The following is a 144,179-nucleotide window of genomic DNA, read 5'->3' on the forward strand; positions in this document are numbered from 1 at the left end:
AGAATACCTTAATGATTTCTTTTTTGGTCCATTGAGCCTGAGTGTTGTCATTTAAGAACTGTAATTTGCCTTGATAAGTCTTGCAGAATGATATTGAACCATCTGCATTCGCATATTGGCGTCCTGTTGAGGTCATGGTTTATGTTGGTATAGCACCCCTGGTATGATTCTGCCAAGCAATTGATTGGATCCATTTTGTTGTCAAAGCGAAGCAAAAGCATGACTGTGCTAGGAATCTGATGAATAGTGTGTGGTAGTTGGCTTTCGTTTACCTTTTCATAAGTTAACAAATCAGTCTTTGACCATTAAGACATAGGCTGATATGTTGTATTCTTGCAAGTGGCAGGTGCAAAATGAGCTATCAGAGTCTTTTCTATTTCCAGGCAGAGTATTAGATCGGTACCATCCATATATTTCAATAAGAACCAAAGTAATGTTATCAGTGGACTAGTTTTTCACATTAAAGGCCTAATTTACACATGGTAAATTGTGTACAGAGATCTCCAAATACATCAATTTACAACTCTACTTGTCTAGATGCAATTGAGCAACTCTAGGTATACTTTACCATAGTGGTAAGAATATGTGTCCCCACATCCATGCATGAGGTGGTGTGGAGACAAAAAACTCAATGTATTACTGTTAGGTTTATTCTACTATATTTCTGAGCCTATTTTAGGCAAAAATGTGGCAAAAGTCATTCTACATAGCCTCAGAAAAGATCTCTCCCTATGGTATGTAGAACTGCAATTTGAAAACAATGGGCAAACACGCATCATGTTAGGATGGAATGTCCCCTGCATGGATCTGATCACAAGGATCTCTGCCCTGAGTTACCCTAATGCGAGTCTCTACTGTCCTTTTTAATTTTCAGTGCAAAAACAATCATGCCTCTGAGACCATAGGGTGAAGTGGTATATGAGCCACAGAGTGGGATTCTATGATCAGGAGGGCCACAGCATTTATACCTTCCTTATGAAGGGGGACTAGCTTCCTGTTGTTGGGTAACATGAGCTTGGCAGTGGTAGCATCATATGTTTTTAAACGCAGTCAAAGATCTTGTCTTTTTTTCTGATCTTTGTACTGGGCAAGTGGTCTGTAGGCCTCAAAAGTCTCAGGTTCTGCCTAAATCATATGTGGCTGGGTCCTTCACAAAGTTCTGTGCCCCTTGATAGTACATGTGTTGCAATAGAACCTTTCTGTAAGGCCATCACCAAACTTTTTTCTGGACCTGTTTCTGTTGGCCTGGGTCTCAGTACCAAAGTGCTTGCGCTCTCTCCTTTAACAATGGTGAGATTGGCCTATATCCAAATTACATATTTAATTTACGTGTAAGTCCCTTGGGAAGCGGTACTATGTGTACCCGGGCTAGTAATTTACAGGCTATTAGTGGACTTGCAGCACTGATTGTGCAACCCACTTAAGTAGCCCTTTCAAACGTGTTCCAGGCTTGCCATTGCAACCTACATGTGCATCTTTAAACAGCCATGTCGACCTGAAAAAATAAACCTTTTGCCATTCATTTTTGTTACATATACATCATCCCTTGGGTAGGCCCTACCCAGCTCAGAGGGTGGGGTGTTCATGGTCTGTTATGTTATGTTAAAATGTTATATAGCATAAACAGTTACCCTCTTGGGTTTTCCTGGTGCTTTTACTGAAAGATAGCGTTTCTTCCAGCACTGGTGATTCAAAACACCCTCATCTTTAGTTGTCTGCAAAAAGTGGGCAGCAGTGTGCAAGATCTCAGGTGTTGTAGCAGAGCATTCAAAAGCTTAGGGCTGAGGAACGTTAAAGAGTGACCTCTCATACAAGTAAGTTTGATCTTAGGGACAATGCACAGAGAGAGGTTGCTGGAATGCAGATAGCAAATTGGCTGATGCAGTTTTCTCAGACCATTTATGTAGTGGGGAGGGATCCCTGCCCTTACATAGCGCGGACTCTTGCGACTGAGAGATGTAACAAAGGCATTGTTAGGCAGTGGATAGATCAGCCTTGAGGTCGCATTCTGTACCACCTATAGAGGATGTTACCATAGTCCAGGTGATATAGAATAGGAACCTGGATGACATTTCTATTGGCAGATATGGGGAGAATCCAGATGAATTTCAGTTGCCATTTCAAAGTGGAAAAGCAGGTCCCAGATACCATTGCCACCTGCGACTTCATAGAGAGCACATTGTTTATCATGAGGCCTAAGTGCCTAAGTTCATGACTTAGGAAGCAGGATAGAAATATCAACAAGCACACCTGGCCAATGCTATGGTCTCCAGAGGCTTGGGTTCTGTCCAAGGGTCAACACCTCCGTTTTTTCACTAATAAGTTTCAGCAAGTTGCTATTCCTTCATCCATGAGGCTACTTGCAACAGACACTTCAAAGACCCAGAGCTTTGGTCCTGAGCGGAGGATAATGAAATGATGATTTGTATATTATCAGGTTAGGAAAAAAAGGTGAGACCACAGAGCTCTACCAGCTCAGCCAGGAGAAACACATAGATTTTAAAAAGTGCTGGACTTAGAGCTGATCCCTAACGGACACCAGACATCAAAGCATGACGCATGGATGAAGTGCTGCCTGAGAAAACAGGGAAGTTTAAACCCTTCAGAAAGGAGGATAGCCAAGCCAAAGCCTTTCCCTGAATCCTCAATTGTGTCAGTCTCCCTATGAGCATGTCATTGGACACAGTATCGAAGGCAGCATTGAGATTGAGTTGAATGAGCGCTGTAGTGTCACCCTCATCTAGCAGCCTCCTGAGGTGTTCCGTGGCTAGGAGGGTGAACTTAGTGCTGTGTTCTGCTATGAACCCGGATTGGGAGTCATGTAAAAAAAAAGTTTGACTCCACAAAAGCAGAAAGTTGTCTACAGACATGCTTTTCTAGAATTTCAGACTGAATAGGGAGCAAGGAAATAGGTCTATAATTAGACCAATTGGCAGGATCCAAGTTGGGTTTCTTCATAAGAGAAAGAACCATGGCATGTTTCCATGCGTGAGGAATGATGCCCTCCTGCCATGAACAATTGAGGAGCTTTGTCAGAGGAAGCATGTCGTCCGGATCTAGATGACCAAGCTTGGTAGGAGGAAGGGGATCTCTGGGAGAACCAGGTCCTATAGATTGTACCAAAGACACAAATAAAGACAGCTCCAAGATATCCCATTAGTCCAATGTCTGGTGGATAGGAGGAGAGTTAGCCAAGATTAAAGCATCAAAACCAAGGAACAAAGGAGTGGTATCAGTCTGAGGAAAATCTCCTCTTCCTCTCAGCAGAGACTGCTGAAAATCCTGCATTTTAATTACCTTATTATATTTACTACAATGTAACTTCCAACCGGGAGCGGGTCGAAGAGTCAAGTTTGGAGTCTAAAGAATTGTAATTGGAATCCTTATTTAATGGTAAATTTGGATTTTTAATAAAAATTCAGAAACTGACAGGTTCACAATTTTGACATTTCTTGTCCTATCCATTTTGTGCCTGCGGACTGATCCTGGGTCAAATGACGATGTGTAGCTGGCAGTTAGTCTTTGTGTATTGCTCCCAGACAGTGAGACAAAGGGAAGATAGTTGTTGGCAGGATAGGACACTGAGTTAGTGAGGAGGATTAGCTGTCACCTACTACACATGCACATCACAAATCACTCTAACAAAGGGCTTGACACTCGTCTATTGCAAAAGCAGACAAGCTATGGTCAGGGTGTGGAAAAGGGGATGACTGATACCTCAGTGGGGGAGAAACCTCTAGAAGCTTCCTCCAGTTTAATGTAGCACCTGGTATTTAGATTGGACCTCAAACAACAAGTCATCTGTACACTTCTGGATGAATGTCTCTGCCAGAAAGCAGGACTGCTGTGCCGCTGAAACGACTGCCACTCTGCTGAACTGCTGCTCGGAAGGACTTGCTCTGCTGAACTGTTGCCCTGCTACCCCTTTTCCTAGGTTTGAAGAACTAGACTGGCTATTCTAAACTTAGGATCCCAGAGTGAATCCAAGTTCTAGACCTGATCAGACGCCTAAGGGGCATAGCACAGTTCTAACAACACTCAACCCAGCACCTGGAATCTGCAATCTGTGAGTCATGCCCTCCCAAGTTGTATTTCCCAGTCCTAGACCCTCAGAATTTGATCTGAAGTTACCATGCCAACTCCAGCTGTAATCCCCATCAGAACTGACAGGAAGCAATGTGAAGCCCCGCAAACCCTTGCCGCATGGCTGCCAGCCACATCAGAATCGACAATGAGCAAAGCAACCACCTGAATACCTTGCTGCACTGCTGGCAGCTCCATTGGAACCAATGTAAAGTGAAGTAAAGCCCTACCAAGCTATTCCGCATAACTTACTGGAACTGACAAAAAGTGACACACAGCCCAACAAAGGAATGCCACACAGCTTCATCAGAACTGATGCTGAATGATGTGAAGACTTGCAAATCAACAATGAGAAGACCTCACACAAGTATTTGAGTACTGTGTTAATCAGACCTAAGTGAGTCCCTGTAGCCAATCTGCGCTCTATTGAGGTAGGCCTGAACTTGTGACTTTGTCTCGGTGCCGTGCAGACAGATATCCACAGTTGGCGCTCTGTGATTTTTGGGCACTATTTTCACTGAAATCTTTACTATTGCATATCTCCAATCCTACTGATTGGATTGTTGTCATTTTAGTCTTGTTTTACTCTATTATACATTGGTGTGGGATTTCTCTTGTGATTTGTTTACACTTTAATACTTTGTATAGTGCTGCATAAATACTATACACATTACCTCCAAGTTAAGACTCTACCAGAGGGTTGAGCACAGGTTAATTTGGGGTTTACTTGTGCCTCACCCGGACAAGGATTGTGGTTGCTGCTTGAGAAGAGTTTCACCCCCCTCAAAAAGTAACCCAAGTTGCCACAATGTGTATTTGGTATCTGTAAATCATAGAATGCGCATGCTGAGGGTGTGCACTGATCACCTGTTAGTCAAGGTAACTCATCTTAGATTGCAATTACAAGCATGCTGTAAAAAAAGCAGGTTAAAGGTAGCTTTGGTATTGTATGCTTTCCTAAGTCTTTGGCATAGCAACATATTCTAAGTGAGGAGATGTACAAAGAGGGCTCCCTTCAGATGTGCAAAAGTGAGCTATTGCTATGTCTTGTCATTTGTTTTGTTGTGGGACACATCATTAGGTTATAAGGAGGTTGCTTGAAATCAGGAAGCAGCCTCCTTCTTTGAAGTGATGGGTTAACCTTTTAAAGGGACTGTCACATTTGTACCCCAAGAGGTGCTGCACCCAAAAGGCTGATTTTTCAGGTGTGAAGAGTTTTCTCCTCTTTGTGCTTGTTTTGTGATTGTCTCTAGGTGGAAACTAGCACCATGCTGCCTGTAATCACCTGGGGAGGGTAGTCAGTATTCCAGGACTTCTCACTGTCTGGAGGTGTAAGTGACCCCAGACTCATTAATGGCAATTGAAAGGAATCAAGGTCTGCTAGCGGTGTGCAAAATTTGTGTAGGTTCCTTTTGCGTAATTATGCAAAAATTTGTCAAAATTATGCAATGCTGCAAAATGATGCAAAATGGTGCAATTATACATCACTATGCCAAATGTCAATCTGTAATTCTATGATATATTTTAGAGCAAACATTTGTTCTTACATCAATTTTTGGTGTGAGTATGCATTTCAACAAAGCTCTGCAAATAACGACTGCTTGTGTTCTGCTGTTCCCGGGCATTCAAGGAAATTGTACAGTGGATGGGGCCATTCGTGGTAATCTTTACTGTGAATGGTGCAACACTGCATAATGTGAGGTAATGGCATGATTTTGATACTTTTGAAGACCTGACAACCTCAGGGTGTTCTTTCCCCCAACCTTTTGGCTGCCCCCCCCACTTTTCTGACCTTGTTGTTGATGGCTTTAGGACTGCTAACCAGTGCTTAAGTGCTTACGCTCACTCTCCTAAACATGTTAATATTGGCGCATTCTCAATTGACATATTTGATTTACTTATAATCCCTAGTAAAGCACACTGCATGTGCTCAGGGCCTGTATATTAAAGGCAGAGTGCAATGCATTTAAAAGGTGGGCCATATACTTTCATGTCCTTGCAGTAACAAAACTCTAAAAGTTCCCTACTGCAAGGCCCATCTCTACAGTTGGATAACATTTTAATTACCATATTACATATTTTAAGTTTAATTCCCAACAGGGAAGTGGTTGACTTTTCAAGTTTGGTGTCTCTGGAATCACAATTTAAGCTGTAACTTATGGTGAAGTTGGATTTTAAATTCCAGTCCTGAAAATACCACTTTTAGATAGTTGCATTTTCATACTTGAGCCATTTTGGGGCTGCTGCCTGTCTCTGATACAAACCTGGGGAAGGCCACAACTTCTGACTTTGTTTATTTTCCCTAGACAGCCACAGAGAATAATCCTGGCAAGATGGGAAGGAGCTGTACACAGCCTCACTTACACCTGACTAGGCTGTGTTCTGTCCATCACACAAACGGCTGCATGCCCTCCTGTAGTATATCTGGAGCCATGGCCAGAAGGGAGGACATCTGTGCACTTCAAAGACCTGTCTTTGAAGTCTCCCCATCTTCAGAGGCTCAACTGGTTATAAATACTGGACCTCTGACAACATCACTTCAGTACACATCTGGACCTGTGAATACTTCACCAGGAAAAGGACTGCTGTGCTGCTGAAGCCCTGCTACTCTGCTGGACTGCACCTTGGTGGATTTCTGCCTTGCTATGCTGCCCTGCCTCCTGCTGGTCCCCTGCCTGGGTGAGAAGGACTGGACTGGCGGTGGGACCTCTCCTAACACCGGAGACTTGCTAATCAGCTCATTTATGGACATCCTCAAGAACTTATTGAATCTCTTGTCTGCAAAACTGGACTCCATAGAAGCTAGACTCATGGCTTTAGAAATTACTCACAAAAGAAATAGTCCTAGTCCGGGGTTGGGTCCAAATGCACAGACGGTCCCTCGGGAATTAGTGGGGAATAGACCTCCTACTGCTGTAATAAGCACCCTGGCCCCAAATGTGGCATCAGTCCAGTCAGGGGTACAACACAGCAATACCGGTAGTCCTGCCCCCCAAATGCCCTCTTCGTCATCCCAAACCTCTAGGCCCCCTGTTCCTGCTCCAAGAAGATCCAAGCAACCCACACCCCCCCAACAAATGGGTGAGGGGAGTTCTGCTAACGGACACATTGGCCGCCCCATTAGCCCTAACACTAGGCGCAGGGCGGTCAATCTGCCCCCCGAGGCAGTGGCATATACGGCGATTATGGTGGGAGTCCCTGAGCTCACTGGTGATGCTAGAGAGCCGCAGGACTCGCTTCGTAACAAGGTAATCAGTTGGCTTAACATCAACAGGCCCCTCCCTCCAAACCTAAAAGGAGATGTTTTGATGGTCAGAAGGATTCCATGGATTGGAGTTACCCCTAAGAATAGGGCGGGGGACTGTATCATAGTCAGCTTCAAAAGCCCACTGGTTGCCCCATATATCTGCAACTGGCTGGTAAGGCCTGACAAGTCTAACATCGAATTAGTGTCCCTCTCACACTTCTATCCAAATGTTTGTAATCCAGTTGTGGGGAGGGAACAGAGTTGGACTAGAGTGGGCTTTGCAGTAGATGGGTCACGATACAGGCCCAAGCATATTGTACTTCCCGCTCAGGGTAATTTCATCCACCAGAATAGATTCTCTTGCCTTGACCAAGTAGATTGACCACAAACGGGAGATATACAACAGCCTCCAGAAAAATCTGCCTATGGGGTCCCAGCCAGGGGGGGAATTATATCTGTTCCCGTAACCGACAAAAGGGTCCAGGTCCTTGCCAATGAGGGAATGACCACCTTTGAAAGTATCCCGGGTCAAGTAGAGGTATCATCAAACACACTGATTGCCCCCAACACGCAATCAGTGGAGGTGGCTGTATCGCCCACCACTCCGCCCATTACAACTGGCCAGCGTGATTCTGACCTTCCTACAGTTACTATACCGTCCCTCTCCTGTGGGCCAGGCTTGCAACCACAAGGTCCTGGGTTGAGAATCCTCTCCTGGAATGTGGCAGGCATTACAAGCAAGGCAGGTACACCGGATTGGGATCTCCTGGTAAATGGTAGCGACATCCTCCTTTTTCAGGAGACATGGGCAAGGGAACCACAGACTAGAAGGGGGTTTGATATTTTTGAAATCCCAGCAAAGTGGAACGGGAGGGGGAGACCCTCGGGAGGTCTAGCAATCTGGGTTGCGAGTCACATTGGGTGTCAGGCGGAAAAGATGGTCACACTTTCACAGGACATCCAGTGTGTGCTGCTTAGATGGCCTGGTAGAACAACATGGGCCATTGTTAATGTTTATTCACGACCAGTTGCTGCGGCCAATGAATCCCCCACCCTAGATGAATTGTCTTCCTTCCTAGGTCAATTGCCAGGTGACCTCAAAATAGTGATGGGATGGGACTTTAACTGCCACTTCGAACCCTTAGAAGGTCTAAGGGAGGGTGCTCTCACCGCTGAGGATGACTACTGGGGAGTCCCACCTTCCCCCTCACCTCACCCCAAAGCTTGGTCCCCGCTGGCAGTACAACTTACGTCCCTCACCCTGAACTTTGCTCTGAGGGCGTGCAATGGCGCACCCCATCCGACACTCCCTCACTGTGCACATTTAATAGAAAGGACCACAAGTCAAGGCTGGACTATATATTAATAGACATTACTATGTGGCCTAAAGTTCACGACTTCAGGGTGCTTCCGAGGACAGATAGTGACCACAATTCTCTTCCATTGGAGATCCAGCATCCAGTCCCCGCAGCAGGGTCACCAACTACTGCCTGCGGTGATGATCAGGGGGACATGCTCCTCACCACAAATAGGCGCCGGGTGAAATGGGGGAAGCTGATTGACAAAGAAGATGCTATAAACAAGTTATATGGCTTAGCACTCCCCAGGTTCAAGGAGGTGGACGCTCTCATAAATCAACCGAGACCCCTTGATTATAATGAGAGATTATCTAGCATTCATCAGGAACTAGTGAGGGACCTTGCTGAGGTCTTCCATCCGGTGGTACAATCACGAAGGAAAAAGACTCGTACCCCCACTTGGTACACCTCTTCCTGTAGGAAAATAAAATCTGAGCTAATCTCCGCCATTAAAGAGGGCGGTGACAAGGCGAAGGTAGTAGTCCTCAGGAGGGAGTACAAACTAGCAATGGCCAATGCAAGGGTAGAGTGGGATTGGAACCACTGGCATGATCTGTCTGAAGCCCTAAAAACTAAAGACTCTAGAAAATGTTGGGCCCTGGTAAACAACGGGACGGGGGAACTCAAATCCGCAGTAGAACCTAACATCGCCCCCTCTGTTTGGGAGGCTCATTTCGGAGCACTTTATCAAGAAACCACTTTATGGCCCGAAGAGACGGCAGTGGAGTCCCCCTGCACCCAGGATATGGCCCTGGAATTCTCCCTAGGTGAGGTGGTGATTGCACTGAAGCGCTTAGCGCTGGGAAAGGCACCGGGGTTGGACAAGCTACCCGGGGATCTTTTTAGACACCATCCTGACATCTGGGGTCCGTACCTTCTTATCCTTTTCAACGCTATATTAGGAGGTATGGCGGTCCCCTGTTCTTGGCTAGGGGCTGAAATTGTGCCGATATATAAGAAAGGGTCTCCTCTGATCCCGGCCAATCACAGGCCGATTAGCCTTATAGATGTCCCCCAAAAGCTCTTTGCGCGCCTCATTCTGAACCACCTACTAGACTGGGTAGAGGATAATGATATCATGAGTCCCCTGCAGGCTGGCTTTAGAAAAAACACGTCGACCATGGATCAGATCTTCCGCCTCGTCCTCCTCTACTGGAAGACGGTGAGGCTTGAGGGGGGAAGACTGTACATGGTCTTCGTGGATCTGAGGTCAGCCTTTGACCTAGTCCCGCGCAGGAAACTTTGGGAGGTGTTGGAAAAGCTAGGAGTACCCCCCCAGTTACTTAACATCATAACCAGGCTACACGAGAACAACTATGCGCAGGTCAGGTGTGGGAGGGATGGCAATCTTTCGCCCAGGTTCCCTGTTCGTCGAGGGGTGAGGCAGGGTTGTGTCCTGGCACCGACCCTGTTTTGTCTCTTCATCAATAATGTCATTTCATATCTGGAAAACGTCAAGGACAACAACGCCCCATATTTGGCAGGCAGGAAGGTTCCGGCAATCATGTTTGCCGATGATACCCTCCTGCTTTCCAAATCCCCCATGGGGATCCAGAGGATCCTGAATGGATTTGGTCTCTTCTGTCGTCAACACGGTCTGGAGGTGAACACAGAGAAGACCAAGTTCATGATCTTTAATCCACCAAACAAATCAGGCCCAATACCACCCTGGGTACTGTCAGCCTTGAGAGGGTGTCTACTTTCATATATCTGGGGGTCAAACTGTCCCAGCTGTCGGGCGCAATCCTGAAGGTGGCCAATACTTTCACCTTCAAGCCCATAAGCCCGGCCCTTGAAACTTATAGGACTCAGGCCAAGGCAGCGGCCATGTATGGCAGTGAGCTATGGGGGTACAAAGCAGGAAAAGACCTACCAATAGTGGAAAACAGTTTTCTAAGGCGCCTACTAGTTCTCCCACTAGCCACGCCACTCCTGCCATTGAGAATGGACATGGGTCTTCCCCCTATTGCAGAGGAGCTTGTGTCAAAGCCAGTGAAGTTCTGGCACGGGCTTTGGTCCACAAATGAACTTCATCACTATAGGGAGGATCTTACCCATGTCATGAGCCTGAATTGCAATAGCAAAATCCCCTGGCTTGCCTTTGTAAAAAATGAACTGCTTACCATGAACCTGCTTGAGCTATGGGAGGATCCTGCGCGAGGTTGCCAAAGGATCTCGCGCAAAGCCTTGACCCAAATCTATAAAGACAGGTCCCTTGCACATATGATGGATGCTCAAAACAGCGGCACCCTCACTGCGCGATTCCTGGAATCCAAAAATTCTTATGTTTTTGAACCTTTTATGGATTTTATTTTCCCTATCCTGGCGAGGAAATTGTTTGTTCAATGGAGGCTAGGCACACTTCCCACTAAATCATTTACCCACAAGTGGACCAATGGGGGTGACAAAATATGTCCTTGTTGTAACATCCATGAGGAAGATGACCTCCACATTTTGTTTGTGTGCCCCGCCTATCAAAGGCCCAGAAAATATTGGATAGAGCCGCTCTGTAGAAACCTGGGGTTTAGAAAGTATACACAGGCATTTAGAATCATGAAAACCAGCACCTTGGGTCACATTGTGTTCGCCGTATCCAAATTTCTAATGGCAGTATGGCTGATCAGAAAGAAAAAAGCCCCCTGAACCATTCTACTGTCATTATAATTCCTTCCTCGCTGGATGAGAGAGGATTTTATACAATGTATTTTTAAAATGTATTTTAATGTATGTAATGTCTTGTACTGCATCTTTTATGGTCTATATGGCCGAAATAAAGAATTTTTGGATTGGATTATTATGATGTATCACATTCCGCACCTTGCAAAACTCTGCGTAGAGTGGCATTGATTTTTGGTCACTTCGCATAGTTTAGTGTAGCGGAACTGTGTAAACTCCACCCAGGTCTAGCTGTTTGTCATTACCAGCACAGGCGAGACTAAGAAGTACATGTCCTATCTTTTCCTTACACAGCACCAACCTGCCTATAGGCTACCTTGGGCCTAATGTATGGGTGATGTATGTGTAATAAAAGGGGAGTTTCAGGATTCGCAAACGGAGTTAAATGCCAAGTCGAAGTGGCAGTGAAAATGCACACACAGGCTCTGCAGTGGCAGGCCTGAAACAGGTTTTAAAGGCTACTTGTGTGAGATACAGAATCAGGCTGTAGGCCCACTAGTAGGTTTTAATTTACAGGCCCTATGTATATGGTATACCTCATTACAAGGGACTCACCAGTAAATTAAATATGCCAATTGTATATACACCAATGTTACCATGTTTAGTGGAGAAGCACATGCACTTTAGCACTGGGCAGCAGTAGCAAACTGCTCAGAGTCCTAAAGCCAACAAAAAGATTCTGCAAAAAGAGGAGGTAAGCAGGCAAAATGTTCGGGAGAAGACAACCCTAGGGCTGACAGGTCTTACACTGCTAAAGATTCAGGGACAGCCTGAAGCTCCCCAACCAATCTTGAATAGATTTTGTGGACTGCTCCAGTAAGACATTGTATAGGTGGTTGTGGGGCAGCAAAGTTAATGATTACACTAGGTTGTACAATTTAATCATGAGAGTGCACATGCTTAGTATCTATTTTATAGAGCTACGCCAGCACCTAGTTGACAGTAAATTGACTGACCTCAGGAAGCTTTCTGCGGACCCAGACCACTGGGCTAGCAACACAGTGTCCAAAAAGGTTTCTGGGGGGACTCATACAAAGGTGGTCATGGTTCCCAAAAGAAGAAAGAGGGGGGAGAAACACTTAAAAGTAAGGAATTCTCAAAAGTCCCCCAATATAATTCTTAAGGGAATAGTAGTAATCAGTCCCAGTCTGAGAATAGGAAGAATGGGGTCTTATATTAAAAGACAGGACGGTTTGCACCTCAATGCACTGAGTGCTTCAAGTATGGGCACTAAAAGGGTGACTCAAAATGTCTCAAGAGGGCTCTGGTGGGCAGACACGTGGCGTGGCAAGTGTAGTGCTTGGGGAGGAGGTAGTCCAAGTGAGCTTTAGGGGACACACAGAGGTTAACCTAGTTTCTGTCAAGGATAAAGAGTTAGTGCCTAAAGTCCACCCAGGAGCTAGCATAACTATTTTCATGTGTCAGCTGATGTCTGCAGAGCAGGTCCTACTGAAAAGATTTCACTAAATCATTGTCGCCGACAATTGAGAGAGCCATTTACTGGTGGCTCCTGTTCCTTTTATGTGTTTGGGTCTCAGGTTCTCCGAAACTTGCTGTGGGTCATTAAAAGCCTATTTTCTAGGCAACAACCTGGGGCACACTTCTTAGAGGCAAGTAGAGGTTATCTCACATTTGCAGATGATGAGATTGCTTGAGTGGGACTGTATGATCACATGGTCCATGGTTGCCAGCGAAGCTTGTCATGAGCACACAGAGTCTGGAACAATGGCCAAGACAACTTGCAAGCAGAGGGACAAGGGACATAGGAAATCAACCCCTGACATTACCATGGTGGAGGTTGATGGGGTCCCTGAGGAGGAGGCCCCCAAGCCAACCATGAAAGACATTGCCACCATAAGTGGCCTACCTGAGCTTGTTGACTGTCAAGTTGTAGGTGGGCCCACCAAGTAGGACTTATGCAGAAAGCAGAAATGTGTCCCACTCTTTAGGCTTGAGGTGACATGATCAACTAATATACTGGGAGAATTATCTCCTTTATAATGAGCCTGAGGCTTCTGGTGCTGGGGATACCCATGTGCTGGTGGTCCCCCAGTATTACAAGACTTTCCTATAGGATTTTGATCACAATATACTCTGGTAGGACATTTAGGGCAAGACAACACCTCTATTGCAAAGAATGAAGACAGCCATGGATGTCAAGGAACGGTGGGAGCAAACACCCAGGAAACCCCCCCAGAATGCAGGCAGTTTCATGCTGGCCTACGGAAACAGATGTATTGATTCTGGAAGAAGGCAAAAAGAAATTTAGCGGCCAACCAGGAGGCCATGAAGCTCTGGTATGATCAGAAGGCCACTCTTGTAGAGTTTCAGCCTGGCCAGAAAGTGTGGGCCATGGAGCCAGTAGAGCATAGTGTCAGGAATGCTCCACTTTTCCTCCCATATATGCAAAGGGTGGAGCCAAACCCGTATTTTAAGGGCCAGAGAAGTCACAAACATGCTTCATGTTCAGTGTTTGAAGAGCCTCCGCATTGCCTGCACTTACTTGATTCTTGCTCCGATGTTAGAGTTGCCGGAATAATCCCATGTCGGGTGTCCAAGAGGCTTGCTTCTGGTTCTTCATCACAATTCCCTTTCTTTGTCTGGGTCATTGTCGGCTCCTTGGGTGGCGCAGCAGTACCTCAAATTGCTCCTAGGCAGTTCCTGCTCATTTCTTTATGAAAACCTCTCATTTAGCGTCCTGCGACTAACAAAATGAGAAATACAGATAACCTTTAAAGCACAGTTTTTATGCACACAATCCTCAAACTGATAGGCAAACGGAGACAGTGACTCAGTGTTTTGAACAATATCTAAGAACTCAGCTGCTTCATTTTATGATGATTGGGATTTCGTTGGACAGCTGAATTTGCTTACAATAATGGAGAACTCTCTTCAAAAGGCATTCTCCTTTCTTCTGTAACTTTGGTTTTCACCTTTGTCTTTTGCTTACATCTTCCTCTAGTACAGCCTCTGCTCTTACTGCATTAGAATTTGAGAATCACCTTCACAAAACACATAAAATGATCAACAAAACTTAGACAAAGCAAAGTGCAGGTACAAAAGTAGTGTAGATGACCATCGCCAACCATCTCCTGAGTATTCACTCGAAGATAAGGTTTGGTTATCCACACAACATATAACAGTAAAAGGATAACAAAAATTAAGCCTCGTTTTATTGACCTTATGCTATCCCTAAGGTAGTCAACATTGTCGCTATGAAATTGAATCTGCCAGATACTTTAAAAATCCACCCAGTCTTTCATGACTCCGTACTGTAACCAACTGTGGCATGAACGGAGGTACCTGTTCGACCCCCTCAATCATATTGGTTGAGGAACCTGAATATGAGGTGGAAGCTAATGTGGACTCTCACAGAGTCAGATGCAGTTTCCAATATTTGGTTCATTGGGAGGTGTATGGGCCTGAAATAAGCCTGAGCGCAGTTCAGCAAAAAAAAACTCTGCCGCAATACGCAGAGCTCCACAAGCAGCAGAGTGCATTAGATAAATGCCGTTTGTGTTGATTTTCAGTGTCAGATTCTTGGTCGCACTGTGCAATCATCGCGAACGGCACCATGCACAGTGCAAGTGGGAGCTGCTTCCTTTCTCCCACTTGAGTAGATTTTTACTCAAGCTGCAGCTTCCTCACCGCGAAGGGACAGTTTCTCAATGTGAGCGGTTGCAAGGATAATCAAACACTTGCAATGAGAAATCTGAGTGCCCGCATTGAGAAATCTCGCCGGGAGGTTGATTTTTCACGCTTGCGCTCGCCCACTTGACGATGAACGCAAGCAAGGAAAAAAACTCCGCTCTGCATACATTTTTCTGAACTCTGCAAGCTCCACATAACATGGAGCGCGGAAAACTCAGCAAACTCTGCGAGTGGAGCCGAATTCACCACCCAAACTTAGCCTGAAGACTGTATTTGGGTACCCTCAAGTCATATCCATGCCCCTTAGTTGTTCATGTTGTTCTACTGATGTTAACCTGATCGGCCCAAACCTGTAGTGTCCTTCTTGGGGGGGTGTTCTGTCTGACATGCTCTGTTCTTCCTCTCATATGTGCGAAGGGTGGAGCCAAGCCAGCATATTAAGTGCCAGAGAAGTCACAAACGTGCTTCACGTTCAGTGTTTGTCGAACCTTTGCTTTGCCTGCATTTACCTGATTCCTGCCCCAATGTTGGACACGCCTGCGTAATCGCACTTTGTGTGCTTCCAGTTCTTTGCCACAATTCCCTTTCCCTTTCTGGGTAGTTGCCGGCTCCCTGGGCGGCAAGACAGGTCTTCGAATTGCTCATTTGCATTTTCAGCTCATTTCTTCATGAAGACCTCTCCTTTAGCGTCCTCTGACTAACAAGGGTAAAAATACAGATGACCTTTAAAGTACCTATATTACTTTAGAGATGGTAACAACGTTTATGCAATATTTAATGATACAGGTACAGGTATGAAATACTCATCTGAAGTGCACCTTCCATAGTGAGTGGACTTTCTGTTCTAGTTACAGGAAGTTTTTCCTGGCTGTAAAAATAGAACAAAGAATATAGTATTAGTATCCTGACATTTTAGTATACGCGTTAACAGTGTCTTGATATTATATAAGGTGCTAATTAATTTCACTTAGCCCAGTACCTTTTTGCCTGTATTTTTTATCCACTATGGTAAAATATGTTTTTTGTTTTTTCCCTGGTTTATATTGGATGCAAGCTTTTTGGGCTTTAATGTTGAGGTTAGTTACACTACTTATTATTACATAATCTTAAGATAGGTTTACTTAGAACAATTGGATAAACAAATCTATGCTTCTTCTTTTGTTTACCTTTCCCAGTTAAGACAAGACTGTCTTTTCTGTTTTCTGACATTCTATACCTTACTACGTGAGAAAGAGGGACTACAAACAGGTAGACATACTTACTGGGGCATACATATGTATTGATCCACTTCCCTAGTGTAGTATAGAATAACTCTTGTCTTTAATTTTCTGTTTGGGAAGTACTGATCACCTATTCCATCCAAACACTGTGAGAGACACCCAGCTGTGAAACATCTCCTTTTCACTTTCCTTGTTTTGTTTCCCCCTTTTCCTCCATCACACCATTGCCAGCTTTGACAATATTGAGCTGACTTTGGTGGTTGTGGAAAGTTCGATCCACGCATCGGATCTTGAATCTCGCTTCTGCGGAAACACCAGGTGAGACCCACACCCAGGGCTCTCTACAATTGAAATACCAGCCAATAGGAAATCAAGGAGTGTGAGGATGAGGTCATCTACTTGGTGGATTTCCAGATACCTAGGAACCGCCTAAGGATTCTCCAAGTGAACAGACTCAGGCCTCACTTTGAGAAGTACGAAGTGAGCATGCTCCTTGTGATGATGAGGGGGCGGAAAAGCAGAGTAAACATCTCCCTTACCTCTTTTCTGCACAGGAACACAATGGGTCAGTAGAGGGTATCAACCCCTCTTCCACCCTGACCCCAGAGCAGCAGAGTGACTGTTACCAGTTTCTGGGAAAGTTTGTCTCATTGTTCTCATTCGCCCTTGGACTTACACATCTATGCATCCATGCTGTTAACACGGGAGACAGTTCAACAATGAAGAAAAACAAGTACAGTTTGACAGACATGTTGAGGGCCAGCATTCATGAGGAACTTTCCAAGCTGTTGGCATTAGGGGTGATTGTGCCTTCTAATAGTCCCTGGTCCAGCCCTGTGGTGCTCATACCAACAGCTTCCCCACAGGGTGGCATGCCAGAACTCCGGTTCTGCGTGGAGTACTGAGGACTCAGTTCCATCACAAGGACTGACGCACATTCCATCTTCAGAGCTGATGAGCTCATTGACAGGCTCGGTTCTGCTAAATTCCTCAGTACATTTAATTTGACATCAGGGTACTGACAGATCGCTCTGACTGAGGGTGCCTTAGAGAAGTCAGCATTTTCAACCCCAGAGGGCCACTTCCAGTTTCAGGTGATGCCCTTTGGCTTGAAACATACCCCTGCAACCTTCTAAAGGTTGGTTAACAGAGTCCTGGTATGTTAAGGAGGACATTGCTGTCTACTGTTCCAGTTAGGAGGAACATCAGCCTCACCTTCACAAGGTGTTTCAGGTCCTGCAACAGGCAGGCCTCACCATCAAGGCCAGATTGGGCAGGATTCTGTGGTGTACCTAGGACGTCTGGTAGGTGGGAAAAAAGTGCAGCCCCTCCAGGCCAAGATTGAAACTATCATGCCCTGGCAACCACCTAAAACTCAGACAGAAGCGAGAATCTTTCTGAGCCTCAAATGCTATTACAGAAGATTTTTAAGGGTTAAAGCACCATTGCTGCCCTTTAACTGAAATGACTTTCAAGAAGCAGCCCATATTAGTGAGTTAGATAGAGACTTGTCAGAAAGCCTTTGATTTCCTCAAATCAGGCATGTGTACAGCACCTGTACTCGAGAGACCCGATTTCTCCAAGCAATTCATCGTACAAATAGACACTTCAGAGCATGGCATAGGGACAGTCTTAGAATAGCTCCATGAAGAGTGCCTAGACCAACTGGTAGCCTTTATTAGTAGAGGCATGGAAACAAAGGTGGAGTTCCATTGAAAGAGAAGCTTTTTCTGTGGACTGAGCACTAAAGAAGTTGTGACCATACCTGTTTGAGATTCACTTCCTGGCTCAGACAGATCTTTGGCCCCTCAGACGGCTCAGGCAGGTGAGGGGTGAGAATCCGAAAACATTGAGGTGGTCCATCTTCCTACAGGGAATGGAATTTATGGTGAAACACTGTCTGGGGTCAGACCACCCCAATGCTGATAGTCTGTCCGGGTTTTTCCACCTTAGTGAAGAGAAGTCCCAAGGTATTGCATAGCTCTTCCACTTTCAGCTGAGAGTCACATGTTAGACTTGACAGCCTTAGAGTGGTCTCACCCTACTTTTTGCCTACCTCCTTTACTTTTCTGACCTTGCTTTTACTGGCTTCAGAACTTTGTAGGATCTGGATAATCTAGAGTACAGAGTGCTAAATACTTAAAAGTAAGAGCATGTACGTTTACTTTTTGCATGTCCTGGTACTGAAAAACTCTAAAATTCATTTTTCACTACTGCAAGACCTATCTCTCCCATAAGCTAACATTGGGATTACCTTACTACAGGTTTTACATGTAATTCCCAATGATGAAGAGCTGGATACAAGTTTAGTGTCTCTCGTATCACAATTTGAAATCACAACTTATGGTGAAGTCAGATTTTAAATTGCAGTCCTGAAAATTCTGTTTTTAGTTGCGGCAACAAATGATGGACGGAATGCTGAATGAATCAAACATTCAACCCCAGTCAAGAGCTCTGAGTTAAATCCATTGTGTGTTTGCTCACTGCACCAACCCAGTTTGGACCCAGCCATATGCAAATCAGTCTTGACCCTGCTCCTCATGGAAGCATTCCAGCCTGAACTGCCAATTCGGGTCCTCCCTGGACCTTCATGGACCAGAAACAAGCATATTTGGAACGGTTTGGGGTATATTGAAACCGATGCTTCGTTACTGCTGCTGGGATCAGGTCCGGCGCATTGCCTCCACTGCATGGTTGACACCAATGCCTCGCTTCAGTTGCGGCCCATGTCTTCAACATTGACACAGCCAGGATCAAAGTACATTTGTTCAGCAGGCCTCAATGGGTCCCTGTATCCGGCCCGCACTCATCATGGTCAGCCCGAACTTTTGACTTTGTCCCAGCACAAACAGATATCCTAAGTAAGCTCTTATTGGATTTAAGCACTATTTTCCGGAATATTCTTTAAAAAATAATATATCAAATTCTACTTATTACATTTTTGTTGTTTTGGTCTTGCTAAATTTATTAAATCAAGTAGTATTTTTCTAACTTGGTGAGGAATCTTTTTAGGTGGTGTTTTCACCGTTTTACTCTTTGAAGATTTGCACAAATACTATACAATTTGCCTCTAAGTTAATCCTGACTGCTCTGTACCCAGCTACCAGAGAGTGAGCATACTTTAATTTGAGGTTGGCCTGCTTTTTACCCTGCTTGGCTAGGGCTCATACCCATTCAACCTACAACCCAATTTCAAACACAAGTGTAATGCAAAATTCTTGAAATTATGTAAATTATGTAAATTATGCTGGCGTAATTTAAATTTCACCTGGGGCTACAGTTAGTACAATAGAAATGTTCAGGTCACATACAAATACAGAATGTAATGAGGCAGATGCCTACAAGAACAACTAAAAAGCCCAGAAAACATGTCTAGGAGTTCTTGAAGCTAAAATACGTAATTCTAGACAGGGAAGACAAACTATGGAATCACAAAAGAAAGGTCACAGACCACAAAGATAGGAGCAAGAGGGATAACATTCAAATTGTTGGCATCCCAGAGTTGGAGGAAGGTATGGATGTAGTCAAATGGCTATCAACAATCCTACCAAAAATCACAGGAATCCTTTCTGTTCCTCTTGGAGTTTCAAAGACTCAGACCCAAACAGGAATAGTTATCCAGAAGGAACTGGGGCAAGGTCACTGAAGAGCACCTCAACTCCACCATCAACCACGATGTGCCCCCATGTTTACCGACGCAAACCTTGCTGCCAAAGAACTACACCAATAGATCTTCAACTGCGCAGATGAACTTGCACCCCTTCGCAACCCTGGCAGACAATACCTTAGAAAGGCCACCTGGTTCACCCACGATCTCCAAGAATGCAGACACACCTGCAGACGTCATGAGAAAAATGGGCAAAACAGCAAAACGTCAGAAGACCGCACAATATACAAGAACGCCATGACAGAATACCACCATCTCATCAGATCAACCAACATACTATCACCCAGAACAAGATCACAGCCACTGCCAGCAACTTGAAGGAACTCTTCGGCATCATCTAACAGTTCACAAAACCCCTTAGCGAGGCCATGGACATCACCCCTTCCCAGGGCCTCTGCAACAAACTCAGCTCCTACTTCCACCTGCAAATCAAGTCCCTCTACAACAACTTCAATGAACAGACACCAGGATCTGATACCACACCCTCCTCCAGTAACACCAGCCGACTCACCATCTCTGCCTGGACCCCAGCCACCACTGAAGACATCAAATTGACCATGAAAAGGATCCACTCAGGAGCACCCATGGACCCCTGCCCTCCATACATCTTCCACAGGGCTTCCACCACCATTGCACCAGAACTATGATGCACTATCAACACTGTCTTCGAAACAGGCACCTTCCCCGATGACTGGAAACAAACAGAAGTCAAGGCTCTGCTCAAGAAGCCCTCAGCAGAACCTTCAGACCTCAAGAACTACCGACCCATCTACCTCTTTTCCTCTGCGGCCAAGGTCACTGAGAAGATCGTCAACGCCCAACTAACAAAATTACTCAAGGAAAACTCCATTCTCGTCACTCAGCCCAATGCTCTTCAACATTTACATGGCCGCCCCGGCCGTTCTCGTCAGACAGCATGGATTCTACATAGTCTACTATGCCAATGACACCCAGCTCATTCTCTCCCTCACCAAAGACCGAATCACCACTAGACCCAGCTTCCAGGAGAAATGAAGGACATTGTATCCTGGTTGAGCAGCTGCTGCCTGAGGCTCAACTTTGAGAAGACAGTGGTCCTCATCCTCAGACCCTCTCCCACCGCATGGAACAACACCTGGTGGCTCACCGCTATTGAAAACCCCCCACACCCCCACTGACCACACCCAGAACCTCAGCATCCTACTCAACTCCTCCCTCTCCTTGACCGTACAGGTCAACATCGTCACCTCCACCTGCTTCAACACCTTCTCCATCCTTTGGAAGACCATCAAATGGATCCCCCGGAATCATGAAGGACCGTTACCCTTGCACTCATAACTGGCTGACTGGACACGGAAATGCCCTCTAAACCAGAATGAACAAGTCTCTGCTCCCCAGACTCCAAACCATACAGAACACCGCAACCAGACTTGTCCTCAGCATACCTCAGCAAGAACAAATCACCCAACACCTGCTATTTGCAAACACAGAGTATTAAGATAAACTTTACTAAAAGATGTATTTTATTATTCTGAGTCCAGGCATACTAAACTCGAATTTCTACCATGTTCTTTGAGTCTGCTAGGATTATAAACATGTAACAATCCAGCAGCCCATTCTAGCCTATGGAGAACAGGTAGCCTTGCAATAGTGAAAAACAAAAATGGCTGTAATTTACTAATAGGACATGCCACACACATCAGGGCTTGTCCTACCTTATACTTACACTGCACCCTGCCCCTAGGCCTACCATATGGGTGACTAATATGAAGACAAGGGAAGGTTTAGGGACTGGCAAGTGGGTGCACTTGCCCTGTCAGCATGACAGTACCAGACTCCATGCAGGTTCTGCAATGGCAGACCTTAGACACATTTTACAAGGCTGATTCTGTGGGTGGCACAACCAGTGCGGCAAGCCCACTAGCAGCATTTGGATCACACGCCCTGGGCACACTCAGTGCACTGTACTAGGATTTGACAGTAAACCAAACATCCAGTCAGGGAACGACTAATCAATACATCAGTTTACAGTAGGGAGCACTTGCACTGTGGCACTGGACAGCAGTGGCACAGTGCCCAAAGCATCTATTACCAGAAAAACACACGAGGCAACAGCGAAAAATGGAAGGGAGACTCACGCCAATGGTGCCAGGTCTAACACTCACTGAGAGAATCACCCTCCCCGTATCCAAGAGAAACCTCGCCGAAACACCACGCAGCCGCAGAGCCAGAACGGGTGGAAAAGACATCACCTACATCGCTCCCAATCTACATCAGATGTGCCCCTTCTCTAAACATCTTCAGGAAGACCCTCAAGACCTGGCTCTTGGACTGAACGGTGCTGCAGACCCCTCCCCCCAGCTCCTTGAGACTAAGTATGGGCGAAATTTGCAAATTTGCGGAATGCGAACTCGCACGAAAACGAATTCACGGTCTGCAAAATCCGCAAATTTGAGCGAATTTGCAGATTTTTTTATTTTTGCGTGTTCGCTGTTTTTTTTTCCAGCGTGGCTACTGCAAAGTTACCTATGCCGTCGTACATGGGCGCGGCCATCTTGTTTTCAGTGTTCGCGTTGCATGCTCGCGTTGTGCATTTCCTACGTGCGGTGCGCAATTGCGTGTTCACGTCCGTTTATGTGTGCTCGCGGGGGAAATATTGTGCAAACTTACCCATGTGGTCGCAATGGGGGCGGGCATCTTGTTTTTCATTCATTGCTATGGTTCAGGGCATACTTTTTCTATCCTCCTTCAATCTTTGTAATTCTTTATTTGCTTGAACTTTTTTAAATCTTTTTTACTCATTATCTATCCCTCTATTTTTTTATATCTATATTTTGTGTTTTTTTCATCTTTTTGTTACTTTAATAACTACTTTTTTCAGTTTTTGTTTAGCTCTTTCTTTTCTTTTCTTTACTTTTTTTTCCCCTATTCTTTCCTATTTTTCCTTTCTGTGACCCAGGACCATGGCAAAGGGAGCCGGCAAAAATTTAAAGGGGAAGGGTCCCGCACCCCATAGCCGGCTCCCTTGTGGGCGCATAAGGGGGGAGGCAGTAACTGCCCGGGAGATCTTTAGCACGGTGGAGGTGGCCGCACTGGTTTTCGTTGTCCAGCGCCACCTCCCCTAGACCGTCACGGCAGGCGGCAGCCCCGGTACGGAGTACCGGCTCCGGGAGCATCACCAGCTATGGGATAAGGTGTGCCGGGCCATGTATCGGGAGTCTGGGGTCCGGCGCACCTACAACCAGGTGACATACCGGTGGTTCGACATCCTGGACCGGGAACACAACCGGCTCAACCTGCTTGGTGTGGAGATCCCTGGGCTTGGCGAGTACTAGTAGATATTTAATCACTACTTTGTTATGATATTTTTTTCCGAAGAGCATGAATGCTGCTGATTACATTGCAGGTAAATTATGTTTCAAAAGCTTCTGTGATTGCAGGTGCTCGCCTGCTCACTGGCGGTGCTACTATGCTTACTTGTTTTCAATTTTGTGCTCATATGGCCTGAGTGATTATGTATGAGTGTGCTTTACAGAACTACGTAATGCTAGACACTAGAGACTCAAGTCCAGTCCTTCCTTTGTACTCCTGCCACTAATAAGAGATAGTGGTGGTGGATTGATAGTTTGAGTATATAATGACTGGTTATTTAGTAGGAAACTTGTTAGTGGTCTGCAATCATGACGGACTGTGTCTGTCACTTTGTGTGCTGCGGAGTGCTGCCTGCTAGTCCTAGTAGAACCTTTTTTTAGTTGGTTTAGTGAGTTACATAACTTTCCAAGTAGACGGTCTGTGAATCCAGCAATAGTAATATCCTAGTAGACCGCATTAGATAGGTAAATAAATTTAGTACAATTGTTGTCTATTTCCCCGAAATAATTTGTTATTGTTTGCTTTTTGAAATGTTTCATTTGGTTGACAACAATCATCCATGTTTGTGTCTTTCTTTCATGTTGTACGTCAGCTCCCCCCAGGGGCAAGAGGACAGAGGAGGAGATAGCGGCGCCGGCGGAGCAGGAAGGCCAGGATAGGTCCGCCGAAGGCTCCCCTGCTGGCCCCAGTAAGTTTTCCCGTTAATATTATTAATTATACTTCCCTATTTTTTTTAGCACCTATTTATTCCAAACGTTCCTCATAATTCTATTTTTTCCTAAAACGTGTTTGATCTTCTTGTAGACTGTTTCTACATTCTTATCCTGCCTCTACTATGACTCTCTGTGCTACTACTAGATTATTATTAGTCTGTCTATGTAGCTAGCTAAGCTTGCACAGTTGGCAAAAGGTGTTAAACAAAACTCCTATTCAGCAATATCTCTAGGCACTGAGTGCAGTCCTCTGGGTTGTTCACAAAGTCTACTGAAGTCTTCTAAATGTTTTTGCTTTGACAATTACCATCAATAAAATGTCAATGGCCACCAAGAATAAGATTCTAGTTTACTTTTTGATTGGATAGGAGGACATACTACTACTGTTGCAGGACTATTCTGCACATACAGAACTATGGACAAAAAATAGTCCATTGGTGATAATAGGCGCAGTTAGACTTTCCACATACCTCAGTCATAACAGAAGTTAAACCCCCAATATCCTTACTGACTAGCTAGTTTGTCAGAGTCATTATTTAGCTCCTGAATCCAGCGATGATCCCCAATGATTATACAACCCAGAACATAAGACTACGGAGTCAGACTCTCGACCTCTCAGAGTCACGGACTCATGCTTGCAAATTGCAAACCCTTTCGCTTACTCACTCATGACCAAAAAACCACAGAGTCTATGAAAGTTTTAAAGCTTTATTAAAAGTAAAACAACTAGCTCTGTGTGTACTCTGTATTCATTTTTAATTGTGCATTAAAAACATTTATTAAAATTAACTTAATAGAAGATAAACAGTGAATTCATGAAAACTGAACAGTGGTTGATTTACACAGTAATTGTGGGAGACCCCTCACCTGGTTGGAACTTAAAGCCTTGGTGGTGATGATGACGACTCCGACTAACATTCATATGATCTTGCTCTTGTTCATAGAAGGGAAGCTTCTGTCTGTTATTAGAAAAATTATGCCTGTTAAAAAGCAAGCATTCATCAGTTGTGCCAAAAACTGTAGCATCACATGTTATGGCTAAGAATAAATAAAAAACACCCTTCCCTGAAGAAAGGGACATTTTTAGTTTAGACTAGAGAATCACAAATTATTACATTTGTTTTTGTAGTACTAGTAACATATTTTTTCATTTCCAGACAAAATAGGGAGTGGTGTATATGGCATCTAAAAATATTAAATGTATTTTCTAGGCGTAAGACCATCGGCACAGCCCACCAGTGCCAGGGCCAGCACGGAGGTGGTCACTCCACGGGCGGATACGGTACCACAGCTAGCAGGTACTGCTGTGGGGGATGCAGCGGTAGTGACGGGCAGTGGTAAGCTATTACATTCCTTACTTATTGAGATTGCAGAGTAGGCTCGCTGCAGGGGTGTATATGTTGTACAGTACAGGGTACACTTTACTTTTAAGAAGACTTACACATTTAGAACTAAGTTTTTGTCAACCAGGTAGAAGACAGTCACCCTTAACTTTGCATTAGCAATAGTATTAGCGGTGGGAGTTGACGAGTAACCAATGACCTCCTCTAAATTTGACTTCAACTCAGCTGTGAAAGTTTTATCGAGAAGCCAAGTCAGATCAGAGATGAACTTGATGGATGGGATGAACGAAAAGGGAAAGAAGGGTGTAAGCAAGGAAGGATGAGCGAGTTAAAAAAATAATGACTGACAAAGAATGATACGTGCTTTTGAATGCTGCCAGAGGTGGCTGGGAATCTGATGCATGGCCGGTTGAAGGCTGAAGCAAGGATGGGTGGAAGGAGAAAGAAAAGAGGACTGCGTGGGTGAGTGAAACAGAACCTGTATGTGTATGCAATATATACTTTGGTTCAAATTCAAGTGCAAGTCAAGCACGGATGCATGGCTGCCAGTTTACAAAATAAAATAAAAAGGGTGTTTTTCGGTGAGAAAAAGTAAGGTTTGTCCAGTTGAGACATTAAGAAGAATGATTGACATTTACTTTCAACGGATGGATGCCTGGATGGTATCTTCCTCATAGATAGCATAGATGTATGTAGACAGAGTCGACGGTCACTGGATGAAAAGTGTTACTTTGAAGAGCATGTAACACCGCACGTCCGTGCCAGAGTAGCAAAGCAGAGGAAAGTAGAAGTTGTAATTTTTCAGAATACTCCCTTGACTAACAGTAGTTTGCAAGCACAGCATTTATTGTGTATCTATATTGTATAGTTCATATTATCAAGTCAAGTCACAACTCACAAGTGCCTTCCTCCGGCAATTACGGGGCCACTCACTACCTCTGTTAATAATTTGTTTTCAACTGTCATTCATGTGTGGTCTATCGGTGTTCACTCAATCAAAAATCAATCACTGAAGTCATCCCATATGTAAGCAAATATCCTGTGAAGAGATAGATGATCATATTATTTTTCTTCTTCATTTTCCTTTTGTAGTAGTCAGGGCCAGGGCAGGGTGAAAGTTAAATTAATTAAGCAGTAGCCCTTGTAACAAAGTATGGCCAGTGCCACACGTAATAGAAAAGTAAGAGCTTCACCACCTGCATGTACTGGACTGGTAACAGTAACGCAAGTCTGTGTCATCATGGCTTGTGACTGTTTTTCTCGGGTGCAAGTTGACTGCGCTGGCATTATGCCGTCTTCCACAAGGTTACATACCAATTTCGCTAAACAAGAGAGAAGAAAAAGACTGGTGTACTGTCTGAGTCTAATGTAGTGAGTCCATATAGTGCTAGTAGAATTCCTGAAACTCCCACTAATGTTTAGAGCAGAGGCCGACGAAGTGGGAGGCTAGAGTGATACATGCCACAAATGTTATGTACTGTGCTTGCAAGTTGCCAGTGCTACAGTGACACAACTTTCTGATGAATTATTTTGTGTTAATCATAAAGAGCATTGGTTACAGTATGTTTTTTTTTCTTCATATAGATACTCCTTCTAAAAACTAACAAGGAAGGAGTTGGCTATACGGGCCTGCCAAGGGAAGCTAGAGGCAATTGTTGCCGAATATCGGTGGCTGGTGGCCCAGGAAGAGGAGGATGACTCGCAGTCGCAGTCAACAACATCCACGACTGCTGCATCCTCCTCCACTGCCCCTGGGTCATACAATCTGCGCAAACCTCCAGTGGTACGGAGCCGTGGTCCGGCAGCCACCCACCGCTGCCGAGCAGCAAGAAGAACAGCTGCCCCCCACAGTACCTGCAAGTACAAGGCTCTTGTGCACCGATTGACCCTGCGAGTGTCCAACCTTGAGCAGGAGGTGGTGAGGCTGAAAGCCCTGCTCAAGGACCTCCGGAGAGAGCAGCGTGACCACCTGGCCAAAGGACACCGCGGCGGTAGTAGAGAGACTGTCCCTTGCCTCTTTTTTAAAGACTTTTGGGGGGGTGGGAATTGGGCATTGGGGTTTGGACTTTTGGGGACTGATTTCAAGGACATTGGTTGGGGTTAGGGAGGGGGTGAGTCGTGTCTTCTTGTGGGATAGTTTATTTTTGTTAGGGCTCAAATAATTATTCATTTCAACTTAAACATAGCATACACGTTTTTTTACTGTTTTGTGGGGGAGGCGGGGTGGGGTTAACTGTACGTTTGTTTTCCTGAAACTTAACTGGCTGGTTGATTCAAATTGTGTAATCGCCAAATTTGTACAAAAGTACCACTGACAGAGTTAGTGAATTCAATTGTCCTACTTTACTAGTACTACTGTCAGTCTCTCCTCTCCTGCTACTCCCTTATTCTTCCTCCCCCAAATGCTTATCTTACCTGTGATTCGTGGTTGAGAATAGGGCTAGGCACAGGGCTGGCTGCATGGCAAATGGCGATTAAGGTTGGCTATGGAATCCTGGACAGATGAAATGTCATCATTGAGGTAGTAGTAGTAGTGGTACACACTGGCAGTGGCAGCATATGAAAAAAAAGGAAATTAAACATTAAGTGGCCTGAGTGGAACATTAGAACAGTACGATATATAGTACTGTACACAAGAACAGTGCCATAAATTATAGCCTAAGCAAGTATTCAAAATATAACTACTAGTTACGAGGAGTATGGCTACTACAAGAAATAGTACTGAAGGGGAAGGACACAGCAGCCGTCACGTGTAGGAGGAGGATGTTGTTGATGATGAATCCACTCGATGGCGGACATGAAATTCTGAAATGATTTGCAAATACTCATGAGTGTGTGTCAAGCAGAATAGGAATATATCCTCGTATTTGTTCACCTGTCTTTAAATTGATTTCCTGTTGCTTTGACCTTATCCTCCCCAGCAACCATGTGTAATTATTGGTATCATTTATTCAAACACAGCAATGAAAACCACACAGCCCGGGGGAAAAGGGTTAGGGTTTGAAAAATGGATGGGAATGGGGGTTTTTGGGAAAGTGTTTTGGAGATAGAAAAAGAAAACACAGCATGGAGAAACAACAAATGAAGAAAAACAAATCAACGATACGACCATATCCATAAATCTTTTAAGGGACTTAAAGGAAGTGCATGCATGAAGTTGTTTGCTAAGTGGACAGTTAGGTTAATGAAAAGTATTACTACTTATACTACAACTTACTAACTAATACTAAACAATTAGCCAGTACAGGGCTGCAAGAATTACGCAAGTTCACTTGCATATCTGTCCTCAGAGAGAATAAACACTTAGTAGTACATTACACTAGTTTTTCAAATAGCAAAGAAACTTATCAAATAGTTGTAAGGATGAATTTGAAGCAGAGATCAAACGCACCGAGTCGCACACTCATAGAAGTTCACAAGCAACAATAACATTATTCAAAAGATAAGGACAAGTGAAGTGGATACTGTAACTGTATGTTGTAGTTGCCCTGGTCAAATTGGGAAGTTGTATGCATCCAGCTATTCCTCTTATTCGCGGCACTCCTCCATTCGATCGGGCACTCCGTCGATCAATCTTGGTGACCACACTGTCCACTGCCTGCTTGGCGGATGCGGAATTGCTGATTGCCATGGTAAGTAATGTGTTTCCCATCGCAAAGAGTAAGTGCCAGCTTGTAATTGTCGATGGAAAAACAGAAAGGGAAGGGATATTAAGACACCCCAGAGGAAAAATATAATGTACAGTGTGTAGTTCAAAAATAACACTTTGACTTTCAGAGGCGACAGTATTACATACATGCATCATTTCTAAAGTGCCTACTCTGAGTCTCTGTTTCCAGGATATGAATTAGCACACACAGCAGGCCACGGCCATGACTGTCAAGGCAGGCACCACTGAGTTAGCCAACCTCCATGTAGCATACCTCTTGACACAGACTAGACACTAGATAGACATGTAGTTCTGCTTCTGTTGTGGTTGTTGTTGACTTGTTTACCTGTTTGTCACTCACGAAATGGCCATACTTCTTCCGTAAATCGACACGGATGATCCATCCATCCCAGTGAGTGATTGTAGAGATATTATGTAACTTTGGTCATCATGAATCATCGTCATCATCATGGTGTTGGCAAATTCAATGGTGTTCATGCAGTCACAGTCTACACACAGTGAGTCCATTGACATTTTCCATATTAAAAAATGCAACGTAGTGGCCCCTGCAGTAGAAGTACAATTTGTATTAAACAAGGTAAACAGAGTAGACTTGAGTTACATTTAGTGTGTAACAGATTAAATAATTACAGAACACATAGGATTTATTTCATGCACAACAAAAAAACATCAATTGCATTCATTAGAGCAAGACAGCCAGTGTTGTTGCATGCCATGTCATCATTCATTACCTGTTCCACTTTTTGTCAGCATCTTATTCTACTTAAGTAAAGGTCCACAGGGCAGCCTCTCGTGCCAATTTCAGAAGTAACTGTTAGCACAGTCAGTCATTCCAGTGCCACTTCTTTTGAGGGGACTTATCTACGAAGCAACAGTTTATTGTTTCTGTGTAATCCGGCCATCTACCTTAAGGGAAATGGATAGGGGAAGTCTGGAGGAGGAGGACATACTGAGTGAGTTGTGAACTCGTGAACTTCATGAATGCAGACAGCGGCACTTTCAACATGGAAATAAGACAAAGACAGTGCTGTTGATGGATTTGTTGTGATTAAAGTTTTGTTGTGATAACAGTTGGAAAACAAAGAAAGTCACACAGAAATAATAAAAGTGAATAAGGACGGGAAAAGGAAAGTTAATATTTATAGCCTAGGTGTCAGGGAAGTAAAGCTCGTCCTCAAACTCTGTGAATTGAACTGGGAGTAGGCCAGCTAACAGAGACGAACTTTCGTCACCTAAGTCGGTGTCCTCTTCTTCCTGCGTGGATTCACATATTTTGTAATCTGGTGGTATGAAGTGCTGATTCATCTTGATCATTGTTAACCTCTCCACATTTTTGGGCGGGAGGCAGCACTGAAAACACGTTCAGAAGACACACTTGCGAGTGGGCAAGCTAAATATTTAATAATCAGGTTGGTGATCAGTGCCATTGAGACCTTTTCCTATACCAATACACCAATGGGTTATGATCAATGAAGACCTCTGTTGAGTCATCCAGATAGACCTGTAACATCCACTCAAGGTCCTCCAGGGGTGCTGTACTTTGCGTACCATCTGTTGCCAATGCCTTTACATCAACACTGGAACGAGCAAACCCTTGATGAGTTATCCAATCCGCTTCCGACAATATTATGGCTGGGCCTGGTGCAGGTGATGATACGGTTGCTGGTGTTGGCTGAGGGAAAGTGACTGCGTTCGGCCACAGAAGTGGAACTTGACGCCGGATGGCCTGCTGCTTCAGTAGTACTTGTGGTGGTTCCTTCAATTTCCTGCAGTTCTTTTTCGAACTGAGTGGCTGACAGAGCTAGCCAATGTTTTTGCTTGGAAACATCTTCTTCGGTGCCTTTTTGTACCGTGGATCCAGAATAGTGGCACAAATGTAATGTTGTTCTGCATATATTGCTTTAAGCCTTGCATTCTCAACTCGGCGACTAAATAATCTGTCTGCCAACTGATATGCGTCTTGTTTTTCGGCATCACCTCGGAATATTGAAGACACCGCCGTCAGTTGGTGCTCTAGCATGCGCAACAATGGGATAGCTTTCCCCAAACTACAGTCCTCCCTGCTGACTTCACGCGTGAAGACCTCAAAAGGACGAAGCATGTCTGTCAGGCTTTTAACAAGGTCCCATTCCTCCACCTGTAGACTCATGTCTTTTAAAGCAGCTCCCTGTGCTTGAAAGACATACTCATTGATTACCAAGTACTGCTCAGACGCTCAAGCATGTAGAAGGTTGAGTTCCAACGTGTTGGCACCTCCTGGATGAGTCCTCTGACTGGCACTTTACAAGCAAATTGAATGATCCTCAGCTGCTTCCGGGCCTTTAAAGAATGGCTGAAATGTGTGCAGATTCTTCGGCAGGTGGTCAGTAACTTGCTGACTGTGTTTTCTTTTTTTTCAAGAAATTTTGAACAACAATGTTAATGCTGTGCGCCAAACACGGCACTCTGAAATAGCCACCATCATGCATGGCCTTAACTATATTACTGCCATTATTCATTGAAACATAACCAATTATGCACCTTCTTGGATGCAGCCATTCGTCGACCCAGTCCGGCTCATTGATGTACTTTTTCGCATTGGTGTCTCTCCCACACTTTTACTATGCCACCTAGATGTTACCGGGGTAGAGGGTGTGGATGCTACCACTGCAGCGCTGCTGGCTGGGCTACTGTGTGTATCAGATAAAATTTCGCAAGCTTCTGAATCTTCACCTCCCCCTGCACTATCTGCTCATCGTCATCAGATGCAATATCAATGGATACATTTAGATTTGTACTTTCGGCTTTCTGGATGTTACTCAGGTGTGCCTCCCACTGGATGATGTGGTGTTTTTGGAGATGACCTCTCTGGCCTCCGGTACCATAGTTGGTACCAAGCTTACCCCAACTAACTACTGCTTTACAAAATGAACAAATAACTAGGTTTTGCGCCTTTTTGCTAATACTAAAGAAGTCCCAAACTGGGGAGTTGAGATTTCTGGTGGTGGTGGTGGAGGTGCTACTTTCAATGCCAGATGAAGTGGAGGATGGGTGTGGTGGAATTTGACACTGTTGCACACTTACAGCGCCAATACCTGAGGTAATGGAGGTTGAGCTGGATGGAGGTCCATGCGGGCCCTTCTGAACAGAAAATATGGAAGCTTTAGGTCGTGTTGGTGTAGTAGTTACCTGTGTTGGTGGTGGTGCTACCAGTGCCACGCCGCCCACATCCTGCACAGCATTTCGGGATAGGGTAAAAATGTCTGTCTACTGCATGCCCGCTGGGGCTGGAGTGACAACTGTGAAGACTGATGTCATCTTCAGACTCTTCATCAGCAGCAGAAGACACCACTTCTACTTCTTCATCACCCACAACTTATAGCCTAGTGAGATCCTTCATTTTACCCAGCTTTGTCAGCTCATGGCATGCCTCCCTCTCGGACTGAATTGTTGGTGGGTGCCAATCAAGATCTAGATCATCAGAAGGAAGGGGCTGGAAGAAGAAGATGTAGTAGCCCTCCTTTTCCTTGCTGGGGATCTGGAAGACAATGGATCATCAGGAGTGGCTTGCTCGGCTGATATATCCGCATGAATCTCGATTTCCTGATGTGCCGCTACTTCTGGAGGAACAAGTATTGTTGGCAGTTGTGGCCGTTTTTTGAATACGGCAACCCCTTTTTCCAAGGGAAAGTGGGGCTGTACAGTCTAGCGCCTCGGTAATGTGCTTACTGAGGTTAGCGTTAGCTGTTTCAGCGTCATCACCCCCTGGACTCCTCCCTCTAATAAGTGCCATGCTAAAATTAGCTTGGGAGAAAGTGGCTCATCTCCGCCTCGGGTGGTATTGGGGATCTGGCTCCGGTAATCTAACCCCTGGGATGCGTATGGTAAAAGGTACCAAATGGTGGTCTGACCAGGGAATCGGAATAGGAGTCATGGCATCTACTTCCCCCCAGTTGGCAAATATGGGGTCAGTAGGTGGCCTCGCTGGTGGGTGGGATCTTTCACTTTTTGATCCAGCTAGAGGGCACGTAATTCTTGGCAGTGGTCCATGGCGGCTTTATCCAAGGGGTCATCCAAATTTAAGTTAAGATCCCCAAGCACGAGGAACTTATCCCTGCGCAGTGCCGCCTCTATGATGCCCTCTACTAGGCTATCCTCAAACCTAGCCGGAGGTCCTGGGGGTCTGTAGATCATAAGACCCTTCAGAGTGTAGCCATCATTTACCCTAATGATAAAACTACCTGCCTCACTGTCCAGAATGGGGATGAACTCCAAATGGCACCGCAAGCGTTGCTTGGCTACAATAGCTATCCCCCTCCTCTGCCAGTGGGTCTGTCTTGCCTAATCATAGTGTATCCTTCTGGTAACGCCTCCATGACGTCCGGGGCTGAGTGCTCATCAAGCCAGGTCTATGTGAGAAACACAAGAGAGACGAACATGAACGTGAACAATAATGCCTTAGTGGTAACTTTCAGACCCAGGGCCCCCTACAACTTTAGAACAAACTGGATATTATTTCCAGAAAATCAAACCACCCTAAAACATCCCTTCAACGGTTACCCCAGCAAAACCACTTTGATCTATACAGTACTTATTCCACTGAACTTGGGGGCGTGGCTTGGCAGCCACGGATCGACGTCACATGAGCCTGCTGTCCACACCGGCCCATACTACATCCTGAATTATCGGTGCCCCGCCTGCTGAATGCACTCCCAGGTGGGGGACACCACCCTGATGAAAGCCCGAAGAGCGTGATAAACGGGCCAAAAACCTTGAGGAGGGTGGCGAACCAAGGTATTGGTGACAGACTACAAGATGGGTGAGATCATAAGATGGCGACTCTGGCCTGCTAAGTGATGAGACCCAAGTGACTGTCGTAAACCCCTAACAGGTATATGGAAGCAGGGAGAAGAGGGGGCAACCAGAGCAAGTGAGAAGGGAGAGGTCTGGTGTTGTAACTTGTAAGCATGGAGACCCAGGACCGGCACCTCAGAGTGAAGTTGGGACTGTGGAGAGGAGGCTGGGCCCTGGCTGCCTCTGCAGCCCCCAAATACTGCAGAAGTTCGTGGACGGGTGAGTTGATATAATCCCGCAAGGGACTGCCTGAGGTGCAGTCCGGCTGGGCACGCCAATCTTCTGGGAGGTGCTGGCAGCCGGTAGTAGCTTACGGCGGTTTTCAGCCGGGTTGGCAAAGGGGGCGAGGTGATGGCCACAGACAACAGGAACAGCTAAACAGCTGGGGCAGCAGGTGATGAACGCTGTATTGAAGGACATATTGGAAGCCCGCAGAGGCACAGGCCCATGTCGGGCCCGGCAGAGATTCATTGCAGGACACCACCCAGCACTCCCTAACGATCTGCATGACCCCCCCCCCCCGGTGCATGCCTGGGTCTGCGAGTGGCCCAGTGGGGGATCACAGGCTTCTAATGGACCACCTAAGAGGGGGGAGGAGTGACAACGGGCCTAGAAGAGGCCCCAGATTGCAGTGAAGCGTAGTGAAAGGGGTTGCGTGGCTCAGAAGTGGTACAGTTGGCCCTGCTTTGTTGTGGAGCTCCCATCCCGGCCCTCCTGAAACAAACCCTCTTTTCATTTGGTACTGCTGGGGACTTTAGTGTGAGCTCCAAATCCTCCCTATGTGAGCAACAAAGAGCCCTGATTTGTGTAGAAGCCTTAGCCCTCCAGAGTCACAATAGGGCCACCTGCTTCTGTGCTCATCTGCCAAAGTGCTAGACCGTCTGCGTAAGGGCACTTAGGATACAACAATGGATACTCCGATATCTGGGCAGAGTCCCCATCCCCCCACTGGCTGGTGAACTGCACCGAGTTCGTGGGCCCTACTCATGCTCGTTTGCGCCTCCTGAGGATATTTATTTATTTATTTATTTATTTATTTGTTTCATTTTTATAGCGCTACAGCTACCCAACAAAGGGTTTCCCGGCGCTGATGATCCAGTGCATTGAGAAGTACAGGTTTTAGATGTTGAACAGCCGGGTTTTTAAGGCCTTCCTGAACTTCATGTGGTTGGTTTCCTGCCTAAGGGTCAGTGGAAGTGTGTTCCAAAGAGAAGGTCCGAGGATACACCCCTGGCAGAAGATGGGAAAGGCTAGGGCAAAGACTGCAGGAGTGCCCTCGGACCGGGAGGAAGACTCCACTGAGCAACAACTGGAGCCACCAGGATCGACGGTTCTGGTGGACCCAGTGCAGCAACAATTGACTTGAAGATTCTTGAGGCAATTAGAGACACTAAGGCCACCCTCCATAAAGACATTAGTACTGCGTCAGTGGAGCTTCTTAGAGCTGAGCGTCAAAATCTGGCAGAGAGGATGAAAATTGCGGAGACCTCAATTGTGGATCGCCACCCAACACAACAAACACTGACACACCAGGTCAAGGAGCTCACTAACCGTGTACACACACTGGAATGCAGGGCCAAAGATGCAGAAGGACAAAATAGGAGGAATAACATCAGAGGAGGTGGAATACCGGAGGGATAAGAAGGCACTGGCATGATAATTTTCCTAGAGACTTTGCTACACACTGTAGTGGCACCGGACTGTCTTTTGACATTTTACACTCTTGAGAGTGCCCGCAGGGTCTTGGCTTGGTCCCTGCATTTGGTCGCCCACTGTGTCCTGTGGTATTGAGGCTCCTCCATTATAAAGACAGAGATGCCTGCTTACAGGAAGCACAATTAGGTGGCCGATTCGTGATAGACAACAGCAACGTCTCCATCTTCCCTGACTACACTGCTGAGGTGTAAAGGCTACGGGCCTCACTCGTTGAAGTCAAGAGAACTCTGCGAGAGGAGAACTTGCAATATCCTTGGATGTTCCCTGCCAGGCTTTGCATAATGCTCGAAGGGAAGACACACTTTGAAGATGATCCTGAGGTGGCCTAAGAATGGCCTAAATCCTACAAATCTGGAGGACTACCCTGGAAGACAGATACTGTTACTGCAATCAGAGATCCACAGTTCTGGAAGAGGACCCAGAATAGGTCCAAACCAAGACCGTCCAAGAAACCAAGTCCATCCCAGACTGAGAAGGAGAGAGCTGCTGCATTACATGCATTGGCCAAAATCAGGAAAGAAAAATAATCTATCGCAGTGCCAGGCCCTCAATCGGCTAAGCGGTCTGGAGACTTGAACTAGGATACCTCCTGAGTAGATAGCATCACGCTACCAATAGTTACTCCGAGAACTGCAGACGATCTTTGAATCAAAGTAACTCCTCTGGGTGGGATTGGCCACTGGGAAGATTTGGAACGTTCTGATACTAACAGACGTAGACGGGCTGGAGGTCTTTGTTGATTGGGCTGGCGCAAGCTTACCTGAAGATGATTGTTCACAAGGTGCAGCCTGCCCCCTCCTGAAAGACCATACCTTTGGCTGGTTGGGGTCTTCCGATGATTATGATGGTTTGTTTGTATTTTGAGTGGCCGATCAGTGCCAGGCTGCTCTGCTGAAAAGGGAGTTTTAGTTTGTGGGTTTTCCCTTATCCTGTTTATTTGCAGGGGAGTTCCTAGATTGTTGGCCTGAAAATCGGCTGAGCGTAAGGTGGTCAGCGACGGGGGGGGTTTCTGTTGTCTTGTTTATTGTTGGAAATATCCCTTTTTGCAGGGTTATCCCCAAACCTTTTGCTTCTTCCTCCTTTGTTTTTTCTAGACCTGTGGTTGTGGGCTATAGGACTCTAGGCACTTTACCACTGCTGATTAGTGCTAAAGTCCATATGCTCTCCCTGTAAATTGTTATTGTGATTGGTTATCCATGATTGGTATATTTGTTTACCAGTAGGTCCCTAGTAATGTGCTCTGAGTGTGCCAGGGCTGGTAATTCAAATACTACTAGTGGGCTTGCAGCACTGACTGTGCCCCTCACATGAGTAGTGCTGAAACGAGGTCTCAGGCCTGCCACGGCAGTGCGTGTGTGCAGTCTGGTAACTGCGATGTCGACCTGGGCAGTGCACCCACTTGCCAGGCCTTACCCTTCCCTTTTCTTACACCTAGGACACCCCTATGGTAGGCCCAAGGTCCCCCACTGGGCTAGGTGTAGTGTGTGTTAAAGGTAGGACATGTACTAGTGTGGGTAATATGTTCTGACAGTGAATTACTGCCAATTTCGTTTTTCACTATTGAAAGGCTATCTTGCCCATGGGACAGAATGGGGAATGTTGTGTAACATGTTTACCTGCAAATATTCCCATAGAAGCAAGATAGAAAATTGAAATCTGGTACTCCTGAACTCAGAACTTAATAACACATCTTTTAGGAAAGATGTTTTTTAAATTCAGTGTTTGAAAATAGCACTTTTGTAGCTATTTTCTTGTTCACCCTTTCTGTGTGCCGCTGCCTGTTTGTGTATTGACTGTCAGGTTTGAGAGTGTAAGGGGCTGGGGTGGCTCCAGGAGTCTGGGTGAGTCAGCAGTAGGCTGAATAGACCTATCTGCATGTAGAGTGGTGGGAAGAGTAGCACCTGGGCCTGAATAGGGCTGTGCCTGGCTCCCACAATGCTGGCTCCACCTCCTGTGGTGCGTCTGATGACCCTGGCCCTCACTGACAAAGGAAGAAGTTGTGTAAAGGCAGAGTGTACCCAGCACTGGTTTGGACTGGGCCCAGGACCCCTCACACATGGAGAACAAATACCTTTGGGGTATAAATATGAGAGCTGAAACCCCTGAAAGGAATTAAGGAGGAACCTGAAGAAGTACTACCCTTTCTGTGTGTCTGGGGTTTGCCTGCACTTGCTATTTCTGCAAAGGACGTTGCTGTGTGCTGTGTCCCCCTACAGTTGCTGTTATTGTTGAGGAAAAGGACTAAGGGATTTTCTTCTGTGTGCTGTGTCCCCCTACTTGATGAGGAACTGTGGGGAAGCACCCCTTACATCGGATACATCGCATTGCGCTGACATTGCAACGCGGCGATTACATCGTGCCCGTCATCACATCGCATGTCATGAGGACGCATGTAAGTGCATTGCATTAGCTAATACATCATTAACGATGACATCGAATTTACTTGAAATTGGGAAGCGAGCACATTGCTATTTCAATACAATATAAAGAACAATGTTTATTTAAGCACATTAAAACGGGAAGCAGCGCATAGGAAGAACCGAGCACATTAAAACGGGAACATATAAAGAACAATATTTATTTAAGTAATTTTACTTGAAATTGGACATAATGACACAATGTGACAATATAAAGCGAGCACATTAAACATTAAAACGGGAAGCAGCGCATAGGAAGAACCGAGCACATTAAAACGGGAACATATAAAGAACAATGTTGATAATTTTACTTGAAATTGTGCACATTAAAACGGGAAGCAGCGCATAGGAAGAACCGAGCACATTAAAACAGGAACATATAAAGAACAATGTTTATTTAAGTAATTTTACTTGAAATTGGACATAATGACACAATGTGACAATATAAAGCGAGCACATTAAACATTAAAACGAGAAGCAGCGCATAGGAAGAACCGAGCACATTAAAACGGGAACATATAAAGAACAATGTTGATAATTTTACTTGAAATTGGACATAATGACACATTGCAATATATTGTAAATTGTAATATATATATTTTTTAAAACCTTTGATGGAAAGTGTATAAGTGAGCGAAACATGTGGTCTAACGGAAACATAGACAGACTTTGGTGCTGACAGACACGGTTCGCGCCTGCTATCATCCATTCATACCAAGATAATATATATTTTTTTTGAAAACCTTTGATGGAAAGTGTATAAGTGAGCGAAACATCAGCAGCAATCACTGTGACAACATGTGGTCTAGCGGAAACATAGACAGACTTTGGTGCTGACAGACACGCCTGCTATCATCTATTCATACCAAGATAATATATATTTTTTTTGAAAACCTTTGATGGAAAGTGTATAAGTGAGCGAAACATCAGCAGCAATCACTGTGACAACATGTGGTCTAGCGGAAACATAGACAGACTTTGGTGCTGACAGACACGGTTCGCGCCTGCAATCATCCACTCATACCAAGATAATATACTTCTGATAACATTCTTTTTTTTTTTTTAAACTTTGATGGAAAGTGTATTTATCACGCACAATTCAGGTCATTATATAAAAATATAAAAATGGATGGATGGGTGCGTGCCTGGATGGATGGGTGGATGGATCGGTGGGTGGGTGGATGGATGGATGGGTGGGATGGGAGGTTTGGGTGGTGAGATGGGTGGATGGGTGGATGGGTGGGTGGATGGATGGATGGATGAAAGGATGCGTGGATGGATCGGTGGGTGGGTGGATGGATGGATGGATGGATGGGTGGGTGGGTGGGATGGGTGGATTGGGTGGTGTGGATGGATGGATGGATGGGTGGGTGGGTGGGATGGGTGGATTGGGTGGTGAGATGGGTGGATGGGTGGATGGATGGATGCGTGGATGGATCAGTGGATGGATGGGTGGGTGGGTGGGGAAGGCTGGGTCCTCCTGGGATATTCCTTTCTGTGAGTTTACAGTACACTCTGAGGGAGCAGCGCTTATGCTGACAATTTACATAAAGCGAGCACAATTACTAAAGAACAATGTTTATTTAAGTTATTGCAATATGCAGCGCATATGCGAGCACAAACAAGCAAAGCAGCGCTTTACCCGCTAAATAATTACGCCAATGTGTCATGCAGAAGTTGTGAAGTCATGTCATTTTGGTGCACTGGCAAAATCTTCTAATGCATATCTGAGTGAGGTAACATTCAAAGACCTATACCATGTTGTGCTCTACTACATTACTGAGTTTTTAATTCTGCCTTCAATATTAGGGATACATATTCTGAAGTTGATATTTTTGCAGCACAATATTTCTATTTTCAATCTTGTCCTAAACGACCACCTACATAAGTGATTCGATAAGTGATTCACTTCATTGTGTTGATAGCTTGCCATCCATTTTCTAATTTTTTTGTATTTTAAAAATACATTTCTTGTATATAGAAAATATATTTTGTTGGGAAACCACAGGACTCAATGTACATGCTTGTTCTAGGGAGAACTAGTAGCTTGTTAAAGGTTTCGCCCTCAATCAGATATTTAACTGAGTGAACTTACGTTTTCACCGTCGTTGCAGCCATTTTGTTGTTTATTGATTCCCTGACCGTAGCTCGACCCCGCGCCCGCCTCCCAGCTGACCCTGTGCGCTGTTTTGCTGCCTGCTTAGCTCATTTAACTTATTAATTGAATAGCGTGCACTGTGCGTTGTATATTGTTTTGCTGCACTGCCAAGCCTGCGTTGTGTTAATTGATTGCCGCTTCACTCTGTGCCCGGTTGTGCCTTCTAATTCATCCCCCAGGCTAGATTCGTTTTCACCGTCGTTGCAGCCATTTTGTTGTTTATTGATTCCCTGACCGTAGCTCCACCCCGCGCCCGCCTCCCAGTTGACCCTGCCTCCCGCAGATAGTATTGGACCTACACCACCATCCCTGCGCCGTGACTCTCCTGACCTGGTCGGAAGAGGGCGCTCCCCCACCCACGCAAGGCGTCCTGACTCTGTGACCAGAGAGCGCTCTCAAGCTGATCCGTGGTATCGTAGCGCTTTTCAAGCACACCCCCAGCGCGACCTTCTCCCCCGCATCACTGCCGCTGCCTGCTTGGCTCAATATACTTTTAATTTACAAGCTTTTGAATTGCGTGCACTGTGCGCTGTTTTGCTGCCTGCTTAGCTCATTTAACTTATTAATTGAATAGCGTGCACTGTGCGTTGTATATTGTTTTGCTGCACTGCCAAGCCTGCGTTGTGTTAATTGATTGCCGCTTCACTCTATGCCCGGTTGTGCCTTCTAATTCATCCCCCAGGCTAGTTTTGTTTTCACCGTCGTTGCAGCCATTTTGTTGTTTATTTATTCCCTGACCATAGCTCCACCCCGCGCCCGCCTCCCAGCTGACCCTGCCTCGCCCCGCCCCCTTCCATCTTCCATATATGACAGATGCTCCCGCGCGCAGCGTTCACGCGCAGCGATCGCGCCCCATTTGCGCCGAAGGTGCGCCAAAGGTAAGCCCGTCTACGCCCGTCCGCGCCTGGACCGCGCCCAGCGCCAGTCCCCCTGGCCCTCGCTTTGCCCAGCCCTCCCGTATTACCTACGATGCCACCACCCTCCTAGCCCTTAACCCCGGCCGTCCCCCCACCTGCGTCCAAGCCGCTCCTGGACACACCCATGGACCTTTCTCATGCTACTCCTTCAAATTCTTCTGCACCGTCAACCACTCCGCTACGATCACACCTCAGATTCCCGACACCAACCACCTACAATGCATCTTGCTCAACACCCGCTCGGTCCACAGGCACGCCATTGACCTATGGAATCTACTAGACACCATCTCTCCGGACGTCGCCTTCCTTACTGAAACATGGATGAACGCCTCCTCCGCCCCAGACATCACCATTGCCATCCCAGAAGATTATAAGATCATACGCAAGGACCGTACCGGCCACACAGGAGGAGGAATCGCTATCGTCCATAAGAAATCCATCCAAATCTCAACCAGCTCTGACGTCAACCTCGCCAACTCTGAACACCTTCACTTCCAGATCCACATCGACCCCAAGACCACACTCAGAGGCACCCTCCTTTACAGGCCTCCAGGACCCCGCGCACAATTTAGTGAGGACATCACGGACTTCATCACTCCACACGCGCTCCCCTCCAAAGATTACATCCTTCTGGGAGACCTCAACTTTCACCTTGAAAAGAACAACGACCGCAACTCCACCACCCTGCTGGACAACCTCGCCAACCTCGGACTTAAACAACTGGCCACCTACCCCACCCACATCGCAGGTCACACTCTCGACCCTATCTTCTCCTCCAGCAATCATGTCTCCTTCAGCCACACCACGAATCTCCTTTGGACTGACCACAGCTGCGTTCACTTTACCTACAACAAGCCCAAACCCAACAACCACCCCCAACCAACTCTGCAAAGAAACTGGAACAAAATCACCATCAACCAGATCTCCTCATCGCTTCTTCTAAACCCCCCAGCCCACTCCTCAAACCCCGACCAAGCCGCCACCAACCTCACCCTATGGCTATCCAACAGCGCCGACATCCTAGCACCACTGAAAAAACGACAAAGCAAACTTGGCAGCAAGAAGGCCTCATGGTTCAACGATGATCTTAAGGAATCCAAGAAACTCTGCCGCTCCCTGGAGAAGGCCTGGAAAAAAGACCCAACCACCAGCACCAAGGACGCCTTCAAAAACGCCACCCGCATACACCACCAACTGATCCGAAAGGCCAAGAAAACCGCCTTCAAGGAACGACTAGATAACAACGCCCACAACAGCAAGGAACTTTTCAACATCGTCAAGGAATTTACCAATCCCTCGGCCAACTCTAACGACATCACCCCCTCTCAAGCCCTCTGCGAATCCCTAGCCTCATTCTTCCACAACAAAATTGCAGACATCCACAACAGCTTCGACAACCAACCCAGAGATCAACCCACCCAACCATCTGCTGGACCTTCACCCCCCTCAAACATCCTTAATGACTGGAACACAATCTCCACTGAGGACACCATCCACCTGATGAACTCCATCCACTCAGGATCCCCCACAGACCCATGCCCTCACCACATCTTCAACAAAGCAGACTCCATCATAGCACCGCACCTCCGAGACGTCATCAACTGCTCCTTCAAATCCGCCACCTTCCCGGAAAGCTGGAAACACGCCGAACTCAGCGCCCTTCTGAAAAAACCCACAGCGGACCCCACCGAACTCAAAAACTACCGCCCCATCTCGCTACTTCCATTCCCAGCCAAAGTCATCGAGAAAGCTGACAACAACCAGCTCGCCACCTTCCTCGAAGCCAACAAATCCCTCGACTCCTCACAGTCCGGCTTCCGAGCAAAACACAGCACTGAGACCGCCCTCATCGCAGCAACAGACGACATTCGAACTCTACTGGACAATGGAGACACAGTCGCCCTCATCCTCCTCGACCTTTCCGCAGCCTTCGACACAGTCTGCCACAGCACCCTTCTACAGCGCCTCAGAAACATCGGAATCCAAGGAAAAGCACTGGAATGGATCACCTCGTTCCTCACCGGAAGAACCCAGAAAGTCTGCCTCCCACCATTCAAGTCAGAGGCCACTGAAGTCATCTGCGGCGTACCACAAGGATCTTCACTCAGCCCCACCCTTTTCAACGTATACATGAGCCCCCTCGCGGCCATCGCCCGCCAACACAACCTCAACATCATCTCCTACGCGGATGACACTCAACTGATCCTATCACTCACCAATGACCCTAGCACCGCCAAAACTAACCTACACGAAGGAATGAAAGAAGTAGCCGAATGGATGAAACACAGCCGTCTGAAACTGAACTCAGATAAAACAGAAGTCGTCATCTTAGGTACCTCCCCCTCCGCATGGGACGACTCTTGGTGGCCAGAAGCCCTTGGAAAAGCACCCATCCCGACAGACCACGCACGGAACCTGGGCATCATCCTGGATTCCTCACTTTCAATGAACAGACAAGTCAATGCCGTCTCCTCATCCTGCTTCAACATTCTTCGCATGCTCAAAAAAACATTTCGTTGGATCCCCACCGAAACTAGGAAAACGGTCACCCACGCTCTGGTCACGAGCCGACTGGACTATGGAAACACCCTCTACGCCGGGACTACCGCTAAACTCCAGAAAAAACTCCAACGAATCCAAAACGCCTCAGCCAGGCTCATATTAGACATCCCGCGTAAAGAACATATCTCTGGTCACCTGAAAAACCTCCACTGGCTTCCCGTCAATAGGAGGATCACTTTCCGGCTCCTAACCCACGCACACAAAGCACTTTACGAAATCGGACCAGAATGCCTCAACACACGACTGTCCTTCTACACCCCCTCCCGCCAGCTTCGATCTTCCAACCAAGCCCTTGCCACCATACCTCGCATCAACAAGACCACCATGGGAGGTAGATCCTTCTCCTACCTGGCAGCTAAAACCTGGAACTCACTTCCCACTTACCTTCGCCTTACCCAGAACCACCTAGCATTCAGAAAGCAACTTAAAACGTGGATATTTGACAAGTAATTCCCCACCCCTCCTTAAGCGCCTTGAGACCCTCTGAGTATGTAGTGCACTATATAAATCCTCTGACTTGACTTGACTTGACTATGCGACTTTAGGTACACATCTGAAGTTTTAATGTTAAAAATAGTCATACTTGGACAGAGGTCATTTTCATTTTCGCAAGATGGCCATATACATGCGAGCTTCATCATTTTACCCTGTTGAAGTCCATCATCCACAGCTGTCTTATTTAAATGCTGCCGCGTCTTGTACCAGACAAGTGAACAGCCTGGTGCTACACTCTAATAGGGGGGGCAACATGGCACATTGTGTTGCTTGCACCTCTCTATCACACGCCAACCGCATCTAAACCCCATTGTTATCAGCGAAATAACAGTGCTTCAGAGTTTGCAAAGTGGCTTTGAACTCGCAAATGGATCTGTGTGTTATTCTCACCTACATTATGAAAACGCTTCAAGAATGTGGCTGTGTGTCTGTCTGCATGCACAATATTAGAGTGAAACTTTCCCTATGCGTGTTGTTTTCCTCTATATCAGAGACAGAAGCACTACACCTCCTGGCGATGCAGCTACAGACTGTTTTCAAACACCATTCCTCTGAGAGTATTTATGACAGCGCATGACTATAAATTCCAAAATCCTTTCCGACAGCACGGAAACTGCCTCCTTTGAAAAAGGCTACCAGCGAGCCTGGCTTCGACAATATTTGGACACAATCCATTTCCCTTTCAGTAATGTAATCCTGGGCTTCCAGATGCAGACTGCCTGCTGTTGAGAGGGACTGGGGCTCTGTGAAACATCGCGTTGTCATGTCGCGCGATGTAATGTCGCCGATGTGATACCCGATCCTAGGCCACGGGCGCATTTGCGTCGCAACGACGTGCGATGACAAAATCGCCGATGTAAGTGTCATTGCGAGGAGTTTGATTACGATGGATCGTCATACAACCGGAACTGTGCTGTGTGCTTTGTCTCTCTGAGGTAAAACTGTCTCAAAGGGCCTGATGCCCCAGTTGAAGCTCAAATTCAGTAACCCATTCTTCAGCCCAAAAACAATTAGGAGCTTTGTCGAGGCTGGGCAGGTGTTCTTTCTCCCCATATCTACCATCGAAAATTAGCTGTGATGCTGAATGGAGGCCTTTGCATCCTTGACTTTCGCAAGTGCAATCCCTGTGGAGTTCCTGTGAACAGGAGCTTCTTTCTCCTCATTTGCTGCTCTGATCAGTCTCTGACCTTTTATACACACAAGAGGCATGTGAACTCGCATAGAAGTCCCGGCTGTTTGGCCCCGCCCACACACTAGCGGTGTGCACCGTCTTCCCGCTTTTTACCCACTATGATGCACAGCTCACTCAAGGGACCCCTGTGCCCTTTGGCGTGATGGCATAGTAACACACACATCGTCACTGGAGACAACTCTTCTGGCCCTTTCGCAGCTGCAGTCTTGGAAAAGCATTATATATTTACCCAACGAGTTAGCACTTACTGTTATCCAGTAGAAACAGTAATGTGTGCAAATCCGCGAGTTCGGGGATTTTTCGCGAACTCGCAGATTTTTTGGGCAATTTCACGCGAATTTGAGGACCGCAAATCCATAAAATTCACCCATACTTACTAAGCAGATAAAGATATTGATATTTTAATGAATACCTGTGTGGTGTCTATTTGTGGTGTTTCACTGGGTTGCTGTGGGTGTTTGTGCAAATACTTTACGCATTGCCTTGAGGATAAGCCTATCTGTTTTGCCAAGCTCCCAAGGGGGTGAGCAGGGGTTATCAACAGTGTATCCTCCTTACCCTGACTAGATGCAAGGGTCCCTATTTGGTCAAAGGTACTTACCTCTGCCAACTAGAGACCCCAGTTCTATCATTTATTTTTTATTCGCAGCGGTGGTCCTACATTCTTGGCCTTAAAATGGGCTGGGTGCAGGGGGGGGTGGTTGACGTGGGACGGAAAAGGGTTTCTGAGAAGGACATCCACACATTACTCACTGAAGCTCCTAGCATGGAGTATCTTAGGGATGGGCTCAGCCGCTAAGAGGCATAATGTAATGTGCACAGATGCTTACGAAGGAGGGGGTGCAGATAGCTTTGCTACAGTAGACACACCTTACTCACAGTGAAGTGGAGAAATTATGCAGAAGATGGAGTGGACAAGTATTTGCGACTTCCTACTCTGCGTATGCCAGGGGAGTGTTTTTTTTGGGTACAGGCTGAGGTACCCCTTGAATACTTGCACACACTAGTAGATTAAGAAGATAGATATGTGATGCTGAAGGGCAGACTCCTCTGGCATAATATCACATTGGGTATCGTATACACTCCTAATCAAGACCAAACTGGGGTGGCATAGTGGGCAAAAGAACAATGGATTTAGCCCAGATCTTTTTACTTGGGGAGAATGTTTGCATTGTCAGCATTCCATCCCTCATTTGTTTGCTGTAACTTTTTTCGCCCTAAGTGGGATGGGTTTTCCCAAAAATGGGTCCCTTGCTCACTGTGTCACTGGGATAAAGCTAGCCTGGCTGATGTAGGGTGACGTACCCTGAAACGGGTCCCAGGATGCTTGTTTCCAGTCCAGGGAGGACCTGGCTTTACAGTTCGGTCTGGACACGTCCCATTAGGCACAGGCTCAAGACTGATTTGCATATGGCTGGGTCCAAACTGGGGTGGCCTACTGGGAAAAAGAACAATGGATTTAGCCCAGATCTTTTGACTGGCAGAGAATGTTTGCATTGTCATCATTCCATCCATCATTTGTTTGTTGTAACACTTTTTGCCATAAGTGGAATGGGCATGCCCAGACGTGGGTCCCTTGCTCACTGTGCCACTGAATTCAAGCTAGCCAGGCTGATGAAGGGTGACATACCCTGACACTGGTTCCAGGATGCTTGTTTCCGGTCCAGGGAGGACCTGGCTTGACAGTTCTGTCTGGACTGTTCCCATAAGGGACAGGGTCACTGATTTGCATATGGCTGGGTCCAAACTTGGGTGGCGTAGTGGGCAAAAGAACAATGGATTTAACCCAGATCTTTTTACTGGGGGGGAATGTTTGCATTGTCAGCATTCCATCCATCATTTGTTTGCTGTAACCCTTATCAAGACCAGGCATCCTTCCTCCAGGGCCTTTTGGCCCCTTTAGCCAAGCTAACAGTATTGGACATGCTACTGGGGGGCTATTTTAATTGTGTTGCTGATATTACACTAGATCGCTCACACACCCACATTGCCAGATGCTCATGCTCATTGCACAACAGCATAGTTCCGGGGTTGGAGGGAAGATTGGGGACTAGAGGATATTTGGAGAACACAACATGTAGAAGATAGAGATTACTCATAATACTTTCCCATCCATCAATTACACAAAAGGCTCTACAGATACTTGTGCACCCCTGGCCTTGGCAGCTCCATCGCCCATACGGAATACCTGGGGCGAATGTTCTCAGATCATAGCCTCCTGTTGTTGATCCTTCACCCTTTGGAGGAATGCCTGTTGATCCCATTATGGTGACTTAATCCGCTTATGCTGGAGGATACTTGTTTTACGAAAACCACGGCAGCTGCAATAGATATCTATTTTTCAAATAACACATGAATGGCATCCACAGCTTTGGTAGAATCGGAAGCGTTTAAGATGGTCATGAGGAGGCATCGCTTGGAGCAGTCAATAGGGGCACAGAAATAACTGCATTGGGAACTGGAGGTGCTAGAGGATAGGCCCATGATCTAGACAATGCACAAGGAACTAGATCAGGTATCCTGTAAACTTGATGGGAAACACGCGCTTTACCACCAGCCTGTCGAATGGTTATGGTGCCATGACTAAAAGGGGTATCTTACAAAAGTGCAGGAGGAGAAAGGAAGGCCTGGTCAATTACTGGCATGGTTAGTCAGGCTGGAGACCCGTGGATCCCCAATTACACATGTCCAAACTGGTACTGGTGAATGTGCCCATGAACCTGCAGTGAGTAGCAACTTATTCCGTGACTGTTGAGAAGGTTTTACAGGGCACGCCTCCTGCCATCTCCAGGAAGGCAGAGAGAATTCCTGATGGCATTAAAACTCCAGACGCAAGATCAGCAGGCAAATGAGATGCTTTGGGACCCGGTAACAACACAAGAGATTCCTATGACTATCAAGAGTAGGCCATGGGCAAAGCCCCAGGCCCAGACGGCCTCCCTTCAGAATTGTACTCGACATATGCCTTGAGACTGGCTCCCCACTTGGAGACCCTTTATGCAGAATCTCTGAGGCTTGGGCACCTCCCTAAGTCTACATGTGATTCATTAGTGATCCCACTACCGAAGAAAATTGCTGTGGTGGGCACAAGTTACAGACTTCAGACCCCTCTCAATGCTCAACATGGTTTTTAAAATACTTAGTAAAATCATGGTGCTCTGTTTACTCCCATATATGTCTATTCTAATTCATGTGGATCAGAACATGTTTATCCTATCTCGAAATACTTCATTCAATCTGCATAGGTTGTATGTTCTGCTATATCACCCTGGTATAAGGCTTCTACAACAAGTGGCCCTCCTTTTGATAGATTTGGAAAAAGCCTTTGACACAGAGTAGTGGGAATATGTATTTGAGACCATGATCTATCTTAGTGATGTGGCGGTGGGTTCTATAACGACACTGGACCTAATGGAACAGTTTGAGCTCCTATCAGGACTGAAGGTTACCAGAAGTAAGACCTATTTGTTTCCTGCAGCGGTGGGGCTTCTCCACCCCTCTGGACCTCCATGCAGACCTCAATTGGGCCCCTTCTACTTTTAGATACTTCCCATTCCTTGGATGACTTGAATGAAGGGAATCTTGGGAGGACTCTCAGGTCTCTTAGGTCATGTGTCCCTTTCTGATGCTCTCTCTCTGGCTACCAATTATGGCCCGGGTTTCCCTATCTAAGATGTTTATGCTGCCCCTCCTGCTATACTTCTTTATTAACCTTCCAACTACAATACCTGCAATGTGGTTCTTACAGTTGGATTCACTGCTGTGGGACCTTATATGGGAACAGGGAAGACAGAGGATGTTTTTAAGAACATTGCAATGCCCCACAGCAGAAGGTCGTCTGGGGGTAGCAAACTTCAAGCTTTACTTTCTGGCCTCCCAATTACAGTGGCTAGCACAGTGGCTGGAAGGAACAGGCCCTGATGGGACAGACCTGATGGATTCTGGGACTCGTACAGACCTACTGCTGGCTAAAAGGATCAATACAACACTCTTCATCCCCCGCCAAGCTCCTTTACAGACCATAGCTCTGTAATGCTGTAAATGCTGCATGATTAAAGAGGTGGTGGCCCCCTCTGTATACCCTCGTCCTGGCCTTGGTTGGGTCATCGCATGGCAATCCAAGAACGGTATTCACATCTGAACAAATAAAAGCTTGGACTGAAGCTGGACTGAAGACAGTGGGAGACTCTTACTAGCAATCCGGTTGTCCCCTTTCGAGGAACTAGTTGAGGGTTTCAGCCGGGCCCGTTCCTTCTATACGAAGCCGTGTTACGTACATTATCGGAGACGTGGGGTGGGAGTTGGGAGGAACCCACAACACACGTGGTCTTGAACTCCATACTTATATTGGGTGCAATGAAGCACCAAGTAAAGTGGTTTTATGCCTGTCAGAGATATCCTGTGGCCCACTATTGAAGCTTCATGATTGCTGGGAGACTGTATTGGATAGGGAACTTTCGGACCCTGGATGTAGCAGAATTATAGCATATCCCATAAGGGTCTCACTTAACACCAGACTGAAATACACACAGTTTAATGATATATAGATGACCTACAAAATGCCCCACAGGATCAGGGTTGCCTATGGTGGTGAAATACCCGAGTGCCAGAGGAGTGACTACAGTGACGCAGATTTCATACATATGACCAGGGGCTGTGTCATGTTATGCAGGTTCTGGGAGGAGGTGTTGAGGCTGGTGGGGGCAGCAGTGGGGCATGCATCAGAGCCCAATATTGAGGTTTGTTTGCTGGGGCTCATGCCCCCCCTGCCACCTAAGCAAAGGTAGGAAATAGATATCTAGATCTTGCCTTCGTTCTAGCTAGGAGGAGGATAGCAATGGCCTGGAAATCTGCAGACAGGCTTGTGATTGAGGTATGGAAATGAGATGTGACCTACTGGGCTGGGGCTGAGGGAATGGTCCTGGCTAGAGAAGAAATGAGAAAGCTGAGGAGCCAAGCTATTGCAGGACTCTGGAGAGAGGTCATTGAGGCCAGGGAGAAACTGGAATTTGACTGGGAGTAGTGATGAAATTTGTAAATAAGAAAGCACTGGAGTTCAACATGGTACCAAAGTAACTGAGTGGAGATCAGGACCAACTGTATCTAGGATACGTAGCAAATGCCACAGTGGCTAGAAGCCAAACAGGCAGTGGTCGGGGGCCCGGGTACCCCCTTCATACTCTACACTACCCAGTTTCCTATAAATGCTTCTGCTCTACTATCACATAACTTGGACGCCCTGCACAGTCAGTTGGTTCATAGCTGTCCTTGCTGTCATTGTTTCATATAAACTGAGTGGCATTTCCCTGAAGGCCCCCATCTATACATAGAAGTGGACTTTGGACAGTTATACTCTAGTTACGAACGAAGTAGGATGTAAGAGTGCTATAAGACCATGAGAATCGCCATACGTACGACTCTTTGAGTTCATGTTATCAACTTGACTATTAGAAGCCGGGGTGGCTTAAGAATAAGAGCTAAGGTACACGTTCACCTGTATATGGCAATGCTATGCTGTACTTTTAAAATGTGTTTGGTGCACTGTTATATGCTTATATACCTAAACAGGTGTTAAACCAAATGCCAATTAAAACATGTTTAAAAAAAAATGTACCTGTAAAATTTGAGAGTTGCTCTGTGTATGGTGTATAGGTTGGTTGATTTGATGTGCGAACGGTTGCATCGGTCCGTGAATGAGTGTGTAATGTCTGGGTAATTACGTAAGTGCATGAGTAGTGCTTGGGTGATTATTTGATCACATATGTAGTGCCTGTGTGATTCTATAGGTGCAATCGCCACATTGCTTTTGACAAAGTATTAAATATATATATAGACATATTTTACATAACATTTTAGTGTAGCTATTCAATAAGATACCAATTTAACATTCCACCTTTGTATTCATTTGTCAAAATATCTACATCAAAAATGCATTTTCCTTCTTCACAGCAACACCGGAAGTTGCTATGATGTCAGTAATGACGAATACAAATGACAAGGTATGAAACAGATATATAGACATATTTTACAGAAAGTTTGAGTTTATCTGTTTAGTAACATAATGGTTTAATTTATTTTAACAAAACATTTATAAAAAGCAACAGTTTCAAAAAATAACTTTCAACATCGGAACTCAGGAATAGAACATAACTACCAAACAAAGACATTTTGTTGGTTTACACAATTTCACAGCTAAGATTGCCCAATGCACAATATGTAACATGACATTGTTAAGGGGTAAACAAAGAAAATATTTTTACAGGACTACGTCCATGCTTTACCATCTAAAAACATACCATGGCAATCATCTACAATCAGCAAGAAAAAATTGCAAGGCTGAAGGACTTTCAACTTCAATAGCAATCGTAACGGATATATGACGTTACAACGCGTCCTTTTACAACGCATACCGTTACAACGCATCTTTTACAACACTAATACTGTTACAACGCATGTTTTTATAATGAGTACTATAACAATGCAAATTAGTACTTTAATAGTAAAAATACCATTACAACGCAACATATAACATTGTATACCATTACAACGCAAAAATAATTATATATATATATATTTTTTTTTTTGTACAATAAAACCTGGCACGGGATGCAGGGAAAATAGGGGTTTTGGGTGGGGAAGTGTATTAAATTATGGTGAAAAAAACGACCATTTTATAACGAAAACGAAGTATTTTTTTAAAAAGTAATACTCGAGTATGAAAATTAATACTCGAGTACTTAAATTAATACTCTGACTGCTAGAAATTATCACATTTTACTCCATTACATTCCAAAATTTAAAAAAAATACTGAAACAACAATTATTTCCACGATATTATCGTTACAGATATTGGAACAGATATAGTATGATTAATAGACACCATTTTAAGAAGGTATTGCATAGATTAGTCCTACCATTATTTCAATGAAATAATACCACAACACATTAACCAAAATGGTACAATATAACTATTTTTGATGACTAGAAAAATAAAACGCAATAACATTTAATTGCGTTAACATAAAGTTAAAATGTGTTTAATGTATTACTCATAGAAATCACTTCATGGCCGCAGAAAACGTGTAACCACGAAAAATATTGTATTTGAGACTACGAACCGTTTTTTTCAACTTATAAAAAGGTACATATTCAGTATTTTTGGAACTAGTTTAAAATGCATTAGTCGAAATAAATTGTATAATAAATACATGTTGTAAATTATTTTGACAGAGAAATCACTTCAAAAATAAATTCCACTTCATAACTGACTAAATAAAGTGACTCGAGATCTTTTGAAAAAGGTAAATAAAATTATTTTATGGCAGAGTAAATACAGCAATTATTATTAAAAACATGTAGACTAGAAACAGATTAATTTATATTAATTTTTTTTATGTTTAAGATACCAAAACCGAGACTTGATAAAAATATAGAAAAATCATCCATCTGTGGAAAAATCAAACATCTTTCCTTCGTTTCAAAAGGTAAATCCGAAATTAATTAATAAATATGTATTATATATTTAAAATGTGGTGAGTTTGTGACATTTATGAACATTTGCTACATCACGTATTGTGTTTACATAGTCAAGAAGTATAAAATAGTACTCAATCTCATGGTAAATGCTGCAGTGGGTAAAGTGGTCAATAGTCTTGTATTATATATTACTTTTCAAAAACGAGGTAAGTACTGCAAAAAATTAAAAATGTAATGATAATGTAAAGGTTTAAATTAATAATCAAACTCTAAATAAAAACTGTAAGAGTAAAAATGTCGAAAATCGAAAAATATAAATTACTAATCCATCTCCGGGTAAGTACTGCAGTAGAAAAAGTGATGATTAGCCTAAAACTAAAAATAACTATTCCACATCCAAATAAGTGTTGCAGTATAAAAAGTGTAGGATAAAATAGAGAAATCAATTAATTTTCAAAATCCGGGTAAGTGTTGCAGTAGGTAAAGTGCTTGATACTCTAGAGGTATAAATTACTATTCGAACTCCAGGTAAGTGCTGCAGTAGGTAAATGCTGGATAGTATAGAGGTTTAAATTACTATTCCAACTCAAAAATAAGTACTGCAGTAGGGAAAGTGCAGAATAAAACAGAGGTATAATTTTCAATTCTAACATCTTTTAAAAATTTTCAAAATATCACTGAACATCAATAAAATTAATAATAAATGTAAAAACATGTAAACAATGTACCTTTTAGACTCTCAATTAATCAGAAAGCATAACTCACATTTTTTTTACCATTTACTATTTCCAGTGTACTAGCCATCAAAAGCAATATCCTGAAAAACAACAGCTGAAGGAAAGAACTACATCAAATACACGTTTCCACACCGGGGAAGTGCTAAAGTAGGGAACGTGCTGGATAGTCTACAGGTGTAAATTACTATTCCAACTCCGGTTAAGTGCTGCAGTAGGGAAAGTGCTGGATAGTCTAGAGGTATAAATTACTATTCCAACTCCAGGTAAGTGCTGCAGTAGGGAAAGTGCTGGATAATCTAGAGGTATAATTTACTATTGCAACTCTGGGTAAGTGCTGCAGTAGGAAAATGCTGGATAGTATAGAGGAATAAATTGGTATTCCAAATCCGGGTAAATGCTGCAGTAGGGAAAGTGCTGGATAGTCTAGAGGTATAAATTACTATTCCAACTCCGGGTAAGTGCTGCAGTAGGGAAAGTGCTGGATAGTCTAGAGTTGTAAATTACTATTGTAAATGTAAATGTATTGCGATTTATATAGCGCACGTATAACCCGAAGGCATCAAGGCGCTTGCCTAGGGAACCCGTCCTGGTATTCCCCTGTGTGATAACCCCAGCAGGGTATCCACAAGGTGAAAGCCAGGCATCCCGCCACGAGGGGCCGTAGTGGAGATTAAGCAAGCTATTGCCCAGAGTCGCAGAGTGTGAACCCATGAGTCGAGTAGGCACCAGAACAAGAATTATCGAGTCCGTGGAATTTTTGAGCCTAAGACCCGCCGAGGTGGGGAATTGAACCCTGGTCCAGGACCGATCTCAGCTTCCAGGTCTGCCGCCTCTAACCCCTGAGCCACAATTCTCCAACTCCGGGTAAGTGCTGCAGTAGGGAAAGTGCTGGATAGCCTAGAGGTATAAATTACTATTCCAACTCCGAGTAAGTGGTGCAGTAGGGAAAGTGCTGGATAGTCTAGAGGTATAAAATACTATTCCAACTCCGGGTAAGTGCTGCAGTAGGGAAAGTGCTGGATAGTCTAAAGGTGTAAATTACTATTCCAACACCATGTAAATACTGCAGTAGGGAAAGTGCAGGATAGTCTAAAGGTGTAAATTACTATTCCAACTCCAAGTAAGTGCTGCAGTGGAGAAAGTGCAGGATAGCCTAAAGATGTAAATTACTATTCCAACTCCAAGTAAGTGCTGCAGTGGAGAAAGTGCTGGATAGTCTAGAGGTGTAAATTACTATTCCAACTCCGGTTAAGTGCTGCAGTAGGGAAAGTGTTAGATAGTCTAGAGAAAGTGCTGGATACTCTAGAGGTATACATTACTATTCCAACTCAGGGTAAGTGCTGCAGTATAGAAAATGCTAGTTAAAATACAGGTATAATTTCCAAATTGAACGTCTTAAAAAAATTATCTAACTGTATAATTTTACATTAATTAAATATTTAATAATTTGAAAATCATGTAAACATTGTACTTTAAAATAGTCTCTTTCTCGAGAAAGCATAAATCACATTTTATTTTCAATATAATATTTCCAGAGTACAACACACGAAAAGCAATATCTTCAAAACCAACAGCTGAAGGAAAGAACTTGATCAAATACACATTTCAAGTCAAAAAAGCTTCAATTTCAAAAGTAAGTAAAATTCCAAATAAATTATACACATAACAATAGAGCATGAGTTAAAATTGTTAATATAAATAACTAACTAAAAAAATGTAGCTACACAGAAAAAACACAATTAAAAGCTACAGAAGGTATAAAGATAGACAATGTAAACATATAAGTGACTATATAAAAACCGCATAAATGATACATTCAAAAAAGTGCTGGATACTAAAGAGGTTTTTATTTTTATTCCAACTCGGGGTAAGTGCTGCAGTAGGGAAAGTGCTGGATAGTCTAGAGGTGTAAATTACTATTCCAACACCGGGTAAGTGCTGCAGTAGGGAAACTGCTGGATAGTGTAGAGGTATAAATTACTATTCCAACTCCAAATAAATACTGCAGTGGAGAATGTGCTGGATAGTCTACAGGTATAAATTACCATTCCAACTCCAGGTAAGTGCTGCAGTAGGGAAAGTGCTGGATAGTCTAGAGGTGTAAATTACTATTCCAACTCCGGGTAAGTGCTGCAGTAGGGAAAGTGCTGGATAGTCTAGAGGTATAAATTACTATTCCAACTCCGGGTAAGTGCTGTAGTAAGGAAAGTGCGGGATAGTCTAGAGGTGTAAATTACTATTCCAACACCAGGTAAATACTGCAGTAGGGAAAGTGCAGGAAAGTCTAGAGGTGTAAATTACTATTCCAACTCCAAGTAAGTACTGCAGTGGAGAAAGTGTTGGATAGTCTAGAGGTGTAAATTACTATTCCAACTCCGGTTAAGTGCTGCAGTAGGAAAAGTGTTAGATAGTCTAGAGAAAGTGCTGGATACTCTAGAGGTATACATTACTATTCCAACTCAGGGTAAGTGCTGCAGTATAGAAAATGCTAGTTAAAATACAGGTATAATTTCCAAATTGAACGTCTTTAAAAAATTATCTAACTGTATAATTTATCATTATTAAATATTTAATAATTTGAAAATCATGTAAACATTGTACTTTAAAATAGTCTCTTTCTCGAGAAAGCATAAATCACATTTTATTTTCCATATATTATTTCCAGAGTTCAACCCACCAAAAGCAATATCTTCAAAACCAACAACTGAAGGAAAAAACCTTGATCAAATACACTTTTCAAGTGAAAAAAGCTCCAATTTCAAAAGTAAGTGAAATTCCAAATAAATTATACACATAACAATAGAGCATGAGTGAAAATTGTTAATATAAATAACTAACTAAAAAAATGTAGCTACACAAAAAAAACACAATTAAACGCTACAGATGAAATAAAGATAGACAATGTAAACATATAAGTGACTATATAAAAACCGCATAAATGATACATTAAAAAAAGTGCTGGATACTAAAGAGGTTTTTATTTTTATTCAAAATCTGTGTAAGTGCAGCAGTCGAGAAAGTGCTGGATAGTCTAAAGGTGTAAATTATTATTCCAACTCCGGGTAAGTGCTGCAGTAGAGAAACTGCTGGATAGTGTAGAGATATAAATTACTATTCCAACTCCGGGTAAGTGCTGCAGTAGGGAAAGTGCTGGATAGTCTAAAGGTGTAAATTACCATTCCAACACCGGGAAAGTGCTGCAGTAGTGAAAGTGCTGGATATTCTAGAGGTGTAAATTACTATTCCAACTCCAAGTAAGTGCTGCAGTGGAGAAAGTACTGGATAGTCTAGAGGTGTAAATTACTATTCAAACTCCGTGTAAGTGCTGCAGTAGGGAAAGTGCTAGATAGTCTAGAGAAAGTGCTGGATACTCTACAGGTATAAATTACTATTCCAACTCCGGGTAAGTGCTGCAGTAGGGTAAGTGCAGGATAGTCTAGAGGTGTAAATTACTATTCCAACACCAGGTAAATACTGCAGTAGTGAAAGTGCTGGATAGTACAGAGGTATAAATTACTATTCCAACTCCAAGTAAGTGCTGCAGTGGAGAAAGTGCTGGATAGTCTAGAGGTGTAAATTACTATTCCAACTCCGTGTAAGTGCTGCAGTAGGGAAAGTGCTAGATAGTCTAGAGAAAGTGCTGGATACTCTAGAGGTATACATTACTATTCCAAATCAGGGTAAGTGCTGCAGTAGAGAAAATGGTAGTTAAAATACAGGTATAATTTCCAAATCGAACGTCTTAAAAAAATTATCTAACTGTATAATTTATCATCTATTAAATATTTAATAATTTGAAAATCATGTAAACATTGTACTTTAAAATAGTTTTTTTCTCGAGAAAGCATTAGTCACGTTTTATTTTCAATATATTATTTCCAGAATACAACCCACGAAAAGCAATATCTTCAAAACCAACAGCTGAAGGAAAGAACTTGATCAAATACACATTTCAAGTCAAAAAAGCTCCAATTTCAAAAGTAAGTAAAATTCCAAATAAATTATACACATAACAATAGAGCATGAGTTAAAATTGTTAATATAAATAACTAAAATAAAAAATGTAGCTACACAGAAAAAACACAATTAAAAGCTATAGAAGGTATAAAGATAGACAATGTAAACATATAGGTGACTATATAAAAACCGCATAAATGATACATTCAAAAAAGTGCTGGATACTAAAGAGGTTTTAATTTTTATTCCAACTCCGGGTAAGTACAGCAGTAGGGAAACTGCTGGATAGTCTAGAGATATAAATTACTATTCCAACTCCGGGTAAGTGCTGCAGTAGGAAAAGTGCTGGATATTCTAGAGGTATAAAGTACTATTCCAACTCCGGATAAGTGCTGCAGTAGAAAAAGTGCTGGATAGTCTAGAAGTATAAATTACTATTCCAAAACCAGGTAAATGCTGCAGTAGGGAAAGTGCTGGATAGTCTAGAGGTTTAAATTACTATTCCAACTCCAGGTAAGTGCTGCAGTAGGGAAAGTGCTGGATAGTCTAGAGGTATAAATTACTATTCCAACTCCGAGTAAGTGCTGCAGTAGGGAAAGTGCTGGATAGTCTAGAGGTGTAAATTACTATTCCAACACCGGGTAAATACTACAGTAGAGAAAGTGCTGGATAGTCTAGAGGTGTAAATTACTATTCCAACTCTAAATAAGTGCTGCAGTGGAGAATGTGCTGGATAGTCTAGAGGTGTAACTTACTATTCCAACTCCGGGTAAGTGCTGCAGTAGGGAAAGTGCTGGATAATATAGAGATGAAAATTACTATTCCAAATTCGGGTAAGTGCTGCAGTAGTGAAAGTGCTGGATAGTACAGAGGTATACATTACTATTCCAAATCCAAGTAAGTGCTGTAGTAGAAAAGTGCTGGATAGTCTAGAGGTGTAAATTACTATTCCAACACCAGGTAAATACTACAGTAGGGTAAGTGCTGGATAGTCTAGAGGTGTAAATTACTATTCCAACTCCAAATAAGTGCTGCAGTGGAGAATGTGCTGGATAGTCTAGAGGTGTAACTTACTATTCCAACTCCGGGTAAGTGCTGCAGTAGGGAAAGTGCTGGATAATTTAGAGATGAAAATTACTATTCCAAATTCGGGTAAGTGCTGCAGTAGTGAAAGTGCTGGATAGAGGTATAAATTACTATTCAAAATCCAAGTAAGTGCTGTAGTAGAAAAAGTGCTGGATAGTATAGAGGTAAAAATTACTATTCCAACTCCAAGTAAGTGCTGCAGTAGGGAAAGTGCTGGATAGTATAGAGGTATAAATTGCTATTCCAAATCTGGGTAAGTGCTGCAGTAGGGAAAGTGCTGGATAGTATAGATCTATAAATTACTATTCCAACTCCAAGTAACTGCTGCAGCAGGGAAAATGCTGGATAGTGTAGAGGTATAAATTACTATTCCAATTCCAGGTAAGTGCTATAGTAGGGAAAGTGCTTGAAAGTCTACAGGTATAAATTACTATTCCAATTCTGGGTAAGTGCTACAGTAGGGAAATGCTGGATAGTATACAGATTAAAAATAATGTACTAAGTAACTGTTTCAATTGAAAACTTACTTAGACAGTAGAGTAAAACCAGAAAAGTAAAACCTTTAAAAATCATTTTGTAATATTAGATAGTAGTTCAGTACTAAACATTCCTGCAATTGTATGAATATATTGTGCAGTAATGTAACACTAATTTCATATACTAAACAGAACATATTTGTAAATGCTTCTGAAATGACAATTATAAATACATTTTCAAAAATGTAATAACATTTTTTTTTCTTTTCAGAAAATGTCTACACATCCTACCGCTAACTATATCAAGTCCAGGAAAGGAAACCGACTCCTTAATCATGCAGGTTACATTTATTGTAAGGAAAGGATAAGTTTTCCACGGAATCATTGGAGATGCGTGCAATACTTTACAACCCGTTGCAGTGGCAGAGCGGTTACGGTCGATGACAATATTGTAAGAACAACCGACCATAACCACTCTGCCTCTGCAATGGAAGTTGATGTAAGAGAAACAGTTAATGAGATGAAAGTTATTGCAAGCACCTCCAATGATTCCACAGGATCCATTTTGAGAGAGGTTGCTCAGCATGTCCCTTCCCATGTTGCTAGTAATATGCCTACCATTCATAATTTGCGTAGAATTATACAACGTCAAAAGCAGGCAAGTAATACTCAAATTAATACTCCACATAACTTTTCTGATATTAATATTCCACACGAACTTACTATTTCTTTTGCTAATGAACCTTTCCTTCTGCATGATAATGAAAACCCTCTAAAGCTTATCTTACTTTTTAGTACACCCCGCAACCTTTTAAAGCTTGAAAGTAGTGAAATTTGGATGATGGATGGGACGTTTAAAAGCACGCCGCATCCATTCACCCAAATTTATACTATACACGCAAAAATAAACAATAGTGTAATACCCCTAGTGTATAGTTTGCTGCCTGATAAGACTTCTGCAACTTACACAGAATTTTTAACTGTGATTAAATCTAAAACTAACCAAAGCCCTAGGAAAATAATAATGGATTTTGAATTGAGCATGATCAATGTGATCAACAAAATGTACACAGAGTTTTTTCCATTTTTCCCAGGCATTCTGGCGTAAATTACAGAAAACACCCCTTAGTTACAGAATACTCAACAGACAGCAAACTTCAAGTCGAATTAAAAAAACTAACAGCTCTTTGTTTTGTCCCTCCCGAAAGTGTAGACGAGTACTACACTGCCATTACAGAATCTGAATATTATTTAACAAACGAAGATAAATTGGCACCAATTCTAAATTATATGGAAGACACATGGATTGGACACCTAGGCAGATTGGGTCGCAGGAGGAAGCCACGTTTCCATGTGGAGTGGTGGAACTGTTATTCGAGTTGCCTACAGGGAGAGGCTAAAACAAATAATGCCATTGAGGGATAGCATAACTCCTTCAATCATGTAATTGGAAAACCCCACCCCAATTTCTATTCATTTCTTGAAACTTTGAAGAAGGAGCAAAGTTTTCAAGAAATGAGAATATCACAAACTCTCACAGGTAGTCTAAACTCACGGATTACTCAAAGAACTAAGGAAATGTCAGAACGACTATTGGGACTTATACAACAGTTTTCGTTGTGTGTGGCTCTAGATTACCCTGAGAATCTTGCTAACATCCTTTCTTTTTAAAAACATATTCACATTACTTTCCTGCTTTGCTCTAAATTTACTCCCTTTCTAATTTTAATTGGCAATTAATGTTTTTTTATAAAACTTTTTCAAAATTATATGTTGGGTCACCTATGTTTTAATTAAATTTTTATTTTTCTAAACTAGAATTTTTTTAAACAATTTGAACATCATCCCCTTACAACGAAAAATTTTTTTTTTGCATTTCAAAATACAAATATTTCATTAAATGGAAAAGATTATTACCAAACAAATTTTTTTTGCATTATTGCTAATCTTTTCCACATTACTTTGCAAATGTTGTAAATGCATTTTTGACAGCTTATACTCTTCTTCTTTCCAGTCTACACCGTACAATTGTTGATAAAACTATATCTTAAAGCAAAAACTTGATATTTCTATGATATTACCGATATAAGCAAATTATTTTGCCTACTTTTTCAAAAGATAGTTTTCAAAAATCTTCAATGTTCTTACACTTAACCTCATTTTTTTGGTACCATTCTTGCCTTTTTTATAATCCAAAAATAATAACATCAAAATAAACCATAAAAATATAAGTTTCACCTTATTTTTCAAAAAAGAGTGAAAAACTATTTGCCCTTTTATATGTACAATCTTTTTTTGGAATGAATAATCAACGCTTTAAAAAGCAAAAGTACAAGAAAGTAGCAAAATACCAATCTAACCTTTTTTTTCATCAAAATATAGTAATTCCAAAGTAAACCATCAATATAAGCTTCACCTTAAATTTTTTTAAAGAGAGAAAAACAATTTGGCCTAGCATATGTACAATCTTTTTTTTGAATAAATTATGTACGCATAAAAATCAACAGAACAAGAAAATTACAAAATTATTATTTTTTTACAAAATATAATAACTCAAATATAAACCTTAAATATATGCTTCCCCTTTTTTTTCCAAAAAGAGTCATAAACAATTCGGCCTTTCATAATATTTTTTTTTCAACATTTTTCAAAACATCGATTCAAAAAAAATTACCATTCCCACAAATCACGAAAACCACATTGGAAATATCACTGCTTACAATCGATTTATGTTTTATCAACATTTACGTGAAACTAACTTTCTCAAACATCGTTTTGCAAAACTTCATATTCAAACGAAAATGCATTTTAATACATTGCATACCAACAGATTTCCATTTTATTAAACATACAGTGTAAATCACTTAATGTGCATTAAATACAACTAATTAATCCTAATATAAAGTTTCCGATCTTCCCCCACCCTCCGACCCAACATAGGCATATTCTAGAAATACGGGTATCGACATGTCTTCTTATTTTCATTTTTTAAAATACGAGCAACCTCAACTTATCCTATCCTTACAATAAATGTTAATCTTTTTATCTGTATAATTATTATTTAAAGTTTAAATGGTTTCCTACCTGGACGTCGATCAGCTTCCATCTGCTTCCATCTGCTTCCTGCTCCGATACTCCACAAAATGGCCGATGACGCTCACGTAAACGTCATGACGTCAAAATGTGCTGCAACGATAAAGAAAGGACTAATGTACATTTAAATATAATACATATATAGTAATAAAGATATTTTTTTATATATTTTTCTATTATATTAAAAAATGTACAAAAATATGCATTAAATTATTAAAATGTAGATGTTTTTTTCAAAATTATTTGTCACTACTGAAATAAAAACTAAACTTATTTAAGTACTGATTTGTCGTAATTATTTTGTAATGCATGTTTTAATTTCGAGACAATTTTCAATTAAATTAACTACTTTCATTACTTACCTCTTTACTTCTTTCTTTTCCTTTATTTTCCGATTCTTTCCTGTGCTTTCCTTTTCTATCATTCCGGACCGCTATACACATATCAAGCAATCATGAAAATAAATAAAGGACAAATGCATCCATTGAAAACAATTGAAAACCGTGGGAACCATACTTTTGAAATGTGTTAAACTTATTTATTCACAATGTAATACATTTTAAATAATAAATTAATTTTGTTTACATTAATAAATTCATACCCTTTAATATCAAATAATATATACTCATTAAACAACTTATAAATTAAATAAATTAATAATCTTTTATAATACATTTAAAAAAGTATCCAAAATAATACTCTATTCAATTAATAAATTAATACTACAAAAATAAAATATGAAATTGTAATAGTAAAATATAGTAATATTTAATAATAGAAAATTAATACAATAATACCCTTTTTCACATAAAATATTATTAATTATGTCCCCTTTTTAAAAAAAATAAGAATATATATAAATTAATTCAATAGTACCCAAATTAATACTCTAAGAAATAAATAAAAAAATTAATACTACAATTTTTAAATATAACATTGTTATACAAAAATATAGTAATATTTATTAATAATAAAAATTTGAAATATATCCCTTTTTTATTAAAATAATAATATATAAATTAGTTATATAGTACCCAAATTAATACTCTAATTAATAAATTATTTAATGAATACTTCAAAAATAACATATTAAATAGTAATAGTAAAAAATAGTAATATATATTAAAAAAAACATTAATAGTATAATACCCTTTTTTCATATAAAAAACATTATATTATTTATAATTACATCAATTAAATCCAAACATATCATTAAAAAATGCATTATACCCAAATTAATACTCTAATTAATAAATTGGGGAGGCGGTGTCGCGGTGGTGGTTAGGAAAGACATCTTTTGTTCTGTTCTTCCCGTGAACCCCATTGGGGGCTCTGAATCCCTTGCTTTCACGCTAAGACTGTCTCCAGGCCAAGCGCTCAAGGGTCTGTTGGTTTACAGGCCTCCTGGCCCGGTGGGCACTTTTGGGATGACCTACAGACAGCCATCTCGGAGCTGGCGTTGTCTGCACAGCACTGTTTGCTGGCAGGCGACTTCAATTTTCATCTTGATGTCACGGACGATCTGGATGGGGCAAGACTGCTGGATATTACATCTCCGCTTGGCCTGACACCGTTTGTGTCGGGGCCTACACATGAGAAAGGGCATACCCTTGATCAAGTGTTTTCCTCTGTCCCCATTGTCGACATTGAAACATGGCCTGTGCTCTGGTCTGATCATAGGCTGATCGGGTTCTATGTGTTAGAGAATGGGCGGTTCGACACCTGCGCCCCCATGGTACCCAGATTGGCCTCGAAAGCGTTGCATAGTGTGACGCCTGCTATGCTTGAGCAGGCGCTCACGGAACATCCCTGCTCTCTCTCGGGGGATCCGGAAAGAGACACGGAGGCCCTGCAGCTATGGCTGACTGAGAGATTAGATGACCTTGCCCCCAAGGTAACCCCCCGGTCCTCGGCGAAACGGCAATCTGCGCCTTGGTTTACAGAGGCGCTACATGTGGCTCGTAGCCAATGTAAGGTCGCTGAGCGGGCCTGGCGCCATCAATATGATGGGGAGGCCAAACTCGCTTATAGGGCGGCGGTGAAGGCCTATCATCGTGATGTTCTTGGTGCCAAGCGGGAATACCTTGCCAGGAGGATCGAGGCATCGGCAAACTCTTGTAAGGAGATCTTCACGATTGTGAAGGAGTTCACGTCTCCTACGTCCTATTCATCTCCGCCGGTATTACCTGATGTGTGGGCGCGTGATCTTGCCACTTTCTTTACTGGCAAGATTAAGGCTATTCAGGCCTCCTTCTCGGAAAGCACGGAGGAGGGTTGCTGTGATCTCGGGGTAGGACCTGGGACATCGGCCATGCCTATGGCTATCCTGGAGGACTTTCCACCTGTCTCCAGTGACATGTCCCGGACCTTGTTGGCCAGTCTTAAATCTGGCTCCCCACTGGACCCCTGCCCCGCCAAATTCTTGGCTGGAATGGCGGCAGTGGTGAATCCCCTGGTCAACCCGATCCTCAATGCTTCCTTGAGTGCGGGGAGTGTCCCATGCGCCTGGAAAAGGGCAATGGTGATCCCCCTCCTGAAAAAGCCTGGTCTTGATGCCGAGGCCCTGGCCAATTACAGGCCAATCTCTCTTCTCCCGGCTTTGGCCAAGATCACCGAAAAACATGTTCATGGCGTCTTGTCGAACTTCCAGGAGGCTAACAATCTGCTCCATCCATCCCAATCCGCTTTCCGTCCGAACTTCAGCACGGAAACAGAGTTGGTGGAGGTCTCTGAGATCATCAGGGAGACCTTGGATGGGGGTGGCAAGGCCATGCTCGTCATGTTGGACCTGTCGGCGGCCTTCGACACCGTTCCCCATAAGGCGCTGCTTGCCAGGCTTTATGACATCGGCCTAAGGGGGACGGTGCTCAGATGGTTTACATCTTTCCTGGAGGGCCGCCGCCAGACGGTCTGGGTTTCCCAGAGCTCCGCCGAGATGCCGCCATTGGGTGTTGGGGTTCCACAGGGCTCGGTCTTGAGCCCGACATTATTTAACATCTTTATGTCCCCTCTGGCGGCCGAGGTGGAGGCTTACGGAGCCCAGATCGTGTCCTATGCCGATGACACACAACTCCTCTTCACATGTGAAAAAGATCAGACATTTGACGGGGAGAGAATCCGGGACTGCCTGGACAGGGTCTTCAGCTGGTTTCAGCAAAACTGTCTGAAGGCCAACTCCAGCAAGTCGGAGGTTTTGTTTTTCGGCTGTGCCTTCGATCCCGAGTGGCGGCAGTGGTGGCCGGCCGCCATGTGTCCTCCGGCACAATCATCCTTGGTTGCCAAGAACTTGGGTGTTAAGCTTGACAATAAACTCTCTCTGAAAACGCACATCCTTGGCCTGTCCGGCACCTGTTTCAGCATCCTCAGAATGCTCCGCAAGTTTCTACCCCTTCTGTCTGAGGAGCACAGACGGATTACGGTGCAGGCGCTTATCGGATCCAGGCTAGACTACGCTAACGCCCTTTTCTTAGGCCTCCCGGATTATTTGGTTCAGCGTCTGCAGGTGGCACAGAACTCGGCAGCCCGGGCAATCTTTGGTCTGCATAGACGAGCACGGGCTTCGGTGTTGCTGCAGACGCTCCACTGGCTTCCTATCCGGAAGCGGATTGTCTTTAAATCCTTGACGCTGGTGCACAAGGCTCTGTTTGGCTCAGGCGCAGGATACCTGAAGAAAAGAATAGCTTTCTATCGCCCAGCTCGTTCATTGCGTTCAGAATCCCTGTTCACTGCGGTGGTCCCACGCGTGAGGAAGGCCCGTATTGGGGGGCGTTCTTTTAGCCTTAAGGCCTCCCAGCTGTGGAATGCGCTTCCATTGGCACTCCGCAGCACTCCCAACCTGCTTCAATTCAGGAAGAATTTGAAGACTTGGCTTTTTAATCATTCTGTTTAGGTGGGTTTTCTTTCCGTCTTTTTTTTCTCTGGGGTTCTGTCTTATTTGTTATGTTGATTTGACACTGTAAGTTGCCTGTGGAAAGCGCCGGGACACTCTTTTAGAGTAGCCGTGCGCTATAAAAATGCACTGTAACATAACATAACATAACATTATTTAATGAATACTTTAAAAATAACATAATAAATAGTAATAATAAAAAATAGCAATAAAAAATAAAAATAACATTTAAACATTTTTATTAAAAAATCATTATATTAATTATAATTATATCAATTAAATCCAAACATATCATTAAAAAATGCGTTGTAAAAGTACCTGTGTTGTAAAAGTACTAGCGTTGTAACAGTATCAGTTGTAAAAGTATGCGTTGTAACAGTATTTGCGTTGTAAAAGATCCGTTGTAATGGTATTGCGTTGTAAAAAATGCGTTGTAACAGTTGTATACCATTGTAACAACATCGGGGCAGGGAGACCCTTCAGAGGTCTAATCTCAACTTCAAGATTTGGGTCCAAGGGTTTCCCAGATGGCATAATTCTGCATGGATTGTGGAGTTGTAGTGAGTGCTAGAGAGAAGTCCAAAAGATCCCTTCGCAATGCTGCAAAGAATCATAAATGTTGATGGTTTATCTTTTTTTGCCTTCATAGTTTTTCTACATTAGCAGGCATTTTAATATCTTAGAAAATGGGTATCTAATATCTATGTGTTGTTCATTCTATTATTTTCTAATTTATTGCAACACTACTTACATATAACTTGCCTCATGGAGAAGTCAAAGCATGTTGAAAAAAATGCACCACCCTCACTATATACATGAAATTTTGACCAGCCTTGAAGAACATCGATTACCAAGTAAACATATATGTGATTTGAGAATAGATATACACATTCAGGCCATCTTTCGAAAAATACATTGTTCTCTGCATTTTTAAGTAAACTCAACATTCTCATTGTATATATAACTATCTGCAACCAGAAAAAAAAATATCTCACCATCAACACATATGCAAATCAGTCATATAAGTTAAAAAACGTATTGACAGACACTTCCTAATACATTACTACTTTTTATTATATATATACAGGCACACCACTTTCATGACTGCACTACTCCTATTTAACAATGTGACTAAAAGTACTACAGTTCCCAGAAGGAAAATAACAGATCTGTCTTTTCTGCACATGCTGCTTAGACAAATAAAACATTGTAATTTTTAAAGGCATTACTAATGGTTACTTTCAACTGTACACATATCTTAAACAAATACCCTCTGCCAGTCTCTGTTCATCTGATATATTTTTTTCATATCTCCATGATACTTTTTTTTGGCAAACTTCCATACACCTCTTCATTTCTAATCTATATTTTTTAAATAATTAAATAGTTATATACATACCAGTGAATTCAGTTCATGGATTATATTGTTGTGTTTGCTCTTTCTGGATAGTTTTGTAAAAAATAAGCACAAAAAATGTACACCACTCTCATACAAAGCAACTATAAAATGACATCCTCTTCAACGTTCCACTCTATGATCATGAAATGAATTACCCGGGGTATCTAGGCGTTAGGCGCTAGGCGGACAATTCAGCTAGGAGGATCCGGGAAAAGACAGAGGTATTTGTGAAAAAGCCAGGTTTTTAGATGTTTCCTGAAATCTAACAGATGTGTCTCAAATTTAGGTTCTGTTGGAAGAGAGTTCCACAGCCTCGTGGTGCATACAATGAGGCCTCTACCACCCCAGTTGGCTTTTTAAAATCGAGGTATTACAAGATTACCGCTTGTGGATGAGCGTAGAGGATAAGAAGGAATGTAGCATTGAAAACGTTGAGGCAAATAGTCTGGGCCGACAGCTTGTTGAGCTCTGAAGAAACTGAATGCGTTTATCAATTGGGAACCAGTGTAGTTGAATCAGTGCTTGTGAAGCTGAAATATGTTTTTAGAATGCCCAGTAGTAGCTCAGCCATGGCATTCTGAAGCATTTGTTGCTTTTGAAGAAAACGCTTTCATATATTGATGAAGAGAGCATTGCCATGGTCTACTTTGGAAGAGATAAGAGTTGTAACTACCCTCTTCTGTAGGCTTGCTGGATATAAGGCAACACTTTCCTTGGAGTTTTCAAGATAAGGAAGCATGAGGATATGATATGATTTATATGTCCTTCAAAGGATAAGTTAGTGTCAATAATTATCCCACATTTTTTTGCTTTGTCACTTGGTGTAGGCAATATCTCTAGTTCTTGTGGCCACCAGTTGTTGGACCAAAAAGAGGGATTGTTGCCAAATCGCATAACCTCAGTATTTTAGGAGTTCAGTTTCAGACAGTTGCTGCTCATCCACTTGCCGATATGGAGCATGCAATAGTGAAACTGAGGTGCCTTTTCCCCAAAGTTTTCAGTGATAGATACAAAAATCTGTGTGTCATCTGCATAAGAGACTAAGGAGTAGCCAAATGATCTAAGCAGGTCTGCAAGTGGGGTCACATAAAGGTTGAACAAAGTGGGGCTCAATCATGGGGGACCCCATAGGGCAATGAAAAGGGCGGTGAAGTAAAATCACCAGGAGTGACCATCTGAATACGGTCTTCCAAAAAGAAGAAATGAATTTATGAGCGTTTCATTTGACCCCTATTGTTTCAAAGTGATTAATTAGGAGAGTGTGGTTGGCCATATCAAATGCGGCTGAAAGATTCAAAAGGATCAGAGCAGCATTGCCTCCATTATCTATGGTTTGCCTGATTTCTTCCATAGCTGTGATCAGTGGCAACTCTGTACTATGGTGACCATAAAAACCGAATTGTCTAGACATTTGGATTTGTCGAGGCAGGTGCTCAATTCATTAATAACCAATTTTGTCAACCAGTTTAGTAGGAAATGAAAGCAAGTGATTTGTCGATAATTATAAGGGTCGTTGGTTGGTCTTTTTTAATAATGGCAGAATAGAGCCAACCTTCCAGTCTTTTGAATAATATCCTGATTCGAATAAGTTGTTAAAAATGGCAGTGAGGTTAGTGGCTATCACCTCAGGGACCAGATGAATAATTCTGGCAGGCAAGGGTCCAGTAGAGAGCCTGATTTAATCAGTGTCAGTGTCATTTGTGTCAGTTCGACCATCAGCGAACCAAAGTGAGATACATGGTGACATTAGGAGCGCCCTTAGGTAATATGCTATTTATGTCAACTGTTTGCTTGATGTCCATGAGAGAGTCCTAGACAGATTTGACATTATCTTGAAAGAGAAGTGCTAACTTATTGCAAAATTGTTGGTTTGTGTATGGGTTCCTAGAATCTGCGAGTTTTGATAATTTTTATGAGGAAGGAAGCAAATTAAATCATGTCTTTTATTTGAGACTACTCTAGCTCCACTTGTGAATGGTTAGCATCTGTTAACCCTTTCCCTTTCTTTCAAAATGAGGTTCCTGTCTCTGTGTGTTTGCAATCTGTTTGCGATCATAGCTATATCTAGCTTCAGTTTTTTTAAATGTACATACTGCACAACAGTTTATTACATAGCCCTGAGTTGGAAATTAAAGTTTGCCATTACTTACATTGTGTCATAACTCCTTAACTCTCTTTAACACCCTTTCCACAATACACCTTTAACTCAGTGTACCTAGCAACCCACTGGAACCAGTAGGTCACAAGTTCACAGCGCATTGTACAAGGAGCATGAAACTTCCAAATAAGATACAGCAGGTGTGGTTTACTCCACAGATTCAAAAGCATATCCATGTATGCATTATCATTCATTTTACAGCAGCCAATAATAGGATTTGTTGCTAGGGCATCCACCACACGACCTAATTCTATTTCACTTTCATGCTGACAGCATCCAATAAAATATATAGTTTTTTCCTTTTTTTAAACACCTCCATTTGAACTGCTTTTCATTTGGAAAACGACCTCATTCAGCTCCAGACTTCTCCTGACTTCTATTGCTCTTTCACTTCAAAATGCTTAGAGTATGGATTGTAGACCACAGCTATGATTATTGAGCAAAATAGCTGCAAAAAGAGAAGAATTCACAGAGACTTGGGTTCGCCAAATGTGCAGATTACTTGGTTTGGCCGGGGAAGGTTACGTTTCATCAGTTGCTGGCTTTGGTGAATTCCATTGTGGATACCCAAGCTCCTCAACTCATTATTGTGCACTGTAGTGGCAATAACTTAGGCATAGTGACTCTGGATATCCACATGAAAGAAACCTTTATAGAACTGACGCTGCTTTTCACTCACACTTTCTTGGTGTACTCTAATATATGCCAAAGTCCGAAATGGAAGTGTTCAAATCAATTCTGTCCACAAATTTACAAAGCAAAGAAACATGTTAATAAAATAGTTTCTGCATTCCTCAAAGACCATCACATGGGCTGTATCTAGAACACAATCTGCATTTGACATGATGGAATTCATAGAAATTATGGAGTGCATTACAGACTAAAGCAACAGGGTATTTCTAAGTAACCTGAAACTCTGCATCCGGTCTTATGTTTAGCTGTCACATGCACAAATTCAAAACAATGGCTCTTGTCAGAGCCACTCTAATTCCTGAAATATTGTTAATTTTCTTTAAAAAGATCCTTTTTTTCAGTTTGGGGGATTTTCGAGACGACATCGCAATGGTCACAGATATGTCGCGAAAATGCAAACAAAAGTAGTTATTCAATTGCCACTAGCACATCCAAACATAATAAGAAAAAAAAACAATTCTAAACATTGTGCTACACACAACACTTTATGCATGCGTCTTTAAAAACATGTTGAAACTCATGTTTTGATACTAAAGGGTCTATTAGGATTTTATTAGGATGGCAGGTGGACTTTAGTTCGCCCGCCACCTTAGCGGTGCTCGGACAGGCTGCCAGTGGTGCGGCGGTCCCGCTCTAGCACGGTGGCAGTGTCATTTCCAATCCACAACATTGTGGCGGGTGGTGCTCACAACACCACCTGCCACAATGCTGTGGATGCACCTTGTGCATTGGCACCGCGCGGTACCTGCTACATTGTCCATGCCAATGGGGTACCATAGGTACCCCGCATGTGTACCCCCCCAGCTTTCCGGGGGCCCGCAACGGGCCCCAACATGAAGAATCCCTATGCCTTTTCATGGCAGCAACGCCACCATATCTAAAAGCTATTTTCCATTTTCGCAATGAGGCCACACATTTCGATGATGTCAGTACTCGTGATCCCCGCAAACACATCAGGAAAGCAGAAATTCAATAGCTACCACAAAATTAAAAAAATGATAACTACATAACTAATTAAATTACTATCTATCTACTCTATAAAACAATTATCAGACTCTCAATATCTCTATGACATTGCGTGTTAATGATCACTTATTGTTTTTTTACATATTTTCACCAATATTCGTGAGGACGTCGTAATACTTCTGATACCCCGTGATGGTACACATGAAGCCGTGCTGGTGGTCATGGCAGCATAATAAATGTCATGTGTGATTAAAAAACTCAATTTTAATCACATAACTTGTGTCATGATCACACCCATTTCTAAAACATAGGGTCAGAGTACCTCCACCCAGTGCCCTTATGTTAGCTTTCCCACACATTTTCAACCTTGGGAACCATTCCCAGATGATAACATTTTGGCCGTAACTTTAAATTCAGGTCGCGTCCACCCAGTCACAATTTTCCTGTTAGCGTGCACATCCATGATTAATTGCAAAACCAACGTGAAATATCCACGGCCAGAGATATATCTGTAATTGTCAGCATGCATTTTTCAAAAAGTAATGGACAGATTTTCACAAAAACACAAACAAAAAAAATCTGTGTAACAAAATCTACCTTTCTGCCAAATTTTGTGTAAATCTGTCAAGCGGCGTGTGATGTAGGTTCAACAATGCATTTCTATGGGAATTAACATTACAAACATGCCCTTTTTTCGCACCTGTATTTCTCAGTCCCCATTGCACAGATCACCCACAACCAGAACCCACCTTGACACTTTTTAAAATATTTCATGAAGATTGGTCAAACAATGCCAAAGTTATAGCCAAGTCAAAAAATGCTTTTCTTATGGAATCTAGGTCCTAACTATAAATATCTACTGGTGACCACCAGTAGGTAGTATATATGAGGAGCTGGTATGAAATATAGATAAATATATATGTATATTTCCATTAAAAAAAGTTTACAGGGACATTATAGTTAGGAAATGGCCATCGTAAATGGAGAACAAGAATCGGCATGTACAACCAAGGGTTTTTTGTTCAAGAAAATGGTACATTCAAGATACTGATGTTGTAAAGTATCACCATTTGATGTCTTTTCATCCACATTTTTCAGTTGAAATATGTACAGAGGAGACTGTTCCTCTCCGCTGCAAACTACTTTTACCTGATCATTCTCCCCCTCTCTGCACACTCTTGCAAAATGACCCTTCCTGTTGCACTTCATACATGTTGTATTGCGGGCAGTGCAATAAACATTGTTCGCAAGATGGTTGCTGCTGCTGCGCCTAAAACATTTTAACCCTTCAGTTACGCTCACATGTTTTTCCGTCTTGACTTCTCTTGCTCTGATCTTAAGAATCTCACTGTCATTGTTGTCATCACGATAACCTTTTGCATTTACTACAGTACAGACCGGTTCTTTGGGTGGGTTCATTTCTAAAATGCACTCAGCAGTGTGTTCAACAGATTGTGATATACTAATAGCTTCTTTCAAAGAAGGGTTTTTTGATAGGAGTTTCTCTCTTATACGGGGATTGTGGGTACACCTTACTAACTGATCCCATACCAATACACCAATGGGTCTTGATCGAGGTAGACCTCGGTTGAGTATTCCAGATAGGTCTGGACCCGGCGCTCAATAGTAATTGGTGCTCCACCTTGCTCAACCTCTTTTGTCTTCGCCTTTGCACTAGATGTAATCCCTGCCAGTGGAAACCATTCAGGTGCAAATTTTGGGAATGATGCTCCTATTCTTGTTGTTGATGATGTTCTTGTGGTGGGATTTGGCTGCTGTGAGCTAACAGCGCTACCCTCAGGCTCTGAACTTGAAGGCTGCCCCACGAAACTTCTGCCCTGGAAGAGTGGGCCTCTAAATTCCAGGACCGTTCTTTTACTAGCTCCCTGGCTCGCTCAACTATCCATGTTTTGTATTTTGCACCATCCCCATCTGAACAAGGAATAAAAGTGGACAGTAAAGGTTTGTTCTTTGTTTGGATTACATAATGTCTTTTTGCACCCTTGTATTAACATATAAGCAAAGGATTAAGCTCTCCACCAACTCATACACATTTTTTCCTCCACACCTGTGTACATTCCAAACACCTCCTTTAGCTGTTCCTGCAGCATGTGCAACAACTGGATAGCTTGGCCCCTGGTACTGCCCACCTTGCTGACTTTTGGTTTGAACACCTCAAAAAGAAGCAGCATATCTCTCAGGCATTTGACTAGGTTCCTCTAATCCATTTCAGTGATCATGCCTCCCCTCTTTGCTTGGCATATTCATTGATTGGTCTGTACTGCTCAAACAAGAATTCAAGCACGTAATAAGTCGAGTTCCAACGTGTTAGCACCTTCTGTATGAGAGTTTTAACTGGCATTCTATCATCATGCTGAGTGACCCTCATCTGTTTCCGTGATTTATATGATTGTTGAAATCAGTGAAACTTCTTCTACAGGTGGAGATTAAGTTATTTACTTGGTCTTCTTTTTTGAGAAAGTGCTGTACAATTATGTCGATGCATTGCCCCAAACACAGGACCCTGAAATAGCCACCATCGACCATGGCCGTAACTATATTACTGCCACTGTCTGTGGAAACAAATACAATGTAAATCCCTCCAGTTGCTGCCATTCAAATACCTTATTGTTAAGGTCTTCCAAAGTATTCTCAGCAGTATGGGATTTTCTCCATGGCATACAAGGAAACTGCTGCATGCTTCAGAGCACCATTAAAAATGTCAGCAGTGTCAACACCTGCAGATACATTTTCTCTGACTCCCACAAAAGATATCTAGTGTGCTGTGGTGTGCATGCAATCAGTGGCTTGGCAACTGGTCCACATGTCTGTATTCAGGTGGATCGTGTCAACAGCACTCTGCTGGAAAGCTTGTCTAAGCAATTCCAGCACATCGTGATGTAGTGCTGGAATAGCAACTCTGGTGATATAGAACTGGCTGGGAACATTTTATTTTGGGGTAATGGCTGCTAGAAATACAGGAAAACCCATCTCTTACACAAAAGAAAAAGGGAGGAGGTCTAAGGCTAACATTTACCAAACTTCGTGTTGTACAAATGTGCCATTGGGTGGTTGCGTTAATGCTGCCCCTCCTGCCTAAACATGCCTAGAATGTGAGGTAATTGAAATTTTTATGGTCAATTGTGTCCCCTAACGTGTACCCCAATGGCTCCATGTACGAGTTTCAAGTACATGTAATCTCCCTCCACGACCGAATCTGAAGACGCAAATACATTTGCGTCCAACGTTAACATGTCCTCTATCAGATCCACCATGAATGGATTGATAATCCAGTTCCTAAGTATGCCGTGCCACCGTCTTTATATGGTGTACTTTCACGTTTTTTCCTGGCTCTGCCGAGCTAGGCCCTGATTTTCTGTCTTCAAGCCATGTCTGTCTCTGCCTCTGAAAGCTGCAGCATGAAAATGCATCCCTGACCTCTGCCTTACTTCCTGCCAAGCGAGCGGTGCCCGGCTCGGCCTGGTCTGCCTGCCAAAAACAGTATTTTACCTTCAAGTTATCAGCGTAGCCGGCTCAGCTCCTCGAAAACACATTCCTGTCTAGTGATCTAGGTAAACATATCCCCGGCTGCAGAGCAAAGAGCAAGTCTCCCTGTCTCCGTGCAAGTAATTTACAGTTCCCGTTACCAGAGTAGGCCCATGGCCCCGCACGTAGATACGCAGACACCTATGCACGCACTAACACTCAGTATAGAATAGTCTCTGCCCAAGTGACCTTTTCCTCTAGATTAAACATCCTCCAAATATTAGATATCAGATATGTTATAGGGACAGGTCGATCTGACATGCCAGACTTCTGTCTCTTCTACTAGTGCTAAATGTCAGACCCTTAGCTTCCTCCAGATGCACGTCAATCACACGTCATATTAGCTGCGCGCGCATTCAGGCCACAGGTTTCAGCTGACTCTGCAAGAATTCTCTAAGCATCCACCCACTTGTGACACTTTTCTGTGACGTTTCTAGTGTACTCCTCTGTGCACACCCCTATTCACGCCTTTTTGCTACGCACATGTGTTCTTATCATATACATTTCACTTGTCACGCCTACTGTATTCCATGCTATTGTGTCATTTTACTATATATGTCATGTACTGTTAATAAATCGTTGACATCTTCCCTGCCATCATTGCATATCCGAACCCTTGTATTGATGGAATAGATTTCCATGGCTCGAGTCATCATTTATGATTAAAGCCCTTATGACTCAGACACCACGGACTCTTCCTCTCATTTGATTGAGCTATTTTCTTTAATTTTCCGAAATTATCTGGCAAACTCGTATACGGTAAAATATTTACCACATAATTTGGCGCCCGAACAGGGACCCCTCCCCCACCCCACGCGCCGGTGATGCGTCGCAGGCTTTGCCCCCGACTACAGCTGTGACATACCCCATGAGCATCTGCAGGTTTTCCTGTATCTCCCTCAGGCCTACGGAGGTGACGGAGACTGCGGTCGACATCCAGACGAGGCGGTGAGGAGTGCGGAGGATCCCGACCAGAGCCCAGCCGAGAGAGCAGTGTCCGAGGTATCGAGAGGCCCACCAGTAGTGTCGAGGCGCATGCGTAGTGCGCAGCAGCAGCAGTGACGTCGTAGCGGTCCAGTCCAGTCGAGTTTCCGAGGCCTTCTGTTCCGTGCTTCCCGGTGAGTACCGTTGCTGGGGACGCATCAAGACTGGTGCATTATTTGTGTCCGGTCAAGACGGGTTTGGGTACACAAATCCGGTCTGCACTGTTTTAGCAGTGTATCTGTACTGTTTAGCAGTGCATCTAGTATCCAGATATCCAGTTATTATTGTTCGTTTCGAAATGTTTCAATGTGTTTTAATGTCGTGGTATGAGTGATTGTTTGCATTTTCTTATTGTGTTTATTGTGTCTAGATCGAGATAGCTATGCCTTTATTTTCGAAATTGCGACAGATAGGAACTAGGAAAGGGATACTCGAAGAAGCAGTTCCCATCACACCCAGGGACACTCCTGGACATTTTATGTACCACAAGCACGGCTTAGATGCCATATTATATCTAGACTTGTGGGTGGATTATACGAAAGACTTAGCAGAGAATCAGAGATGGCCCGTTACAGGGACATGGGATGCCGAGTACATCATGAGAGTAGAGGAAGCGTTATGGAAAAAGAAAGCCAGACAATCACAGAAAGATGCCATCGAATTATGGCGTAAAGAATCACATAGACGGACAGAGAAGGCGCTCAGAAAAGTAGAGAAAAGTAGAGAAGATTTCGAAAAAGCTAAAGAAAAAGAACTACTAGAAGAAGGACAGCGAGTCAGAATAGAACAACACGAAAGACAGAGTAATGCCATTATGACAGGACTGTATCCAGTCCTGGCCGAGGGCCTGCCCAAGGCGACCCCGGAAACACCGAAAGATCTGCCCCCTCCATTGGTTCCTACTAAATTACGTCACAAAACCGCAGCAGATATTTTCCTCTCTTCCTATTTAGACGACGTAGCTCCCGGATATACCAATGTAACCGTACCACCTGTACCTGTACCACCTGTTGATCATCTGCCCCCAGGTCCGCAACAGCAGACCCCTCCCGCACCACTTCCCGCACCAGTTGTCACTTTCCCTATTGTTCCCCCTGGTATTCATCCGCTTAATCCCTTTGGGGATGGGCGCTGCTCAGGTCCCAACCCCGTTACAAATACCGACCCTGCAGCCAGGTTATGCTCAAGCCTCCGCCTCAGGAGGTGCTACAGGAGGTTATCGCACCCCGCCACAGTTACAACGAATGACAATGAGAGAATTAGCAATGCAGCGTACGCCTAAAGCAGCCCCAGCTGAAAAGCTTAAAGAACAGCTTACAGATTGCAGATATGATACAGTGCCTGGTAAAACAGGACCCATGTTGTTAGCATCCCTACGTTTAAGACGTGTTACAGATTACTTGGTGTTATTACCAGAAATGCCAGACCATCTAGACAATATATATCATTTTATTAGAACAGGAGAAAGACCCGAGTGTGTTGGTGAAGCCATGTCACATCAGAAAGTCGAGACACAAGGTTTAATAATGCGATTTTTGGTTAATTGTCTGATAAGGGAACAAGATCAGCCTAGTTTTCCACAAGAAGAGATGGAGAGATTGTCAAGATGGAGTCAGAATATTGCCGAGGGCAAACATGATAGAGAGAGAAGTATACATGCTATGGTTAGAAAGATCCGTAAAGAAATAATAGCAATACATGCCCGTCGAGAATCTGAAAGGCAACTCGAGTCAGACGATAAAGAGACCTCAGATGAGGAAGAACCAGAGAATACAGCAGAAACCTCGCAACAGGCGAGGGGAGACGTGATGGCATATGTAGGTAGAGAGAAACTACATAGACAGTACCCTCTTGATAGGCCCTTCGACAGACCCATTCGTTTAGAAAACAAGAAACGTTACCTTTGTCCGATACCAGAACGATGTTCCCTTGAACATATATTCCAAATTACTGATAAAGTACTGAAAGAAAGAGTAGGTTATCACGAACTCAATACCTTACGTGATCAGGAACTAGCCCGGTCCGCGGTACAGTGGGCCGGGGATGACAGCATATACAAAGACGATTCAGTAGTGCAAACATTTTTAAGTCTTACTCCAGAAGAACAGCGACTAGCTGGTATATACATGACCCAACACCTCATTATACAGTATGAAAACCAAGCATCTGACCCAGGTCCGTTATATAATTTATTGCAGGACTTACTCATGAGAAGATGGAGAGGTCTAGGTACCGATCTAATTGAAATGATTCTAGAACAACGTCACAAGTATAGAACCTTCTTAACTCCACATCTTGTTTCCGTTCCACCCCCAGTCAGGCAACCATATCACCTAGACAAACAGAATCCTTTACGAGAAGTACATCCAGTCAGGAAAGCCGATGATACCCTTGAACGCGTGTTTGTATACACGCCTATAACTAAAAAGGAATTGTTAGAAATGAAGAAAATAGTGCCCAGTCATGATAAAGACCCTGCAGGTTTCCACCGTGAAATAAAAGACATGTTACTAATGGGAGATTACACCTATCCAGACATTATGAAGATACTGAAAGTGTTATTGCCTGCCGGTATTTACGAGAAACTCAAGGAAAAAGAATGGGAGGTGGGAGACAAAAAGATTAATTGGGCTGAATTAGAAACCGAAGAAACTGGTCGGACCCCAGGTTTAGGTCTTGGGGCGAAAACTAAAGCATTACCAGGATTGTTAGTAAAGGTCTTGCCAAGATTATTGGCAACTAAAAAGGAGGATTGGGATGCAATCTCAGCCTGCAAACAGAAACACGACGAAGACACTAGTAATTTTTATTCCCGATTCGAGAAATGTTTTATTATTAATAGTGGCCTGAAAACAAGTAGCGAGTCATACCCACACCTTTTTGTGTCAAAATTAGTCGAGAACTCCCTGCCCCAGGTTAAGAACTGTGTACTGAAAGTCGAGAGCACATGGCAAGCTAATACGCCTTCCCAAATGTTACAAATGTTACAGTACCACCAGAACAGAATCAGAGAAGAACATGATCACGAACAGAGACGTATGAAAGACACGAAAATGAAAGTACTAGTTGCTCAGTCAGTTCCAGCTGATGGTCATAAAAGGGGTACGACACAATCCAATAATTCAAATTCAGCAGCTCCTCTTAAAGGGATATACAACTATTGTAAACAGCCAGGTCACTATGTAAACGATTGTGCAGTTTTGAAACACAACATAGCCACAGGTAAAACTAAAGAGAGACCGCGTCCTCCTAGACAGGACCAGGTCCAACAACACGTTCCACAGAGTGTTCAGCCTATGCAGGTTCCACAACAGACCGTAGCGGTACCACAGCCACAACCCATTGCCGCAACACAACATGTTACACAGCAGATGTACCAGTATGCACAATCTGACTATCCCGATTACCAGCAATACACATGAAACAGCCTAGAGAGGGAGGTTGGCTTGCCCCTTATCGAGGTTCCTGTAGATCAAGAAGGCCCTTATGTACACAGTTAGGTATTAGGGAAGGATAGAAAATTTTTGATTGACACAGGGGCAAGCAGAACGACCATCAGTCATGACGAGGTTCCAGGGGCACCCCTCTCAGGCTCACAGAATGTTTCCCTTGGATTTTCAGGAAAGCCTATAGTCAATGAAGTATCGAAACCTGTTCCTCTAGCAGTTGGTCCATTATCTCGTACTACAGACTTATTACTCACAAAATCATGTCCAGAAAACTTGCTTGGTATAAAGACCCTGAAAGCTCTAGGAGCTGTAATTTGTTGTTCTCCGGAAGGAGTAAGGTTGTTTCTTCGTGATTTCAAAGGCCATTATGTATTAAGAGATTTTGACCCCAGGTTACAGAATGTTCCTGCACATTTATGGGCACAAGGCCCCACTGATGTAGGTTGTATGCACATTACTCCATATCGTGTTACACTCAAGCCAGGAGTAGTACTACCACGTATTCGACAATACAAGTTACCACCAGATGCTGTAGTGGCTTTACTGAAAATCATTGACGAGCTCATTGCACAAGGAGTGGTTGTAAAAACCGACTCAAATGTTTGTAATTCCCCTATCATTCCAATTCTTAAACGTACAGACCCAAATGCACCTCCTGTTTATCGATTAGTCATCGATTTACGAGAATTGAATAAATGTATTATACCACAGTATCCCGTGGTCCCAGACATTTCATCCCTACTGACTGCTATTGATTCTGAGGCGACGTTCTTTACTGTAATTGACCTCAAGAACGCCTTCTTTAGTGTCCCCATTGATCCGGAAAGCCAATATCTTTTCGGATTCTGTTTAAATGGCCGAAGCTTCAAATTTGCACGCGCACCTCAAGGATTCACAGAAAGCCCCAGCATCTACAGCCAAGCATTAAAACGACAACTTGACAGTATTCACATGCCTGTCAACACTGTCCTACTCCAATACGTCGATGATCTATTGATCACCGCCCGTAGTGAACCAGAATGTGAACAAGCATCACTGACAGTTTTGCATTTTTTGGCGTACAAGGGACACAAGGTGTCTCCTTCGAAGCTACAATTCTGTGTCCAGCAAGTGGTGTACCTTGGGCACTTGCTGTCCAAGTGGGGTAGGCAGCTGACACCTGAACGAATTCAGTTAATTGCACATCTTCCGCAACCCAAGACACAGAAAGAAGTACGAGCCTTTATTGGACTCACTTCCTATTGCAGACAATGGATTCCACAATATGCATTTCTAGCTAAACCACTCATACAGTTGACAACACAGGAGGCAGCGCTTTCGACTGTCCTCCCTTGGACTCAGGAACATACACAAGCTTTTGATGAATTAAAGAAAGCTTTATGTCAAGCACCAGTTTTAGCGACACCATGTTACAGCAAACCTTTTACACTTTTTGTCACAGAACGCGATGGCACAGCGTTGTCGGTTCTCACTCAGGTTCAAGCAGACAAACACAAACCGTGTGCTTATTTTTTGAGTACATTGGATCCAGTAGCCCAGGCCCTGCCTGCGTGCTTAAAGTCAGTTGCAGCGACAGCTCTAGCAATCCGACAAAGTGATTCCATTGTATTAGGACATCAATTGACAGTACAAGTTCCACATTCTGTAGAGGTTCTCCTAAACAGAACCCAGACTCAACACTTGACTGTAGCACGACTGACAGGTTATGAATTGACATTATTCCAACCACACATAGAAATCAGACGTTGTAATACACTGAATCCTGCTACACTTTTACCATCGAGCACAACAGACCCTACTCCACATGATTGTGTGGATGTAGTTGACACAGTTACGAAACCCAGACAAGACTTGACAGATGTCGCATTATCCGATCCAGACCTGACACTTTATGTGGATGGTTCATGTTTAAGAACAAATACAGGAGAGTTAGTGGCCGCATATGCAGTGACCACTGAAACTGAAGTCATAGAAACACATCGCATTGACACCCTGTCAGCCCAAGCAGCAGAGCTCATCGCTCTGACCCAAGCCTGTATACGAGCCAAGGACTTGAAAGTAAACATATACACAGATTACCGTTATGCATTCGGAGTCGTTCACGACTTCGGTGTCCTCTGGCAAGAAAGAGGTTTCTTGACCTCTCACGGAGCCAAGATACAGCATGGCCCCCTCATTCAAGCTCTGTTAGAAGCAATACATTTTCCTACAGCTATAGCTATCATGAAGTGCAAGGCACATACGAAAGTCACCGACAAGATTTCTCAGGGCAACGATTTTGCAGATCAAATAGCGAAACATACAGCACTGACTCATACTCAAACAACGGACATGACAAAGACAGATGTAAACTCACTGACACACAGTATGACAGTTAGGGACCCCACACAAGATGTCATCGACATACAGACACATGCCACTCCAGATGAAATAAAGAAATGGGCTGAACAAGGAGGGGTCCAGACAGACCAAGGATGGATGACGAAGGGAAAGACCATATGGTTTCTCCCCGACTCTATGGTTCAGGTTATCATTAACACAGCACATAGTCCAGCACATTTAGGAGAAAAAGCCATGTTAGACAGTTTACAGAACCTCTGGTTCAACAAGCATTTACGAGTAACAGCCAAACAGAAAGTGCGTACCTGCATGATCTGTTGTCAGTTTAACTCAGGAAAAGGTGTTCCCGTAGAGCAAGGTGGATTTCATCCTCCCGACTATCCTTTTGAAGTCCTCCAGATGAATTATATTCAGATGGAAAGATGCAGAGGATTCAAGTATGTCCTCGTAGTTGTATGTGCCCTATCCCGATGGACAGAAGAATATCCCGTCCCAGATTACACTGCCCCGACCACTGCCAAGCAGTTGGTTCGTGAGTTTTTTCCTCGATACGGTTTGCCCCGTGTCGTGTATTCAGATAATGGTCAGCCATTCTCATCCGAACTTATGAAGCAGGTCTCGCTTCTATTGGGGTACCAGTGGAAGTTTCACTGTGTCCGGCATCCTGAGGCAGCAGGTCTCGTGGAGTGGCACAATCAGACTCTGAAAACTCGCCTTGCAAAAGTGTGTAAAGAGAAGGGAGTAGATTGAATAGTAGCTTTGCCAGTTGCTCTTTTTTATATGAGAATGGTAGCCCACTCTAGGACAGGGCTATCCCCGTATGAGGTGGTCTTCGGTAGACCTCCTAATATGTGGGGGACGCCTCTGCCTAGAAAAATTACCGATGTTGATAGTACTATGTTGACAGATTACCTTGCTTCCTTGATGTCTGCACTACAATCATGTCGTTCACAGGTCGCGGCAGCCTTCCCAGACAACACCGAGGTGAAGCCACATGAACTGGTCCCGGGCGATGTTGTGGTCGTTCGGAATTTTGACAGATCGAGCCCTTTGGAGCCCCGCTGGAAGGAGCCGAAGATTGTTTTGTTAACAACCAGGACAGCCGTAAAACTGGAGGGACGCAAGGGTTGGGTGCACTCCAGTCACGTTAAGAGATTCTTTGGACTTCCACAAAAATCTGAATCCCAGAACTCTCACGTACCAGTGACTGATACCAAACTCCCCCTTCTAGAGAAAACTCCCCAAGAGGAGTACAGACAGAAATTGAGGTCTAGTAAGTCAGACAGTTTAATTGTTTAAGTCCCCTCCTGGGTGAAGCGGTTAGGCAGTTTCTGACAATGTACAAGTTAGACCCAAATAGAGAGAGAGATAGACAGGAGACCAAGAAACGAAATTATTGTAAAAGTCTCCGGAGCAGATGCGTCTGCACATTACTTATTATGTTTTTTCTGAGTCTTACGATTATCGCAATGAGTTGGATGTTATACATGTATTTTCCTCTTGCACATTCTTTTTCTAATGACACTGTCGAGCACACGTTTAGTGCTCTTCCTCCACACGAATTGTCGTATCGACTAGCGCTGCGCAACAATACATTTATTCGTATGTTACACCATTCTCACCAGACCAACAATGCTACTAATTGTTGGATATGTGGCAGACTCCCTCCCTATCAGAACTACAAGGGAGCTCTGCCCCTCTTTCCTTACCCGTTTACACATAATGGTTCCTGTGGTGCATGGTTTAGTTTAATATCCTCTATAAACACCGAGTCTAGAGTTTCCCAAAGCAATTGGATATGGGGAAATCTGAACACAGTCATGAACAAGGCATGTTTCCCAGACAAGGAGGGTTTTCCGCAAATGACAGGGACAGATCTAGAAAATGAAGTGTATGGATTAGGCAATTTTACACTTAACCTCATGATTCTAAATGTTCAGTCAGAAACCAGTCCAGACTTGCCATCCATATCAGTTTTACCAGCGAAAGGTGTATTATGTGTCAGAAAGAATGGTTCAGTACATATAGGTCACAGTGACTGTACTACTGTGGTCGAATTCAGTGACAAAGGCAAGTCTACATTCAAAGCTTCCCGACATTCCTATTTCATTTGTGGTCAGACAGCCTATGTCCGTTTACCTCCAGACTGGGATGGTACCTGTTTCATTGCCTTCTTATTGCCACCAGTATTCCTAGCCCCATCCGACTATCACAGGAATTCCCGCCTTAATATTGTCAGACACAAGAGAGACCTCCCAATAGTTGATCAGACTGAAACTACATGGGAACAATATACAGATTTCAATAAAGGATTCTTTCCCTATCTAGGCACTGTCTCCAATAGTAAACTGATACGCAAATTAACCAGAATACTTGAAGCCGTAGTGAATGAGACTACTTCTGCCTTGGGCAACTTAACAGAGGAGCAGTCTGCTATGAGACTTGTCGTTCTTCAGAACCGCCTTGTCCTTGACGTCATCCTGGACGATAGGGGCGGGGCTTGTAGAGTCATCGGATCCAGTTGCTGCGTGTTTATTCCAAATAACGCGCCATCAGTCTATAAGGCCATTACCAGACTTCATGAAATTGCTCATCTGATACACCAGAATCCAGGCTCCTGGACTTGGTCCGGTTGGCTCTGGAGTGTAATCACAGCCTGGGGATGGAAGCTACTATCATTCCTAGGAATCATATTGGCCATAGTATTCAGTTGTTGCCTATGTCTGCAATGTGGGCCAGCGATTTGCGGCTTGTGCGCCACATCTTGTGTTCCCCATCCAAGTTCACGTTCCCATTCCCGAAGAAAGAAAGAAGAGCAAATGATGTTATATGAACAGATTGATGGTCTCATGAACATCGACATATCATGAAGGGTCCGTAGGGGACAAGGAGGGAATGAGGTAATTGAAATTTTAATGGTCAATTGTGTCCCCTAACGTGTACCCCAACGGCTCCATGTACGAGTTTCAAGTACATGTAATTTCCCTCCACGACCGAATCTGAAGACGCAAATACATTTGCGTCCAACGTTAACATGTCCTCTATCAGATCCACCATGAATGGATTGATAATCCAGTTCCTAAGTATGCCGTGCCACCGTCTTTATATGGTGTACTTTCACGTTTTTTCCTGGCTCTGCCGAGCTAGGCCCTGATTTTCTGTCTTCAAGCCATGTCTGTCTCTGCCTCTGAAAGCTGCAGCATGAAAATGCATCCCTGACCTCTGCCTTACTTCCTGCCAAGCGAGCGGTGCCCGGCTCGGCCTGGTCTGCCTGCCAAAAACAGTATTTTACCTTCAAGTTATCAGCGTAGCCGGCTCAGCTCCTCGAAAACACATTCCTGTCTAGTGATCTAGGTAAACATATCCCCGGCTGCAGAGCAAAGAGCAAGTCTCCCTGTCTCCGTGCAAGTAATTTACAGTTCCCGTTACCAGAGTAGGCCCATGGCCCCGCACGTAGACACGCAGACACCTATGCACGCACTAACACTCAGTATAGAATAGTCCCTGCCCAAGTGACCTTTTCCTCTTGATTAAACATCCTCCAAATATTAGATATCAGATATGTTATAGGGACAGGTCGATCTGACATGCCAGACTTCTGTCTCTTCTACTAGTGCTAAATGTCAGACCCTTAGCTTCCTCCAGATGCACGTCAATCACACGTCATATTAGCTGCGCGCGCATTCAGGCCACAGGTTTCAGCTGAATCTGCAAGAATTCTCTAAGCATCCACCCACTTGTGACACTTTTCTGTGACGTTTCTAGTGTACGCCTCTGTGCACACCCCTATTCACGCCTTTTTGCTACGCACATGTGTTCTTATCATATACATTTCACTTGTCACGCCTACTGTATTCCATGCTATTGTGTCATTTTACTATATATGTCATGTACTGTTAATAAATCGTTGACATCTTCCCTGCCATCATTGCATATCCGAACCCTTGTATTGATGGAATAGATTTCCATGGCTCGAGTCATCATTTATGATTAAAGCCCTTATGACTCAGACACCACGGACTCTGCCTCTCATTTGATTGAGCTATTTTCTTTAATTTTCCGAAATTATCTGGCAAACTCGTATACGGTAAAATATTTACCACAAATGGTACACTGGATTTTTTTCTTTGCTAGTGCCACTGATGCAGGTGATTTCTTGAAAGCAGATGTTGGTAGGCTTAATGTGTGTTCCATCGGGGCAGACACTGTCCTCTTGCCTTGGTGACTCGATCTGAGTCTTGTGTTATAGCAATGTTGCTGATGTGGGCAATACTACTGCACTGCTGGGGAGAGGGTTGCTTTGTGTAACAAAAATGACTTCCTCTTCTTCACCTTCAACTGTGATCAATCTGATTCTCTGCATGGGCTTTTACCCCCTTCACCAACAACACTTGGTGCTTTCTCAAATTGGATGTTTGGCCTTTGGTACCAAGCTTACCCCTTAATAATACTTGATCTGCAAATGGAGCATGTGGCAATGTTCACCTCCTTCTTACTAATCATAAAGAAATCTCAAACTGGGGGGGGGATTTTCTGACACTGGTGCCACTGTCAATGTCAGATGAACTGGTGGTGGATGGGTGTTGTGACATTTGACTCAATGCAGTACTTAATTCTACTGAGGTGTTTATGGATGTAGGTCGCTGCGAGGGCTTTTCAAATATGGCAGGTGGTGGTATCTGTGGTGCTACATCCCTTACAGCAAGTTGGGATAGCGTACATTTGGTCTCCACTGGTGCTCAGCTAACATCCATGATTACTGGCTTGTCGTCATCCTCCTCCTCTGCATCTGCACCAATAAGCCTAAGGCTTTCATAAACCTTCCTTTTCCCTAGCCTGTCAGGCGTGTCTCACTCTCAGGATGCAAGTCGGGTCTAGATCATCAGAATGGGGGCTTGAAGAAGAAGATGATGCACTAGCTGGAGATTTGGAAAACAATGGATCTTCTAAATAAGTGGCTTCCTCTAGTTCTTCAGCATGAAGCTCAATCTTCTGAACTGTTCCTAGGTTGGGGTGGGTCTGCTGATGTGAGGGTGCTCCTTTCAGCTTGCTTTCTGGAGGCCGGTGTGGCAGGCACAGTTTTTCTTCTCAAAATACCAGTGGTGGTAAGCTCCTTCCTATTCTCACTGGCCACATTCTTGGAAGCACCTTTCTTTGGGGCCATCTTGAAGCTGTCAGTAAGCAGTGGCACTTAGCTTCACGAGTTCAAGAGATGTCTGTGATGTGTGGGTCATGCGTCATGTTGTGCACAGACCTTTTGTTTGGGTGATGTTGTCGTTTGTGCATCTAAAAGAAAAGAGGCAAGAAGAATATCAGTGAAGCATGGCATTGTTGCAGTTTAATTAGTAGTTCAAACAAACAATATAATTTAGTGTGGTCACTGGTTAATCTTATTATAAATAATTAACAATACAGTGTATCCATTTGTAAATCTTTCAAGGTGTACACTGAGGAAGCATAAGAAAGAGCAACAACAGCAAAATACAGATGTAATTGTTTGCTTTATGTGCACCACATTAAATTATACCTCACTTGTGTGGGTGCACAAAGCAGAGTCACCCTAAAAATGTATGAAAAAACTGTTCTTCTGGATCCGCTTTGGTTCCCCCTCAATTTTCCTTTTGTAAGTTTTTAAGTTCTCTGCCTTAGGCACCCACACATGTGAGTAATCATTTTTTTCAGGAGCCAGAGAGAAACACTGGGTGGTGGGAAATTAATGCCTGTGCAGTAATCTGACAAAGATCCCACACCAAAATAGGAGAAAAGCGTGAATTGTTATCTAAATTTGAGGGTTTGCAGATGATTCTGGGTAATAAAATGCTGGAGGATCCACACAAGCCACACTGCCAGCCAAGCACCATCCATGCACACCACCAACCAAGTGCCATCCATGCACACTGCTAGCCAAGCACATCGCCAGCAAAGCGACAATCCACACACACTGCCAGGCAAGTGACAGCTCATACACACCACCAGACATGTTCCATCCATGCAGACTGCTAGCCAAGTGACAGTACATGCACACTGCCATCCAAGCTCTAGTCCACACACACTGCCAGCTAAGCACAAGTCCACACACACCACAAGAAAATGCAGGTCCACACATAGCCAGACAAACGGCAGTAAACACAGTCCATCATGAAACCTCCAGTTAACACAAACACACAGAATGCCCCCATTGGGAGCAGATGTGCCTAAAAAACTTGCTGACCCGTCCCCAAGGGGGTCAGAAGCAGACAAAATTTATTCACAAAAAGAAGGAGAGCATCCCTTGCCTAAGGAGCATCTCCCTGACATTTTCATAATTATGTCTCTAGTGCCTAGTGGGATTATTGCTCCCCATTGCTCCCCATCTGTCCACCTGGGGGCAGAAGGACTGTGGCTATTTTTTTAGGGGGGAATAGGAGCATTTGCATCACCCAATATGGGCATCCCACAGCCCTCCTTTATAACAAAAAACTCCTTGTGTCTAGTGGGCATTCTGACCCCCGGGGCAGATCGGGTGAAATAAGCCCTACAGACCAGGCAGAAAGACTGTCGCTTTTTTATTTTGGTGGTGGTGGAATTAGCATGTCTATTTTGGGCAGTCCACCCCTTTACATGTTCAAAATAAATCCCTGGTGTATAGAGGGCTTTCTGCCCCACCCCTGGCAGATCGGGGCTAGTACCCCATCCTCTTCTGTTTTTTATAATTGTGGGAGGGGGCAAATGATAGAAAATAAATCCCCAGTGTCTAGTGGGCTTTCTGCTGGCCCTATGGGCCAGATTAAGGGTTATAACACTCATCTGCCACCGGGGGACCTTACAGATACTATATGCGATAATGAATGGCAAACAATTAATATAATAAGGGACCTATTGTCATCTTGGTCACCTAAATATATTTCCTGCTGGGGTAGATTACAAAAAGCTAAAATGATGATAATGCCAAATATTATTCTCCTATGCTTCCATTAAAACTCTCATCATCCTTCTTTCATGAAATTGATATACTCACTTCAAAGTTTTTATGGAATGATAAGAGAGCTAGAATTTCTTATAAATATCTTTGGAAACCCTCCATTGTAGGAGGTTGTAATCTCCCAGACTGGAACTGATATCAAACATCCTTCTTCGCGGCCCAAGGAGCGATTTGGTTTCTTCCAGAATTTCACTATATACCTCCTTGGGTGCATATATAAAGAGGCTTATAATCTACTTTTACCACTCTCTCCCTCCTCGCAGTCTCAAAATTTACATTTACACACTCTCAGTGTATTATGTCAGATATAATCAGTGCTTGAAAATACCTCGATAGAAGACTCTCGAACCCCATTCATTCATCTAGATGGATATCTTTATGGCTTAATCCTAAGTTCACTACTAACATTCTGGCCCATGCATCAAGCAAAATTGTCTTCCCTAAATCTGCGATTCGGTAAAATAGGCCGTTAGCGAGCGCCAAACAACATATCCCAATGCATCAACCCCAATAGTGAAAAAAAAAATAATCGCAACAAAAACCGTGGTAAATTACCGAATCGCAAATTAAATAATCGGAATAGCTAAAACAACAATTGTGCCTGCCAATAGCGATTAGCAAACAAAGAATCACAATTGAATGCATCAAAAATTGCTAATACCGAAAATCATCAAAATCGCTATTTAGCATGAGCAGAATAAGTGGAGGTGAAGCTGATGAAACACAAGAACAACAATTTTTATCACAGGTGTAATGAATCAGAAACCCTTCAAAAATTGTACTGGAGACCCCGTAATTTTTCTCAAAATGGCAGCCCTCTACGTGCTTGCGAGGAGGATGAGAATAAATGTAGCAGCACAGTCCGGGAGGAGGATCCAGGAGAGGGTATTCAGAGTGCACAGTATCCTTGCTGTTAGGGATCGCTTTAAGGTCTGGATTTTCGACTCCACAATCAGATTTCTCTTGGGATGATACAGAGAAGAGTACCGTAATGCAACACCCAAACGTTCTATGGCTCCCTTTTCAGCCGTAGAGCTAAATGCAGGGCCACAGACAGAATGTAATGTGCCAATTGTGTATGTCTCTATAAAGACTTGCAAATCATTTATACCAGTTTGGGTGTCAGCTGAGCGCTGGGGCAAAACCCACAGGAATCTAGAGCATGAATCTACTGCCACCAAGATGTACTTGTAAGCCTCATCATATTGTAAGGGGCCACAGTGATCTAAAAAGATACATGTGAGAGGTCTATCTGAAATCAGTAGTGGTGTTTGTGGTGGACGAGCTACGGTGGAAACCATCATCTACTGACAGATGTCGCACTTAAGGACAAATACTTTTGTCTGTTTGGTAAGACCTCACCACCAATAATGTCATTTCAGTAATGAAACTATTGAAGTAATACCTGCATGTGCTGAATTAACCTAGTCTGCGATCCATATTTGGTATTAATCTATCCCCGACTCCTGGAATTTGAGCATACGGAATATATTGATCATGTAACTTGTAGGAGAACTTGAGAGGAAAGCTCTTTGGCACGACTGAGCTGTTTTTGCGTGAAGCAATGACATCTACTATTATCTTTCAGTCTACTCTGTTGCATGAGTGAATGATTGCAGCTACAGCAGCAGCTTGCACTGTTGCCTTGGCGGCTTCATCAGCCAATGAATTCCGTGAGAAATCAGGTCTGATTAAATCGTAGTAAGATTTTTCTCTTTCTGGTAATCTAAAATGTATCAGAGTCTTTGGCGGTTGGAACAGTGCATATTTTTTTTTTAAGTTAGCTGCTAGGACTTTCCCTTCCCTATACAACTCATATCCCAGAAATAGGACATTTAGGTGGGCCATTTTTGATTGTTTAAAGTTACATTTGTAACCCTCAGAGGTGAACCCCAAAATTATGTTGTTCACTCTGGTCAAATGAACCAATAATTTATCGCCGGCTGATAAATATCATCTACATAGGACAATGCCTAGTTATGTCCCCCTCCAATTGAATGTGTTATTTCATATAACTGGTGTGGGACACTTACCTTAGTATCAGGTGTTTCCACTGTGATGAGTTCATTCAAAACCGTTGTCACCAGAAATTCCATCAGGTTCTGGTGAGCTATTGTTACTTCTGCAGCTGTGTCTAGCATCGTCAGAGCCTATTCCCCATTGAGAAGTTAAGTCCTCAGTATCTAGGAATTTTTTATTTTAAGTCCTGCTTCTTCTTCTTAAATTGAGGTTTTGATTTTGGTTTATCTTCTTTTTTGATAGTCCGATGTATGATGTGTATCTCCAGACTTTGTTCGCTCTTCTGATCTATTTCCTGACGTCCTTTCCTCTTGGTATTTTTTTATGACTCTTGAAAGGAACAAGAGTAACATGTATCAGTATCCTGATACCTGTCAGGTTTTTTAATGTTATCACAATTCCTAAGGTCATACCTCCTTTCAGAGGTCTCCTGCTGAGAAGAACGCCCCTTTGATTGTGATCTATTCTCTCCATTTTTTGTTTTTTATGATCCCATTTCCTTTTTGAAGAATCAGTTGCTTGCACGGTGCTATCCTTTTCATGACTACCCATTACTTGTTTCATAACTCTGCCTCTCAAATTATCTCTACCTAATTCAGCGTATGCACCTTCGATCTTATTTGGTAATTCTTACTCCTCTTATGCAGGAGAGGATTCCCTCAAGCGGTGGGGTATAGCTACCTCTGCTGCCTCCCCTTTTATGTTTGCTAGCATAATTGTAGATACCTGGGAAAAATTGCCTAATAATTCCGTCCCTAAGTTCATAGCTGGTTCTGCCCCATACTCATTCTCTATTTGTCTTAATAATTCTGGTATCACTGCTATTGAAGGGATACCATTATTATTACATTTCTTATATAGCGCCAGAGTCGACCCCCGAAGGGGTATCTCCGCGCTTGCCTTGGGAACCCGTCCTGGTTTTTCCCTGTGAGATAGCCCCTACAGGGCATCCCCAAGGTGAAAGCCAGGCATCCCGCCGCAGGGGGGCCGTTGTGGAGATTAAGCAAGCTTAATGCCCAGAGTTGCAGAGTGTGAACCCATGATTAGGTCAGGCACCGAAGCGAGAATTATCGAGTCCGTGGACATTTGAGCTCAACACCCTGCCGCGTCGGGAATCGAACCCTGGTCCCGGGTCTGACCTCTGCTTCAGGGTCTGCCTTCTCTAACCAGTGAGCCACACTTCTCCACCATGAGTTCCAGTTTATATGCTCCTGGTAACTGAGCAGTACTTTAATGTCCTCGTATGGACAATATTCTTCAGGTGTTTCATCCAGAGTGTAAGTATGAAATGTATTTGTGCGTGCATCAGCAGGTGTGATTTTAACCCATAAATAGAATAACTAAGTCCTGAATGACTTGTGTGCCTCAATCACAAATGTTGCAGTCATACTTACTACTGAGACTCCAAACTCTTCTAGTTTTTAATTTAGTGCATTTCTGACATTTTCAGAAATCTTAATAGCACCTTCCTGCTCCCCTTCCCCCACTGCATTTGGATGTAATGCTGGTGCAGCGTTCTCTTCGACAGACATTGTTGAAAGAGTTTCAAGGCAAATGAGATAAGGTTTGTGCAAAATGTAGGTGTAGGAGAGTAGGATCTGCTTCTTATAGAAAACCCCCACTTTTTGCTGATGTTTCAGTGTTTTCAACTTAGTCTGGCTGGGATCCTGCTATTCAGGACTCCAGCCTAGCTGCTTTCTCTTATAAACTGATTCCATGTACTGTAGGTACATCCCATATTGGATTCTGGGGTACTCTTATATGTCCTTAGTATATGGTATACAATATACCCAGGGCATAGGTACCACAGAGGCCTCCCAGGGGCTGCAGCATATATTATGCCACCCCTGAGAGGCCACTCAAATTGACACCACAGGTCTGCTACTGTGTAAGGTGGCACATGTAAATGTAAATGTACAGGAATTTATATAGCGCAAATCACCGAGCGGTTTCTAAGCGCTTGCTTAGGGAACCCGTCCTGGTATTCCCCTGTGAGATAACCCCGGCAGGGTATCCGCAAGGTGAAAGCCAGGCATCCCGCCGCGAGGGGCCGTTGTGGAGATTAAGCAAGCTATTGCCCAGAGTCTCAGAGTGTGAACCCGTGAATCGAGTAGGCACCAGAGCGAGAATTGTCGAGTCCATGGACATTTTAGGACTCAAGACCCCGCCGAGCCGGGAATTGAACCCTGGTCCCGGGCTGACCTCTGCTTCCAGGTCTACCTCCTCTAACCATTGAGCCACACTTCTCCACAGCACCCCTTACTTATATATAGTTTCACTATATCTACCTTATCACTGCACATATAAACCTATCAGTTACCCCTTTGGCAGGCCTTATCAATCCTGAAGGGGGGTACTGGGTTTTGTGTGAGAGTGTGCCCATGCATGAGCATGGCCCCTATGCAGCCTTTAGAATCTATTCTCCGGGGTTGTTCTGTGATGCAGCCATATCATATGCTCTTAAGTGCATTATAACCTCATGGTAAATGCCAACTTTTAAAACGGCTGCACAGAAAACTGTTGTGATTGGTGTCAAACACCTTGGAATCATACCTCCTCACCAGTAACTGGTCTGGGAGGTATGAATCCACCCTCCTAGAGGGAGAAGTATGACAGCACTGGTACAGCTGGTACCAGCTTTCTCGACCCTGGCACCACAAGATGTATGCTGCCAGCCACAGACACAAGTCTGCCCTCCTGCTGCTGGATGAAACTCTGACAGGGGAAAGCTGGACAATAGGTTTCCTGTCACAGGGAGGTGTAACCAAATCCCAGACAGGCTTTAGTGTATTGAGGCTGGGTGGGTGCACTTCAAGAGTGTTTTGATGTCTGCACTGGGGGCATATTTGGTATCCCTGTGAATAGTCCAGCTAAAACCGGTTGCAGGGGTTATTAGCAACTGCTCAGGTGCAAAACTGGACAAAGGATATGGGTGTAGCCACCCCTCTGTCTTGACTCTCTCATAGGTGGGACCTCAGAGTTTTTCCCCCCTCCCTTGGGTATAAAGTAGGAACCCCTGGCTAGAGGACTTTAGATGTTACCTGGATGAAACTCTGCTACAGAAACCAAGTACTTCGACGATCTACACTGCGCTAGATGACTGAAGAATCTCCCTTGGAGTAAAGGAGTTACTCCCCTGCTAAGCAGGCACCAAAACACATCTGAAAGGTTTGCAACTCCGATGTTCCAGAGGACTCTGAAGATGTTTTCAATACAGGAGGGGGGTTTCCAAGTGTTCCTGAGGTTGACTAGTGTGCTCAACAAAATGAAGACCCGTATCACTCTTGGGGACGGTGTAACCAGAACCCCCGGGCACTGTGTCCATTCGCAGAAAGATCTGCTTTCCGGTGACCCCTGAAGCTGTGCTTTGGGCTCCTTGTAGTCCAGACCCCTAGCAATGATGCCACTGAAGATTACTGGCCTACACTCCACAAGTGTTCCGTGGGCTGGTATTTTGTGATTCCTCTCGAGGTCCCTTTGCGATCCCTGGTCCGTTGGCTTGTGGGTCCTTGTGAAGGCAACTTTAACTTTCCATGGGCTTACCTGGTTGCTCCAGATGTGCCCTGACTCTCCATTGCTTAAGGAGTCCCCATGACCTTGCTGGTCCTCACTGAAGCATCTTTTTTCTGACAGCATGGGTTGCAGTTGCCAAGGCTTTTTGGTATTCAATCCGGACACTGACCCCCAAGCAGTCGACATCCTTCGTGGGACAGCTCACGTGCAACTTTGGTCATCGTCGATGTCTCCTAGTCCCCGTAGCTGCAGAGTCAAGCTTCACCTCTTCTCACTTGAAACACCCGACATTGGTTGGCATTTGTCTACCGAGCTCCTGGTCACTGGCAAGTGACCCAGACTCCATCCCCTCTGCTTTCAAGTTCTTCTCAGCTTCGATCCAGGCTTGGAGCACCCCGTACCCTTTTCCTCTTCACAGCAGCAGCACTTTGCAGCATCTCACCATTGAAAACGACAAAGATTCCGGACACCATTTGACACCTATGCACCAGGCTTCCCTGAGTTAGGTAACACAAGTACTCAGGTGCTCACATGGGTGCTGGCCTTAGACCCTTCTAAGTCTGAAAGGGTTTGCTAAAAATCCTCTCCTAAGTGTTCTTAAACTTTAGAATTCCGTGCGCAGCACACAGCTTGGTTCTCACGCTGCACGCATCCCCCGTGGATCCCCTTTGTCACAACCTTGGGTGGTTTCTTGGGGTCCCAGCGATTCTACATGCTCTAGGCACTGTGTCTAGTCAAGTCGTGGTTTTTATACCACTTTTTATTAGTATATGGTTTGGTCTCCCCATTGAGCCCACTGTGTATTGTGCTATATACTGTCGTTCTAGAACTGTGATATGGTGTGCCTTGTTCTCTAATCTCATAAAGAGGTTAGTAGACAGTGTTTAGTAATAAATACATATATTTTATATATACCTGGTGTGATTATCCTTTCATTTGGTCATTCAGGAGATTATAGACTGGTAAAACAAGCTGCTTTACATTCCTACAAGACTCAGCCTGAAGGCTGCTCACCATAGCTACCAGTAGGATAGATTTCAATAAAGGTTGTCTTTAAACTAATCTTCAATAAGGGTTGTTTGGACTGGTACAAGGTGCCCACTTTAATTAGTGGACAGCATATACCAGGACAACTTCTCACAGTAGGGAGCTACTATCTTTCAACTTTGAATAAACCTACAGCCAATACATAGAATATCCCTACTCAGCTGGGGCAGATTTTTTCCCTTCCCAGTCCAGACATCTCTGGATAGATGTGAATAGGGGTCTCTGATAACAGCATGACTGAACTACTCAGATTTGACCATTACATTAAGAACCCAAAAAACATTGGTGACGCCATGTTGTGTAGTTTCTACAAATCTATAAAGGGTCTGACATTTAGACAACATAAACTAAGGGATTGGTCTCCGGACTGATTCCAGACCCCCCCAAAGGATATGTTAGTCTGTAGACCAGCTAGCTCACAGTGCCACTATGTAAGAGCCCCTCTTACCAAGGAGCGAATGGTCTCTAGCAACTATCGAACATGAAAACCCTGATCCCTCAGGGATTGTGGAAACAATGCAGTACTCAGTCAGCCATGCTCACTTGGTCTTGGAGAGATACACAGACTAAAGGATGGGGACATTTTCAATAAGTATTTATTGAACAAGCATCATTCTAGTGTAAAATGCATGTGCTGCAACACCATGAGACAGAAACACATGTATATGGTTGTAAGCACCAGTAAAGTAAAGAAAATGTAGAATTCTACCATAGTGCTAAAACAATGAATTTATGCAGGAATATGCATACATGACAATAATCATGCATACTCCTACGATGCCAACAATAGCTAGATGTACATATGTGTACCTAGCATGTATGTAGGTGTATAGCCAAGAATCCCATTAGTATAAAGCCAACATCATTACCTGATGTGGGAGAGTGAAGGACTCCATCTTGGTCTAAAGAAGGACACCATGCAAGGGATGTCAGACCACTGCATGCTGGAGTATGTGCATGCAGGAACCTCAGCTTCTTTCGTCAGCGTGTCAGCATGGAAGTCATTTTCTCTTCTGGTTTGCCCAGTGAAGATATAGCGCTTATAATCCCGAAAGGTGCCCTCGGGGGTTCGCCCTAGAAGTGTACTATGGGCATGTCGGACAAGGGTGACGATAGAGGTAACACCTAAACAGAGTTATTAGGCAGAAGAAGGTAATTCTGCTGTGAAACTGATAATCATCATGCATAATAAATGGGGCTAGTTTTTGGAGAAAACCACACAACAATTATGTGCATCTAACTAGGTAAAAGGTCAGCATCTGAACCGTTATGTAAGACAATGGCAGGACAGATATAGCTGAAAGGCCTATATTGGGGTACATTGGGGTTCCGAACAATTTATATTTAGTGCATTTTTTCAATTATCATCCTAGTTTAAGTATTAGATGTCATGTAATTCTTTTTAACTTTCTATATATATGCATCAATTTTTGTAATTTATGTATCGCTGTTTATCTTGAATGTATTCCTTTTCTCTATATGCAATAAAATATTTGAACATAAAAAAGTATGATTTTCATTCATGTTGCTGCTGTTATAGTTGGCTAGAGTTTTAAATCAATCAAAAGCAAAGAGGACAGGGACCTGATAGATCTGCTGCTGACAGCAGCAGTCAAGACGGTTCTGAATAACTGGAAGGACACGGCGAAAGCCACATTTAAAGCATGGTTCAACTGGGTGACTTTCCTAAGGGGGGCAGACACCATAATGGCCAAGCACACACAGACACCTCACAAGAAATGCGAAATGTGGCGATCACTAGAGAACTACCTGTCGTCGCACAAGCCGCCGTAGCTATGGCGACGCTGCCAAAGGAGCCCCAATTGAACCATGGAATGATAACAGGACACCGCACCCTTACCGCACCACAACTACTACTCCTACCCTGTGCTTCTCTACTCTCTCCTCTTCTCTCTCTCAGCTCTGTGGTTAGGGAATGGGCAAGGAGCAATTGAGTGTGGGACAATCAAAAGACTTCAGTGGGAAGGGAGGGGCAAACATAAGACTATCGAATGGAGGGCATGAACTAACGAAAGAACAGACTGCCGGGACTGCACAACCGCAACCAGAAGTTTTTAATTGCCAAGCTAATCAAATTATGTGCCGCCCTACATTTCCCCTCACCCCCTACCTACTCCCCCCCCGGCCGTTTTTTCTCGCTTCTCTTTTCTCTGGTATTACCTCCCCATGTATACATCGCGCACCATGTAAACATAATTTTCAATAAAAACTTACTGAAATAAAAAAAAAGGTATACTTCGAAATTTAATGTAATCTTCCTTCAGTAAATGGCGCAAATACTATTAAGACAGAAGTTTTAAACCAGTTTACAGATTTCTGGCTGTACATTATAAGGTTGGAAATCCAATTTATCTCCTACGTTGCCTAATTGAAAATAAAATTTCGAAAGAGGTAGGTGTCCTTGACCCAATGGAATCAAATTAAACATTATCTTAATTTAGACACATCATCGTCTCATTTTTCTAGATGATCGAAACGTAAGAACATTACATTGCTCAGTTCATGATAAAGGGCTTACTAGCTTCTAATTTCAGCAATTTATTTACCCTGTATGGTGCACCATCTGCTTCTAGCCTCAACATGTGTTACTTGGACACCATGTTGGCACCGTGAGAAATCACCTTACTGTATGCATCAGTGAATAATTAAATGTTGATTTGTGTCAGTGAACGTAACATCATGAGAGGCATTCAGACGGAAAGTTTTACTGATAAAATCTGTACACACTTAAAAACTTCCGCAGTTTGACATCTAGATTAACAACAAATACATTACGGCTAATAGCTTAACATTCTTGCTAAAGAGGAAGTCTGTTCTTTCAGAATTCCACTGACATTTTAAATGGCTGTAATATCATAAAAATTAACTTTTTAGTCACCATCTATGTTTCGTGATGTTACTCGGCTTTATGAAGAGCTCAGATATCAAAATGATGTCCTGGCGCTAGAGAAAATAGTCCAAATACCAAGCAGGAAGAGAATCAATGAAGACCTGGATGAAAATTTGTCAGAAATTACAACCAGGCCTGTAAGGCTTTCCTCAACACAGTCAGGGTTGGCATCCCTCGCAGCGAGAGTGGCAGGGAATTCCACAATTTAGCATCAGAGAAAAGGCCCTGTCACCTCAGTGAGCTCTTTTCACATTGGTAAGGGAGAGGAGAAAAGAGTCCTGAGAATGAAGAGGATGAGTGAGAACATAGAACTCAAATTTGTTATTCAAGTAGAATGGGCCAGCTTTGTGAAGGTCCATGTGTACAATGCAGAGAGATTTGAAAGAAACTCTTTTAGCCAATGCCCAATCAATGTAGAGTCAAGTGTAGCGGTGGCAGGAGAAGAACTAGGTGGGGTCAAAGTGTTTTTGGCCTCCAAGTTTTAAACATGCTGGAGCTTCTTGAAAACATTATGGGAAGCTCCTAAAATAGGTATTTGCACTAGTTGAGGCAGCTGAGAACACTGGCTTGAACCACAATCAGGCGAGCTAGAGGGGGAGGAAAATAACTATTTTTCTGAGCATATTTAGCAAAATAAAGCAGAGAGAAGATGGTTATCCTGGGTCTCCAAAGACAGTTTCATCCAGCAGAAAGCCCAATTTCTTTACAGCTGTAGCAGGCAGAGGAGGTTCAAGCCAAGAGAAGGGCCAGAAAGAAGGGAAAGGTCCAGTTGGGGGATGAATGGGGAAGCCAAAGGACCTCCGCCTTGTTAGAATTAAATTGAAAGGCATTCATACTTAACCAAGAAATAGCTGAACACATACAATGATGGAAATTGTCCAGAGGGGGAGGACTTGATGTGTCCACGGCTATAATAAGCTGTGTCTCCAGTATACTTCTTACAAGTAAAACCAAAGAACCATATAAGCTGGGACAGAGAATGAATGTAGTTGTTAAAAAGGGTGGGACTAGGAGAGGATCCCTGTGGGACACCTTGTCCAAGTCGTTTGAAGGCTAACGTGTAATTATAACCAACACAGCCTGATACCTATCTCAAGGTAGACTTCACTCCACTGTAAGGCAGATCCTCCAGTCTCAATTTCCTCCAGGCTGGTTAGCAAGATGGCCTAGGAAACAGTACCGAAAGCAGAGGGCAGGTCAGGTAGAACCAATGGCACTGGACTAACCTTGTCCACAATCATCGTTAAATTATACAAAACTGAAACCAATGTAGTTTCAGTACTATGACCTGATCAAAACCCAGACTGAATGGGGTCTAAAAGATGGTTTTGTTCCCAAAAACTAGAGATCTGCAAATTTGCCTATTTCTCTAGGATTTTAACTGCAAAAGGCAACAGAGAAATAGGACAAAAGTTAGAGAGGTCGGATTGGTCAGTTTTATTCAACAGTGGAACAATGATAGCCTTTTTCCACTAGCTGGGTACAAAAGTATCAATAAGTGAGCTGATGCATACCCCTACAAAGGATGGAAAAGTGCGGATGTTGGCAATTGATAGTATTTGGGAGGTATTGTATCATTAGGAAAGCCAGTTTTGATGGACTGAGAGATAGAATCGAACAGTTACACAGGAAGCAAGGGAAGGGCAGTAGGCCAGTAGTAAATGCAGCTATGTCTTCGAGGGTAGTTGAGGGATATATGGAGAAGGGGGTCACAAAGCAGGGAGCCCCAGAGAGACAGATAATCATCCACACATGAGTCTGTCATTGAATTAGTATTCATGAGAGAATCATATAGAGTTGATCTTTTCCTTGAAGTAGATAGAAGGTTTGTTAGCAAGATCTTGGGAGTAAACAGTAGCAGAGGCAAAACAATTGGGAGACTCTAAGGAGCTTCCTATAGAAAAACAATTCCTTGGTGAAATTTTAGGTGCCTAGAATTTATTAGGAAGAAATTATAGTTTAGCGACAATCAAAAGCTTTTTATTGCTAGTAAGGGCCAGTTTGAGTTTAGCCCGAGATCTTGAAGATTAGTCTTGCCGCCATATAAATTCCCGATTCTTACAGCCTCTTTTGGGAATTTGCTAACGACACTTTAAAGGCATTTAAAATGTTATTACAGGGTGGAATCTTCTTTTCTCTCAAGCATATAGGATCAACACCAGCAAAATAAATGTCAGGTACCATTGATACATGCTGAATGATACTCTTGCCAAAGGATTAGTTTATCTTCAAGACACATTTAGGTAGATCCAATGGAGACATACAAACAGCAGGTCAGACTGTTAGTGCTGAAGGAAATAAAACCATTAGGTTGTCTTGCACTTCCAAACATAAGGCTACTGCTTGACAGTTCAAATGGTAAACCAAAAACAGTGGGTATCCCTTAAAGATAACCTTCATGTAAGGAGATGGCGGCATATTTGAAGGCCCATATTATCCAAACATATTTCTATTCTTCTAAAGAGCTATGTAGTTGATTTACAAACATATGTAAAAGTTTTAGATCTGCGCATTTCTGATCATTGCAAGCATTACTAGTACTCAGTTAGGGACTCTCCGTGCCTTTGTGAATCGGGCCTGAAACATCAAAATATCTATAAAATTAAGACTTTGTAGTTTTTGCCAACTTACTAATGGACTACTCTATCCCCTTTACAAGAAAGCATTCCTGTTTGTTATGTTATGTTATGTTATGTTATGTTATGTTATGTTATATTCTGTTAAAAATGCTCTTTTATAGCGCATGGCTACTCCTGGGAGTGTCCCGGCGCTTTGGCAAAGAGCCCTAGGAAGAAGAGAAACATAATATGGCAGAATGGAAGAAAGCAGGAGAGCAGTTACTGAGCAAAAAGCCAGGTTTTAAGTCCTTTTCTAAAGGAGAGCTTTCTGTCTCTACCTCTTCAGTTATGGCTACAAACAATCCACCACGTATTTTTTTCCAGTAATAATTACTTGTGTGGATACTGAATTTCTGAATTAAGATAAGAAATGTATCCTACAGATTGCAAATTCTGTGCAAATAAATAGAACTTAGGTGTGCAATATTTTTTGGAATACTGTGCTCATCTGCTTGAACATTTGTAGTATAGCGAGTGTTACTACTTGTTCATCGATTTGACCACCACATAAACAAGGGATGAAGGGGCATATGTATAAAAAGGAATATTTAGTCACAAATGCTGCAAATTGCAAAAAACGGTTGTGCGATTTCTCCTTAAGAAATCACCAATTACCTTCAACTTCAAGTTGGTAATTTGTGATTTCTCTCAAAAATTCACTTTTTTGCATTTTTCAAGGTGCCATGTGGCTTGTGCACCATATGCACACACATGCGCATTTCAGGGGTGCATCAGAGTGTCCTTATGACACCCTTGCACCCTTGAAATTATTCTCAATTTGCGATTCTCAAATTGCGAATCGCAAATTGCGAATGACTTCCCGTTCATTCCTATGGCCCTCCTGGCTCACAGGAATGAACGGGAAGGTATTCCTTAATTGCGATTTTGCAATTTGCTAATCGCAATTAAGAAATCCTAAGAAATCGCAAAAAAAATGTGAATTTTTAAATACATCCTGTTTTGCAATTTTCAAATAGCAATTCTCAAAAAACCGCTATTTGAGAATCACAAAAATGGATTTTCATACATATACCCCCAAAACTAGTAGATTGAAGCCTCCCTTGTCATACAAAGACATAAGCCAATTGTAGATGATTTAACATAATTAAGCATCTATACCTCATTCACTTAGAAACTTGGATGACTAAAAGCATTGCACGTCTTGAGAAACCCAGGCTACAAGAGACTCAACTCTGCTATTCTGCGAAGAATAAAGCAGAGGCAAATAACATGCCAAATTATCTGTGGCTAGTATTCCAATTTATGGGGACATTTACTATTATTTTATGTAACTCGGCACAGCAAGAGAATTTGCTGCCTGCATTGTGTGAAAGGGAAAGACCAGAAATGCTCCATATTTACAAAGCTATGAAGCATTCTCCTTTCTCGTGGTGCTGGCAGGATTGCTTTTATACTGTTCCTTCCTGCACAAAAACAATCCTTAGTGGCATATTCCTTGTGAGGTGTGCCCTACAGAATGCAGCAGACATGGAAAGAGGATGTAATGAGAAGAAATAAAGATATTTCTCCTCATTACGCCTCAGTCAGGTAGGTGCATCATGTTGGTGCAAACACAGGTTTACACGTCTTTGTAAATCCGAGTTTGTATCAAAATACACAGGTGAATGTATGGGAATGTCCATACTCCACTAATGTAACTCCTACCCGAAGCAAGGGAACTCAATGCAGTGCCATGCACTTGCACAGTGTTACCTTATATTTACTAAACCACACAAAGCCATGCAAAGTGGCTCTGCGTGCTTAGTAAATGCTAAAAATTATTTTGCTTTGAGGCTGCACCACAAGAGACTCGGATCTAATGCAAAATCATTGTAAATCTGTCCCTATGTGTTTATTGATGACATTTTTTGGGGAGATATCAGTTATTAGAAGATAGAGGTTACCAGGTCGGCCTTCTCTGTGAGATAGGCAATACTTAGATTTGTTTAAAATTGAAAAAATTCACTATGTTGTAAAGGATAATATCCCCCCTATGATCTCTGCCGTGAGATGGGTGGTTAGATGTTGCAGTAGACCTCAATCAGTAGAGATACTTGGGAACTAAATGAAAACTATCTTTAATAATATTTCATGGAAAGATGTGCTAGGTTGTAGGGTGAGGAAAAAGTACAAATATGGTGTCCTTGTCTGCCATTAAGAGTATACCATTTGGTACTGGCACATTCATGGTAATGTGCAATGCGTGCATTTAGATGCATTGATGCTAAGAAATAATCATGGCCATAGTGTAATGTGGACTAGTTGAATTACCTGTTCCAAGGTCAATATAGACATTGAGTCCCAGATTTAGTAACATTTGATGCAGCAAAGGCAGCAAGACAACTTGCTGCAAAGTGTCAAATGGACAGAGCAGGAATGCACCATAATTACTAACATGTGACGCATTCGTGATCTGATGCACCTGCGGCTGACAAGCGTCAACACAGGCACACTTGTGCCATGGTACAAGGGAGCTTGCATTACTGACAGGATTGTTTTTGTGTGGGAAGGGACATCTTCCTACACAAAAACAATCCCCAGAGGCTTATTCCTCTGTTTATGTGTGCTGCAGTATGCAGCACAATTAGAAACAGGAAATAGCAAGGAGAAATAAAGATATTCCTACGTATTACTCCTCATCTTGAAAGGTGTGGCATTTAAGACTTTCCTAGGTTTACTTGTTTCAGTACATCTGGGCATTGGCCAAAAACCATGGTTGGATGCATGGGCGCACCCCGGGTCTACCCATGGAACTCCGTGACATGGTAAATTTAACTTAAGAGTTGGGTTGGCCTTACGTAATACAAGGGCAATGCAAGCCTATGCTAACTCTGGGCTTAAATGTGCGTTATATGTACATGCACTGTATTGTTTTCTTTTTATGAGGAATGGATATTAAGGCATTCTTTTCTATACACAATACATGCTGCTATAATATGACAGTGAAAATATATATGCCCAAATATATATAATTTATTCGTGTGCTTACTTGTTTTGCTCTTTGTTACACAGTACAATTAGATATATAGTAGCCAGAAGTAAAATGTCCACAAAACGAGACAAATTATGTGAAGGAGCTTGCGAAACAAGAACGAGGTCACTAGGGGATTAGCAAGTAAATCTAATGTTTCTGGAATATGATAATGGATTTACGAGATGTGATTATTTTGAAGTACAGTTTCCATTAAAACACAGAGTAGAAAAACAGTAAACGAAACATCAAAGTGTGATTAGTTAATTATCGAAGTTGTGATGGAACAGTGGCCTTGTTAACTTATTCGTGCTAGGGATTCTTTTTGATATCAGGATGGATACAGTTCCATACTCAGAGTGCATAAACTGGAAATGATTGCAAGTGTGTTCTTTTATTTTTGCGGGTAGGGGATTCAAGCATGAGGCTGTCAGAGCTCTGTGGTTGACTCTGACCACATGAGACTGTCAGTTTTAGAGCTAGGTAGCTTGGTGTTCCAGTGCATATGGCTCTGCAGATTGTGCAGGCAAACTTAAATGTACAACTGAGCCCGTATTGAAGATAGGGTGAACTTTTCATGTTTGCACCATGACGCACCTTAAAGCAGCCGGCCAGGGGCAAACATGGAAGAATGCGCTTCCCTCTGATTATCGCAAACTTGCAATGCCCAGAGGGCAGCACATTATTGAAGAGAAAAATGGAGCAGCTGTCTAAAAGCTGCTCTGTGTTTTTTATACAGGCGGAAAGCCAGCTGCACTTTTAAAAAGGTTTAGACCTTGCAGGTGGGTGCAGTGAGTGATTGCATCCACCAGCAAGGTGATGGCTGACGGGGGTCCATGAAAGCTCCTTTTATTCCTTTATAGGAGGGCATTTAGGAAGCACACTGACAGTGCAGCTTATTTTTGTGGCACGCCGAAAGTGGGCCTTCTAAAGGAATGTTTGTCTCTGCGCCCACATCAGTAATCGGGCGCAAGGTGATTCACTCATTTGCATTAGGCCACGCCTCAATGCAAATATGAAAACGCCCTGTAATGGGAGACAACCATCTGCAGCCCTTTCTGTAATACCACAGTTCAATAAATTCATATTCACACACTTGATGCTACATTGCAACAGCCAAAGTCCATGTTAATCTACAGTACCATGTAACTAACATTAAAAAGTACTACTTGCAGAATATGTTATTATCCTTTGTTGAGGGAGTGCCATTGTGGCCCACTATAGACATCACCTTTAGTAGGTCACTGTATAACCTGGCATTGACGACATTGGCAATAAATAGAATATTAAATGCTTCTCATCTGTATATATCTTACATGCTTCCTAACATATAATAAACACACATATTAAATATTCAACCACGCACCCACTTATTGGCATAGTTTATTCAAATGAACAATGCTGATCCATTAGCTTTAACATTACATATAAACAATCCGTTAGCTTGGAACAATAAGGCAGTCCAGTCTCAAATGAACTTTTATGGGAAGTGAGTTATGCCTGAGACAAACAAGTAATTGATCAAATACAGATAAAGGAGGATCGCTAATGTGTTGTTACTTACCAGTAATCTTCCTTACCACAATAAGGTCCTCCTCATCCCAGTCCTAACCATTGTGAGGCAATCCTGCCTCATGACAGCCAATAGAAACGCTAGCATTTTATTTTTATAATATAAGTCCCTCCTACTCACCACCATGCCGGTTATCAACAAGTCCAGACACAAGCACAGTGGGAGGGAGGGAGGGAACAGGACTGGGACGAGGAGGACCTTAATCAGAATAATGAAGATTACCGGTAAGTAACAAGAGACTATTCCCTCATATGTCCTCCACGTCCCAGTCCTAATCATATGAGGAACTCACAAGCAGAAAACCAAGAAGAAAAATGCAGGACACCAGGGATCCATGCAAAAGTACAATCATTGTAATGTAATGTAATGTAAAAATTACTTTTAAAGCGCAGCTAACACCCAGCGGTTTCTTGGCGCGCGAGCAAACAGGGGGAAACCATTAACAGCACATGGATATTAGCAGAAAGCATTACAGAACAAATGGGTTTTAAGTAGAGATCTAAAACGTGCATAGGGAGAAGCAACTCTGATGTTCAGAGGAAGTGAGTTCCAAAAAGAAGGGGCAAGAAAAGAAAATCTTGAACCTCCGTGTTTCTTGCGTTTAAAAACAGGGACCTTAAGTAAAGCAAGATGGGAGGAACGAAGATTACGGACAGGAACATAAGCGTGTAACAGAGAGGAAATAAAGGAAGGACTCAAGCCGGCAAGGGATTTGAAAATAATACAGCCAAGCTTGAATTTGCACCGCTCAGACACGGGGAGCCAATGAAGGGACTTTAGCACGGGACTGATATGGCAGTGCCTGGGCTGATGATGAATGAGGCGTGCAGCTTGATTCTGAATGAGCTGCAGCCTCTTCATCAAGTAGGATGGAATGCCCACATAGAGTGAGTTGGCATAGTCAAGTCTTGAGATGACTAATGCCAGCAGCACTAAGGTAAGTGCTTCAGTGGTCAAGAAGCGGGCTATCTTCCGGATCTTTCGGAGCTGAAAAAAACTGGAGGAGACTACAGCATTAATCTGGGGCTTCATCATGAGATCGTTGCTGATGATCACACCCAGACTTTTTGCTGAGTCGACTGGATTGGGGGGAGAGCCTAGGCACGCCGGCCAGAAGGTGGATTTCCATGGGTTGGCGGCACCCCGACAAGAACCAATTCGGTCTTGTCGGGATTAAGCTTCAGATGGTTGGCCCCCATCCAGTCACTGATGTGGCGGAGGGTGGACTGAAAGGTGTAAATAGACTCCGCCGAGCCATCAATGTTAAAAATCAGCTGAATGTCATCTGCGTAGTTTAATCAAACAAATGTGTTAAGGTACAGCAGTGTTCAAAACGCCAACAGCAAAATTGTCCACAGAGGCATGCAAAACATCAAGGTGATAATTAAGCCTGGGCATTAAATTCCGCTCCGCACGTGGAATTTGCAGAATGTAGGCAATTTCTCATTCCTCGGTGAATGCAGGATTGCTGAAAATTCTGCAATCCGCTGCAAAGCGGAATTGTTTGCTTGTTTGTGCTTCAAAATGCGTTCAAGCACGCTTGATAGCGACTTTCCGGGATACCTGCATTTGCCGACGAGTATTCCTATCTGTGCGCGTGCACCACGAGATTTTGTAGCTGGGCCGCGTGATCCAGCGCGAGTATGTGATCGCGAACACGTCACTCACCGCCCCATCGGACACCGCAAAAGTTTGAGAACTTGAACACCTCATTCGCTGCGCCATCGTGCACACGACAAAGATTGCGCTCGCGAACACGTCTTCGGACGTGCCATTGGACATCCGGCGGAATGTTCGAGAAGCTTGCGATCCCGAACACGCAAAATTTTCAATCTGGAAAAGAAGAATATCGTGGGCAGCATAAACCCTTTTATAAAATTGATTTGGATAAAAAAACTCCTCAGATTGACATTTGGATGTCCTTTTTTGTGCAAGAAGTCCTTTTTAAAAAAAAACGGGGGGAGAGGGAGGAAGTGCCACAGAGTCTCCAACTTCCTGTTCCTGTCCAGCAGGCTCCTCCCACTGCTTTGTCCATTTCCTGTTCATTTTTCATTTGGATTTTGAGCTGGAAGGATCACTCTTTGTGTCTGCTGCATCATTATCATTGGATTTGAGGACTTTTGGATTTGAGATTTTACAAGTAAGTTTGTGTTATTGTTTGTTTGATTGGGGCATTGCAGTTGCTGCAACTACAATTTTGGTATTTGTCATCATTAAAAAAAGATATATGGTTGTGGGTAGCCAGAAGGCCTAGAGCTAATCATGTGTGTGTGCATGATGAAACAACTGTTTCTGTGTGTTCTGTCACATTTAAATATTATTTAGGGCATGGATGACATTGGATTAAAATGCTAAATGTGTATTTTTGGGTGTATTTCAGTTTTTGGTTGTGTGTTAAATAAATGCCTTTGTTGTGTGTGGTGTGTTGTGTACCTTGCAGACCTTGTTTATCCCTGTGTATTTATGTTTGCATTTTATTGCATTACAGGCAACACAGTGTGGTTTAGCATGCAGCCTTTGCCTGGCTATTATAGGCCTGTTTTGCTTTCAGTACATTGTTTTTAGGCCTCATGATTGTTGCTTGTGATTTGTGTGGGTGTCCATGTGGCTGGTGGCCCCTTCTGGTGGGAGTTTTAAGTGTGCTGCTTTTGCCATATAGGCCTTCATGTGTTTCCTTTGTGGCATAGGCTTCTTGTTGTTGTGAGCATGGCCATGAGGCTGGTGGCCATTTTGTAGCCAGGCAGTGTGCTTTTTGCCATAGACCTGCATTGTCTGTCTTCAGTTTCTTGTTGTTGTGGGCCTGGCCTTAAGGCTGGGGGCCATTTTGAAGCCAGGCAGTGTGCTTTTGCCATAGGCCTGCATTGTCTGTATTCAGTTTCGTTTTGTTGTGGGCCTGGCCATGAGGCTGGTGGCCATTTTGAAGCCAGGCAGTGTGCTTTTTGCCATTGGCATTCATTGTCTGTCGCAAAAAACAAATATGAAGGAGGGCCCTAGGGGAATCTATGTTTATAGACCTGCTTGTATCTTGTCCCCCAACTGAACAATATACCACACAAAGAGATACCAAGGGTCTTCTATAGTTTTGTCAGTGTTCGGTACCAATTTTTAGTATCCAAAATGACACATACCAAAAGGTTAAAGAGTTACAGGGGAGAGGAGAGAAGAGGAATGAATGTTCAAACTATGAAGGAAAAATGTACCCATCAGCCCACATAATAGCGGACCTTCATCATCTGGGTTGTTGAGAGAAGTTGGTATCCGATAAGCACTTCCACAGGAAAATTCCTGAGGATAGCTAGTGTCGGATCCACAGGTTAGACCATCAACCAAAAGATGAGAGTTTTTTAGGGCTGTGAGGGCAAGTTGCAGTGCTCAGAAAAATGTGCAAAGTGTAAACAGATATAGTGGTGATCTAAAAATGCCTGTCTTGATGTCTCAGGAAACTTTATTAAATATGACCATCAAAACGACATAATTAAAAGCAAAGTGGAAATAGTATGTAGAAAATTACTATTCACCATGAATGGTTATGGGTCAACATGTTTCAGCCCCCACGGGCTTTCATCAGGACCTATGATGTTCACTACTGCAACACTTAGCACGTGACGTGATAAATAGTCATGATAAATAGTCTCGAATATGTAGACGTATCAATTGTGAAATAGTCTCATTTCTTTGTTTTCTCAAAACCTCTCCTATGGAACAGAAAATAAAAAGAAGAAGAAAAACACACAAACAGTGCAAATGTCAAAACATTAACAAGAGCAACCATTGTGTTAATACTTAATATTTCCATTCTATATTTCACTCACCCAAAATTGTAGGGAGGAACAGCCTCACCTCGCCTGGCACTCGCTCAGGTCAAAGAGGCCACGCACTGAAATTTTCAGAATACAATTAGTGTTATGTAACTTGAGTTTGTGTTACATACACTTACTATGTGACAAAGAAGAACAGAGATGCAGGTCCAAGACCCCATTGACATTAGAGCTCAAATCAAGTGATCAATACTCTGCATTTTCAACTATTTAAAAAAATTTCTTTATTGCATGAGAAAAGAAAGTATGTCCCCAATATTCAAAAACTTGGACATGTCCCATTTTTCAAAAAGAGAAATGTATGTAAATGGCTGTAAAACAATCCCATAGTACCTCCATAATGTAGCTAGATATTCTAACCCATTAAGTTTGTCTGTAGTTTACCACCGCACCGCCCGCACTCACCTCTCCGTCGTTGCCTCGGTCTGGCATCCGAGCCGATGGGGAGTTGGCGAGGCTGTTTCGTGCTGAGGCTTATAAGACTGGCGAGCGGACCAGAGAGAGAGCTGCATTATGAGTTCGTTAATTTAAAGGCTCGCTCCGTGCTCGTGTGACATTTGTTGGGAAAACATTCTAATTGTACTGCTATTCTTATAGGTTAATCGTGACGATGTATAATCCTATTTAAGCCGGTGTTCGGCTGGAGGCCCCGCCCACGCTGTGTGACGTGTTCGTGTTGCTTAGAAAATAAGTTGGTGAGTAAACAAACGCAGTTCCCTGCGGACCGCGGTGGAACAGTTCCTCTTACGAGTCCCCGGTTGTTGGTTGGTCGAATCCAAAACCGGAAGGGGACTCGAGACGGAAGCAGGGTGTGGTCAAAATAAATATAAACAAATATGCGCATATATGCAACATACCGTGTATGGTGTTTATTATGCTCGGTTTATATATTTTTTATTATCTTTTAATTTATTTTTTGCAGAGGCTTGCTTTCCTTTCGAACAGTGTTTCAAATGTAAACACTGAGTTGATAAGTGTCCAAACCTGAATCGAAGCCTAATAGGCTTACGATTCCGTATTGTATTTGAAGACTCGCTCTGTGTTTGCGTTGCGTTACTAGGAAAAGCATTGTTGTTGTGTTGAACAGTGCTGCTGTTCTCATGAGGTGGGCCATAACGATAGATACTTCTATTTAAGCTGGTGTTTAAGTTAAGGCCTCACCCATATTGTCAGATGTATTAAGGTTGGTTGGTTCACCCCTGACGCGAGTCAGTGAATGAACCAATACTTTCTTCCATTAGAATATATTCCAATGCCAATTCCCTGTGGACAGTGATGGAGGAGTTTGTCTGACAGGTCCCCGGTTGTGGAAGTACAAAACCGGAAAGGAACTTGAACGGAAGCAAAGTGTGATAACAAATTAAACAAATGTCCGTCGTTTGTTTAAGCTCACTATCACCTTCGGACAGCGTCTTAAATGTACACACTAGGTTATTGAGTATCAGAAATTTATTGAATCGTGAGTCAATGGGTTCACGACTCCGTACGGACCACCATGGGGCACCTTGTAATCTTAGAATATTCATTGGTCCGATACTAAAAAAACAGGGAATGCACCCAGGATACGCCGAGCCTAAGTGCTGCAAAAAGTGAGCACATCCAGACGGCGCTGGTTGTGATGTTGTCAAGACTGCTTTTGCCAGAACTTCGACAGAATTTTTGTACAGGAGATAAAAGAAGTCAGACGCTCTTAGGTAGTTTGTCCGCCAGTGCTAGAGACTACGGATAGAAAAATGTAAAAAAAAAAAAAAAATTTCCGTATAAATACAGAGATTGAAGTCCAGAGCCAATATACCTCCAATGGACATATATTTGTGATGCCTTGGAGGGGAATGATTCCATAAGGAAAGTTTGCCCGATTTCTGCAGCTATCCAAATGTTGCAGGTTCTTACAAAGACGTGGACTATGTCTGTGTTGATATTACGCCCAGAAACACTTCTCAGTGTAAAAAATTATATTGTTGGAATGAACTGGCTAATCACAATGAGGCATGTGTAGTGCCTATAGCTGTAACCACGGTATGTCATCATTTAACCCCTCGGTATCACATTTAAGTTTAAAAATCCATTTCTGTTCTTTTCTGAGTAGAAAATTGGAAATGTTGCTTACATGTGGGGGTATGAATGGTTGTTCTTAGATTAGCCATTCTAACTCCTCTGAAAAGTGTTTCATTGTAAGGAAATGAGACGTCAACCGGGTCGCTTGTTTGTTGCGCCTAATTGTGCTCTTATGCTCCTGAATTCGCAATTTGATCTTCCTCGTTGTCATGCCTATGTACCGTAAAGTACAGGGGCAAGTGATTTGGTAGATGACTTTTTCGCTGTTACAGTTTGTGTGTCGTTTAAGCATCCAGGGTCGTGCTGTGCCAATATCGACTGATAGAGTTTTCTTGGTCTGGGGACACACCGAGCAGTTGCCGCACGGATGATGTCCCTGGACCGGAGGGAGATTCCACAATGTCGATGTGGTTTCTTGAGTAGTGTGTCTGAGTCTGGTGTGGACCAATTCATCTCTTAGATTGGTACTTCTCTTGAACGAGAATAGTGGCAGCGGAATATTATCACCCGCACTGTTCAGAATACGCCATTTCTGTCTAATGATCTTTTGGATCATTGAAGATGCGGTGCTGAACGTGGTGACACACGCCAGTCTGTTCAGAGGAGGTTTTTCAACAGGGGGCGCAAGCAATGCCTCACGATGGTTATTCGACGCCCGTTTGCAGGAATTTTTGATCAGTGAACCAGGATAAAGACGTTGCTTAAGTTTGTGAGATACGTTTTTTGCTTGAGACTGAAAATCTGGTTTCTCAGAGCAATTTCTCCGAACCCTGAGAAATTGCCCAAAGGGTAGATTCTCTCGTAGAGAACGAGGATGGTGACTGTCAAATCTGAGTAATGAATTGCGAGACATAGGTTTACGGTATAGAGTACTGGAGAGATATCCATCTTTAGGAAAAATTAACAGATCCAGAAATGGAAGTTGCGTTTTGCTGTGGTCTATGGTAAATCTCAAAAAGGGATTCTGACTGTTGAGCCAGCTCTGGAATGCCAGTAATGACTGGCTATCTCCGCGCCATACCACCAAGATATCATCGATGTACCTCTTCCACAACACCGTTTGATGATAGTACGGATTGTTGTGGTTGAGGACATGATGAGTCTCGAAGTGGTGAACATATAAATTGGCAAGGTTTGGCGCAAATTTGCTACCCATAGACGTCTCTGATGTCTGTAGGTACAGAGAATCCACAAAACTGAAGAAATTCTCTGTCATTGCAATTCTGGCTAGTTCCATGATGAAATGGATTGGTGTTATACTGTCATGGGAAGTGGTTTCGAGAAGTCCCTGTATAGTCTGTAGAATTTCCACTTGTGGTATACATGTGTATAACGATTCAACATCGAAACTGACAAGAATGTCAGAATCGATGTTGAACTCAACCTCTGGTAGTAAACGTAGGATATCTTTAGTGTCCTGGAGGTACGATGGCATTGTTCTAACAAGGGGACTTAAAAACACATCTACAAAGGATGACAGGGGTTCGAGAAGAGACCCAATGCCTGAAATAATAGGACGACCCGGAGGGGGCCTTGATGGTTTGTGACTGGCAATGTGCAAAAGTACGGAGTGACTGGATATGCTGTGACTAGAACTGTCGCCTCTTGTGATGTAATCCAGCCCTCCGCACTTGCTTCCTCTACTAGATGTTTGATTTCAGTAAGGAGTCTTGCAGTGGGTTCCTCATCCAGAGGTGTGTAGGAATGAGTGTTGCCTAACTTTCTTAAACATTCAGTCCGATAAGAGGTGGTGTCTTGTATAACTATTGCACCCCCCTTATCGGCTGGTTTGATCACGATGTTCGTGTCCTTAGACAACGTTTCAAGTGCCTGCCTCTCATTTTTGGATACATTTTGATAAGTGCCTTGTTTTGAAAAGTCAAGAGATTTCATTTCATGTAGTACTGAAGTTTCAAAAGTGTCTACTTTAGATGGCACTTGTTGAAGCAGAGGCAAGAAAGTAGACTTGTTTTTAAGCCCCGTTTTGGTGTCAGTAATCAATTGTGTCTGGTCTTTGTCTTTGAAGAAAAAATGTAGTCTTATTGTTCGAAAAAAAATTTCAATCTCAATACGAAGTTGGAAGGCTTCTCCACTGTTCGTGGGAACGAAGCCAAGGCCTTTATTCAGTACTTGGTGTTCTATGGGAGACAGAACCCGAGCACCAAGGTTAACCACCAGGTCCTCATTACTTACTGGTGTGGTAATTACTGACCTCGCTTGCTGCGGGTCATTGGTGGTTCCTGATTGTCTGCCCAATGGACTTGATTCTGGCCTCTCCGTCGCCCTCGATTCCAGCCTCGGCCCTGTCCTAAAAAAGCCTGGCTGTCGTAATATTGAGGCTGCATTGGATAATGAGACATGGGTCGCGGGAATTGAGGATACCCCCATGGGGCTGGTGGCCACCATGGTCCTTGTTGGTACATATTGCTACGTCCGTTGTATCTACGGTTTAGGCGGTTGTTGCGACCTCTCCCCTTGGGTGTACCACTGTTATCTGACCCGAAGACTCAGAGTCAGAGGAAGTGGCATAATTGGATCCGCATGCATTTCTCTGCTTGTTGGAATCAGCAGGGGTATAGTTCTCGCTGGTATAGGGATAAACTTTTTCATGCGAGAATTTCGCTAGATCTTTCTTAAATTTGTCAATTTTTGCGAAAAATATCGGATCTTTGTATTCCTTGTTAGCTTTATTAGAATCTTCTTGTTTCTCAAACCGTTTGGCCGTTAATGTAGTCTTGATTTGTCCTTCTAGAATCTGTATTTCTACTAGTATGGCATCTGCCACCCTCTTAGCAGTCATGATGATTAAAATCAGCCAATCACGGGTGCAGCGCCAGGCTATTAAGGACCAGTCTTTAACGAATGCTTTATCTGTTAAGAATAGCCTAGGCGCATTGGTGACGATAAGGACTGTGGGTGCACATTTCCCATGGAGGTATTCGGCCATGATTTGTCCATGTATAGTCGTGCGGGAATGACTTTTCTTGAGATTCAGTACAGTGTCCCAATCACCCAAGGGTGTTGAGACTGTGGTGGGTATTTGGTCTAACATGCTTGGATTGTCACTTAGGATGGAGGAAAGAGTCTCGTCGTCGAAACCGAGGCCTGCAAAATCTGCCATCTTGTCACATAGATCAATAACGGAAATAGGACACCGTTATTACAACTCGTTTATAAATAAATGGACCCGCAGCCATAGCTGCACACACAATAGCAAAAAACAAATATGAAGGAGGGCCCTAGGGGAATCTATGTTTATAGACCTGCTTGTATCTTGTCCCCCAACTGAACAATATACCACACAAAGAGATACCAAGGGTCTTCTATAGTTTTGTCAGTGTTCTGTACCAATTTTTAGTATCCAAAATGACACATACCAAAAGGTTATTATAAAGAGTTACAGGGGAGAAGAGAGAAGAGGAATGAATGTTCAAACGATGAAGGAAAAATGTACCCATCAGCCACATAATAGCGGAACTTCATCATCTGGGTTGTTGAGAGAAGTTGGTATCCGATAATCACTTCCACAGGAAAATTCCTGAGGATAGCTAGTGTCGGATCCACAGGTTAGACCATCAACCAAAAGATGAGGGTTTTTTAGGGCTGTGAGGGCAAGTTGCAGTGCTCAGAAAAATGTGCAAAGTGTAAACAGATATAGTGGTGATCTAAAAATGCCTGTCTTGATGTCTCAGGAAACTTTATTAAATACGACCATCAAAACGACATAATTAAAAGCAGAGTGGAAATAGTATGTAGAAAATTACTATTCACCATGAATGGTAATGGGTCAACATGTTTCAGCCCCCACGGGCTTTCATCAGGACCTATGATGTTCACTACTGCAACACTTACCACGTGACGTGATAAATAGTCTCGAATATGAATTTCAGTGCGTGGCCTCTATGACCTGAGCGAGTGCCAGGCGAGGTGAGGCTGTTCCTCCCTACAATTTTGGGTGAGTGAAATATAGAATGGAAATATTAAGTATTAACACAATGGTTGCTCTTGTTAATGTTTTGACATTTGCACTGTTTGTGTGTTTTTCTTCTTCTTTTTATTTTCTGTTCCGTAGGAGAGGTTTTGAGAAAACAAAGATATGAGACTATTTCACAATTGATACGTCTACATATTCGAGACTATTTATCACATCACGTGGTAAGTGTTGCAGTAGTGAACATCATAGGTCCTGATGAAAGCCCGTGGGGGCTGAAATATGTTGACCCATTACCATTCATGGTGAATAGTAATTTTCTACATACTATTTCCACTCTGCTTTTAATTATGTCGTTTTGATGGTCGTATTTAATAAAATTTCCTGAGACATCAAGACAGGCATTTTTAGATCACCACTATATCTGTTTACACTTTGCACATTTTTCTGAGCACTGCAACTTGCCCTCAAAGCCCTAAATAAATCTTATCTTTTGGTTGATGGGCTAACTTGTGGATCCAACACTAGCTTTCCTCAGGAATTTTCCTGTGAAAGTGCTTATCGGATACCAACTTCTCTCAACAACCCAGATGATGAAGTTCCGCTATTATGTGGGCTGATGGGTACATTTTTCCTTCATCGTTTGAACATTCATTCCTCTTCTCTCCTCTCCCCTGTAACTCTTTATAATAACCTTTTGGTATGTGTCATTTTGGATACTAAAAATTGGTACCGAACACTGACAAAACTATAGAAGACCCTTGGTATCTCTTTGTGTGGTATATTGTTCAGTTGGGGGACAAGATACAAGCAGGTCTATAAACATAGATTCCCCTAGGGCCCTCCTTCATATTTGTTTTTTGCTATTGTGTGTGCAGCTACGGCTGCGGCTCCATTTATTTATAAGCGAGTTGTAATAACGGTGTCCTATTTCCGTTATTGATCTATGTGACAAGATGGCAGATTTTGCAGGCCTCGGTTTCGACGACGAAACTCTTTCCTCCATCCTAAGTGACAATCCAAGCATTTTAGACCAAATACCCACCACAGTCTCAACACCCTTGGGTGATTGGGACACTGTACTGAATCTCAAGAAAAGTCATTCCCGCACGACGATGGATGGACAAATCATGGCCGAATACCTCCATGGGAAATGTGCACCCACAGGCCTTATCATCACCAATTGTAAATTGTTGTGTCTTGTAAAGCGCACTGCTACCCGGAGGCCTCGTAGCGCTATAGACCGCTGGGGAACCCGTCCTGGCTTTCCCTGTGAGATAGTCCCTCCTGGGGGTCTCCAAGGTGAAACCAGGCATCCCCGGCGTTTGTGTGGGGCCGTTGTGGAGATGAGGCAAGCTAATGCCCAGAGTTGCCGAGTGTGCTCCCTGGTCGGAGTGGGCACCGATGCGAGAATTATCAGTCCGCTGATCCTGGTCCAAGACCCTGCCGCGTCGGGAATCGAACCCTGGTCCCGGGCCGTTCTCTGCACTCGGGTCTGCCGCCTCTAACCACTGAGCCACACCTCTCCAATGCGCCTAGGCTATTCTTAACAGATAAAGCATTCGTTAAAGACTGGTCCTTAATAGCCTGGCGCTGCACCCGTGATTAGATGATTTTAATCATCACGACTGCTAAGAGGGTGGCAGATGCCATACTAGTAGAAATACAGATTCTAGAAGGACAAATCTAAGGGTCGGTGTAAAATCCGTTTCCCGGGCGAATTTGCGGATTTTCCGCGATTTCGCGATCCGCGAATCTCGCGAAATCGCGATAAAATCTGCGAATCAGCGGGGACGAATTTTCAGCCAAGCAAGGTTTACAGCAGTAGGTGCAGTAGTTGAACCTAATTTCTTTGTAACCTTTTACAAAAGGGTTACAAACAAATTAACTTCAACTTGGACACCTGCTGCTAATTGCTTCCTGGCGCCTCGTTGCCTACTTGCAACTATTCTCTGACCCTGCTCTGACCCTTGAAGCAGAGTCAGAGAATAGTTACAAGTAGGCAACGAGGCACCTGTCTAAGGAATTAAACCTCATCAGGAAGCACTTACAGATATAAAAAACAGGAAGAAGGGAGAGGATGGCAAATACACCCATTTTGAGTTGTCAGGAGGGGTTAAACTAAAAGAGACCTTTACAGCACAATTTTCATATGCATTTTGCTAAAAATAAAAAGCTGTATGTTCTGTAGGGGCAACTCAGGAATCTGGCCCTTCAGAGATCCGGCCTCTCTTTCTTTCTCTTGTTCTCTCTCTCCTTCTCTCTTTCCCTCTCTTTCTCTATCTATCTATCTATCTATCTATCTATCTATCTATCTATCTATCTATCTATCTATCTATCTATCTATCTATCTATCTATCAATCTATCTATCTATCTATCTATCTATCTCTCTCTCACTCTCCCATAAACGACTGCATGGGTAACTTCGCTATACAAGCGGCTCGCGAAGACGCAAAAATCCCAGCGAACACGCAAAAAAAACGCGAACACGCAAAAAAACAAAAATCCGCAAATTTGCGAATTTTGCAGATCGCGAATTCGCAAATCCGCAAATTCGTGGATCGCGAATTCGCAAAATTCGCCCATGCTTAGACAAATTAAGACTACATTAACGGCCAAACGGTTTGAGAAACAACAAGAAGATTCTAATAAAGCTAACAAGGAATACAAAGATCTGATATTTTTTGCAAAAATTGACAAATTTAAGAAAGATCTAGCGAAATTCTCGCATGAAAAAGTTTATCCCTATACCAGCGAGAACTATACCCCTGCTGATTCCAACAAGCAGAGAAATGCATACGGATCCAATTATGCCACTTCCTCTGACTCTGAATCTTCGGACTCAGATAACAGTGGTACACCCCAGGGGAGATGTAGAGGTCGCAACAACCGCCCAAACCGTAGATACAACGGACGTGGCAATATGTACCAACAAGGACCATGGTGGCCACCAGCCCCATGGGGGTATCCTCAATTCCCACCACCCATGTCTCATTATCCAATGCAGCCTCAATATTACGACAGCCAGGCTTTTTTAGGACAGGGCTGAGGCTGGAATCGAGGGCGACGGAGAGGCCAGAATCAAGTACAATGGGCAGACAATCAGGAACCCCCAATGACACGCAGCTAGCGAGGTCAGTAATTACCACACCAGTAAGTAATGAGGACCTGGTGGTTAACCTAAGTGCTCGGGTTCTGTCTCCCATAGAACACCAAGTACTGAATAAAGGCCTTGGCTTCGTTTCCACAAACAGTGGAGAAGCCTTCCAACTTCGTATTGAGATTGACATTTTTTTTCGAACAATAAGACTACACTTTTTCTTCAAAGACAAAGACCAGACACAATTGATTACTGACACCAACAGGCGGCTTAAAAACAAGTCTACTTACATGCCTCTGCTTCAACAAGTGCCATCTAAAGTAGACACTTTTGAAACTGCAGTACTACATGAAATGAAATCTCTTGACTTTTCAAAACAGGGCACTTATCAAAATGTATCCAAAAATGAGAGGCAGGCACTTGAAACGTTGTCTAAGGACACGAACATCGTGATCAAACCAGCGGATAAGGGGAGTGTGATAGTTATACAAGACACCACTTCTTAACGGACTAAATGTTTAAGACAGTTAGGCAACACTCATTCCTACACACCTCTGGATGAGGATCCCACTGCAAGACTCCTTACTGAAATCAAACATCTAGTAGAGGAAGCAAGTGCGGATTGCTGGATTACATCACAAGAGGCGACATTTCTAGTCACAGCATTTCCAGTCACTCCGTACTTTTACACATTGCCAAAAATTCACAAACCATCAAGGCCCCCTCCGGGTCGTCCTATTATTTCAGGCATTGGGTCTCTCCTCGAACCCCTGTCATCCTTTGTAGATGTGTTTTTTTAATTCCCCTTGTTAGAACAATGCCATCGTACCTCCAGGACACTAAAGATGTCCTACGTTTACTACCAGAGGTTGAGTTCAACTTCGATTCTGACATTCTTGTCAGTTTCGATGTTGAATCGTTATACACATGTATACCACAAGTGGAACTTTACAGACTGTACAGGAACTTCTCGAAACCACTTCCCATGTAGTATAACACCAATCCATTTTATCATGGAACTAGCCAGAATTGCAATGACTGAGAATTTCTTCAGTTTTGAGGATTCTCTGTACCTACAGACATCAGGGACGTCTATGGGTAGCAAATTTGCGCCAAGGCTTGTCAATTTATATGTTCACCACTTCGAGACTCATCATGTCCTCAACCACAACAATCCGTACTATCATCAAACGGTGTTGTGGAAGAGGTACATCGATGATATCTTGGAGGTATGGCGCGGAGATAGCCAGTCATTACTGACATTCCAGAGCTGGCTCAACAGTCAGAATCCCTTTTTGAGATTTACCATAGACCACTGCAAAACGCAACTTCCATTTCTGGATTTGTTAATTTTTCCTAAAGATGGATATCTCTCCAGTACTCTATACCGTAAACCTATGTCTCGCAATTCATTACTCAGATTTGACAGTCACCATCCTCGTTCTCTACGAGAGAATCTACCCTTTGGGCAATTTCTCAGGATTCGAAGAAATTGCTCTGAGAAACCAGATTTTCAGTCTCAAGCAAAAGACTTATCTCACAAACTTAAGCAACGTCTTTATCCTGGTTCACTGATCAAAAATTCCTGCAAACGGGCGTCGAATAACCATCGTGAGGCATTGCTTGCGCCCCCTGTTGAAAAACCTCCTCTGAACAGACTGGCATGTGTCACCACGTTCAGCACTGCATCTTCAATGATCCAAAAGATCATTAGATAGAAATGGCGTATTCTGAACAGTGCGGGTGATAATATTCCGCTGCCACTGTTCTCGTTCAAGAGAAGTACCAATCTAAGAGATGAATTGGTCCACACCAGACACACTACTCAAGAAACCACATCGACATTGTGGAATCTCCCTCCGGTCCAGGGACATCATCCGTGCGGCAACTGCTCGGTGTGTCCCCAGACCAAGAAAACTCTATCAGTCGGTATTGGCACAGCACGACCCTGGATGCTTAAACGACACACAAACTGTAACAGCGAAAAAGTCATCTACCAAATCACTTGCCCCTGTACTTTACGGTACATAGGCATGACAACGAGGAAGATCAAATTGCAAATTCAGGAGCATAAGAGCACAATTAGGCGCAACAAACAAGCGACCCGGTTGACGTCTCATTTCCTTACAATGAAACACTCTGCAGAGGAGTTAGAATGGCTAATCTTAGAACAACCATTCATACCCCCACATGTAAGCAACATTTCCAATTTTCTATTCAGAAAAGAACAGAAATGGATTTTTAAACTTATATGTGATACCGAGGGGTTAAATGATGACATACCGTGGTTACAGCTATAGGCACTACACATGCCTCATTGTGATTAGCCAGTTCATTCCAACGTTATAATTTTTTACACTGAGAAGTGTTTCTGGGCGTAATATCAACACAGACATAGTCCACGTCTTTGTAAGAACCTGCAACATTTGGATAGCTGCAGAAATTGGGCAAACTTTCCTTTTGGAATCATTCCCCTCCAAGGCAGCACGAATATATGTCCATTGGAGGTATATTGGCTCTGGACTTCAATCTCTGTATTTATACGGATGATTTTTTTTTTTTAACATTTTTCTATCCATAGTCTCTAGCACTGGCGGACAAACTACCTAGGAGCGTCTGACTTCTTTTATCTCCTGTACAAAAAATCTGTCAAAGTTCTGGCAAAAGCAGTCTTGACAACATCACAACCAGCGCCGTCTGGATGTGCTCACTTTTTGCAGCACTTAGGCTCAGCGTATCCTGGGTGCATTCCATGTTTTTTTAGGATCGGACCAATCAATATTCTAAGATTACAAGGTGCCCCATGGTGGTCCATACGGAGTCGTGAACCCATTGACTCACGATTCAATACATTTCTGATACTCAATAACCTAGTGTGTACATTTAAGACGCTGTCCGAAGGTGATAGTGAGCTTAAACAAACGACGGACATTTGTTTCATTTGTTATCACACTTTGCTTCCGTTCAAGTTCCTTTCCGGTTTTGTACTTTAACAACCGGGGACCTGTCAGACAAACTCCTCCATTACGGTCCACAGGGAATTGGCATTGGACTATATTCTAATGGAAGAAAGTATCGGTTCATTCACTGACTCGCGTCAGGAGCGAACCAACCAACCTTAATATATCTGACAATATGGGTGAGGCCTTAACTTAAACACCAGCTTAAATAGAATTATCTATCGTTATGGCCCACCTTATGAGAACAGAAGCACTGTTCAACACAACAGCAATGCTTTTCCTAGGAACGCAACGCAAACACAGAGCGAGTCTTCCAATTCAATACGGAATCGTAAGCCTATTAGGCTTCGATTCAGGTTTGGACACTTATCAACTCAGTGTTTACATTTGAAACACTGTTCGAAAGGAAAGCAAGCCTCGGCAAACAAAAAATAAAAACATAATGAAAAATATATAAACCCAGCATAATAAACACCATACATGGTATGTTGCATATATGCGCATATTTGTTTATGTTTATTTTGAACACACCCTGCTTCCGTCTCGAGTCCCCTTCCGGTTTTGGATTCGACCAACCAACAACCGGGGACTCGTAAGAGGAACTGTTCCACCGCGGTCCGCAGGGAACTGCGTTTGTTTACTCACCAACTTATTTTCTAAGCAACACGAACACGTCACACAGCGTGGGCGGGGCCTCCAGCCGAACACCGGCTTTAATAGGATTATACATCGTCACGATTAACCTATAAGAATAGCGGTACGATTAGAATGTTTTCCCAACAAATGTCACACGAGCATTAAGCGAGCCTTTTAATTAACGAACTCATAATGCAGCTCTCTCTCTGGTCCACTCGCCAGTCTTATAAGCCTCAGCACGAAACAGCCTCGCCACCTCCCCCTCGGCTCAGATGCCAAACCGAGGCAACGACGGAGAGGTGAGTGCGGGCTGTGCGGTGGTAAACTACAGCCAAACTTAATGGGTTAGAATATCTAGCTACATTATGGAGGTACTATGGGATTGTTTTACAGCCATTTACATACATTTCTCTTTTGAAAAATGGGACATGTCCAAGTTTTTGAATATTGGGGACATACTTTCTTTTCTCATGCAATAAAGAAAAAAATTTAAACAGTTGAACATGCAGAGTATTGATCACTTGATTTGAGCTCTAATGTCAATGGGGTCTTGGACCTGCATCTCTGTTCTTCTTTGTCACATAGTAAGTGTATGTAACACAAAATCAAGTTACATAACACTAATTGTATTCTGAAAATTTCAGTGCGTGGCCTCTTTGACCTGAGCGAGTGCCAGGCGAGGTGAGGCTGTTCCTCCCTACAATTTTGGGTGAGTGAAATATAGAATGGAAATATTAAGCATTAACACAATGGTTGCTCTTGTTAATGTTTTGACATTTGCACTGTTTGTGTGTTTTTCTTCTTCTTTTTATTTTCTGTTCCATAGGAGAGGTTTTGAGAAAACAAAGATATGAGACTATTTCACAATTGATTCGTCTACATATTCGAGACTATTTATCACGTCACGTGGTAAGTGTTGCAGTAGTGAACATCAGAGGTCCTGATGAAAGCCCGTGGGGGATGAAACATGTTGACCCATTACCATTTATGGTGAATAGTAATTTTCTACATACTATTTCCACTCTGCATTTAATTATGTCGTTTTGATGGTCATATTTAATAAAGTTTCCTGAGACATCAAGACAGGCATTTTTAGATCACCACTATATCTGTTTACACTTTGCACATTTTTCTGAGCACTGCAACTTGCCCTCACAGCCCTAAAAAACTCTCATCTTTTGGTTGATGGTCTAACCTGTGGATCCGACACTAGCTATCCTCAGGAATTTTCCTGTGGAAGTGCTTATCGGATACCAACTTCTCTCAACAACCCAGATGATGAAGTTCCGCTATTATATGGGCTGATGGGTACATTTTTCCTTCATCGTTTGAACATTCATTCCTCTTCTCTCCTCTCCCCTGTAACTCTTTATAATAACCTTTTGGTATGTGTCTCCTTTCATTGTCTGTCTTCAGTTTCTTGTTGTTGTGGGCCTGGCAATGTAGTTGAAGGCCATTTTGAAGCCCAATAGTGTGCTTTTATTTACAGGTCCGCAAACTTGTGGCCTAGTCTGCCAACAGGTCTTTCATCCACTAGGCCCAGAGGTAGTCAGGGGTGCATGAAACAACTGTTTCTGTGTGTTCTGTTGACTTTAAACATCATTTAGGGTATGGATGGCATTGGATTGAATTGCAAAATGTGTATTTTTTGCATGTATTTCTGTTTTTGTGTGTGTGTTAAATAAAGGCCTTTGTTGTGTGTGCGGTGTGTTGTGTACCTTGCAGACATTGTTTAGCCCTGTGGATTTTCATTTTTTGCATTGTATTGCATTACAGGCAAAGCAGTGTGGTTTAACATGCAGCATTTGTCTGGCTATTATAGGCCTGTTTTCAGTACATTGTTTTCCAGGCCTCCTGCTTGTTGCTTGTGATTAGTGAGTGTCCATGTGGCTGGTGGCCATATCTGGTGGGAGTTAAAATTCTGCTTATTTTGCCATTCAGACCTGTATGGTTTTCCTCTTGGCTTGCTGCTTCCATCCATCCCCTTTACCAGCTGCAGCTCCCTGAATGGTGTGATGAGCAACTAATTTAATGCCAAACATGGTCCACTTCCACTACATTTATATTGTTGTTGTTGCTCCTCTTCTTTCCTATCCTTCCTGAGAGTGTACACAGTATACCATGAAAGCCCTTGTTGACAAAGTCTCACAAATGGCTATACTAAGTTATACATTTTATTTGTTTGTTTTTACTAGCAGTAATTAAACCACAACAACAAATGCAACATTTCACTGATATTCTTCTCCTGGCTTCTTTGCTTTTAGGTGCACAGAAGGACAAAGGAGGAGGTGTCATCATCACCCATTGTATTGCCAGACAGAAGTCCTGCTCCTCACCACGCACAACTCGTCCACATGTGACCCTAGACATCTCTGCAACTTGTGCACCTAGGTCCTGCTGACATCTGAAGAAGATGGCCCCAAAGAAAGGTACAAGGTCCTCCAGTGCCAAGAAAGTTGCCAGTGAGAAGAAAAAGCAACAGAAGAAGAAAGTGGCACTTGCCAAGACTGGAGTGCAGCCTGAGTTGTTTTTGGGGGAAAAAAACTTACGCCTGCAGCAGCAGTTTCCGACGGGGACCAAGCTGAGAGCAGCACCTCTGCATCAGCGGACCCACCCCACCACGTAGGCCCAAGCCCATGAGTGTGGCAGAGTTAGTCAGTCTACTAACGAGCAGTGATGTTGAAATGCCATTATCGCAAAATAGTCCCCAATCAATGCACTTACAGGCAGAAACTCAGCTGATAAGTTTGCAACAACAGCCGCAATACCAGCTGCAACAACAACTGCAACAACAGCCGCAACCACAGCCTCAACAACAGCCGCAACCACAGCTGCAACCTCAGCCGGAACCACAGCCACAACAATAGCCACAACAACAGCCCACAATAGTAGCTGTTTCTCCTGAAGTAGCGGCAGTTCAGGAAATCAAGTTTTTACAGATCAACAGGAGCAAGCCACTGTTTCGGAAGATCCATTGTCTTCCAGACCCCCAGCAAGTAAAAGGAGGGTTAGTCCATCAACTTCTTCTTCAAGCCCCGCTTCTGATGATCGAGATGCCACTTGGAAGCCACCAGCTCAGTCTGAGAGTAATGCACGTCACAAGACACGGCTAGTGAAAAGGAATGTTCCAGAAAGCCTTTGAGTTATGGAGGTAGATGTACAAGAGGGGGATGATGATGATGAAGAGACAGTCATCTAGTACATCACTCCTGGCCCAGAGGAGATGGAGACCAGCATTATTACCCTATCCAAAATCACTGCGATGGATGTAGCACGGATACCACCAACACAGGTAACACCCTCACGACCTCCTACAGCTTCCATATTTGCATTTGCAAAGGTCCGGCTGGGCCCTACATCCAGCTCAATCACCACCTCAGTAGGTAGTGGTCGTGTAACTGCACAGAGTCAAATTCCAGGCACCCCCTCCAGTACATCTGGGATTAAAAGTGGCACCTCCAGCAGCGCCAGAAAGTTCTCCTCCCCAGTTTGTGGCTTCTTCTCGGTTAGCAGTAAGGAGGAGAACATTACTGTATGTCTAATTTGTCGGCAGGCTGTTAGGCTGGGTAAGCTTGGTACAAACGATGGTACCGGAGGCCAAAGAAGTCATCTAAAAAAAAAAAAAACATTATCCAGTGGGAGGCTCATCTACTTTGCATAGAAAAAAGTAAAACTGAACCCTTTGCTGTTGTTGGGGATGAAGAAGTAGGGGAAGATATGATCGCAGTGGAAGGTGAACAAGAGGGAGACATTTCTAGACCTGTCCACAGTGGTGTAGTGGTACCGCCCACATCCTCAGCAACATCTCAGTACCACCGTAGTAAGAGTCAGGCTGAGGCACCAAGGCAACCGAGTACTGCAATGAATAAAAGTGTGTCGTTGTTGAACCTAACTGGGTTCAAGAAGAGACCTGCACCACAAAGGAAAATAATACAGTTTACCATTGACAGCATGCTTAGGTCTGAGGCGCAGTACGATTATAACCACCCAATGGCACGGTTGTACAATGCCAAGATGGTAAAAAAGTTAGCGCTGGACCTTCTCCCTTTTTCATTTGTGGAAGGAGTGGGTTTCTTTGAATTTGTGTCAGCCATCTGCCCTAAATGGAAGGTTCCCAGCTGGTCCTATTTCGGCAGAGTTGCTGTTCCACCGGCCGATTCCCGGGATGCTACCGAGCCACCCCGAGACGCACCCACGGACCCTTCAGCTGCCGCTCCTGCTAGTTCACCTGCATCCGGACCTGCACTACACCCGCACCCACCAAGACCAAGACGAGCAACAGCAGCAGCCACCTGAAGTGCATCCTGCTCAACACCCGCTCTGTCCAAAGACACGCCGTCGAGCTCTGGAACCTGCTCGACACCACCTCACCAGACGTCGCCTTCCTCACGGAAACCTGGATGAACGCCTCGTCAGCGCCCGACATCGCCATCGCCATCCCAGACGGCTACAAGATCACCTGAAGGGACCGCATCAACCAGACCATAGGAGACATCGCCATCATCCACAGGAACACCATCCGCATCACGACCAACACCGACGACACCCTGACAACCGCCGAACACCTCCACTTCCAGGTCCACATCAAGACCACCCTCAGAGGCACCCTCATCTACAGACACCTGGGACAACGCACACAATTCAGCGAAGGCATCGCCGACTTCATCAGCCCGCACGCCCTCCTCTCCGCTGACTACATCCTCCTCGGGGACCTCAACTTCCACCTGGAGAACAACAGCGACCGCAACACCACCACCCTGCTGGACAACCTCGCTAACCTCGGACTCAAGCAGCTGGTGACCACCCCCACCCACTATGCCAGACACACACTCGACCCCGTCTTCTCATCCAGCAAGGACATCACCTTCAGCCACACCACCAGACTCCACTGGACGGACCACAGCTGCGTCCACTTCAGCTTCAGAAGGACCACGATCCACCACCACCAACAACAGGTTGCACGCAGAAGCTGGAACAAGATCTCAGCCGACCAGCTCGCGAATTCCCTGAGCAAGAACCCACCCACCAGCGCAACGAACCCCAGCCAAGCGGCCACCAACCTCACAAAGTGGATCAGCGACTGCGCTGACGACCTCGCCCCCCAAGGACCCCGCCTAGCAGACCTGGCAGCAAGAAAGCCCCATGGTTCACCGAAGAACTCAAGAGCTCCAAGAAGAACTGCCGAGCCCTCGAGAAAACCAGGCGCAGAGACCCAACACCGGACAACATGACTGCCCTCAAGCTCGCCTCCCAAAAACACCACCAACTCATCCACGCAACCAAGAAAACTGCATTCAAGGAACAACTGGACAACAACGCCCACAACAGCAAGGAACTCTTCAACATCGTTAAAGAGCTCTCCAACCCCAACGCCTGAAACAACGACATCAGCCCTTCGCAAGACCTCTGCAACTCCCTCGCCTCCTACTTCCACAACAAGATTGCGGACATACACAACAGCTTCAGCACTCAACCGACGCACGCCACGACTGAACCACCGCCCCCCACCACCACCCTCCACGCCTGGACCCAGATTAGCACCGAAGACACCGTCCGCACGATGAACTCCATCCACTCCGGATCTCTGACCGACCCCTGCCCTCACCACGTCTTCAACAAGGCCGATGCTGTCATCGCACCCCACCTGCGGGACATCATCAACACCTCCTTCAACACCGCTACCTTCCCGGAGAGCTGGAAGCACGCCGAACTCAGCGCTCTACTAAAGAAGCCATCAGCTGACCCCACCGACCTCAAGAACTACCGCCCCATCTCGCTGCTCCCGTTTCCTGCAAAAGTAATTGAGAAGACCGTCAACAAGCAGCTGGCCGCCTTCCTCGAGACAAACGGATCCCTCGACCTCTCGCAGTCTGGCTTCCGAGCCAACCACAGCACCGAGACTGCCCTGATCGCAGCTACCGATGACATCCGAGCACTTCTTGACAACGGAGAAACAGCAGCCCTCATCCTCCTAGACCTCTCCGCGGCCTTCAACACTGTCTGCCACCGCACACTAGTGCAGCGACTCAGCAACGTCGGAATCCAGGAGAAGGCACTGGAGTGGATCACCTCCTTCCTCGCCGGAAGGACACAGAGAGTTCGCCTCCCCCCGTTCAGATCTGAAAACACCGAAGTCATCTGCGGCGTTCCTCAAGGCTCCTCTCTCAGTCCAACCCTCTTCAAAGTCTACATGAGCCCCCTCGCAGACATCGCACGCCAGCACAACCTCAACATCATCTCCTACGCTGACGACACCCAGCTGATCCTCTCCCTCACCAACGACCCCGCCACCGCCAGAGCCAACCTTCACGAAGGGATGAAAGAGGTAGCCGAATGGATGAAAAACAGTCGCCTGAAACTGAACTCAGACAAGACGGAAGTCCTCATCCTGGGATCCTCACCCTCCGCCTGGGATGACTCCTGGTGGCCCCCCGCCCTAGGCAGCGCAGCCAAACCAACAGACCACGCACGCAACCTAGGCTTCTTCCTGGACTCCTCCCTCTCCATGACCAGACAAGCCAACGCCGTCTCCTCGTCGTGCTTCAACATCCTGCGCATGCTACGTAAGATATTCCGGTGGATCCCTACCGAGACCAGGAAGACGGTCACCCAGGCCCTCGTCACCAGCCGTCTGGACTACGGCAACTCCCTCTACCCAGGAACCAACGCCAAACTCCAGAAGAGACTTCAGCGGATCCAGAACGCCTCAGCACGACTCATCCTGGACATCCCCCGTCGCAGCCACATCTCCGAACACCTGAAAGACCTGCACTGGCTCCCGGTCAACAAGAGAATCACCTTCTGTCTCCTCACCCACGCTCACAAAGCCCTTCACAACCAAGGACCAGGATACCTCAAAAGCCGCCTCAACTTCTACGCTCCCAAACGCCAGCTTCGATCGACCGGCCACGCCCTCGCCGCCATCCCCCACATCCGAAGAGCCACCACAGGGGGACGGTCCTTCTCCTACCTCGCCGCTAAGACATGGAACTCCCTCCCGACCCACCTCCGCCTGACCCAGGACCACCTCGCCTTCAGGAAGCAGCTCAAGACCTGGCTGTTCGAGCAGTAGCGGATCCCCCTCCCCGAGCACCTTGAGACCCTCTGGGTGAGTAGTGCGCTATATAAATGCTTTGATTGATTGATTGATTGATTCCAGCACTACATCATGAAGTGCTAGAATTAGTTGGACAAGCTTTGCAGCAGAGTGCTCTTCACAATATCCACCTGACAACAGCCATGTGGACCAGTTGCCAAACCACTGATTACATGTGCATCACTGCACACTGGGTTTCTTTTGTGGGGGTTAGAGAAAAGCTATCTGAGGTAGGTGCTGTTGACACAGCTGAGATTTTTAATGCTACTCGGAAACATTCAACTGTAGCCATGTTCTTCATGGAGAAATCTCATACTGCTGCAAACATTTTGGAAGAGTTGAACATCAAGGTCTTTGAACGGCTGCACCAGAGAGGGCTTAACATTGGTTTTGTTACCATGAATAATGGCAGTATGGTACTTAAGGTTATGGAGGTTGGTTGCTATTTCAGGGTCCCATGTTCGGCGCACGACATTAACATTATAGTTCAAGACTTTCTGAAATAAAGAAGCCATAGTCAGCAACTTACTGACCACCTGCTGAAGAATATGCACCCATTTAAGCCATTCTTTTAAAGCCCGGAAGCAGTTGAAGATCATTCAACGTGACTATAGAATGCCAGTCAAAGCACTCATCTGCAGCTGAAACGCTCCGTGATAACGCATCCCTGGTATCGTTCCTTGTGATTACTACAGCACTGTTTGTTTACCGAGCTCCATAGTATTTTAGCGCTTCTACACGCATAGCGCCGCTGTTAGTATTTGGCTGAAAGGTTCCGTGATAAGGCATCCCTCGCATCGCCCCCTGTGATTAATACAGCACTGTTTGTCTACCGAGCTCCATAGCATGATAGCGCTTTTACACGCATAGCGCCGCTGTTAGTATTTGGCTGAAAGGCTCCGTGATAACGCATCCCTCGCATCACTCCTTGTGATTAATTCAGCACTGTTTGTTTACCGAGCTCCATAGCATTATAGCGCTTTTACACGCATAGCGCCGCTGATAATATTAGGCACAAATAGCGCGACCTCGCTCAGGCTGTTATGCTAATCTTTCTTGTGTCTGTGCTTTTCTTTTGATTGTACTGCTCACTCGACGCATTTGTAATTGCTGCCCCTGTCTGCCCTTTCCCTTTGACCCTCCATTTTGTTGTTGGTATCCCCTGGCCCGCCCCTCATCCACACTACCGCCTCCCTGCTGCCCCTCCCACGCTCCGCCCCCTCCACTCTCCATTTATGTCAGATGGTCCCACGCGCAGCGTCCACGCGCTACGGCCACGCCGAAGGTGCACCAAAGGTAAGCCCGTCTACGCCCGTCCGCGCCTGGACCGCGCCCAGCGCCAGAGCTCCTGGTCCTCGCAATGCCCACTCCTCCCGCATTACTTACGATGCCACCACCCTCCTAGCCCTCAACCCCAGCCGCTCCCCCAACTGCGTCCAAGCCACTCCTGGACACACCCATGGACCCTTTTCCTGCTACTCCTGCAAATTCGACGGCACCAAGAACAACTCCCCATCCACGAACCCACAACAGATATCCGATCCCAACCACCTACAATGCATCCTGCTCAACACCCGCTCGGTCCACAGACACGCCATTGACCTCTGGATTCTACTCAATACCATCTCTCCGGACGTCGCCTTCCTAACAGAAACATGGATGAACACCTCTTCAGCCCCAGACATCACCATTGCCATCCCGGAAAGCTATAAGATCATTCGCAAGGACCGCACCGGCCACACAGGAGGAGGCATCGCTATCGTCCATAAGAAATCCATCCGTATCTCAACCAGCTCAGACGTCAATCTCGCCAACGCTGAACACCTTCACTTCCAAATCCACATCGACCCCAAGACCACACTCAGAGGCACCCTCCTTTACAGGCCACCAGGACCCCGCGCACAATTCAGTGAAGACATCACGGACTTCATCACTCCACACGCGCTCCCCTCCGAGGACTACATCCTTTTGGGAGACCTCAACTTTCACCTTGAAAAGAACAACGACCGCAACACCGCCGCCCTTTTGGACAACCTCGCAAACCTCGGACTTAAACAACTTGTTACTACCCCCACCCACATCGCAGGTCACACACTCGACCCCATCTTCACTTCCAGCAAGCACGTTTCCTTCAGCCACACCACAGCTCTCCTTTGGACTGACCACAACTGCGTTCACTTTACCTCCAACAAGCCTACATCCAACAACCACCCCCGACCCACATTGCAAAGAAACTGGAACAAAATCACCATTGACCAGATCTCCTCATCGCTTCTGCAAAAGCCCCCCGCTCAATCCTCTAACCCCGACCAAGCAGCCACCAACCTCACCCAATGGCTATCCAACAGCGCCGACATCCTAGCACCACTGAAAAAACGACAAATCAAACTAGGCAGCAAGAAGGCCTCCTGGTTCAACGATGACCTTAAGAAATCCAAGAAATTCTGTCGCTCCCTCGAGAAGGCCTGGAAAAAGACCCAACCACCAGCACCAAGGACGCCTTCAAAAACGCCACCCGCATACACCACCAACTAATCCGAAAGGCTAAGAAAGCATCCTTCAAGGACCGTCTAGATAACAACGCCCACAACAGCAAGGAATTATTCAACATCGTCAAGGAATTTACCAACCCATCAGCCAACTCCAACGACATCACCCCCTCTCAAGCCCTCTGCGACTCCCTAGCCTCATTCTTCTACAACAAAATTGCAGACATCCACAACAGCTTCAACAACCAACCCGGAGACCAACCCACCCACTCCCCTGCAGGACCCCTTCCCCCCCTGAACATCCTCAATGACTGGAAGCCAATCTCCACTGAGGACACCATCCGTCTGATGAACTCTATCCACTCAGGATCCCCCACAGACTCTTGCCCTCACTACATCTTCAACAAAGCAGACTCCATTATTGCACCGCACCTCCGAGACGTCATCAACTGCTCCCTCAACTCCGCAACCTTCCCGGAAAGTTGGAAACATGCCGAACTCAGCGCCCTCCTGAAGAAACCCACAGCTGACCCCACCGAACTCAAAAACTATCGCCCTATCTCACTCCTTCCATTCCCGGCCAAAGTCATCGAGAAAGCTGTCAACAACCAGCTTGCCGCCTTCCTCGAAACCAACAATTCCCTCGACTCCTCACAATCCGGCTTCCGAGCCAAGCACAGCACCAAAACCGCCCTCATCGCAGCAACTGACGACATTCGGACTCTACTGGACAATGGAGACACAGTCGCCCTCATCCTCCTCGACCTCTCCGCAGCCTTCGACACAGTCTGTCATAGCACCCTTTTACAACGCCTCAGAAACATCGGAATCCAAGGAAAAGCACTGGAATGGATCACATTGTTCCTCACCGGAAGAACACAGAAAGTCCGCCTTCCACCATTCAAGTCAGAGGCTACTGAAGTCATCTGCGGCGTACCTCAAGGGTCCTCACTCAGTCCCACCCTCTTCAACGTTTACATGAGCCCCCTCGCGACCATCGCACGCCAACATAACCTCAACATCATCTCCTACGCCGACGACACTCAACTGATCCTATCACTCACCAGAGACCCTAACACAGTCAAAACCAACCTACACGAAGGAATGAAAGAAGTAGCCGAATGGATGAAGCATAGCCGTCTGAAACTGAACTCGGACAAAACTGAAGTCCTCATCTTAGGTTCCTCCCCCTCCGCCTGGGACGACTCTTGGTGGCCAGAGGCTCTTGGAAAAGCACCCATCCCGACGGACCACGCACGGAACCTGGGCGTCATCCTGGATTCCTCACTCTCGATGAACAGACAAGTCAACGCCGTCTCTTCATCTTGCTTCAACATTCTTCGCATGCTCAAAAAAACATTTCGCTGGATCCCTACCGAAACTAGAAAAACAGTCACCCACGCTCTGGTCACGAGCCGACTGGACTACGGAAACACCCTCTACGCCGGCACCACCGCAAAGCTCCAGAAGAAACTACAACGCATCCAGAACGCCTCAGCCAGGCTCATATTAGACATCCCGCGTAAAGAACAAATCTCTGATCACCTGAAAAACCTCCACTGGCTCCCCGTCAATAAGAGAATCACTTTCCGGCTCCTAACCCACGCCCACAAAGCACTCTACGAAATCGGACCCGAATGCCTCAACACACGACTATCCTTCTACACCCCCTCCCGCCAGCTACGATCCTCCAACCAAGCCCTTGCCACTGTACCTCGCATCAACAAAACCACCATGGGAGGTAGATCCTTTTCCTACCTAGCAGCTAAAATGTGGAACTCACTTCCCACTCACCTACGCCTTACCCAGAACCACCTAGCATTTAGAAAGCAACTCAAAACATGGATTTTCGACAAGTAACTCCCCACCCTTCGTCAAGCGCCTTGAGACCCTCTGGGTATGTAGCGCGCTATACAAATCTTTTGACTTGACTTGACTTGAACTCATCTTCTTACATGCTTGACCATCTGTTTGAGCAGTACAGACCAAACAACGAATATGCCATTCGAAGAGGGTATGCTACTGTGAAAGGCATGACCCTTCAGATGGTCCAATGGTACCTAGTGAAATGCCTGACAGAGATGTTTCTTTCTTTTCAGGTCTTCACATGTGAAGTCAGCAAGGAGGACTGTACTATGGCCAAGTTATCCCATAGTTGCACATTCTAGAGAAAAAGCTGAAGGAAGTGTCTGAAGCGTACATAGATGTGTGGAAGAAAAAAAAGAAGCATATGAGTAGGTGGAGAGCTTATCCCTTTGCTTAAAAGTAAATACAAGGATGCAAACTAAGATTTTGTCACAGGAACATTACATGTGTGCCACAATTCTTAATCCACGGTACACATCGGCACTGAACAGTAAGACATTACTTCCCTTTTCAGAAGTGGATTTTGCCTGGTATAAAACTTGGATAGCAGAGGCAGCCAGTAAATTGGAAAATCAACGGCTGGTAATTAAAGGCCCGCTACTCAAACCCACAACAAGTACTGCAGTAGGGCATCCGGCATCAAGTACAACTTCAGAGCCTGAGGGCAGTGCATTTGGCTCAAAGCTGTCACCAACACTATCGACAACAGCAAGAACCGGATCATAATCACCAGCCCCAGTGAAAAAGGCAAAGGATTGGTATTTAAGCAAGGACGTGCTAGGTCAAGTGCTGATGCAAAGAGAAAAGAGGCCGAACAAATTGTAGCACTCCTGAACATTGAGAGGATGGTCCAGGTCTATCTGGATGACCCAACAGAGGTTTGCTTTGAAAAAACTTTAGCACCGGGCTCAATGCTGATTAACAATAGAGAAGCGTGCAAACTCTAGACACACAACCCCATAATACACACTATAGCAAATAACTTAGAAAAATATTTTTGGTTTTATTAATCTTTTTGTATTTTTATATATATAAAAAATATATATATATATATATATATGAATAGATTCAATTTCTACATGATATGCTTCAAAACATAAATAAATATATATTACAACATATATCACACTGGTTAGAACCGCATTAATACCGATTATAATGTCACCTGAAAGAAGTTTATATTTATGTACAGATCGGATACACCAACCTGTATATGGTAGATGGTTGAACAGTGTATTGCATTTAGCACAATCTGTATTGTCAGGACACAATTTAGAATAAAAAAAGAGTCATATATACAAAACACTAATTCAATATACTCCTGATATACAAACATTAAGTTCATGACTGATAGTTCTGGAAAGCGGTCTGAGAGAACTGAAAATGAACAGTTCTGTGAATTACCAAAGTTAAGTGGATAAAAATACACTCTCTCTTACAGAAGTGACTTGTGCTGCACATTCTACCACAATACTTTTTGGTAAAAGTGTGAAACAGGGAAAGAAATAGAAAAGGGTTAAAAACTTGCTGGAATCACGCAAGTGTTACATACCAACTAATCCTAAAAGTTTTTCTAACTCCATTTGCTATACATAGTCATGTTGTCCCAATACTATCTAACCTGCTAGAGCTCTCTTTTTCTTTGAGATTTCAGGAAAAACATGTGTTCCTACTTTACAAGGTTACAGTATAGGTGTGGATTACCTGTGCTGCACTCTTCAATGATATTGACAGTAACCACCCTTCAGCATTTTTTAGGTCATGGACTAAAAATGGCAGCTCTGTTCGGCACTAAAGCAAGATAAAAAGAAAGCATTTTTTTTTTTTAAACTAGAGCCTCTCATTTTTGTAACTAATATTTTTATGCTGTCTGGTCTCTTGCTAGGTATATGTATCTGTATTTCCACATATATTGGTCTATGAGGTACTTTTGTCTTAGCGAAGACGTATCTTCAGTATTAAAAATTATATTCAGGATGCACGGTGAGTTTGACGGACTCGACCTGTCTAAAAGTACAAAATATAATATTTAAGAATTCACTGTTCAGAACAATTCGGTAGCTATACAATTTACGGTTCCTACTATTCCTATTCGCTATTACTTACATCATGTCTTCTTTTTTATCCCTTACCAGCCCTTGACTGTATATCTTGGCTATTTCTATTGGTCAGAGGTCTGTGGAGTATATATATCTCTTCTGAAACAGCGATAGATTGACAGTTAATCTTCTGATGTTGTCTTTACAATTAAGTTAAATCAGTCATCATCTATATACGGATTCACATTTATCAACCTAACATTAGCAGGAGCCTGTCCACAGTGGAATATTCCTATTTTCTTTGCCCCACAGATGAATAAAACTATATTATAAGGATACTACACATAAAAAAAGTAGAAAAACCCATGGTCAGACCAGATTTGTTTTGTGTCAGACTGAAAGATGTTTGCACTCGAATGATCATGAGTAAAATTCAAATTCACATAGAGTTGCACATACCACCGCTTCTTACTTCTTTCATTGCTCCAACGCTGATGTTTTACCAATTTTCGGACCCACCAGGGACCCCCATTTTTGTGTTAGGGCCACTGTGAATACGAAATGCAGAAAAGACACTTAACCCAAGTTATGAGTAGCATGATTCTTAAAAACTAACCATTCTTCTATCCATATATTGTGAGGGCTCAAGTCATAGTCCCGCCTTCTCAAAACTCACCCATTTAATAGCATATAGGACATGAATACCCGTGAGCCATATCATTGGCAAATGGTAAATAATGTCTTCTAACCCTGGGATACCTACACAGGGCTCTGTCTAATGAATTCACACAGTATACTACTATGCATTCCTTCCATATGCGCCTGACTTTCCGCACAGTGCCTCACAATTTAATTTAGTATTATTTCGTGCAGGCGCGATTAACCAAATGGTTTTTCGGTACAGGACAAATGATAGCTGATTTTTCCACATACACTAATGTAAAGGAATATAGGTCGTATAGTCCCCACCACTAGAGATTCTTCCTTGTTTCTCTAGCGCAGCATTTAATGCCTCACAAATCTCTATTGATTTATGAGAGAGCATGATTGACCAGTTAACTTTTTACTTTAGGCAAAAAAGATACAGAGCTAATTTACCGCATAACCAGACTAACAGGGATCTGGACAATGTTGCGCGGAGACCTAGGCAATATTGCGTGGGGGCCTCTCAAATGTTACAATTTTTAAAAGTGTGCTCAATATATTTGAAGAGGTTCTAGAGCTAATTTACAGCAAAAAAAGACTGAACAGGGATCTTGGGAATGTTGCGCAGCGGCTCTCAAATATTACATTTCTTTAAAGGAAATGCGCTTGATATGTTTAAAGACGTTTTAGAGCTTATTTACCACATAAACAGACTAACAGGGATCTGGGCAATGTTGCATGGGGACCTAGGCAATGGGTTCTCAATTTTTTTTTTTTTTTTTAATGTGCTCAATATGTTTAAACTATGTGATCTTTTTATGCAAAAACGCACTGCTGGGGTAGATTTAAACTTACCGCTATTCGGGCGTTCCCTATTCCTGCCTCCGACCAGCTTTCCGTCTACCGAGGCGTACTGCTATCACTTCCAGCTTAAATATTCTGCCGTGAGCGGGTCTAACACCTTGACATCATTACCTCGCGTGGCCCCATATGCATAATCTTTGTTATCTTTAGCCGCCATCCCGGAGTTTCTATTAACCGGTCTATTAGCTATGGTTTAATGTTAAACCATGACGCATTGGGCCTTATCATATCTGCAAATCTAATTATATACCCTAAATTAACAATATCGATCCTGCCATTCATTGCAACCTACCGCCTCTAACGCCTGACTTCATTACCAAGCACCGTCCTGTGTGCGCAAGATAGTTGTAGACAGAGCAGCCATGATGGACTGCCTCGCGACTTGCTGAAATCTGGGATTTAAAGTTTAACACTAAACAGGGGCACACCATGCCTCTTTATGTGTGCAATTTACAGTAATGTACTATGACGTGACAATATCTGTCCTATTTTACATAAAGCAAGGTGCTCAGTTTGTTAGCAAGACATACATGTTGTTTAAGTAATATTTCTTTCGATCTCTTCTGCCTCTTAAATTAAACTTTAAATATAAGGCGCTTGTGGATATGTCGACATAGTAATAATTTGTTGTCTAACACGAGACCTGTAGGTCAACTAAGTTGTTTATATATAGTACCCCATTCCTCAGTTCCACACCAATATATTTTTGCCAGATAGATTAATTACACAATAGGTCTGATAAATAGATTAACAATATTTTAGTAGACTACCACTAATCACAATTCTTTAGTCTAGAGGATGTCTATCAATGTATTTTAAAGAAAACCCTTCTAAATCATACCTATATCAAATAACCAATTTACCTGATTCTTTTGGGTAAATTTCAACGTCTGTGCCTTGAGTTTTGGGGATATTTTCTCTTACTCTATAGACAACCTGGTGTCACATGTGTGTAAATCAAAAGATCTCCCCCAATGTTTTTAGATAGCTCCAGGCTATCAATAAGTATTACAACTACAGTCTTACAGTTTTGATGAACCTCAATATTTAAAAAAAGGTAAAGGAGGGGACTCATTTTTCTATATGGCTAATATCTATTTATTAGCTTGATCCCAAGGTATCTTGAGATTAAGACCTTTAGTTGATGTTCCAAAACCAAAAATCCAGTAAACTTCTCTGAGTTTTCTGATTTTGTCTATGTGCAACCCTTCTCTCTGACTTATTTTTTCCAAGATGTACCATTGCATATCTTCCGGGGTATGGTTCTTCTCAATGTAGTGATTAACCAATGTGCTACCATTTTCTTTCTTCTAATCACTGACCTATGTTCTGTTAATCTCACTTTTAGCACTCTACTTGTCTCTCCTACATAACCCAATTTGCAGGGACATATCAGGTAAATTACATTCGATGTCTTACAGTTGTTAAGACTGCCTAATTCTCTCTTTTTAACATGGAGTGTCTGGTGACAAAGACTAATGCAGGATCCTTTTTCTCTTTAGTGGTTATCAACAAATGCTGCTGATCATAAAAATAGGCTCTTTTATAAGAATCTCTTATGATGTTTTTGGGATTACCCCTAGCCAGGAACTTCCTTTTCACTGTTTAAGCCTTAATATCAAAATCCTCAATATTGGTGCAATTCCATCAGAGGCGTAAAAATTCACCGAACGGGGGACTGTTTTTCTGAGTTGCCGGGTGGTAGCTGTCATAATGTAATAAGATATTCCTGGCAGTTGGTTTAACAAATAAATCCACCACCAGGATACCTGTCTCATGCTTTATCAACACATCTAGATACTCAACCTGTTCTGTACTTATATGGTTCGTGAAGTGTATGTTGGTATCACACAGATTTATCCACTGCAGAAATTGTTGCAAATTTTCATAGGGTGTCATTCCAAATGAAGAAGACATCATCTGTGAATCGCAACCATTTGGTCACAGATTCATAGAATGGGGCTATCTCGTTACAAAACATATTTCTTCTCAAATTGTGACATGTAAATGTTAGCTACTGTCGGTCCACATGATGCCCCCACACTAACGCCCTGTTTTTGTTTGTATAGCTGGTTGTTGAACTCAAAGATGTTGTCACATAGCACTATTTTAAGGCACTCTAAAATAAACAATCATGGGCACTTAAAGGCCTGATAGATTCAGCCTGTCATTTTGAACTTCCTGATGAACCAGACCTAACAGAGGTCTACATTGATCAAAACCCATTGCAGTATTGGTATGGGAAAAGGGACCAATAGCCAGTGCTCAGCAGGCTGGCGATAAACTATCTGGCTTGCCCTGTCGCAAGTGTCTCTTCTGAACGTGTTTTCAGTGCTGCTGGTTCCATTGTAACAGTGAGAACATGGAGAGGTTAAACATTATCAAAATGAATCAGCACTTTATACCACCGAATTACACAATACATGAAGCAACACAGGAAGATGTGGACAGCAGCTCAGGTGACGGAAGTAGTTTGTTATTGGATGATTACCTACTACTGGTTGAACCCCCAGAGTTTGAGGACGAGCTATACTTCCCTGAAAAATAGGCATGCACATCCTATTGTCTTCCTCCCTTATTTACTTTTACTTGTGTGTCTGTCTTTCCGGTTTGAAACTTCGAATCACAACAAATCCATCACCACAGTCTTCTAGTCTTTTTATTGCCATATATGATTTTCAACTGTCTGTATTTCAGACCACTCCTCTGACTCCTGCTCCTCGATCCTCCTGAATCGCCCTAAATCCATTGTCCTGAAGCCAGATGATGAATGGATGTAGCATAATAGAAGAAAAACGAAAATCTTGCCTCTTTGAATCTCTCCAAAAGAAGTGGAACAAATGATGATGACAACTATAGATATCCTCCTTTCCGAGCCGAGAGAGACTGCCCATTGACTGAATATGAGAAGGAACAGGTAATGAATGATGCCATGCTTTGGATGCTGTCGCTGACTGAGTGATTTGTGTTGTTGTTTGTTGTGCATGAAGTTAATTCATTGTGAACTATTATCTAATCTACACACTAAAAGTAACTCAACCCAATTTTTCCCTTACTGTTTTTGAAAAACAAATCTGTACTTCTACTGCAGGCTGATCCATTGCATTAATATTATGGAAAGGGGGCCTCAAACTGTACATTGCACACTGAGTTGGACAACACCATGATGACTACAGTAACATAATATCTTCGCAGTCACTCAGTAGAATCGGAGAGGATTGATGGAATAAGTCAGGGCATTTCATGGGTGGCATAATGGTAAACAAGTCAACAACAATGACATCAGACCTACATGTCTGTGTAGTGATGAAGTTGAGTTTAGTGGTATGACTGACAGTGGTGCATTGATTTAGTCAATGTGTCAAATGCTATGTTGCTGTATATGTGCTTTGTCTGATTCTGTCAAAAAATGTACACTAAATGGAGGATGGGTCAAGGGTGCCATGAGCCTGCTCTGTCCTGTTGTTATAGGTTAATGCTGGAAACAGACTAGAGTAGACGTGATGTATCCATCCATGCCACCTCTGAAAGTGATCTTGTTGCACTCCACTAATTTATGCATTTTTTTCTACTTGATTTTTCAATATCTCTTTTGTTTTTCCATCTACAATTACAGGCTGGTTCTTACCCTGTGCTCTACTGGGAAAACAACTCACACTTACCATCCCAATGAATCTACATCTGCCAGGCAGGCAGTGGCGTCTCAAAAGATTGATGGATGGACGGAGCGTCCATGGAAGGGAGGACCAAGAGGAGGTCTGACATGCAACTCCCCATTTGACCAGGATAACATACAGTAACAGTATCAACTCTCATTATCTTTTTAATAATTTGATTCATGTTTTGTCTTCAATCAGTACTATTGTGTGTTGTTGTTATTATTATGTTTGCTCTCTGCTTATAATTCATCCCTACAGCTATTTTCTAATTGTCTTTGCTATCTTTAAAAGTAAGCCCGGTACAACAGAACACAAACTGTATCTAATCCAGGTCTCTCTGAGGGCAGACAAGCAAGGCAAATTGCATAATATTATTATACTACTGCCCTGTACTGTCTAATTGCATAGTAGTTGTTAGTAAGTACTACTTATCATTAACCATCAAGTTATCATCATCATGCATGCATATTCTTTTTCTCCCTTAATAGATTTATGGATATGTTCATCTACAAAGATTGTGTTTTGATGTTTGTCCATGCGTACTGTTTTTCTTTGTCAAACCTTTCCCCAAACCTGTCTCCCCAGCCATTCATCAAACCCTAACCCTTTTCCCCCGGGCTTTGAGATTTACTGAGATGTGACTAAATTAAATGTACACCAATAATTGATCACACGCTTGCTGGGGCGGATGTGGCAAAATCAACACTAATTCAATTTCAAGGCAGGGTGAGGATCTTCTTCAGCTTGCCCACTCATGACCAGTATATCTGTGAGGTACATTTTTTACCAAAGGAACATAATCCATCATGATTAATTGCTTGCATCGATTGGATTTGTCATCATACTAAACAACACTAAAGGTTATGCTTGTGTCGAGTGTAGGCCTAGTTGAGTGACTCATCACAACTACAGTTTATAACTTGTTGTACTAGGGTATCACCACCACCATTATATTTTATTTACTTTGTTCTACTACACCTCTCAGAGTGTCAGGCAACTGACTGTCTCATATTCTTGTTAGCAAATGCTACTGCCAGTGTCTACTACTACCACCACAACCATGGCATCTACACTCTCTTGGAAAACTAAACCATAGTCGCCATGAATCCATCGCTGTGCCTAACTTAAACATCCATCACAGGTAAAATAAGAAGTTTGGGGGCAGAATAATAATGGACTAGGAGGAGAGACTGACAGGACTAGTAGGACACGTCACTCAGTGAGGGGTACCGCATCTATCTGTTTGTTTGTTACAAAATAGGCAGATTATTAAATCTAACACTGGGTGTGGCCCAGCAGCAGCAAGGAAACCATGTTTGTGATGTAAACTAGGGACCCCCCCCACAATACATTAACAACGTATTGCTATGTTTAAGTAGAAATATAATTTAATAATCTAACAAATATAAACTATATAAATAATCCCCCACTACCCAACCCACCCCTCTCCCTAACCCCAACCAATGTCCAAAACGATAAAGTCCAACCAATGTCTATAAACCCCAATGCAATGCCCAATTCCCACCCACCAAAAAAAAGGATTAAAAAAGGGGCAATGCAACAGGGTCAAGTTATTTGCGGGATCTTCGGTTTGCCTTCTCCCTGACCTTTAGCCTCTTCTTCACCTCCTCTAACTGCTCCTCTAGGCGCGCATTCCGGAGGAGCATGCAGCGAGCAAATGTCCTGCAGTTGCATCCACGGGGGCAGCAGTACTGGATATTGAAGGGCAGTGGCGAGCGGCAGCCTGATAGTGGTGCCGTACAACTGGAGGGGCCTGGCTGGGGCCCGGGGCATTGGAGGAGGCTGCAGCTGCCCCAGAGCAACCAGCCGCCAGTATTCTTGGCAGATGGCCTCCAGCTTCTGGCACCGGGCCATGGCTGCCAACTCCTTCCTGGTTGGTTTTACTTGGGAAGGAGTAGCTATATCAAGAAACAAAAAAAACTATTAACCAATACACTTAGCAAAACAGTAACACAAATTAATTCAACATATAGTGGCACAGTAGCACTAGCAAGCACAGTACATAACATTTGTGGTATGTATCTATCCTCCCACTTCCTCGGCCTCTAACATTTGTGGGAGTTTCTGGCATTATACTAGCACTATGTATCAACTCGAGTACACAGTACACCAGTCTTTTTCTTCTCTCTTGTTTTGCCAAATGAATGGAAATTTGTTGTACCCAGCATGCCAGCTCAGTCATCCTGCGCCCAAGACAAACATACTAGAGTCATGACGCAGACTCACTTTAGTTTTATTTACTACTGTCTGCATGTGGGGATGCTCATATTTTTCCATTAAGGGTGGCACTGGCAAAACTCAGTTACATTAAGGACAACTGCTTAATTTCACTTTCAGCCTGCCCTGACTACTAGAAAAAGGCAGATGATATCTGATCCAATGAGCATTGCTTATATATGGGACAACATGAGGTACTTTGTTTTGATTGATGGTGAAACCAGCCGATAGGCCACCCATTGCAGACTGGCTGACACAGTCAAAAAAAAAACTTAACATAGGTAGGGAGTTGTCCTCTGAATTGGAGAAATGTGCTTAATGATAACTACTACATACATACACAATATATATATGCTGTGCTAGTAAACTACTGTGGGTCAAGTGAATATTCTGAAAAAACAACTTATATTCTCCTTGGCTTTGCTACTCTGGCGAGGTTTCTTTAGCATTCTCTTTAAACTAAGACTCTTCATCCAGTGACAGTCTCCATCTATGCTATCTATGATGATACCATCCAGGCATCCATCCATTCAAAGTAAACGTCTATCATTCTTCTTAATCTCTCAACAAACCTTAGTTTGATGCACCAACAAACATTTATTCTTTTTTTTTAACAACCACCCATGCGCCCTTTCCTTCCTTCCTTGGCTTAGAGTTTGACCCAAACACCACTGAGGATTCTTGCAATCCTCCACCCATACAGTTTTACCCACCCAGGCAGGTATCTTTTCTTTCACCTTCCACCCATCCTTCAACCACCCACGCATCTGATTCCTATGCATGTATCCCACATATCCTTCTCTGCCAGTCATAAATATTACATCTCGCCCATCCTTCCTCCTTTCACCCTTCTTTCCCTTTTCGTTCAACACACCCATCAAGGTCATCTGATCTGACTTTTAGTCTTCTCCATAAAACTTTCATAGCTGAGTTGAAGTCAGATAGAAGAGGCTATTGGTTACTCAACTCCCGCCGCTAATGCTATTGCGAATGCTAAGTAAAGGGTGTCTTCTTCAACCGATGTTCACAACAACTTCTTACTTACTAACTCTCAACAGTACAGTGTACACCCTTGCAGCGAGTGTAATGTCAATAAGTAAGGATAACTTAACACTGCCTGCCACTGCTGCTGTCTTACCCCCTGCAGCCCCGGCAGGTGCAGCATCTCCTTCCCCCTCTGGAATGGCCACGTTCCAATCGACGCTGGCCTCAGCACTGGTGGTTGGTAGAATGCTTGAAAAAACCTTACACATTTTTTACACATTTTTAGATGCTATATACACCTCCCCCTATGTATTCTTTTTCACTGGCAAGATTCAAACAAAAGTTAATACATACATATACAACAGACATTACTAGTACAAATGGGGGAACATCCTTTACGACGCAGATGTTACCCCGTGCTACCGTTACAAGGCGTCTCTTACAACGCAAGTCGTAACTTTGCACTGGAGGGCGCTCAAGGACAAGGAATAGTTTATTCACTATTCCAAAACCTTCCCTACTATCCACGGGGACTGGTGTTGGAATAGTAATTAAACTATTCCTAAGTCCGCAACCTACAGCGCAAGTCGTGGTTACGACTTGCGTTGTAAAACAAGCGTTGTAACGGTACGCGTGGTAATAGCCCGCGTCGTACCGTCATACA

This window comes from Lissotriton vulgaris, chromosome 4_1 (assembly GCF_964263255.1).
Source record: "Lissotriton vulgaris chromosome 4_1, aLisVul1.2, whole genome shotgun sequence".
Classification (NCBI taxonomy): Eukaryota; Metazoa; Chordata; class Amphibia; order Caudata; family Salamandridae; genus Lissotriton; species Lissotriton vulgaris.